Source organism: Carex rostrata, chromosome 13, assembly GCF_964058835.1.
Source record: "Carex rostrata chromosome 13, lpCarRost1.2, whole genome shotgun sequence".
NCBI lineage: Eukaryota > Viridiplantae > Streptophyta > Magnoliopsida > Poales > Cyperaceae > Carex > Carex rostrata.
In genome coordinates this window covers 11154047-11297827 of record NC_135930.1, presented here as the reverse complement: position 1 = coordinate 11297827, position 143781 = coordinate 11154047, and the positions used below count along the sequence as shown (strand labels likewise).

General features: G+C 33.5%; 13 protein-coding genes, 1 long non-coding RNA gene and 1 pseudogene across 21 annotated transcripts; 8 read left to right on the top strand and 7 right to left on the bottom strand.

The window, feature by feature from the left end:
- Positions 1-14327: 14327 nt before the first annotated feature.
- LOC144564750 (ras-related protein RABA2a-like) lies at positions 14328-15468 on the bottom strand. Its single transcript, XM_078314350.1, has 2 exons — positions 15345-15468; positions 14328-14795 (listed from the first exon to the last, which is right to left on the bottom strand). The coding sequence occupies exons 1-2, from the start codon at positions 15456-15458 to the stop codon at positions 14328-14330; spliced, it is 582 nt and encodes a 193-aa protein (XP_078170476.1). The 5' UTR covers positions 15459-15468.
- Positions 15469-15528: 60 nt separating this feature from the next.
- On the bottom strand, positions 15529-15914 carry LOC144563930 (ras-related protein RABA2a pseudogene; annotated as a pseudogene).
- Positions 15915-28881: 12967 nt separating this feature from the next.
- Positions 28882-31685, top strand: LOC144564546 (GDSL-like Lipase/Acylhydrolase superfamily protein). Its single transcript, XM_078314141.1, has 5 exons — positions 28882-29180; positions 29601-29725; positions 30122-30370; positions 30502-30766; positions 31310-31685. The coding sequence occupies exons 1-5, from the start codon at positions 28925-28927 to the stop codon at positions 31531-31533; spliced, it is 1119 nt and encodes a 372-aa protein (XP_078170267.1). The 5' UTR covers positions 28882-28924; the 3' UTR covers positions 31534-31685.
- A 19328-nt stretch (positions 31686-51013) lies between these two features.
- On the top strand, positions 51014-58654 carry MMT (methionine S-methyltransferase). The gene is made up of 12 exons (XM_078314457.1): positions 51014-51455; positions 52623-52816; positions 53293-53499; positions 53621-53716; positions 53943-54131; positions 54226-54414; positions 54533-54769; positions 55047-55181; positions 55675-55989; positions 56174-56353; positions 56777-57763; positions 58226-58654. The coding sequence occupies exons 1-12, from the start codon at positions 51224-51226 to the stop codon at positions 58514-58516; spliced, it is 3252 nt and encodes a 1083-aa protein (XP_078170583.1). The 5' UTR covers positions 51014-51223; the 3' UTR covers positions 58517-58654.
- A 4255-nt stretch (positions 58655-62909) lies between these two features.
- On the top strand, positions 62910-66266 carry LOC144563940 (Subtilase family protein). Its single transcript, XM_078313397.1, has 2 exons — positions 62910-63591; positions 64356-66266. The coding sequence occupies exons 1-2, from the start codon at positions 62981-62983 to the stop codon at positions 66052-66054; spliced, it is 2310 nt and encodes a 769-aa protein (XP_078169523.1). The 5' UTR covers positions 62910-62980; the 3' UTR covers positions 66055-66266.
- A 1501-nt stretch (positions 66267-67767) lies between these two features.
- Positions 67768-73043, top strand: LOC144564855 (E3 ubiquitin-protein ligase CHIP-like). The gene is made up of 8 exons (XM_078314466.1): positions 67768-68074; positions 68767-68834; positions 69644-69707; positions 70123-70194; positions 70372-70505; positions 71718-71859; positions 72134-72244; positions 72715-73043. Exons 1-8 carry the CDS (start codon positions 67970-67972, stop codon positions 72838-72840), a joined length of 822 nt encoding a protein of 273 aa, XP_078170592.1. The 5' UTR covers positions 67768-67969; the 3' UTR covers positions 72841-73043.
- A 618-nt stretch (positions 73044-73661) lies between these two features.
- Positions 73662-76199, bottom strand: LOC144564851 (putative 12-oxophytodienoate reductase 11). Its single transcript, XM_078314460.1, has 4 exons — positions 76096-76199; positions 75084-75355; positions 74614-74787; positions 73662-74497 (listed from the first exon to the last, which is right to left on the bottom strand). Exons 1-4 carry the CDS (start codon positions 76152-76154, stop codon positions 73899-73901), a joined length of 1104 nt encoding a protein of 367 aa, XP_078170586.1. The 5' UTR covers positions 76155-76199; the 3' UTR covers positions 73662-73898.
- Positions 76200-79687: 3488 nt separating this feature from the next.
- Positions 79688-85869, bottom strand: LOC144564852 (putative 12-oxophytodienoate reductase 11). 2 transcript variants are annotated; one of them, XM_078314462.1, is made up of 4 exons: positions 85761-85869; positions 81295-81566; positions 80873-81046; positions 79688-80402 (listed from the first exon to the last, which is right to left on the bottom strand). In XM_078314462.1, the coding sequence occupies exons 1-4, from the start codon at positions 85817-85819 to the stop codon at positions 79810-79812; spliced, it is 1098 nt and encodes a 365-aa protein (XP_078170588.1). In that variant the 5' UTR covers positions 85820-85869; the 3' UTR covers positions 79688-79809. The 2 variants fall into 2 exon arrangements, with proteins under 2 accessions (XP_078170588.1, XP_078170587.1); XM_078314461.1 differs by lacking the exon at positions 85761-85869 and adding an exon at positions 82074-82251.
- A 420-nt stretch (positions 85870-86289) lies between these two features.
- Positions 86290-89619, bottom strand: RAP (RAP domain-containing protein). Its single transcript, XM_078314458.1, has 3 exons — positions 87425-89619; positions 86932-87014; positions 86290-86613 (listed from the first exon to the last, which is right to left on the bottom strand). The coding sequence occupies exons 1-3, from the start codon at positions 89478-89480 to the stop codon at positions 86509-86511; spliced, it is 2244 nt and encodes a 747-aa protein (XP_078170584.1). The 5' UTR covers positions 89481-89619; the 3' UTR covers positions 86290-86508.
- A 7713-nt stretch (positions 89620-97332) lies between these two features.
- Positions 97333-101922, top strand: URH2 (uridine-ribohydrolase 2). Of its 3 annotated transcripts, none has more exons than XM_078314463.1 (9): positions 97333-97515; positions 98470-98585; positions 98996-99055; positions 99306-99491; positions 99741-99845; positions 100275-100371; positions 100911-101018; positions 101095-101230; positions 101493-101922. In XM_078314463.1, the coding sequence occupies exons 1-9, from the start codon at positions 97464-97466 to the stop codon at positions 101599-101601; spliced, it is 969 nt and encodes a 322-aa protein (XP_078170589.1). In that variant the 5' UTR covers positions 97333-97463; the 3' UTR covers positions 101602-101922. The 3 variants fall into 3 exon arrangements, with proteins under 3 accessions (XP_078170589.1, XP_078170590.1, XP_078170591.1); XM_078314464.1 differs by having other exon boundaries at positions 98470-98593; positions 99310-99491; XM_078314465.1 differs by having other exon boundaries at positions 97377-97515; positions 99310-99491.
- A 5005-nt stretch (positions 101923-106927) lies between these two features.
- LOC144564297 (agamous-like MADS-box protein AGL104) lies at positions 106928-111832 on the top strand. 4 transcript variants are annotated; one of them, XM_078313893.1, is made up of 9 exons: positions 106928-107174; positions 107278-107328; positions 107455-107482; positions 107918-107976; positions 108215-108266; positions 108912-108973; positions 109696-109795; positions 110849-110905; positions 111400-111832. In XM_078313893.1, exons 1-9 carry the CDS (start codon positions 106969-106971, stop codon positions 111532-111534), a joined length of 750 nt encoding a protein of 249 aa, XP_078170019.1. In that variant the 5' UTR covers positions 106928-106968; the 3' UTR covers positions 111535-111832. The 4 variants fall into 4 exon arrangements, with proteins under 4 accessions (XP_078170019.1, XP_078170017.1, XP_078170016.1 ...); XM_078313891.1 differs by having other exon boundaries at positions 111395-111831; XM_078313890.1 differs by having other exon boundaries at positions 111392-111831.
- Positions 111833-114593: 2761 nt separating this feature from the next.
- On the top strand, positions 114594-115866 carry LOC144564029 (uncharacterized). Its single transcript, XR_013514537.1, has 3 exons — positions 114594-114688; positions 115066-115130; positions 115644-115866. It is a non-coding gene; the product is annotated as an uncharacterized LOC144564029 (long non-coding RNA).
- Positions 115867-115984: 118 nt separating this feature from the next.
- Positions 115985-118591, top strand: LOC144563929 (uncharacterized). Its single transcript, XM_078313387.1, has 5 exons — positions 115985-116064; positions 117109-117211; positions 117677-117730; positions 118055-118299; positions 118408-118591. Exons 1-5 carry the CDS (start codon positions 115985-115987, stop codon positions 118589-118591), a joined length of 666 nt encoding a protein of 221 aa, XP_078169513.1.
- Positions 118592-124725: 6134 nt separating this feature from the next.
- On the bottom strand, positions 124726-132594 carry LOC144563969 (Vacuolar sorting protein 39). 2 transcript variants are annotated; one of them, XM_078313422.1, is made up of 14 exons: positions 131423-132594; positions 130560-130832; positions 130290-130486; positions 129498-129639; positions 128900-129154; positions 128560-128632; positions 128299-128347; positions 127283-127574; positions 126752-126807; positions 126584-126652; positions 126135-126246; positions 125787-125876; positions 125334-125504; positions 124726-125017 (listed from the first exon to the last, which is right to left on the bottom strand). In XM_078313422.1, the coding sequence occupies exons 1-14, from the start codon at positions 132446-132448 to the stop codon at positions 124925-124927; spliced, it is 2898 nt and encodes a 965-aa protein (XP_078169548.1). In that variant the 5' UTR covers positions 132449-132594; the 3' UTR covers positions 124726-124924. The 2 variants fall into 2 exon arrangements, 1 of the variants encoding a protein (XP_078169548.1); XR_013514517.1 differs by lacking the exon at positions 126752-126807.
- A 4148-nt stretch (positions 132595-136742) lies between these two features.
- On the bottom strand, positions 136743-139595 carry ARPC4 (binding protein). The gene is made up of 8 exons (XM_078313421.1): positions 139450-139595; positions 139079-139144; positions 138939-138991; positions 138550-138577; positions 138393-138467; positions 138074-138178; positions 137463-137552; positions 136743-137075 (listed from the first exon to the last, which is right to left on the bottom strand). Exons 1-8 carry the CDS (start codon positions 139450-139452, stop codon positions 136986-136988), a joined length of 510 nt encoding a protein of 169 aa, XP_078169547.1. The 5' UTR covers positions 139453-139595; the 3' UTR covers positions 136743-136985.
- Positions 139596-143781: the final 4186 nt, after the last annotated feature.

The following is a 143781-nucleotide window of genomic DNA, read 5'->3' as shown; positions in this document are numbered from 1 at the left end:
TCAGTGTCCTTCGACAACTGATGAGCGAAGCATCATGAGTAGAGTACCATACGCTTCGGCTATTGGCTCTATCATGTACGCCATGTTGTGCACTCGCCCTGATGTCTCGTACGCTTTGAGTGTGACGAGTAGATATCAAGCTAATCCAGGCCAAGAGCACTGGATTGCTGCAAAGAATATCCTTAAGTACTTAAGAAGAACTAAGGATATGTTTCTCGTCTATGGTGGTGATTCCGAGCTTGTGATTAATGGTTACACTGACGCCAGTTTCCAAACTGACCATGATGACTCGAGATCACAGTCTGGGTATGTGTTCATACTCAACGGTGGTGCTGTGAGCTGGAAGAGTTCAAAGCAAGAGACTACAGCAGACTCAACCACCGAAGCAGAGTACATAGCTGCATCCGAGGCAGCTAAAGAAGGTTTCTGGATCAAGAAGTTCCTTAGTGAACTTGGAGTGGTTCCCAGTGTTCAAGGCCCTGTGGACCTCTACTGTGACAACAATGGAGCTATAGCTCAGGCCAAAGAACCGAGATCGCACTCGAAATCCAAGCATGTTCTACGACGTTTTCACCTGATACGAGAGATCGTAAATAGAGGTGATGTAAAGATATGTAAAGTTGACACAGTCAGCAACACAGCTGATCCACTTACAAAACCTCTTCCTCAAGCCAAGCACCAGATGCATATTGCCTCTATGGGTCTGAGACACATAGGAGACTGGCTATGAGTTTTTCTTTAGATCTACGAGATTTTTAGAATACTAGAGATTTGTATAAGTAGGGCCTACGATGATTGGCTCCTAGCTTAAGTGGGAGATTGTTAGTTTGTAATAATCTAGAAGTCAATAATACGATAATTAATCATAAAGCTTTGTTCATGAATTGAATGTTTATTGATAAATCATTTTGTTGCCTTGAGTATTATTGCATTTATGGATCATTTCGAGTTCATGACTGAAATTGTGAAACTCCATAATATAGATGATATATACTCTTAATCTTAAAAGGTCACTAACCAAGGTAATTAGCAGGAACACTAATTACCGCTATAAGGTTAGTATGTGGATTGAAAGATGGTTAAGTTTTACAAACCACCTGACACGAGATGTCATTTTAATCACATAGATACATGTTCAAGGAACATGGTATTTGACAGACCCCGAATGAAACATTAAATAGAATTGTGTTCGTGTCATTTATGTTTTTCATTCAGTGTCAAAGTTCTACAGTATGAGGTATTTATCGTTCCCACTAAGAAATATATATGAGTAAGTGTTATCTAACGTTGTCCGTAAAAAGCAGCCATAACGGTAGCATTTCCATATATATAACTTAGCTGAGGAAGTGATAGTCTGCCAAGAATACTATTTGTCCCTCGTATCTCTATACGAGCTATAGCATCACTGGGCCCCTTGATAGAGTTAGATTATCTGCATGCGGTATAATTACAAGAGTAATTATATTTGATAATCTACTCAAGATCAAGAAAAGATACAGTTAACAAGGATGACACATATCTACCTTAAAACTGATCTGATAGCTATGAGACAGAAGAACTGACACAAGTAAATTGTTTACTGGATCGTGATATTGTACAGTACAGCATCATCTGTGTAATTGGATGGTCATGATGTGTTGCCAGATGCCACCCATGACTAACAGAAGTTAAAACAGTTTTAACTCTGTTTACCAACATAACACAGATCCTATTGGGTCACACCATATAGGAGCTACTCGGAGAATCTTACTGATTAATTATAAATTGATTATAATTAATATTAAGATGGTTATAATTAATTATACGTGATATAATTAAATTATAAATGTCATTTAGAATGACAAGCAGAAACAACGGTTAATTTATAAACGTACACGTTACGTTGTATAAAAGTTACCGAACAATAACCGAAAAGAAATATAATTGTACATGACAATTATATATATATGATTTGGAATTTTAATTGTTAATTATGGATTTGAATTATGGGTTTAAAAGCCCAAAATAATCAAAGCCTTAATTAAAATTAAAGGCCCAAAGTCAAAGCCCAAAATCAAAGCCTTTTACTATTCATGCCTTAATGGGCCAAGGGCAAAATGGTCATTTCACACCTATGCCACCTTGCATGACACCTTAGGGGTGTAGAAACATGGAGAAGAGTGTGGAAGGGTGTGGAAGGGGTATTTTGGTCTTTTCACATATTAAAGGATGAGGTGTCAAGGGCTTTTGGTAAATAGATTTGTTTTGAGGGGTATTTTGGTCTTTTGCGAACCTCCTCAAAACACTATAAATAGAGGGGTGAGGGTAGAGAGAAAATTTGCTAATTCACATGTTAATCTGATTACTTTGTTAATCGGTTTTTCTCTCTTCCCTGATTTCGGTTATTACGAGATTCGGAAAAATATATTTTTGCAAACTCTGCGGTATTTCGTGTTTTGCTTTTTAAGTGAAACTGAATAACTTGGAGTCTTAAATATATTTAATATGTCCCTATTTCGGTGAATAGTGTTTCTGCAGAATTCCGCGGTTTACGGTATTTCTGGCAGAAGAAGTAAATCGCTCTCCGGTTAGTCCTGGTGGATAACCAATAGAGGTATCACACGTGTGATACTGCGAGTCGATTCCATCCCTGGTGAGGCTCTACTCGCTCGGTCTGCATTCCAACTGAGATTTGGAATCAAGGTATAAATTGTTATATTAATCTATTTAATTTGTAAATAGATTTAATGCTTTAGGAAATCAATTATGGAGTAGATCTGTAAATAGGATTAAACGAATCTTCTTGATTCATTTAATCCGTAGCTTAAGTTAGATGTAAAAATTTTTTTTTTTACTCTTTCCGCAGCTTAAGCTAATTAAATGGGTTTGAACCGTTCACGAAAACCCAACACAAATGTCCTCCCAAAATCTCACTTGAGAGTTGTATCCAAGAACCATATTTTGATTCTTATACGGTGAATATCCAACAACAGGTTCCATTGAATGAATAATAGACCCAGATCCTAAAAACAATAAAGCCACTACATTGACCAAGGTTATTTAAGGCAAGAATGTCAGACCAAAATGAAGATATAGCAGTAGAAGAGTTATAAGTAGAGTAAAGGTAGGTGATCAAAGTTTTCCAACTGGAATGATAGTTAGGGTCCTTATACTTAATCCACCACTTGACTAACAATGATATGTTCATATCTCTTAAGCTAGGATGCCTAAACCGCCAAATTCTTTTGCTCTACATACTGCCGGCCAATTCAATAATGAGTATTTCCTTTTTTTATCAGTACCTTGCCATAAAAAACAGTGTCTAATTTTATCAATATCTGAAATCACAGTGTCGGCAATTTTATAAAGGGAGAAGGCATATAATGGGACGGCTGATAAAACAAAATTAATAAGCGTATGACTACCTCCTAAAGAGAGAAGTTGGCCTTTCCAATTGTTCAATTTCTTTTCAATTTTGGTTATCAAGAATCTCCAATCAGCTACGGAAAGTTTTTTATCGTGCAAAGGTAAACCTAGATATTTCATGGGAAAATGTCCAATTGCGCATCTAAAAGTGGTGGCTAAACTAATGTCAGGTTCATCTCCTATAAAATACATTTCAGTTTTAGCTAAATTAAGTTTGATTCCTGAGGTTGCTTTAAACGCTTGCATGGCCCACCATGCTGCCTCCACTACCTCATGTGAAGCTTCTAAAAATAATATCGTATCGTCTGCATAATGACAATTGGTAATATTCTGATTATCAAAACACTTAGGACCTAAACCTCTAATCACATTTGCAATTTTACCTTTATGGAAAATTCTACTTAACACATCAGCCGTTAATATGAAAAGAAATGGGGAAAGGGGATCCCCTTGTCGAACCCCTTTTTTACAGAAAAAGTATGGAGTTAATTCTCCATTGATATTAATGCATGATTGTGAACTAACAAGCCAACGATGAATCCAATTGATCCACTTGATATCAAAACCCCTGCTATGCATTACTTCTAACAGATATGTCCAATGAATTGTATCATATGCTTTGGCAAAATCTATTTTGATCACTACTCCCGATTGCTGGCGGTGTTTGCAAAAATGTATAAGTTCTTGACTAAGTACAACATTGTCTAATATATACCTATTATGTAAAAATGCTGATTGGCTAGGATCAATAATTCTATTCATGATTTGACCTAGTCAATGAGTAAGGATTTTAGAAATCAACTTGAAACTACAGTTTACAAGACTAATAGGTCTATACTTAGCTATGGTATTAGCATCTTTTTCTTTAGGGATTAAACAAATAATGGACTTATTAAGTTTCTCTAACTTCAGTGTTGTTACATCTGCAAAAAAAAAAAAAAAAAAAAAAATCGTAAAACGTTATAACGTTTTTAAAACGTTATGTAACGTTTTTCACTGTAAAACTTGATAAAAATGACAATTTTATGAAGGCTGGATTCAATTAAAACGTCATAACGTTTTCAGAAAACGTTATAACGTTTTATACACTAAATTATGCGTTTTATACACTATTTCCTACATTTTTCACCGGCTGAATCGTTATAACGATTTACCAAAACGTTATAACGTTTTATGCGACAATGTGAGGGTCTATTTAGCAAAATTTTGTGTCTCTTTCTCTCTCACTTCGTCCCTTCTCCCTGCCTGGTGTGTGTTTCGCCCCCAAAGAGAAAAGAGAGATAGAGAGCTCCATTATTTCACGAAAGTTCGGGAAATCGAAGGTAGGAACGAGAAATTGGACGTGGATCTCATCTAGCTCTCCCATTTGGTATTCCCTTCTCTTCTCTTCTCCCTCAAAATCCGAATTTCACCATTGTTAGGGTTTTTCGTTTTAAACCCGAGATTTGTGTTTGAATTGCTTGTAGACTGGCTCCTTGAGCCTCCTTGGTTGTTTATGTGTCGATTCTTTTCCCGATTTCATTTTGATTTTGGATTTCCATTTCTAGGGTTTTTGGTACCAAATCCGAAATTGGGAAATGTTGTTGATCGCTTAGGTTAATCCGACCAAATAGACTTGTAATCGGTAAATCTCCTTCTCAACCTTGACATAGAGCGATTAATTCAATTTTCGACCAAATTAGGGTTTAATTAATTGGCACATTGAATTGTTACGAGAACCAAAATAGTGAGACGGTAAAGGAATTGTGTATGGTCTAGAGGACCCAAACGTGAATATGAGAATTGATAAGAGAGGTTAAGTAATTAAGACCAATGAAGAAAGGGTTGACACCAAAATATATGAATTTCGTTAAGGAAAGTGTAAAGAGATTAATACAACTCAAGCAAGCACCCGAACAAAGGTTAAACCAAGGGTACATTTAATATAGGTGTAGGCTCGACCGAGCAGGACTTTGTGGGACATTTCGAGACGTCTGATCCATAACTAAGCGGTACGCTCGTCGTAATCAGGTGCGGGATTCTTGGACTTGTTTGATACTTTATTTTCAGGAATTAAACTGTTTATTCGTTTGTCATGTTGAAAGCTTAATTGTTGCATAATTTGAAATTCATGCTGTGTATTGATGCTTGCATAAATGAGAATGATTTGAATTGTTCGGTTAAGGTTAACTTGCATATTGGTATGGTTATTAATTGATTAGTTCTATCGATTGTTCTATATGTGAATGAATCTGCCAGACCGACCTGTTTAGGTGGCTGGATCAGGTGACGGTGACCTATCCGTTGATCTGTTTTCTGAATTTGCCAGGCCGACCTGTTTAGGTGGCTGGATCAGGTGACGGTGACCTATCCGTTGATCTGTTTTCTGAATTTGCCAGGCCGACCTGTTTAGGTGGCTGGATCAGGTGACGGTGACCTATCCGTTGATCTGTTTAATGAATTTTGCAAGGCTGATAGCCGACTTTGGTTCTATTTGAATGAAATTGCAAAGTTGAGCAGTATGGCTGACTTTGATTCCGCGTGATTGCATTTTTGTCAAGTTGACCTGTATAGGTGACTTGTAACCAGACCTTAAGAAATGGTTAAGCCAAACAGCTACAGATGGGTGTCAGATAAAGGGTCCAGCTTGGTTGGCCATCTGTAGGCGCCTGTAACCCTACAGATGTGGGTTTGATAACGGTCCAGCTCGAAAGAACATATGTAGTTGCTACAAGCCCTAATGAATTAAGTTAAGCCAAATATATGTTGAGTTTTGAAATTCATCTTGGAAATTCCATAAACTGTGATTCGATTTATTATTTGTTGTCGAGCATATGCATTCCTTTTTATTATGAATATGTATTTGTTTGAATTGCTATTGAATGGGTTTCATTTTTGAATATGGAGTTTGATTGCAAGTCCAATAATCTAACTGTGGCAAATTCGCACTGAGAATTTATTCTCACCCCCTCCCTTTGGGTCATTTTCAGGTTTATTACACGGATACAGCAAATGAGGATATTGGTAATGCATATAAAAGATCCACTGCCTTGCGTATATATATGTCTTAATAAATATACGCGGCAGGCTGTTATATCCTGGATTTGGGGTGTGACAAGTGTGTGCTGATGAAAATGAGTACACAATTGTAATAGATCTTCCTTAACTAACTCCCAAAAAAATTGATAAAATTTGAAAGGGAATCCATCGGGGCCGGGTGCCCCATTAGGTTCACACGCAAAAAGACTAGTTCTAATTTCCTCAATTGTAAAAGGTTGTAATAAAAGATCATTCTCATGAGGAGATATTTTCTCCTCTTCAGACCAGAAATGAGGGTCTAGGGTTCCATATTTAATTCCTGCAGTGCCTAGAATAGATTTATAGTAGTCAAAGATATGGGTTTTAATGTCTTCTGAGGATTGTGTGGGTTGGTCTTCAATATTCAAAGAGAGAATTTTATTTTTCCTCTGCCTATGATTAGCAATTATGTGAAAAAATCGAGTATTTTGATCCCCTTCCTCTAACCATTGTTGTTTAGATCTATTCTTCCAGGAAATCTCCTCTTCTAAATACAAAGTGTCTAGTTTATTCGTAAGACAAATCCATTCCTCTTTTTCTAAACCAGTCAAATCTCTAGTTTCAGTTAAGATATCTAATGCCTTAAGTCTTGCCAATAAAATAGTTTTATCTCTCTTTTTGTTACCACAGTGGTTCTTAGCCCATCCTTTAATTTTCCTCATAAGTATACCTAATTTTTGTTGCCAACCATATGCATAATCCTTTGATGTAATGGGAGATTCCATCCACCATTTAGGGTAAATTTCGCTGTAGGTCACTAAACTTTGTTATTTGTCACGAATTGGTCACTCAAGTTTGATTTGTCTATTTTGAGTCACTCAACTTTGTTATTTGTCCCAATCAAGTCCCTCTACACTTTTCCATCAAAAAAAATTTTAACCGAATATTCCTATTCCGTCAAAAAAATTAATGGAATATACTCATTCCATCCAAAATATTAACGGAATATACTCATTCCATCCAAAATATTAACGGAATGAGCATATTCCATCCAAAATACTAACAGAATTAGTATATTCCGTTAAAATTTTGGATGGAAAAAATAGAGGGACTTGATTGGGACAGATAACAAAGTTGAGTGACTCAAAAGGGACAAATCAAACTTGAGTGACCAATTCGTGACAAATAACAAAGTTTAGTGACCTACAACGAAATTTACCCCACCATTTATGTATAAGTCTAACAAACTCCTCATTTGCTAGCCAAAGTGGATCAAAAGTAAAATGCTTATCCTTAGAGGTAGAATGACTATGAAGCTGAAATAATAGTGGACAATGATCCGATCCATTTTTGCACAAATCGATAAGAGAACTATTAGGGTATTTCTGATCCCAATCAATGGTGGTGAGATACCTATCTAATAGAGCAAATTTTATCCCGTTGGACCATGTATATTTCCTAGTATGCAGTTTTTGTTCTTCTAAAGCATGCCTATTTATAAACTGATTGAACCCCTTGCTAATTTTAATATCAAAGTGTTTTCCAGATTTTTCAGAAGGATTCCTAATCACATTAAAATCGCCACTAATCACCCAAGCAGATGTATGGCCCTGTCTAACTTGATTTAATTCTACGCAAAATTCTTGTTTCAACCCTCTAATTGTCGGTCCATACACTATCGTAAATTGCCACTGAAAGTGATCTACCTTATTCAATATATGAATATCTAGACAGAATTTGTGTTTACTATGAAAGAGAATGTCTACTTTATTACTATCAGCACCAAAAAGAATGCCGCCAGATCTTCCTATAGAAGGAAGGTATATCCAAATATCTAGTTTAGATGACAAAGACCTAAGTAATCTAGATGAAAACTGTTCCTTTTTAGTTTCCTGGACAGCTAAGATGTCAACCTGATATTTATTGAGATAGTCTACTAGAGCCTGTCGTTTCCTACTCGAATTCATACCTCGAATATTCTAATTTAAAAGATTCATGATAAAACCAATCGATCTCTGCTACTGTTTTGGGTATTCCTATCTAGAAATTGATCATTGTCAGTAACATGTGTTAGTTGTAAACAGAAAGGATTATTGGGATCCCTATTTTGCAATTCTAGATTTTTTTAGGAGTTGCGCAAATTGAGCTCGCTCCAGTTGCTGTATAGCTGAAATGATCACCAATTTATCATGGTCAGAGGATCCAAGTGTGATTTGGTACACTCCAAACAATCTAGGACCAGTTATTCCAAAGAGAATAACAGCAGATTTATTAAGTCCCATCTGGACTCTGGAGACATCCCGTCGCCGTTCTTTTACGGATGATATAACCAACCATTTGTACATATAACATGTCGATATAACCAACTTAGATGGGTGTAAATTAATTATGGAGTATATTAAATATTTCATTACACACGCTCTAAACATGCACCAAATTGAATTTCATTAAATTTGAAGATTGTTTCGGCATCAATATATCAAGCATCCGTATATATGTAGATGTATGTATATATCTGTATATGTAACAAATAGTAATACAGAAACATATATAATTTCAATATCTAATTTAAATATTATAACAAAAATTTACATATTAAATAAGGAAGCTGATATGAGTACCCGCACCTAAACTGCCATAACTGCTTGTGGGGACCGCAACCGTTTCAGATCTGTAACTTTTTTTTTTTAATATTAATAGTCAAATCTTGAAGTATGTAGTCCAAATAACACAAGTATTTATATCTATATAGTAAACAATGTAAACGATAAATTAATTATTTTTAAATAATCGTACCCGCACCTAAACTGCCATAATTACTTGTGAGAACTGAAAATAATCGTACCCGCACTTTTTTTTGAAATTTCTGACGTCGTACCCGCATTAGGAACCACTCAAATGGCATGGGGGAACCATAAATGCATGTGGGGACTGAAAGTATTTATATCTATACTACGCTGTGCTTACAGCAATCTCAAAAAGTGTTTATAACTATACAGTTATCATAAAATAAAAATTATTTATCTTGTATGCATAAATCATCTAAAAAATACACATTTAGATCAATATCCATTCTGATATTGAACAATAAAATGAAAATTATTTATCAGTTCAACATTTTATATATTATAGATGGAAAATATTAATATCTGTTATAAGTAATGTAGATATATATCCAATCAAGTATTAACATAAATGTAACAAAGTGGGGAAGAGAGAGAGAGAGAGAGAGAGAGTATTTTAGAAAGTCATTAGTTAGGATGGTCAAATTAGAAGGTTGACTGAGTTGGAAAATATGTGGGTATGGTGCGGGGATGGAGGTGTGGGTACTAAAATGATTATTCATTAATTAATATAGATATTTAATTAATACGATGAACAAAATATTTTTTCATGTTAAACTTATTATGTCATTACAATATATATATATATATATATATATAGAGAGAGAGAGAGAGACTAATGTGCATTCGAATGTATATAGGCCGAAATATATACGGCTCAAATTTGACTTTTCAAAGTTCAAACGGTCGATCCGAACCGTTCATCTTGTTCTCCATATTAATATGTGCTTGGAGACCAAATTTTATATTTTTCTGAATTTTTTTACTATTTATTAATTATTTTACAAAATTGTTGATCCAACGACGATTTAACAAAACAGTAAAATCAGCAGCCTCTGAGATATAGGAAGTCTTCAGTGAATTCGCATCCTCTGAGATATCTCATATTTTGCGTGACTTTTTGGAAAATCTCAACCGTTGAAATACGTCCTACGCGAATCTCAAAGCTCAAATAATACTGATGTTACATTTCGAAAATTTAGAAATATGATTAGATTGTTAAATCGATCATTTGGCTTAAATAAAAAGTTTAATTAAATTAACGATCGCTCAGAAATTTTCTGACCGACTAAAACGAAACTAAAATTTCGTAATATTAATAATGTATGAAAATATGTATAATAAAATTTAGAGATTTAGAAATAAAATAAAATATAACACTAGGAATAAAATTATAATTATTCGGTAAATTAGAAACTTAGAAAATCCGTTACAATTCTTTTAAATTTTAGGAAAGAAGAAATTTATTTAATTAGATTCATGTGAATAAATAAGTAATTGAATTCCAAATAAAAATATAATTATACGAAAATATTCGTACAAATAAAATATAGAATTTATAAAGCTCGTTCATTTAGAACTTTTAGATAATCAATTTAATATGCTTAATTATATAAAAGGAAATCAAATTATTCGAATCTTAAATTGAGAGATAAATACACAAATTATATGTACAAATATAGTTACAAAAAAATTATGAACTTTCGATTTGAATTTATGAAAGAAACAGAATTAAAACCAATTGAAAGAAACAATGTTTAAATTCTGAATTGTTTAGACCATTTGATTCATCTAGCACGGATCTTAAATGCTGCAATTTAAAGTTTGGAATTATATTAACCTCCCATCTGATCCAGCACGAATCTTAAAGCAACCCAAATTAATATATCTCTTTCTCTCCTCTCCCTCTAACGTGACAGCCCCCTCCCCCACCCCACCCCACCCGTCCCCATTTCCCTCTCTTCTGCGCAAGGAGAAAACAGAGGGCTCCGCCCCCCCTCCGCCCCCTCCGCCCTCCCCTCTCCCGTCGCCGGCGAAACCACCAAACCCGCCCCCTTGCTCTCCTCTCTTCCTCTCTGCCGTGACAGCCCCAAACCCGCCCCCTCTCCTCCCTTTTTCCGCCAAAAACAGGGCCCCACCCCTCCCCTTCCGCTGCTGCCACGGCCAGCAGCCGCTGCCCCCACTCTCTCCTCTCTGTCCTTCTCGGTCTGACCCGCCAGACCCACCAGAGCCCACCCCTCTCACTCTTTCCCGCTTCTCCTTCTCTCCCATGAAGCCCTAGCTTTTAGGGTTGCGGTGTGAGTCGTCTCGGTTTGATTGGTGCTGTCTCGGTGCTTGATTGGTGCTATTATGATGCTTGATAGTGCTCGAGTGAGGTGGCCGCAAGGCGAGACGAAACTCTCGGACCCGATCAATTTCTTCCGACATTTTTCTCCTTCGGTTAATTTCTAAAATTCGTAAATTGTGTATTGATGAATTGATTAATGTCGTAGGATGTGAATTGGTTAGTTTCGAGTACGGGTTGTTGATTTTCCCGACTCGAACGAATTGTTCGAATAAATTAAGTATAAGGGGTTATATTGTAAAATGATTTTATTAATGGTCGGAGTTGTAAAATGTATAGCCATTGTGATTTGTATGAATTAAAGGGGCTAAAATATTGAAATGAATATGACATGAGGTGTATGTGTAAATAGAATTGGATTTCGGCTTTGAGAATTAAAATAATGGACTTGGAGTAAACTTGTGAAATTGTGTAAATTAAGACCAAATATGTATTTATGTGAAATTGGATAGATGCTAAGTAATAAAGCGGAATAAAAAGGGGTTGAATTTCAAAGTAGACACCATTGTGTGAAACTATATTAATTGAGGACCAATATGAAAAAGATGTGAATTTATATGAAGGATAGCCATGACTTTGCGGTTGGAATATGCTTGAATCGAATTGAAATGAATTGTTAATTAGCGGCTTAAACCCTTGCTAAATTATGGGCCTTTAATTAAATTGAATTGGAATAAAATAATTGATACGTCAAAAGGGCCGACCATATATATATGTAAATTTGGAATTGGACTTGAATTAAAATGATTATAAATGAGCCGAAAGGTATAAAAGAATTGACGAATTGAAAGACGGCTTTTGGAATTTAAGTTTTGAGAATGTAACCGAACTAAACCAAGTAATCGTATAATATAGGTGTAGGCTCAGTCGAGCCAGATTTCGCGAGGCAATTCGAGACGCCTGATCTTTAAATTAAGCGGTACGCTCGTCATAATAAGGTGCGGGATTCTTGGACTTGTTTGATACTTTATTTTCAGGAATTAAACTGTTTATTCGTTTGTCATGTTGAATATCATTGATTGCATCACTGAATTGTGTAGAGCATTTGCATAGCCCAATCAAATTAAACTCGAATTGATCTGAATTGAATGATTTGCATGCTGGTATGGTTATAGGTTATGTTGATCTATTGTGATCTGATCTTGATTGAAAGTCACCACGATTGGATTGAATATGTGAATGTATGTGAATGGATTTACGAAGTTAAGCACTTGGATCCAATGAATTTGCCAAGTCGGGCTGTATGCTGACTTGGATTCCCAGGATCCTAAATGGCCTTAGGTGAACGGCCCTCGATATTCCCAGTACCGGTTGGGACGAGGGAGGGTGATTATGTTATGAGATGTGTGATTGGAAATCGTGGTTGACTTGTGTAACGTCTATGGCTCGGTAGCATTTTCCTACGTGTTAATGCATTTGAACGGTCGATTGAATATGACGAATATTGGAAACGATTCTAAAGTGGATTTTCTTTACATGATTTGAACCAGACCTTAATAAACTGTTAAGCCAAGCGGTTGCAGATGGGTGTCAGATAAAGGGTCCAGCGGTTGGCCATCTGTAGGTGTCAGTAACCCTACAGATGTGGGTTTGATAAAGGTTCAGCTCGAAAGAACATCTGTAATTGCTACAAGCCCTACTGAACTGAGTTAGGAATCGAGTTAAGCCAAAATATATGTTGTGTTTGAGATTCATCTTGGAAATTCCGTAAACTGTGTTTCAGGTTGATTAACTGTTGTCGAGTAGTGGCATTCTGTTATTTATGTTTTCTTATATAACTGTTTGCATTGTTGTTGTTTGGGTTTCATTATTGAATATAGAGTTTGATTGCAAGTCCAATAATCTAAACTGTGGCAAATTTCGCACTGAGGATTCATTCTCACCCCCTCCCTCCCGATTATTTTCAGGTTATTTTATGCGGACGCAGCGAGTGAGGATATTGGTAATGCATATAAAAGATCCACTGCCTTGCGTGTATATGTGACGCCTGATTTATACACGCGGCAGGCTGTCAGACCCGGTGGATTTGGGGTGTGACAACTGACCCCCTACGTCACCTCCTAAAAGGCACCGGACACGTCAGTCACGCAAAATATGAGATATCTCAGAGGATACGCACTCGTCTTCAGTCGGGAAGGAGATGGGGGCGGAAGAGAAATGGAGGTGAGCGGTAGAGGAAATAATGTTTTTTTTTTTGCAAATTTTTACCCTGTTAAGTTACAATTTTACAACACCATCCCATTACACGTCATCTGCAGAAAATTAGCGACGAAAAAGGATGGCTGCAATAACTGTTATATTCGTAGCAATAGCTATTTTCGGACAACGATCACAATTGGTTTCAACAACAATTATTTTGTTGCAATAAATATATTCTATTATAACTAATTAATTTAGTAGCAATATTATTAATTTATTGCAACAAATTAGTTTATTAGTTGCAATGTGGTGTTGCGAAAGACTGAATTTAGTGTAGAGCTAACTTAAAAGATTTTTTTTAAAATCAAATTATTGTAGATAGTGGTGCAACATCATATGTTTGGTAATAGACATTTATTGTCAAATCTCAAATCGACCAATGATAATAGATATGTCTTGGTTGCAAACGGACGTATGAGGACAAAAGTAAATGGCATAGGAGAAATTAACTTATGCAATAAAGAAATTAAAAATGTATTATTTAGAAACATTTTCCATAAACTTAATTTCTGTAAATAAATTAACACAAGAATTAAATTGTAATGCAATATTTTCTTATAAAAATATTGTATTTCAAAACCGGAAAACCGGCATCAAAATTGATGAATAATTTCTTGAAAATGGACACTATATATATATCCAATAAATTATGAATTACAAAAAAACAAAAACCAAATAATACAACAATTTGATATACACACTCACTCCATTTCTCTCTCCCCAACTTAAGCTAAGGAGAACAACACAATTTTTCAATACTAAGTTTCATCGGTTGCGGACACATCAATAGTCTTGCCTTCCTTGGTTAGGCCACTAGTCTCACCATTAGCCTCCTCTGGACCAGATATCGGGTTTTTTATAATCGTCCTATAAATATCTTCCACAATCATTTGAAATGGGGCCTTGACATTAGTGGCATCAAGAGCTGATGTCTCAATGTAAGAAAGACCCTCATTCTCGGAGAATCGGTGTGCATCATCCGTGGCGACAGTAGGCAGGTGCTTGAGGTCAGTTTTGTTACCGACAAGCACAATGCGTATGTTGGGGTAGGTATTGTCCCGTAGCTCCTTGAGCCACATGGCAAGGTTATCAAATGTTGATGGCTTGCTAACATCATAGACTAAGATAGCACCATCTGCTCCACTGCAGTATGAGCCTCTGAGCGCACGAAATCTCTCTGACCCCGCAATGTCCCATATGTGTGCCATTATTAACTTTCCTTCTGCCTAATTTGAGTACAATGATTCAATACTAGAGGGCAATTAAAAGAGAAGGAAAGCAGGTAAAATTGACTATATTGATTGAAACTGAACTAATATAACCATAGCACATGCAATCAATAATTGTAGTAAATATTTGCGTATTTTGAATCGTGAGAGGGGATGCAAATATTGATAGTGGAGAAAATACCTAAATTATCAGATATATACTAGCTTCTTAATTTGGTTTGTTTTTGTCAGTTTAGGTGTTATGAGAAAATTTGATAGATCTACTACTTAAAACGTCTACTAGGAAGTAAAAGACATCTCTAGAAAAATTATTTTAAACCAAACGGATCCATTAATTGTACAACTACAAGTCTGAGCATCAATGTATAAAAACTGATAGTTAATTAACCAATCAATTATGTAATTACTTCAATAATTAAAATAATGCTAATGTACTAATTAAGACATCAATGTACCAACATATCAACACAAAGTCAAAAATTGATCAAAAAGTATAATTTGCAATGAATTGTTGCTGAAAGTGGTGAAGAACTGAAGATCCCATACCTGTATTCTACGGTTTGCAAAATCGATACCAACAGTGGGGTTGGACTCCGAACAGAACTCATTTCGGATGAACCTGGAGAGAAGATTGGATTTACCCACATCAGAATCCCCCATCAACACCACCCTGAACTTGTGGTCGTATTTTCGATGGGCTGCCGTCACATTAATAGTCCTTAAAAAAAACTTAGCCTCCTCTGGACCAGTGATCAATATTTTCCTATAGATATCTTTCAGAATCATATGAAATGTGGCCTTGACATTAGTGGCATCTAGGGCTGATGTCTCAATGTAAGAAAGTTTCTCCTTCTCGGCATATCCCTGCGCATCCTCAGTGGCAACAGCACGAAGGTGCTTGAGGTCGGTCTTGTTGCCAACAAGCATGATGCTCATGCTGATACGAATGTTGGGGTCTGCATGGTCCCGCAGCTCCTTGAGCCACTTGGCAATATTATCAAATGTTGATGGATTGCTAACATCATAGACTAAGACAGCACCAACTGCCTCACCGTAGTATGACCTTCTGATTTCATGGAATCTCTCTAACCCCGCAATGTCCCATATTTTCACCATTATTAACCTTCCTTCCAACTGGTTTAAGTACAGTGATTCAATACTAGAGGGGAAAAGAGAATGAAAGCAGGCAAAACTGAATATATTGATTGAAACACTAGTATAAGCAAATCACAAGCCATAATTATAGTAAATATTCATGTATTTTGAATTGTGAAAGAGGGATACAAGTATAGAATTGCATGAACTGGTAGATATTCATTACCGTTGTTGTTTTTCTTTTTGTCAATTTTGGTGTAGTGAGGAAATGTGATGCTTGAAAATAGTATGAAGTTTTTCTTGTTTTATAATGCAATTCTTGTCATAAAAAAGAACAAGTTTGGTTCTAAAGCCTAAATTGGTTCACAAACCAGGCCTAATTAAGTTAGCCCATGCTGTCAGTTAATTTAGTGGGTTTATAACTCTCATAAGTATGGTTCATGTGGGTAAATCATCATTCTTTGTAATGAATAATGCTTGTTGAGATGGGGAAAAAGGAAAAGGTGAGCTGTTTTTTTTATCTCACCTTTTCCTTTGTTCAAATCTTAAGGATAAAAGAAAAAGTTTTTTTTCTTAATTTCACTCCCATCTCGTCATTCGGGAAAGAAGATAGTCTGTTTTTCTTTTCTTGATTTACTACCATGTAATTTTTTTTACTTTATCAAAAATTTCTTAACAACTCTCTTGTTGAAAATTGTGGAATTATCATTAGTCGTTTTCAGAAATAAATATATTGTGATTCTTTGATAATCACATGACCCTGTTATTCTAAATTCACCCCTTCATTTGTTTTGAAATTTTGCATAGAAAACAACCATTTTGGAGATTGTGCATTCAAAAAAAAAAAATAAAGGAATGGTTTTGGAATAACATGACTGTTTGATTCTCAAAGAATCACAGCAAATTTATTTCTATTGTTTTCATAATCGTGTCTAAGAAGTGACAATTCTGGATTGTTTTGGTAATGTATACACATATTTTGCACGATTGACATGATATACAGTTAAAAACACGAGACGTGATAACAGTCTCCCAGACTCAATCTCCGGTCAAATCTCCAAACTAGCGATTTTTTATCGAAACTACCTTCTATAAAGTCACTAGTAAATTTACAACTGGTGCTAATTGGCGTGTGCAAGTATTTATATGTAACGTACGTACTAAGTATTTTATGCCTATAAAATAATTTATCAAATTTTAAACTTTTATAGTTGGCACATGCAATCCCTCAACTAGCAATGACGCATGCAAATCCCTCAACTAGTAGTTTTTGACATAAACCACCTCCTAGAAGGTTGCTAGATAGCATCTCAAGTATTTACATCTAACATATCAAGTTTTAATATGAGGTTTTAAAATGTTCAAAGTGCAAAAGTCTCAGTTAAAAACACTAAAGAGTACTCATCACAAGTCTTTATATCTAACATATCAGGTCTTTAAAAAGTTCAAAGTTCAATTTTTTATATCACAGTTAACAATAATAAAGAGTACTTGTTCCAAGTCTTTATACCTAGCATATCAAGTCTTTAAAATATTCACAGTGCAAGTATTTATATCTCAATTAACAACACTAATAAAGAGTATTTGTCCCAGGTATTTATACATAGCACACTAAGTCTTTATACCTAGAATATCAAATCTTTAAAAAGGTTTAGAGTACAAGTCTTTATATCTCCATTAAATTAATGTAGAGAAACATTGTATGGGAGGGAGAGGAGGAGGAGTAGGTCTGGAAGGAGATTGAAGACAGAGGAAAAGGAGGAGATGTGGGGAAGAAGGAAGTTAAAACTGACAGTGTGCATGAAAAGTTCTATGCATAGAAGTTCAAAAACGAAAAGCATGGAGTTGGAAAATTGGATGAGGAATTAGGTTTAGGGGGAATGAATATTTTCTCTAAAAACATTGACATCATGATTCCACTAATACTATTTCAATTTAATTTAATTTGATAACTTTTTTAACTATTTGAATTTTTGAATTTTTACCACAACAAAAAGTGGAGAAGAGCCCAATACATGTACCTTTATTGGATGGGTTGCGAAATCGATTCCGATAGTGGGGTTGCACTCCGAATAGAACTCATTTCGGGTGAATCTAGAGATAAGATTGGATTTACCTACACCAGAATCTCCAATTATCACCACCTTGAACCGATAGTACTCATCGTTAGATCTCCTCACATCCGTCATTTAATTAGAAACCCAATCCGATAATGTTGAATAGATCCGATCAGATCGGATTTGATCTGGTTGCGCTTCTTGCTCGTTTTAACTTTTATCAGGTCTCTCTTGGAAACAGGAATAAGGCCTTATTGACAATTTAGATTGAACAACGCAAACATATATAGGTGCACGCTAGATTCAAATGAGCTAAATTTTTGTAGATTGATGACTATATTTTCTAAATTTAACTAGTATCTATCTCTTATTTTACAGCTGAGAATTGAACACGGTGTACATCACCAATTTGATCCTCATATCAAGCTCAGGTTCAAATGCAATCTAAATCCAAGGAGCCCCGAAGCTAGCCAAAACCAGCATTTAAGAATTTAATTATATGATAAAAAGACGCACATGAAAAATCTACAAGCTACAGATATTGAGATGAACAAGGAAAGAAATTAAATTGACATAGCATGATTACAGAGGGGCAAATGATAAAATCTAGAGCCTAAATAAGGAGAATGAATACACAATTAAGTAAGAATACGTAAACTTTTAGTGAGGAAAGATAAAGTGAAATTGAAGATGAAGGTTGGGTTAATTAGTAGAGGGATGAGTATTGATAAGTGAAGTAATATTAATAATGTTTATGATTTGGGTAAAAAATTATATGATCCGTATAAACAATTTTTGCTCATGTTATCCTTTTGTGAGATCAATTGTTTTGAGTTTTTACCACTGGTAATATTTTTGGTTAACAATATTATAATGCTTTTAGTTCCTAATACTAGTGACTTTGGTTAACGAATAAACATATTTTCTTGTGTAAATATATAAAAATAATATTTCTGTTTTTTAATAAAGATTTTGGATATGTTATTGAGTTATAGACTCGCGGTTATTTACTTTTGATATATATATAAATGTTATCATCGAAAATGAAATAGTTTGCCTTTTATTTGCCTTTTAGATGACCATTGTATAATATTTTGATTAGATTTTGCTATGCCAACAGTTTAGATGAAATAATACTAGCTAATAGCTAGAATGATATACAGGAACACTTTTGTATATTTGCATAATTATTTACTTTATTTTGTCCTTTTCCTGACTTAAATATCTTTTATTTTCTTTTTGTTCACCGATCGCAATATTTTAAAAGGGAAATTGCAATAGTTTTTGTCCATGATACTAATATGAGGAGGGATCAGATGACACCATTTTTTGGTGACATCGAATAATATCGTGCATTTTCAAAGTTTTCAAAGTCCAAACAGTCGATTCAAACTGTTCAACTTGATGGATATGTTAAAATGTGCTTGCAGATCAAATTTTATATTTTTCTGAATTTTTTTACTATTTATTAAGTATTTAACAAAATCGCTATATTCAGACCGTTGAATTTTTGTACCCATCTTAATAAATAGTAAAAAAAATCAGAAAAATATAAAATTTGATCTGCAAGCACATTTTAACATATCCATCAAGTTAAACGGTTTGGATCGACTACTTGGACTTTGAAAATGCACGGTGTCATCTGATGTCACCAAAAAAGGGTGTCATCCGATCCCTCCGCTACTAATATATATGGTTTTGGTTGTTGAAATAAACATATTTGTTGATTGTGTATATATATGTGAACGATGGTTCTACTTCTTATATAGTTTTATAGTATTTGGTGTAAACGATTTTAAGTTTGTATAATATACCTATTTGCAATGGCCGATCTATTTATAATAAATGAGGTCAACTGATCCCTATTTAATTTTATAATTTGTATAATTTATTTTCTACGTATAATTTTTTAATATAATTTAGAGTAAAATACTATAAATACTGTATAATTGATATTCATATTAAGTATGAAATAAAATTTTATAGACAAATTTATATATACACCCATCATAAGTTCTTGATTTTTAGATATTTACCCATCAAAAATTTCAAATTAGTTATTTATTTATCTTATTAATATTCTCATTTTTTAATTTAATTATTTAAAATATATAATATATATTAATAAAAAAAAGGTAAAAATGGCAGTTATGCCCTTTTCAAAATTCTTGTGAATAAGAGATTAGTTAAAAGAATTGGCTTGCGTCTTCTAAATCCGGTGGTGGGGCTCACTCCAATGAACTGATGCTAATTGAGTCGCCTTCACTTAGAGCAACGTGGCTATTGTTGACAGGTGGCCCAATAAAGGTATTGTACCCAGTACCCACGTGGAACGCTATCCTCTGCGGAGCTGTGCGGAGCTTTTAATCTGATCCGTTCGTTTTGATCGAACGGACCAGATCAAATCTCAAAATTTGAGCTCCCTCTGATTTGGTCCGTCCGATCAAAACGAACGGACCAGATTAAAAGCTCCGCAGATGATACTCTCCCGTACCCATGTCCTGCCTCTTCCGGTGTTTCAAATTGCAACCTTCTCTGTGGTTGATTATCATTGGCATCTACTTCTCATTTTCATTCGCCTTCTTCCTTGGTGTACAAGTGGAAGAATTCGTATCCTATGCATTAACTCACCGTTTGAGTTAAGATCTGGACTGTTAGATTTAAATCCGCACTAATGTTAAAGGGCCACGTGCATTATAAGCGTGGACCAGATTAGTCCGATATTGTATCACACTATCAAAAATGAACTCAAACTGTGTGTTAACGCAGAGGATATGGATTTGAAGTGGAATGGGGCAAACCAAATTTTATATATTTTTAAAAAAAAATTACTATTTTTGTAAACAAGTAGAATATTATTTGATCTAAACAGTTGAACCCGAAATTTTTATAAATACCCAAAAAAAATATAAAATTACGGAATCTACCCACTGTTTGTATGGAATTCGAAAAATGTCCAATCCGGTTTTCCAATAATCGGATTTGGAACAAATATCCGGTCAATGGTTTCTCGGACTCAAAGTTGCATATCCGGTTAATCACTAACCGGAAAGTTGTATTTTGTTTTTTTTTTGTTTTTTTTTGTTTTTAAACAACATATAATTTCAAAAACAGAAAAAATTTTATTTTTTTTGTTTTTTGTATTGAAATATTAGAAATATTGAATATATTTCTTTAAAAATAGATGAAATACAATATAATTTGATTTATTAGAAAGACTGCAACAAATAACCCGGATCAATATTTTTCAGGCCGGATTTTTCGCAGCTGTAAGAAAAATTAATATATTTCTTTATGTGTTATTGGAAAAAAAATAAAAATGCTTAGATTCTGAGTTATTGATCCCGGTTCAAAAGTCACTTCTATGTAATCTAGAAAATATTGTAATCCTTCTAGGACATTTAATTTATGAAAAATTGTATCTATTTTTGAAAAAAAAAACAAAAACTTTAAGTTATTTAATAATTGTTATTCAAAAAGAATTCTCAAAATAGATACAACTTTTCATAAATTAAATGTCCTAGAAGGATCACAATATTTTCTAGATTACATAGAAGTGACTTTTGAACCGGGATCAATAACTCATAATCTAAACATTTTTATTTTTTTCCAATAACACATAAAGAAATTTATTAATTTTTCTTACAGCCGCGAAAAATCCGGCCTGAAAAATATTGATCCGGGTTATTTGTTGCAGTCTTTCTAATAAATCAAATTATATTGTATTTCATCTATTTTTAAAGAAATATATTCAACATTTCTAATATTTCAATACAAAAAATAAAAAAATTCTGTTTTTAAAATGATATGTTGTTAAAAAAAAATACAATTTTCCGGTTAGTGATTAACCGGATATGCAACTTTGAGTCCGGGAAACCATTAACCGGAAGTTCGTCACAAATCCGGTTAGAGCATCTCCATCGGCTTTCAAATACAATTGCAAATCTGACGTGGCATGGATGTCACAATTGCAAAACCTGCTTTCACCGATGGAGAGGAACATCCAATTTTGCAAGCTTTCATAATTTGAAAGCTTGCAAAAGCCTTTCATTTCGCTGAATTCCACCTTGTCGCTCCATCCAATCTATCTTTCATCTCCCAGACTCCCCTCTTCCTCTCTCAGCTAAAATTAAAATTCACAGGCGCACACCTCCAAGAATTTCCTCTCCCCCTTCCTGCTCATGCCACCACCTCCAATGCCCCCCTCTGCATCGCCACCGCCTTCGCTCTTCCTCGTTCCCCGTGTCTGATTTTTCACTTCAGATTTATGCTCTTTTAATTTCTCAATTCGCATCCAAGTTCGGACATTACTTGTAAAGGAACAACGGGAACGAGCAAGCGTGAGACCGAGAGAGAGAGATGAACTACGAGACCTGAATTGTCGGGGATGCGTGATGCGGCTTTAGGTGCACTGGTTGTTGCAGCAGCACCTCCATCTGGCGGAGCCTATCGTATTGGTGGCGTCAGCTTAGGGGTGTCAATGGGTACGGTACGGGTCGGGTGGAGACATTTTCATACCCATACCCATTAAAATTAACTTTACCCATACCCTACCCATACCCATTAAAAATTGATTTTACCCTACCCTACCCTTACCCGTTAATATTATCGGGTAACGAAACGGTAGCGGGTGAATAACGGATAATACTAGTATAATAATTAGTTTTAGAGTTAGGCTGGGGTGCTATGGATAGCATAGTGGCCTCCCGTGCTACGGCTCAATATTCGAGTTTTCAAAATCCAAACGGTCGATCCGAACCGTTCATCTTATTCTCCATATTAATATCTGCTTGGAGACCAAATTTTATAATTTTCTGAATTTTTTTACTATTTATTAAGCCACTTTGAAAATCGCTAATCCAACGGTTTTACTGTTTTGTGCAGCCACCGTTGGATCAACAATTTTGTAAAATACTTAATAAATAATAAAAAAATTCAGAAAAATGTAAAATTTGGTCTCCAAGCAGATATTAATATGGAGAATAAGATGAACGGTTCGGATCGACGGTTTGGATTTTGAAAACTCGAATATTGAGCCGTAGCATCGAGGCCTCTATGCTATCCATAGCACCCCAGCCTAACTCTTAGTTTTATTATATTTTACAAATTAAACATCAAAAACTTATTCATTTCACATATACATAATTGCATTTCTAATAAAAAAAAATGTGCAATCAATTCCAACTAAATTATTTTTTATAAAGAATAAAAATTCAAAAATACGAATATACATTTAAGTGGATTGAAAATTGAATTGAATATATATTTAGATTTTATAATTATCATATAGGGTAACGGGTACGAAATAGTCATTACCCATACCCTTACCCATTTATTTAACGAAAAAAAATTCTTACCCATACCCATACCCAATAAGCTAACGAAAAAAAAATCTTACCCATACCCGCCTTATTGAATACGATACGGGTCGGGTAAACGGCTAAAAAGGTACCATTGACACCCCTACGTCAGCTATGTTCAGGTATATCTAACTTCAGTCTTTTCAGTGGTGATTTTTTTTATTCATTAAAATTTCCAAGCAAGTATTTTATTGACACGCATGCTGCATGTGGACTCATCAATTTCTCAAGAAACCAAATTATGATGCTGGACAAGTAGATTGATCTAGCAAAGTTATTGTTACTTTATAAAGCAGATAATAAATCAAGAACTTTGGAAGTGTATTTTACTATTTTACTTTGGCCCTACCTGTTATATATAAATTGATCCATCAGCAATTATGTGTTGCTGAGATCAATTGAGATTAATATTCGTTTCTATGACTGACGATAAGTAAATCTTTGCCAGTACAAATTTATCAACCAGTCTTTCCCAATAATATGAATTCCTGAAACAATTGCAGAATGTCATATTTACACGAGAAATTACTTGGACCGTTGCAGCATATATTTTTATCAGTAACTTAAATTTATCAAACTGTCCCCACTCCCTTATTTATACTCTACAGTCGTACCAACAATGAATAAGTATTTTTCACCAATGGTTTGAAGATGTAAATAATGATGGTTTTAAGATGTAAAAAGACCCATAGCACAGCACTGACTGTGCTATGGCTTTTTGCTCATCCCTTTTTTTTATCGGTTCTCAGGTTTTCTATACATGTCATGATACTTATTTCATGCAGCTATATTCTAAAATGGATTTGCTACATGTTTCATAATTTTTTATGATTTTATGCATATTTAATTCACTTCTTTTAACGTTAGGTCTCTGTTCATTGTTTTTGCACAATGTTCACCATCTTACATACTTCACAATTTTAGTACAGCAAATTGGTTCTTTGTTTTTGAATGGAACTTCACAGCTTTACATTTTAGTATCAAGTATACTATGTAACAAAATATCAATATTTAATTCTATCTAACATTTGAGTTAACACCAATGCTAATAACAGCATAGATGTCCATTCACACTTCACAGATAATTTCAAAATATGAATTTTATTCTGGTCACACAATTGACTGTTTTCTGATATTTTTCAGATCCTAACTATTTTCATTACTCCTATTAATTAGTTTGTCCAAATAATCTATAAAAATTCTAATTCCCTTTCCAATCTTTTGTTCAGTTTTGCTGGTAAACAAGTTTATTTAAAAATTAGACAATTCGGTTGTACCGGGCACGATACTAAGCAGTGTCAATTGTCAATAGTAAAATAGTAAATGCAGAATTAATAATCAGTCCAGAAATGACTTCCTTGAAGCGTCAACCGTCGAATCTATTATGGTATTATGGTAAGTAATATTGCTTGTTAGTGGCACCAAATTCAAGCCTGACCTAAAGCAGCTTGAATCAAGCCCCTCCAGGTTTTTATTTAACTTTGATATATATTTTAGAAGGGTATTCTCATGCATGTGTGTTATACTACCATTCCTTTGAATGAGAAATTCAGAAATGAACTACTATTTTTAGGTGGAAAAGAAAGAGAAATCAATTGAAAGATTGGCATTGTTGATGTGTTACTATTTAAACAACTTATCAATTTCACTGTTCGTGTTGTTTAAATAGTGCTTTGGTTTAATATGGGAAATGCTGAGTGTGGTACCCTTTTAGATGTAAATATCCAAACAATATATTTGATTTCCATATTGGTATGAGCTTATAATAATTCAATAGTTCTTACATGAGGTTCTAAACTTTACAAATTCTAACAAGGATTGAATCACTCTGTACTAAGACAGGATCATAAACCCGTCGGGTTTGGTACTGATACAGCCAGAGAGGAACTGGTACTGGTAGTTTTGAAACATTGGCATATAAATTTTGATGAATTAATTTATGGTACAAACTACAAAGCTGCCTGAGATTGGTCCAGTCCTTCAGAAGATGTCAAAGTGGCATTGAGAAACAGAAGACCTTCGGCACATCTTCATGCACACCGCTACCAGAAGTTCAGTCAAGATTATGGAAGTCAATTCCTGACCAATTAAGCTAAATTTTTTGTTCTTCTTTATTCCTTTATTTGTTGTAGTATTAATCTGTTGCACTTATCCTAAACTTTGTAATAAGCTCCAAATAAGTCGTTGATCTTAAATATGAATGGAATTGAAAGCAAGTTATTTCAAATGCTGTTGTTGCTATTATCTGTTTTAGATGGAAGCATTGTTTTTTGTCTGTTTCATGGAGAGAAGAGAGAGAGCGAGAATTGTTTTTTTTTTTTTTTTTTTCTGTTTCATGGAGATCAGAGGAGAGAGAGAGTGAGGGAGAGGGAGAGTATCGTGGAGAGGAGAGAGCGAGGGAGAGCGTATCCTAGAGAGGAAGGAGCTAGATATCTCAACTATTGTGGAGAGGAGAGAGAGGGAGGGGTTTTACGTTGTTTGATTTTAGTATCTCATCAGTAGACGAAAAAAAACGAAAATATCGTTGACGTGGCATAAATGCAATTGAAATGCAATTGCATGGATGCAGAGAATTTGAAAGTTCTCTGAAATTATGTTTGGAGTTAATTTCATTTGACAGTTATTTTTTATTTGCAATTGCATCTCAATTGCATGAATGGAGATGCTCTTGTTGGTTAACCGGATTGGGTATTTTTCGAATTTCATTCAAACAGTTGGTAGATTTCGTAATTTTATATTTTTTTTGGATATTTATAAAAATTTCGGCTGTTGAACCATTTAAATTAGTACTTATTTTTTTATCTATCTAAAAAGTTTAATTAAAAATAGTAAAAAGATTTATAAAAATATATATAAATTTGATCTCCAAGTTTTTTTTTTATATATAAAGATTATGTTTTAACAGTTCAGATTGATAATTTGAAGTTCATAAATAAAGATATGAATTCGTACCATGAGTGAGTTGATCTGTGCTATGCTTGTTACCATAGCCTCACTCAATACATAATAATATAATAAAAAAAATTATAATGAGTGTTTTATACTCGATATCGATGAAAAACCTTCCAATTACTCATCTCGATTTTCAATTTGTATTTCTCTAGAAAGCATAATAATAATAATAATAATAATAATAATAATAATAATAATAATAATAATAATAAATAAATAAATAAATAAAAAATATACGTGCACTACCGGAATTTGTAATATTAATATGCGTAACTAATAATATTTATATGGGTAAATGAATTCCATGCAAAAAATATTTTTGCATGGGTACGCAACTTTAATTGCCGAAATTTTAAATTCAGCGGATTGGATTAATATAGTTTTAATCAAATTCTTAAAAAAATACTGAATTAAACATATTAATATGGTTTTAATCAAATTGTCAAAAATAATATTTCCTGTATAATTTAGCAGAATTGGATTTTGGAGTTGCAATCTCGTTGGATTTCCAGTGAAATTGAATTCAACTTCTATAATTTTATTCAATTCGTTTGTGACTTTGTAATTCCTATGGCGTTACAATTCTACTTATTCAGCATAATTAGGTCAATTCAATTCCGCTGGATTATCTAGCGGAGATAATCCAGCAAAGATTTTGTTTTTGAAAATTTGATTAAATCCATGTTAATGTGTATAATTTGATTTTTTTTTTATATATTATTAATAAAAAAATCGGCATGGGCTAAAAAATTCGGCTCATGATCATTACTGGTATCTCCGTGCAATTGTATATTTCAATTATTTCAAAATTCGTAAAATTTGTGATCTCTCTTAGTGTTTGGTAATCATATGAAGTTTAAATTTTTAAACTACACTAAGGAGCACCCGTCTGACAATAAAGTTGAAAATTAATTTTTTAAAATAATTTCTAAACTTGACAAAATATTTTAGCTATCTGAAACCATGACTTAAAAAATTGGACAAGTTTAAGAAAAATAAACAAAAGAACCACTAAAAAAATAAGATTAAGCTTGATAAAAAAACACCTGTTCAGTACACACAAGACTCTTTAGAACATTAAAGAACTCTAGCCTCTTATTTCTCTTTCTTCCGATCTGTCTGTTCCTAAATCTTTCTTCCGATCGTCTGTTCCTATATCCAAAAGATTCCTCTACAGATCTGGAAGAGGCCCCGGCTTGGGCTGTTAGCCTGTTACGGACATAAATCTGCTACGATCCTAAGGGGATTGTAGGGTCCTACGATTCTAAATCCAACCTTTCATTTATTTTGAGATTCGTGCATGAAAATAACTTCTATGGAAATTAGTGCAACCCAAAAAATTAAAGGTTGGATTTAGAATTGTAGGACCCTACAATCCCATTTGGATCGTAGCAGATTTATTTCCAGCCTGTTACTAGTAGTAACAGCGGCCTGGTGGGGCATTAATTTGAATAGTGTTAGAATTCGGCATCAGCATGATTGTAAATTTGAAATGTTGTGGTTACAATCTGTAATTATTGTAAATTTGTAATGTTGTGGTGTATCAAACAATTTCATTTTATATGTTTTATGGTTGTAATTTTGACTTGATTAGTATTAAATGTAAATCTTGGAAATATATGTTATGAGTAGTTGTTTCATGAATTGTTTATTTTAAATTAAAAAAATTGTTATGTTAATATATTTATTAAAAAATGCATTTGCACCATAAAATTTAGCTATGACATGTCACATTCAATTGCATTAATTGGTAATAAATTTATTACATGGGTACACATTTGCATGGGCTGCATTTTTTTTTTCCGAACTTGGTCTGACCTAATTAAGATACTGAATTGCCATCCCGAAATTCGACCGAGCGTTAGAACAATGTTATCTTTTTTCTCATTGAGATATATAACAACATATTAAGAGATGAAAATTATATTGTCTACAAGAATCCCCTTAAAAAAAAATCCCATCGAAGTAAAAAGAAAGAGAAAATATTTGCATTAACAATTGATACAAAATCTCATAAGAGCATGAACCTGTACCTTTTTACCTAGGCAACTCCTATCCGATTCTCACGAGCCATTTGCCTCTACAGCTATCAGCTATCTCTACCAGCTTTTATTACTCGCTTCTTACAGTCCCAACCAATCTTCATCAAAAGAGTATATAGTCTTTATACATTCGGGTCGGGTCCTTATTTTATTACCCGGATCCGTCCTAAAAATGTCCTGTTGAGTAGCGTAGCGTAGCGAGTCTATATGAAATTTCCGGGTAAATATTTTAACAGGGAAGTTTTAGCTTAGTGCAGCGCACTGACTATATAATTGAGCGCTGAAAATGACTATTGCGCTGCATGAAGCTAAAATTGCTCTGTTAAAATATTTACCCAATTTCCCATCATTTACGTTTCAAAACTGAAATGTGAATAAGAACTAACAGCAATTATACTCTCAAAGTCTCAATAGCCTAAAAAGGTAACACATATATCCTCTTAAAGTCTAAACTATTAAAAGAATTTCTTTATCAGATCCGGGTGTAATAAAGTCAAAGCAATCCACCAATACCAGTAATATCGGCTCAAGTGCTGCTATATATAAATGGTGTGCCTTATAAGGAGACTCCCTCCACCTCATCAAAACAAACAAACATTTCTAACATCAACACATCGAAAATGGATCGAGTTGGTCATACACTTGCATTGATCTTGACACTGGGTTTATTGAAATACATTTCGCTCAGTGAATGTGTCCCAAATGCACAGCCCCAAGTGCCGTGTATGTTCGTCTTCGGTGACTCTCTGGTCGATAACGGAAACAACAACGGCATATTGACCCTGGCAAGGGCTAACTATAGGCCCTATGGCATTGACTTCCCCGAAGGACCATCCGGTCGCTTCACCAATGGCAAAACTATAGTTGATGTGCTCGGTAAGCTCTAGTTCTGAACTTCTGACTGTAGTTTTGTAAGGAAAATCATTACTATGATTGAACAACCAACATAAACAATATTTTATTCTTGTTTCTATTTTAATGAAATGCACAATTCAAAGTTGCAAATTGATCTCTGAAACATATATATGTGCCTGTGAAGCTGTGCTACTGCTTGCATAGCATGCATCTCTTTTGACACGGGATAAACATAAACATATGAGCATATTTCCAATTAGGAATTAGACATGATTCCTGTTATAAAAGTCAGCCCATTTTTTTAAAACATAGGGGGGCCTTCGAATATTTTTCCTGCCACTGATACAGATATATTAAGGGTTTTTGCCTATGTACCTTAAAAAAAGAAAAACAGAGATCTAGATATGTTAATTTTACTTGGGATTTGTGCTTGAATTGTAGCCCAATTGCTGGGATTTAGAGGTCTTGTTCCTCCATATGCGTCGGCTCAAAAGAATGCCATTCTGCGTGGCGTCAATTTTGCATCAGGGGCTGCCGGACTCAGACGAGAGACTGGAAGAAACTTAGTGAGCATTTCATATTCCTTTAATGAATTGATTGCAGTTTATCTTTTGTAGTATAATTAGTGCATTTTACTTCCAGAGATTATTTTGCAGGATTAGTTCATTCTGGTTGAATAAAATAATAAAAAAAATCCAAAATTATTGATCCCAAGAAGAGAATCGGTTAATATTGTTGAAGTGCCAAAGCTTGGGGCAGTACAACAGAGAATCCAATTTCATATCATTTTAGTTAAAATTTGATATATTAGCGCTCTATAAAAAGCTTTACCTTCACATTTGATTAATCTAACAGTTAATGACACAAAAATATTGAGAAACTTTCGTATTTTTATGTAGACGCACAAATAAATATTCTAATAGCGATCATTTTAGCTAATAAACTTCAACAAAAATTAACAGGGCGATCATTACTATTTTGCTGAGCAAGTGGAGCACTTCAGATCTGCCACTCAAACAATGAAGAAAATCTTCAAAGGGAATGATACAATGCTTAGTGATTACCTAGGCAAGTGCATATACTATGTTGGAATGGGCAGTAATGATTATTTGAATAACTATTTCATGCCGACTGTATACCCAACGAATTACCAGTATACTCCTAAGACTTATGCTACAAATCTGCTTCAGGAATACACACAACAACTCTCGGTACGTTTGCTACTACTGTTGGTTAGATTTATTTAATTTTCTTTATGAACTTAAGGGTCAATCATCTTGTGGCCTATTGCAACATGATCAAATTAATACTGATTTGTGACACAACATATTATTATTTTCAGGGATTGTATGATATGGGTGTGAGAAAGGTTGCAGTAGTTGGGTTGGGGCAGATCGGGTGCATACCATACGAGCTGGCACGGTTGGATAACAGCACAAACAAGAAGACAACTTGTAACGAGAACATAAACAAGGCGATTGCCATGTTTAACGCAGGACTCCTTCAAATGGTGAAGCGATTCAACACCGAAAAACCAGGCGCAAAGTTTGTCTATGTGAACACCTTTGAGAGCTCCAAAGATCTCGTTTCAAATGCTACTACTTATGGTAAATTTTGTAGAAATAAAAAACAAATCATCATCAGAAATAAAAATGTTGTCAGTGTACCTTTTTATTACCACACTTAAATTCTAGCACATCTTTATTAATCCAATATACAATTAATTTTTCAACTTTGGTAATCAGTTAGCAGCACTAGTCATGAGAACTAATTTGTTCTTTACGTTTTGAAGTAAATCAAATAATTCTTTTTTTCTTATTTTTTTTTGTTAATTAGTGTATTGAAGCAAAAAAATAATAATAAATAAAACATGCTTGATTGGTACCAGATTTGTTTTTGTCTATTTCATGTACATTACAAATATTACACTGCTTTGATGAATTTCAGTTAAGAAGTTAATTTGACTGAAAAACAGAACACATATGGTTTCCTAGAAAACATATGTTTAAATGTGGCCTCTATATCAGGTCTACTAATATCTTTTCATTTACATATCAGCAAAACATTGGTATCACTGTAGAATTCCCCTCCGATAAATCTTAACATACTTTATTCCATAACTAACCTTTCTTTTTTTGTAATGAAACTAGGTTTCTCTGTGGTTGACAAGGGTTGTTGTGGGGTCGGTCGGAATAACGGGCAAATCACGTGCCTACCGTACCAGACGCCGTGTCAAGACCGTACCAATTACCTATTCTGGGACGCATTTCATCCAACAGAATCGGCCAATGTGATGTATGCCAGAAAAATGTATGGTTCAACCTCACCTTCTGATGTTTACCCTATGAACATACAACAACTTGCAATGGCCTAGCTAGAGAAGAGTAAAGGAAATAATGAAGCAATTCTAATTTGAGCTAAATATTAATTCTTAATGACTTGTATTCATATTACATCAATCTTATATTGAGAAAGACATATCCTGCACATTCTTATTTAATATTAATTCTTCATTTGAGCTTTACTTCTCGCTCGGTTGGAGCGACTGCAATTGGTTAAATTAATCAAATTAATCACCCGTAAAAATTAATCACACTTGTAGTTTCACTATTCACCAACATCGCCAGAAATTCTTATAATTTTATATAAGGATCAGACTTCATAGGAAGGTACTTTTGTGCTTATAGAAGACATGGAAGGCTTAAACAAGAAGATTATATATTGTATATTTATTATGACACTACGAGTTTAATCTTTTTATCAACAGATTCTTGTAGCGAATTGGCGCAAAACTAGGTATCGTGTTGAAAATCTTTGGCTGCCTCCAATGTCTAATTTTCCAGTTACAATTCAAAAAAAGGGAATAAGAAAGAAGATTGACGCATACAAATAAAATTAACCTTGATTACATACGAAGTTTAGGTTAATTGTTATGAGTCGTTTGTCATACTTAGATCCTGTGATTTATAACGAGTAGAACTAGGGTGTTCTTAAGTTCACCGACTCATCGAATCGGCTTCAAACGATGAATCCGAACCATTGAAATCCGCTTACTTTACTAGTGATGCGTCTACATGTAAAAAAAAAAAAAAATTTAGATAGAGTCAAGTGGTCAAAAAAGGTTCAAAAAATAAATGGATTAAAATTAATTTATTAACCTTCTAATTTTGTCCACTTGACTTTATACTAAATTAATTTGAATGTTTAAAATTTTCACAAGTAAACACATCACTCGTAAGGTAGGCGAGTTTCAACAGTTCAGATTCATCATTTGAAGCCGATTCGATGGGTTTTAGACTTGGTTCCTTGGTGAACTTAAGAACACTCTAGTTCTACTCATTTATAACATCATCACCCATTCTTTTCTTGTTACTTAACCTATCTCTCATGCACCATTTATGTTCCGTTCATGTCCGTTTAAGTGTTTCTTTAGCTTCAATAGAAAAAAAATTAATAATTAAACTGACAATACTTATTTTATTTTATTTGGTGTGAAGTTTCATATCTTTTTTTTTTTCATATGAAAAAGTAATGCTAACGCAACGATATATGGGCTTACTTGGAAGAAACGATTGGGAGAAGAAAGCCCAGCCCAGACCAAGTAGCCTTTTTCTGATGACTAGCTAGCAGATAAATATTGGGCTAATTCTAATTGATCACTAGCACTTCAATTGAAATTCTCTTCAAACATTACAACTACAAGTCTACAAGTTACATTAATAATTTTAAGAAAATTAAAATTTTCTAAAATATAATTTGAAGAATTATGTAATTGAATAAAATGATTTTACTTTATACTTATCATGCTTGAAAATAGTAACAGACACAATCCACCCAACTATTTAATACCTCTGCTTTTATAATAAATGATTTCTCCCATCCGGATTTTGATCCCATAACCTTCCACATAGAAACCATGTGTCTTTGTCACTAGACCAAAGACTAATTCTTGTAACAGTCACAATCTCACATGAGTAGATTACAGTCGTCAATTATATAATTATTATTATATTAATTACTGATATTTTGGGGATGAAAAAAGAAAATTTAGATCAAAGAAGATCCATCTCCATCTCTCATTATTTATCAAATTTTGTGATAATTTGAAAACTAACGGTGCTATCAGCAATTCCGATTCCATTTCCGGTTATAAAAATCATACCGGACCGGATGTTTGAACCACAAATAACCAGAATATATGTCCAGACTGATTCATTAAAGGATCGCTTATGTTCAGATGATCATAACATATATATATTCCATTAGACTTGGAACTTTTTCCGTTCTCTTTTAGGAAAAGAGCTAGAGTTTGGTTATATGCTCCTTAGCAACTATTTCAATCACAATTTGAACTTAATTATCTCAAGCATTTCTATCGAAGTATTTCTTGCCAAGTAGAACGAGTCAATTTAGAAACCAAATAATAACAAGCTTGAGGCAAAAAGACGGAAAATTTATTGTGTGAAACTTGAGATTTATTAAAAGAATTTCTCAGGATATTGCCTATATCACGGTTTAGACAAATGGTTGATACTCAGAATATTCTATGATGCATTATTCTACACTCGAATCTCAATTTTGAATATGCCTATAATTTAATCGACACCATGGCGCTCAACCAACAACACTGATTCAACGGTCCTCCGAGCGGCAACTCATGAAAAGCACTCCACGAAACAATGCCAGACATTATTATATTTTTGCAAATGGATAAAATTTAGTTGCATGGATTTTTGGAGCTAGATAAGATTGTTGTTTATTTTTCATAACACTGTGAATTTGATCTTCTGATCAGCAACCCGTTGAATCAATCTGATTCAGTGTTAAGCAGCATATTGAAAGTCTTTGGCTGCCTCCAATGTCTTAATAACCAGTTACAATTCAAAAAAGGCCTAAAAAGGGAAATTGATGTGTATAAATAAAAAATATTGTTATTTTGTATTCTGCTGGTAAATTGGAGCATATAAGATAGGTGCTGTAGGAGTAGTTTGATGGGTTGTGTGTAGCTGCTTTTAAAAGCACAGGGGTATTGTTGTAAATTTCTGATAGCCACTATCAGTATTATCAAAAAAAAGAAGATGTATATAAAAAGAAATAACCTAGATTACATACGAAGTATAGTTTATTTTAATTGTTATGAGTCGTTTGTTATTCTTAAATCCTGTGATTCATAACATAACCACCCATGCTTTTCTTTCTTACCAACCACTCTCATGCACCAATTATGTTCCAATACTGATTTTATTTTATTTGAGAAGAAATTTAATATTTTTTCAATATGAAAAAGTTGATGCTATGCAGCGATATATGGGCTTTACTTGGAAGAAACGATTGGGAGAAGAAAGCCCAGCCCAAGTAACCTTTCTCATCCCTTCAATTGAAATTTCTTCAAACATTACAACTAAGCAAAAGAAGAATTTGTAAAATATAATTTGAAGAACTATGGTCTATGTGATTGAATAGAAGGATTTTACTTTGACCCAAAAAAATTATACACTTATCATGCTAGAAAATGGGAAAAGTCACAATCTCACATTCGTGGATTACAGTCGTCAATTATATAACTATTATTATATTAATTACTGATATTATGGGGACGCAAAAGAAAATTTAGATCATGCTTTGTTTTTGCCTATTTCCTTCCTTCCTTATTTTGGAAGTTTCCCTTAGAAATGTGGGCCTTCAAACAGTTTTGAGCCATCATTTTTTTTATCAAAATTATGGGCACAAACATGAAAGAAAATAAAAAATTAAAAAGGAACAAAATGAATAGCTGGCAGTGTATGGTGCTGATTCATTTTGACAATATCTTCCAAATTTCAATAAATGCCACTTGAAAAAAATTAAAAGACTTAAAAAAAAAAGGGATCAAAGATTGCCAACAAGACAAAACGAATATCAATATAGCACAGTTTTATCTTCAGGCAACGCATGAATAATAAAATAAAAACAGATGCATATGACTCATGCGTATATGAAGTCTTGTTAATATCTTTATCCGACAGAATGGAAATTGTAACTGAATTATTAGTTCAAACGATTTCGGAGCATGAATGAAATTTTAAGAAAGATAAGGTTTATATAGTTATTATTAAAACCTAACATTCAACTTGATAATTGAGGATTTATAGAGAGCATGGAATAAATATACTTTTAGCATATAATTTCTTATTTATGAAAAGAGAACTCGTTAGTTTGTCTCTTATTTTAACCAACAATGAGCTTTGTTCTCCGTGCAACTTAATTTTAACCTCGGTTAAAAAAAAATCTGAACGAACATCTTTTAGCTTAAAAAAAAAAAATAAGAGATGGGGCAAGCGGAACCGGTGGACCAACCGACACTTTCTTTTTAGAAGAAACCGAGCGATTTGATTCTAGAAATCGGAGCAGATGTGTCGTCTCTTTCGCAAAGCAGACACGGTGCACAGTGTTTCTTTTTTGTTTTGGCTTAAAAAAACAAGAGACAGTTCAACTGTGTTATTATTCGCTTAAAAAAAGCAAGACAGGGTGCATAGTGTTTCTTTTTTGTTTTGGCTTAAAATAACAAGAGACAGTTCAACTGTGTTATTATTCGCTTAAAAAAAGCAAGACAGGGCATAGTGTTTCTTTTTTGTTTTGTCTTAAAAAAACCAAAGGACTCCATGTATTGAAAATCACACATGACATGACACAGCCCTTGGTTTAAGATTAAAAATTAAAAACTGATACGGATGCCATTTATTGATAATCACCTGACCTGTACAGCTGTACCCAATGAAAAATGATCTAATTAAAAATAATTAATTTAATCTTAACGCAATCCAACTTAAACATGAACAATCCTAAATCCAAAAAATTATCCTAAAAAAATTTGATTCCAAATCCAACCTAACCCACGATAACTGCGAATACAAAAATAATCTAATTAAAATCGAACAGATAACATTTATGTTCAACGAAATTGCAGCCTACGGATACGGGCTTAACGTAGAAAATAAATAAATAAATAAATAACATTTATGATTTATGCGGGTGATGATGACAGACAGAGAAATTGGAAAAAAGATTCGGCCACTTGGAACCAAGTGTCCAATAAAAAATGTAAATGAATATTGCAAACAGAGACCATGACTACTGAAATTTTTGGCGGGCCCGACTCAAATCAGTATTCAGTAGTCGACTTGTCGTTAGTCGTTACACGCGGAGTGGTCCTGTAACCAAATAAATAAATAAACAAATAAATAAATAATCCCGGGCCCTGCGCCGTTTTTTTTTTCCTACCACCCACCAAAATCATAATTAAATAAATACCACCCGAATAATCAGATTAGAGATCCCGCCACGTTCGCACTGTGGATCTGCGGACGGATCGCCAACCCGTTCGCGGAATGGATCTGGGGACTGACCCGCTCGCGCCCTGACCCACTCGCGTGACTCGTTCGCACCGTGGATCTGCGCACTGACATGCTCGCTTTGACCCGCTCGCGCCATGACCCGCTCGAGTGACCCGTTCGCACCGTGGATCTGCGCACCGACCCGTTCGCACTGTGGATCTGCGAACGGATTGGCGATCAGTCCGCAGATCCACGATGTGAACGTGGCAGAATCTGAATTCTGATTTTTCGGATGGTATTCATTTAATTTTGATTTTTGAGGGTGATAGGAAAAAAAAAAAAAACCGGGCCCTGCGCCTTCTCGAGCTGTGCACCAGAGCACGGTTGAGTCTGAACTCTGAACTCTGAAATGGAGGGACGACAAGAATATTTGTTATGATGTTTTTTTTTTCTTTTTGATAAATATATAAATTAACGAGTCTTTTTTTTCAAGAAGATAGATTAACGACTGCACTAGTGATGGCCCAAATAATAAAAAAAATATGTTGAGTGACATGGTACGTCAATAAATCACTAGTAGCATCTCCAATATTTTTTTATTAATGTGTTTCAAAATTTAACTGGCACTTTAACAAAGAGAAAGTGAAATATAAGACTTTAGTAAAAGTTCAAATATCTTCCTTATGCCTCTATTTTAAAACTAAAATAACTTAAATGTCAATATAAAACATTAGATATAATAAATATCATTTTCTCTATGCACACATTAAAATTATGTCAATTTAATTTTGTCTTGATTAATATCAAGAGCTTGTAAAAATAAATTGATGTAGATAAATTATGAATGTTGACTTTTCAACCTATTGATTTAACTAAAACTAAAATAAAAAATATTACAACTTTATATGAGCATAAAAAAAATATAGATCACGTTCAATGATTTTATTTTGACATATAAATTTTAATTTTTATTAATAATAAATTATAAAAATAAAGACATTTGAATCCTACACTTTTTTAAATACAAAAGAAAAATGCAAAGCATCGTGAAAGAGAATCATTTACTTGAGTAGAATTAGTTTTTTTTTTTAAGCTCGCGAAGACTCTGGTGCTGATTTTTTTATAAATACCCAAAAGAAATATAAAATTACGAAATCTACCCACTGTCTGATTGAAATTCGAAAAATACCCAATCCGGTTAACCAATAACCGGATTTGGAAAAAACTTCCGGTTAACCATTAACCGGTTACCCATTAACCATTCAAAACAATATATCCGGTTAATGGTTAACCGGAAAGTTGTTGTTTTTTTTTTTTTTTTTTTAAACAGAAAATTTTAAATTTTTTTATTTTTTGTATTGAAATATTAGAAATGTTGAATATATTTCTTTGAAAATAGATGAAATACAATATAATTTGATTTATTAGAAAGACTGCAACAAATAACCGGATCAATATTTTTCAGGCCGGATTTTTCGCGACCGTAAGAAAAATTAATATATTTCTTTATGTGTTATTGGAAAAAAATAAAAATGCTTAGATTCTGAGTTATTGATTCCGGTTCAAAAGTCCCTTCTATGTAATTCAGAAAATATTGTGATCCTTCTAGGACATTTAATTTATGAAAAGTTGTATCTATTTTTGAAAAAAAATATAAACTTTAAGTTATTTAATAATTGTTATTAAAAAAGAATTATCAAAATAGATACAATTTTTTATAAATTAAATGCCCTAGAAGGATTACAATATTTTCTGGATTACGTAGAAGTGACTTTTGAACCGGGATCAATAACTCAGAATCTAAGCATTTTTATTTTTTTCCAATAACACATAAAGAAATATATTAATTTTTCTTACAGCCGGGAAAAATCCGGCCTGAAAAATATTGATCCGGTTATTTGTTGCAGTCTTTCTAATAAATCAAATTATATTGTATTTCATCTATTTTCAAATAAATATATACAACATTTTTAATATTTCAATACAAAAAATAAAAAAATTTAAAATTTTCTGTTTTTAAAAAAAAAAAAAAAAACAACAACAACCTTCCGGTTAACCATTAACCGGATATATTGTTTTGAATGGTTAATGGGTAACCGGTTAATGGTTAACCGGAAGTTTTTCTCAAATCCGGTTATTGGTTAACCGGATTGGGTATTTTTCGAATTTCAATAAGACAGTGTGTAGATTTCGTAATTTTATATTTCTTTTGGGTATTTATAAAAAAATCGGACTCTGGTGAGTTTAAAATTTATCAAAATTCAAATGATGAATTTAAACTATGAAAATCGATCTACGTGTTTAAAGTTAAGCGGTAAAAAAAAATTATAAGTCAAATTTAATATTTTAATTTTTCATCGTTTTGACAACTTGATTTTATATTAAATTAATTCGGAAATTTATAAATTTGACATGTAAACGCATCACTGGTAAAGTAGATCAATTTCAACAATTTAAAATTTTTCATTTAAAATCAATTCGATTAGTTTTGAAACTAAGTTCATAGAAGAACATAAGCGAGCTTAAGAACACCCCAGTTTTACTCCATTAGAGACGGTTGTCTAGCTTTCATAGATGTTCATTTAAAAAGATTTGTTTGTAAACTTGAATATATCTATCTTAGATTTATAAGATGCAAAACTCAAATTCTAACAAATATGCGTCAAGTGATACATAAAAAAAATAAAAAAATAAATCTAAGCTCCCTGAAGTATAAGAGTTGAATATAATTGTAATGAAGTAAAAGGCTTACTTGGCCTGTGTAAATAACTTTTTCTTATTAATATAATTGTTGACGGTACTTCACCGTCAACCTTCAAAAAAAATCTAGAAGTTTGTTGAGCGAAAGAGAGAGATGAGGGGAACTAATGAAACTTCCTATCTGAAACATAACATGAAAATATATATATTAACAAGTACAATCAAAGAATTGACAGCTAAAATAATTTAAAAGTAAACATAAGATATTTCAATTAACAAGTACATTTCGAAAATGATTTGACCATGACTTATATATTATTATAATTTATCTCTAAAAGTAAAGTTCCATGACTGACTATTCATTTGATTTTATCACACGTCAAGTAAAGTCAACAATAATAGACATCATCCTTGTACTTCATCTAAATATCAAACAAAATATAAAGAATCTGTCAATTTCAACAAAAATATTTCACAGAAATACCGAGAGGAAACTAAACTGTAATAACATCGGAATATGGGTTTAGTCCTCGTTATTTCACCAAACAAACATTAATTGAGTTGGACTTAAGATGGCATGAGTCGATCTTTAGACCGGTCAAAATTAAACCACCTCACATTATGGTTTAATATTCTTGCCAGTGTTGTAAAAAATGTCCGTTTAGACTGATTAATTGGCCGATTAGTCGTTGGCAGTGACCAAACCATCATGAATTTTTTTTACTAATCGACCGATTATTTCAGATTATAACCGACTATTCCCGATTATTTTCGACTAATCGCTTGACAGTACACTGTCCGTTCGACGACCGCATACCGTTATTTGCAACACTGATTATTGCACGTCGTGGCCTAACTTGAATGATTATAATAATATATTATTTGTATATAATTAGTATATTATTATTAATATATAATTTTATAATTATTATATTATACTGTTCATATATTAAATAATTATTATAATAATATTGTAATATATTATAGTTATTATTAATATATTAATATTATATAATTCGTATCTTATTAACACTATATAATTAATATGTTATATTTTTAATATATTAAATAATTATTATAATAATATTATAATATATTATAGTTATTATTAATATATGAGGAGGGATCAAGTTATAACAAGTTACCATAATTATTTTCTATATTTTCAAAGTCTAAATTGTCGATTCAAACCGTTAGATGTGATCTCCACAATAAAATGTGGTTCCAGATCAAATTTTACATTTTTTGGAATTGTTTTACTATTTATTAAGATGGGTACAAAATTCAATGGTCTGAATTTGATTGGTTTTTGTACCCATCTTAATAAATAGTAAAAAATTTTCAAAAAATGTAAAATTTGGTCTCCAAGCACATTTTATTGTAGAGATCACATCTAACGGTTTGGATCGACGATTTAGACTTTAAAAATGTAGAAAATGGTTGTGGTAACTTGTTGTAACTCAAAAATTATTGTAACTTGATCCCTCCTCTTAATATATTAATATTATATCATAAATAATTAACTAATTTAGACTTCCAAAACTTTAATCTTCCACCAATTCTAACTAAACAAAAAATCCTTTTAAGTCATTATCTAACTTTAGACCGATTTTTTTTAAAATACCCAAAAAAAAAAAATTATTAATAATAACCAGTTTTTTGAAAAAAATTTAAAAATGCCCAAACCGCCTCAAAATTCGGCGGTCCTGAGCTTTTATTCCGAACCGCGGTCATTCCGAGTTTTTTTTTTTTTTTTTTGCAAATCAAATTTGCACCTCTGGTTAACATAGCAAAACACCTTCAAAAATCGTGAAAATTGACCGACATGCAATCTTGATATCGTAGAACAGGACTGTGAAGTTTCATACAAAATCTCCGAACAGGTCGTGAGTTATCAGCTCTCAAAAATTGCCTGAATTGCTGAATATTTCATTATGAGCCCAACTTTGCACTACTTAACATAGCAAAACACCTTCAAAATTCATGAAAATTGACCGACATGCAGTCTTGACATCGTAGAATAGGACTGTGAAGTTTCATACAAAATCTCCAAACAGATCGTGAGATATCGGCTCTAAAAAATTGCTCGAACTGCTGAATATTTCATTATGAGCCCAACTTTGCACATCTGCTTAACATAGCAAAACACCTTGAAAAATCGTGAAAATTGACCGACATACAGTCTTGACATCATAGAACAGGACTGTGAAGTTTTATACAAAATCTCAGAACAGATGTGGAAATTTGGGATCAGAATGAAATATTCAGCAGTTCGGGCAATTATTGAGAACAGATATCTCACGACATGTTAGGAGATTTTGTATGAAACTTCACAGTCCTATTCTACGATGTCAAGACTGCATGTCGGTCAATTTTCATGATTTTTGAAGGTCTTTTGCTATGTTAACCAGAGGTGCAAAGTTGGGCTCATAATGAAATATTCAGCAGTTCGGGCAATTATTGAGAGCTGATATCGCACGACCTGTTCGGAGATTTTGTATGAAACTTTACAGTCCTGTTCTAAGATGTCAAGACTGCATGTCAGTCAATTTTCACGAATTTTGAAGGTGTTTTGCTATGTTAAGAAGATGTGCAAAGTTGGGCTCATAATGAAATATTCAGCAGTTCGAGCAATTTTTGAGAGCCGATATCTCACGATCTGTTTGGAGATTTTGTATGAAACTTCACAGTCCTATTCTACGATGTCAAGACTGCATGTCGGTCAATTTTCACGAATTTTGAAGGTGTTTTGCTATGTTAAGCAGATGTGCAAAGTTGGGCTCATAATGAAATATTCAGCAATTCGGACAATTTTTTAGAGCTGATATCTCACGACCTGTTCGGAGATTTTGTATGAAACTTCACAGTCCTGTTCTACGATGTCAAGATTGCATGTCGGTCAATTTTCACGATTTTTGAAAGTGTTTTGCTATGTTAACCAGAGGTGCAAATTTGATTTGCAAAAAATGCAAAAAAAAAAAAAAAATTCTCGGACCGCCGATAAATTCGGCGGTTTTGAACAAAACAAAAAAAAAAAACTCGGAATGACCGCGGTTCGGAATAAAAGCTCAGGACCGCCGAATTTTGAGGCGGTTTGGGCATTTTTAAATTTTTTTCAAAAAACTGGTTATTATTAATAATTTATTTATTTTTTTGGATATTTTTAAAAAAATCGGAACTTTAGACCTCAACCAAACCAAACATAAATTAAGTAATTTAGACGGACCTAAATAAAAGACAGCCAATCATTTATCGCTGTAGTGCCATGGTGGGTTGGTTTAATGGGTACGCAATGTAAAATGTAAAACCGGAAGACAAAAACGCACAGCCTGGGCCCTACCAAATTGCCATTCTCCAGTTGTTTAGGAATTAGTACGATTAAAATATAGCATTCCACATTTGTCATTGTCATTTTCCCAAACGACAAATGATGGAAACGATCCCACAATAAGTGTGAACTTTAAAATCTGTAGTTTTCTATTTTCATTTTTATATTAGAGTTTGATCAAGGAACTACGGATAACATAGTTTCTCAAAAATTATAGACAAAAAAGTTGATTATTTCACATATTCTCTAATTTCGCTTGGTATTTTATTTTATTTGGTATCACAATGATTTTCTTTCATTTTTATTGGTAAATTATTTTTTCGGCTTTTTTTTAAAAAAAATTTATTAGCACATGATTTTTTGTTCTTTATCAGATTTTTTTATATATTTGTTATTAATTTCAAAAGATGCAGTTATTATTTGAAATTATGTACTATGCCACTCATTATTATTTCAAAAGAATTCATCTGTCCATCCATTCATAATCTGGATGGTCATAGTTGAATTTTTTTTTTTTTTTGACAAAAGTGGTATTTTACCACCGGTTTCATTACGAAACAAAAAGTTTATACAACATGTCTAAAATAAAAGCGCTAGTATACAATCCATTGACACCTAATAACCAAAAAAGTTTAAAAAAAAAAAAAAAAAACTAACAACAAAAAGCATACTAGCATAACATGAAATAGTAATACTAAATGGAATAAAAAATGGCTATATCATTAGAAGAGGAGGCACTAGCTGATGAAGATGAAATACTGGGCAGAAGGCCAATAGCACAATCAATAGCATCAATAACGGCTCTGTCACTCAAATAATCAGCTAGGTCCAACCCTTCTAAACCAAGACCAGGGTCCTCGTCTAAATCCAGCGGGGAGCTATCCTGGTCCTGTGCATCTGTGTCGGATAATACTATCAGAGGCCCTATCTGAGGCAAAGAAGAAACATCAAAAGACATAATCATAGATAACTTGAAATAAGAATTATCTAAGCGCGACTTACACCAAAATGAAATTAAAGCAATAATAGAAGCAGCTACAGACCTAATAGAAAGGTATAGGAGAATTTTGAAAACAAATCTTATTTCGTGTTAACCATACAATCCAAAGAGTTGCAGCCCTAATCAGTTCCACTAGTAGTGAATCCTTTAATGGAATCCAATAATCGAAATACCAAAGATCAGACACCTTAGTACAATTTAAAAGAAAGTTGTTATGGTTACCAATCCAAGACCATAAAGAAGAAATAAAATGACAAGTAACAAAGAGGTGATCTACAGTTTTTGGGGCACCACAGAAAACACAATCAACAGTACCATGCCAACCCCTTAATTATAAATTGCATTTAGTAAGTATTTTATCGTGCCTAAGTAACCAAACAAAAACCTTAATCTTAAGTGGAATCTTTGCCTTCCAAAGAGTATTGTAAATACTAGTTGGAACACCTCTAAATGACAACCATTTATAGAGAGAATTTACAGTAAAAAGACCAGACGAATTCCATATCCATAATAATCTGTCAAGACATGATGAATTTAATGAATAAAAAGAAAAAAACCCTAAAAGTTGTAACCATTCAGAAAGTATAATACCAGTTAATTGTCTATTAAATTGAAATGAGGAGGGAAAATTAGTGAACACATCTGCTACAGTGATATTAGGATTTCTAAATAATTTTAAAAAGATTAGGGAAAGAACAATATAAAGCACAACTGCTATTGCCATGCCATCTATCGAACCAAAAAGAAGTATTGGAACCATCGCCAACAACCCTACTAATACCCATATCAAATATTTGAGTAAGATCTAAAATACTAGACCAAAAAGATGAAAAACTATTAGAATCTAAACCATTGAGATTATATTCGGCAATGAGAATTGATTCATAGTTGAATTTTGTTGCCATGAATTTGAATTTTCTGTCTACCTGTTCACAGAAGATTCGATTCCAAATTTAAGTACCTCATGTACATATTTCCGATTTTTCTATTAATATTTAATAGGAAAAAAAAATATATCGATAATGGGGGTACAGTTTCGTGAAATTTCAAATGAAAGAAGCACTGAATTTTCACATTGGTGAGTTTAAGTAGACAACGGTTTTTCTTTTATGCTTTAAATCAAATTTTGGTATATTGATGTTGTGCAAAAAATTTCATCTTTTATGCTGCTCATCAAATTTTAGTAGCTTTACAGTTCTGATAATATTTTTTTATTTTTCTTCTAACTATGAAATAATTTTGTGGATCTTAGAGAATTAATTATATTCTCATGAAAACTTTCTTGCGTTATGATTTAGATTGTATTAGTTTCAAATATTTTACCTTAGATCAAGGTTATTTTATTTGTTATCAAAGAAAAAAAAATAAGAGGAAATTTTACCTATTTAATAAATACTTAATAAATAGTAAAAAAATTCAAAAAAATATAAAATTTGATATGCAAGCACATTTTAACATATATATTATATTATATATACATATATATACATATATTATATTATATATACATATACATATATTATATTAAATATACCTATACATATACATATACATATATTATATTATATTAATTTTTCTTACGGCCATAAAAAATCCGGCATGAAAAATATTGATCCGGATTATTTGTAGCAGTCTTTCGAATAAATCAAATTATATAGTATTCCATCTATTTTTTAAAAAATATATTAAATATTTGTAATACTTCAATACAAAAAATAAATAAAATATAAATAAAAAATGAAAAATGAAAAAAAAATTTCCTAAAAAAAAATCCTAAATCCGGAAAAAAAATATTCCGGATTTAGGATCCAATTTCCGGAAAAAATTTTTCCGGAAATTGGTATTGAAACCGGAAATTTTTTTTTCCGGTTTGGATAGTTTTCGAAAAAAAAGCGGTTTGGTTAGTTTTTTAAATTTATATATTTTTTTGGATATAAATAAAAAAATCGGCTTAATTTTCTACAAGAAAGTGTGTTTTTTTTTCCAAAAAAAGGGGAAAAAAAAATAAAGAAAAAATGTAGCTGGACTTTACAGACCATAACATTTAGCTACTGCAACATTATTGAAAATACAATTTTGAAATTAATAATTGAATGTAATATACAAAATGTCTAGACGTGTTTTTGAGTGAAATATTATTTTACTGAACAAATTGGTAAGATGATCAAGTTGTTTTAGAGTGAATTACTATTATTATTGATTATGCAAAAATTATAGTTGGCTAATTTAAAATTATCTTTGATTGGTATAAAGATAAGCTATTAATTTGAAGTTTTGAAAGATTCGTGAAATGAAAAATTCAAGAGATAATATTTAAGAATTTATCAAATAATATAGAAATATATTAGGAAATGTATAATGAGTAATAGAAAATTTATACATGGTGATATTTATAAGTTTTTCTTTATTTAATTTGGGAACTGATTCACAAATATTATAAATTTGAAGGTTACATATATAAAAAGTAGAAACTTGAAATAAAATATAAAATAAATGGAGAATAACCAAATGACTATGGCCACGCGGCCACTGATGAGTGAAACACCTAGCTAGTAAGCTAGCTACTTAAAAATTTTCCTTAATCAAGAGTTGCTTCTCTCTTTTTCGAAAACAGAGAAAAATAAGAAAATCAAAACCATGTAAAATCAGAAAATGTGTGAAATGAAAAAACGAGAAGAAAATAAACAGAGAAATGATCTTACTCTTTGACTTGATTTTTTTTATTCAATCACGGATCGGTATTCTCTTTCAGAAAGCTTCACAATTATTAATTGGTAATCTATTCTTTTTCTATTGGTTGTTACTTTCTTAATTTCTCAACCTATAAGAGTTTGGTAATTTGTGAAAAGAAAGTAGGAAGCAAATCATGCATATCCATGCTGTGAATTGAAATAGAAAGAGATCTTGAATAATTGAGTGCATGAGTTAAATTGCCTGAGGCCTCTTATATCACTTATTCTTTTAATCGAATTTTGAACCCGATAGCTTAATTTGATTGTGTTATTTTGTGTTCTTGATGGTAATGGCCAAACTAAAAATTTGGGGTGCAGAGAGCTAGGTTGTGAGATTGATTCAATTTCTGATTTTTGATTTTGGACTTAAATCTTGATTTATTTGGATAATTGGATTGTTGGATTTAGATAAATGAAATTGGATTCGAATATGAACTATTGAACTGAAATTTAATTTGAATAATTAATGAGCATTTTAAATGGGTTGGGGTGGTATATTTCTGTAAGACATTGAAACTAAATAAAAGTATTGATTGGAATGTGTATATTATTGTTAACGTAGGCATAATTATAACAAAGATTAATGAGATTGTTCAGGAAAGAATTGACTGCTAGAGACTTCACCTATTGCCCTACGATATCAGGTGCAAGGTTATTGGATTAGTCTGAGATTCATGACTAGGAATTAAATCGTAACTCGCTGTGCATTTTGAATATTTGATTGACTGCATTGATTAAACTGTTGCATCATATCCATAGCCCAATACAACTGAAACTGAATTACAGGTAAGTCCGTTGACTGTCATGTTGATATTATTTATCGATTGGTTGATTCTTATTGCAAATGATTAATTGAGACCACAGTGATTGAATTGAATGAATATGAAATACTGTAATGCTTGAACCTCCATATAGTGGAGAAAAATGATTAATATTGTAAAGTCTAGCTAGCTACTAGACTTTACTCCAGGACCCTTATGTGCATATGGTGAATGGCTCCAATTGAATCCAGTATCGGTTGGGTAGGGGATATTGAATAAAATGTGAATTGTGATTGTGAGACTAATAAACTGTGGTAACTGTCTTATCATTAATTTTATTTCCGATAATGACAGTATTGTGATATTAATTTTGTATCGTTTCCGTTAATCAGATGTCAGGATAGTTAGAACGGTATAAGCCCTGACACGACAGATACATGTTATGGTATCTATTAGTGTTACCAGACTAGAAATTGTAAAGTTAATAAATCAAACGTTACCAGACTTAGTGATTGTAAAGATTAGGTCACAAACGTTAGCAGACTTTATGATTTAAACACTTTGATCCAAACCATTTATTCTGATAAGATTCATATAATTCTGATTTGTTGTTCAATTGGATATTGTTATTGAACATTTGCATTCGTCATTATGAAATGAACTGTTTGTTTCTCGTGCGGTGATTTCATTCTGAATATGGATTTCCTTCTAATCCAATAATCTGAGTGGCAATCAGCACTGAGAAATAATTTATTATTTCTCACTCGTTTCCCCCTGTGGGTTACATGTTTATTATACGAAGATAAAGAGTGATTCTGGGTTATATTTGACAGCAGGGCCACCTAGTGATATATGATTTGGGTTATTTTATTTGACATGGTGCATAGAGTATTTATCTAGCATCATCCACTATAAAATGTCAGGTAATTTCTTGTTAAATAAATTAGGATGTGGCAAAAAAAATAAAATAATGGATGTTATTGGCAATGCATAAAAAAGATCCATGTCATGTTTTACGTATATTGAATGGTAAATAGATGCGGTCGAATCGTCACACCTCTAGATCGGGGGTGTGACAACTACAGTGTTTTTTGTTAATTAGAAATCATTAGTAATCAGATTAGCTGAACGTTACAAACTACAACATTCTTTCTATTTTTCAAAATCTAGCGAAACTGTTTCCCATTATTGATACTTTATTTTTATTTTTCCTATTAATAAAAAATAGGTACATATTTATATAAGCCATGCACTTGATGAGATAGAGATAAAATTTCCTGAAACGATACTTTGCATTTCTCGATATGAGTTGTAATCAAGGTTCTAAATAGTGTTTATCGAGTCATAGCGGGAAGCCTCCAAAAAAAACTATAACGAATAGCGAAAGCTATGCCACATAGCATTTTTTTTATTTTTATAAAAATTATATTATATATTTGTACTAAATATCAACATTATTTAGTCTCATAGAACAATAAATAATACCAAATTGATTAAAAAAATTATAATATTCATATTGAACCAATACAAAATCCAAATTGCGACTCAAAATATTCATAGTAATACTAATACGCTAATATGCTATGGGTTGCATAGAGGCTAATATTCATAGTAATACCGTAGCCAAGTCCTATCATAAGGATTTGGCTAATATGCTATGGGTTGCATAGAGGTCTCCCGTGTTACGGCTCAATATTCGAGTTTTCAAAATTCTAACGGTCGATCCGAACCGTTCATCTTGTTCTCCATATTAATATGTGCTTGGAGACCAAATTTTACATTTTTTGGAAATGTTTTACTATTTTTTTAGATTTATTGAATATCGCTGTTTTTTATGGTCCAGATTTGTCTGAAAAACAACAATTTTCAATAAATCTAAAAAAATAGTAAATTTTTTTCAAAAAATGTAAAATTTGGTCTCCAAGCACATATTAATATGGAGAACAAGATGAACGGTTCGGATCGACCGTTAACATTTTGAAAACTCGAATATTGAGCCGTAGCACGGGAGGCCTCTATGCAACCCATAGCACCGTAGCCAAGTCCATATCATAAACTATCGATCTTTTTCTATTTAAATTTCAAAATAACCTAGAAATTGAAAAGAAAAAAAATTCATACTTTTAGTAAAATAAACAGATGATCCTTGAAGAAATTCTTGTTAGTTTCTAAAATTTTCATAATTTAGCAATTATTTATTTGATTTATCATCAGTTAAAAAAAAATCAAGAGCAAAATGAAAAAATTATTATAGCGGACCTGAATTTGATATAATGTAATATTTATCAAAATTAAACAATATCTTCACCATTTATTTATTTTAAAGTACATATAAATTGAAAAAAACAACAACTCATGTTGCATAGCGCGCGCTATTTGCACTATACGCTATGCGCTATAGCGGACCGCTATTACCGCTATAGCGTCCGTAGCTCAAATAGCGTGTGTTAATGCTATAGCTTAGCGTTTAGAGTCAAAAAACGCTATAGTGGCGCTATAGCGCGCTATTTAGAACACTGGTTGTAATAATATGCAGAAAACCATTTACTTCTTACACATTGGAAATAACTTAGTATTGATACAGTGCTTTAGAGATAAAATAAGGGTATTCAACTTTTTTCCCTAATTAATAACAAAATAATGACGTCATTGTCCGGGACAACACGAAATGTATTATCTGCATGGAAAAAAAAAATTGTCGGACTAAAAAATCAATGATATCAATATCATTCCGTTGAAAAAAAATGTGCCGATCTACTGTAGAAATGTTGATCAAAGTGAATGTGCGTATTTTAGCAAATTTGTACTCAATTTATTTCTTTGAGTCATATTTGATTGCCGTTTAAATTTAAATTTAAATTTAAGTAGAACTAAATTACTTATTTTATCCTACTTCTTTTATTTTACACCTTAGCTGACAATTTAAATTATGACTTAAATTAATATGTTTGAAAAAAAAAATTATAAAATGAATATTTGTCGATGATAAAGAAAGAAGGTTCAAATGTGTTCATTATGTATTTATTTTTAGAACTACAATAACGTCAAATTTTAAAATTAAATGTTAAAAATAAAAGTGTTAGACATAATTAATATTATTTTCTCTATATACAAGTAAAAGATCATGACATTTTGATTTTGTTTTGATTAATATCAAAAGTTTACAAAAATACACCAATATAAATAATTAAATTATAGACATTAATTTTTGAACTTATTGATTCATATAAAATCAAATTGAAAAGTGATAAAAAAAATTATGCATGTGTAGAGAAAATAACGTACACCACATCCAACTATTTTCTACTTTTCTTTTGACATATTGATTTTTGAATTTTTGTTACTAAAAAATTGAAAAACAGAGACACGCGAAATAGAGACATTTGAACCCTCCTTATTTAGAAATTATACTTATTTGTAAGCTAAATAATTATATAATTATGTTTGTAAGCTAAATAATTATGAGACTATTCTCCTACTACCCTTTATCTAAATATCTGAAAAAGAGATGTCTCGTCTGTCCGGATTTCCCAGATTAGACAAATCCGTCTGGTTAATCAAAGAGAGGAAAAGAAGAAACAAAATGCTAGTTTTTGCTAAATAGTTTTTATTTTTATTTTTTATTTTTACCAGAAATCGGTCAACAACATGCTAGTCCATTTTAGGAAATATATATACATATAGTCTTGTTAGAGATTTATTTCTTAATCATGTACTATCCTTATTATGTTATGCTATTTTTAGCTAAATTATTATATTTAAAATTTATTTATAATTAAATCTGTATGCAAAAAATATAATAAAAATAATTCAACTTAAGTCCAAATTTAAATAACCAAGTCAATCAAATAATAATAATTTAGAATATAATTTGAAAAGTTAATTTAAATCTTCTTATTATTTTAAGTAGAATAAAAATAACTTAAACTAATTTATCTTGAAATAAGCTTTAATCAAACCCTCCATCTGAACATGCATGGCCTTTTTTAAATCGGAGATGCCCATTTTGGATGTATAATCATAATTTAGAAGGATAATTATGAATAGTTAATTTAAGCCTTCCAACCGAACCGAACATGCCTTTTTTGTATGATCATAATTTAGAAGCTTAATTATGTGGAGCAGCGCCCGCCCCTATATAAAGCGACTTGACCAATAGGCAATAGGTGAACGTTGTTTTGATTCTCTCTGTCTGTCTCTCTCTAGACTCAAAAACAACGTGAGAAAATAATGGAAGCTATGAACGCTCAGATAGAGAAGTTTTTTAAAGAATGCTCGGTCTCAGGTGATGCGGCGTACGGCGCAATCAAGGCCGTGCTCGAGCGGCTGGAGAACGAGACCTCTAGATCGGAGGCACGTGTCTTCCTCGCCGAGATCCAGCGGCGGTTCGCCGATTCATCCATCGAGTGCTTTAAGAAGTACCATTTCCGTATCCACGACGTATGGCTCAACGATTTCGAAGGTATCTTTTTAATCTCCCTTTTTGTTGGATATTTTGCATCTTTGTCCCTGGAAAAAGGATTGGATTCTTTTTCCTGGACTCGTCAGAGGATCTCTGGTTCTTTACTGAGTTCCTGTGTCGCTATTATAAAATTTGTTGTTTACTGAATTTTCGGTTAGATCCCTATAATGTACAGATTGTGTGAAGGGATGTTATGTACTTAGGAATAAATTGCAGCTTTTTGCCCGTACTTTTGGAAAATTGCAGAATAACCCTTGGTAGGAGACAAAGTTATCCCTCAGCTATTTTTTCGTTGTCTAGATCAACCTTTATTGTTTTAAGAATTTGGCAGATGTGACATTGGTGATATTCCCATGCCCAGACGCCCTTCAATCATATATATATTTTCCATTTAACATATTTTGTTTCAAAATGCTGAAGAAAAATTGTTTGCTATATATTTAATTTAAGCTATTACATTAAGGTTGAACAAGTTTAGCATGTTTTAGAGACTATCACATTAAAATTGCTATGTTAAGCATATAATTTGGTGGCCTAGTTAGGTACTTAGGCAGTCAAGATCACAAGCATGGATGTGAGTCATCAATGTTTGTAATTATCAGATATGACTGTCTAATTATATTATTTTATAGGATACTTCCTCAAGAATCGTTGATTCCTGAAATTATTATTTGTTAATAGTGCTTGCATTGTCCATGAGAAGTTTTATATTTGATTCCTCTAGAAACCTCAAATCCAACAATTATAGAATTTGTCATGAAAAATTTGCATCTCCCTACTATATGATCCTATGAGGCCTGGCATTCAATAATTATCTTACTCTGACATATATACAAATTTTAGGCTAAAAAAAGGTAGTTACCTAATATGTTACAAGTAGTAGTCCAGTATAGTATGCTCCATCCAAACATTAGAGCAGTGATTCTGGGGCATATGCAATATCTACTTCTCTCTCTCTATTAAATCGTGAATAAGGAAGATTGTATAATATTCCGGGGCATGAAAGAAACCATAGTCACATGATTTATATTGGAGATTGCAAATCATGCTGGATTGAAGCTGAGGGGCATTCATAACAGATCTCATTGAGCTTTATTGGGGTACACATTACAACAAAAACTTTATTATCACATGCATTAATTGCGAAAGTGTAAAAAAACCTTGCAGGATACCACAAAAGGCAAAAGCTAACAATGATGGAAATACCCAGCATATTCATTCCAGAAGACTGGTCTTTCACTTTTTATGAGGGCATCAACCGACACCCAGACTCTTTCTTCAGGGATAAGACCGTTTCTGAGCTGGGGTGTGGCAATGGTTGGATCTCCATTGCTCTTGCTGAGAAGTGGGGCCCACGGAAGGTTGTTTGGAAACTCCCACTCTTTTTGTTTTCTTCCCAAAGTTTCCAGCTTTAGTAATGTTGCGTGCATTTTTTGAGTAATTTACCTTTTTGATGATACATGCAGTACCAGTTTCATTGGCATGTTGCTAGAAAAATGTGCAGCTTGTTTTCCAAAGTTTTGAATTAAGTCACAATTGACCTAAGTGTTTAGTTATGCTCAATTTCATCCAACTTGACCTTAATCGGCTCCTAAATTGTAAATTTGAGCCATAATTTCTCCATTATGAAAAGATGATACTGCCACCATAGTGCAAAGTACAAAAAGCAAGCAATTCAGGATAAATTGATGCTAACTTCAGTTAGTGCGAACTTGGGCTTAATTGCAAGTTTTGGGAGCCAACATATGCCCGTACTCTCTCTCTCTCTCAGCTCCCCCTTGGTGCTCATATATCCTTTTCATTTTCTTTTTCTCTTATTTGTAATTCTTTGTGGCAGGTATACGGGCTGGATATTAACCCAAGGGCTGTTAAAATAGCATGGATAAATCTATACCTAAATGCGCTAGATGAGAACGGGCAGCCTATCTATGATCCTGAAGGAAAAAGTTTGCTTGATCGGGTTGAGTTTCATGAATCGGATTTATTAGCCTATTGCAGGGACAACAAGATTGAACTGGAACGGATTGTCGGATGCATCCCTCAGGTACTGTCTTTTATAAGACAAGTGATTGTAAACTTAACCATCACTATAATTATAAGGCTTGTATTTAAGTACGAAATAGTAATCCATCATTTCTATTTTTTTTTTTTTTTTTTTTTTGTAGATTCTAAACCCAAACCCAGAGGCTATGTCCAAGATCATCACTGAAAATTCAAGCGAGGAATTCTTATATGATCTGAGCAATTACTGTGCTCTTCAGGTAATCTTTCTTATCTTTCTGAGTTGATAAGTTGGTTTCATTCCAATTTTTACCGTACCAATCGCACTTGTACGTTTATGTCCAGCAAATATTAGCATGAATCCTACAACTTGTTACATGCCATACATTCTCAGTGCCGGTCATAACCTTTTGGTAAAAAGAACATTTCTGTCTTTTATGTATGTCTCTATTAATCGGCAATGCTCTTTTACTTTATTCTTTTTAGGGGTTTGTTGAGGATCAATTCGGGCTTGGGTTGATTGCACGTGCAGTAGAAGAGGGGATTTCCGTGATAAAACCAATGGGATTTATGGTATTTAACATGGGGGGCCGGCCAGGGCAGGGTGTGTGCAGGCGTCTGTTTGAAAGGCGGGGATTTTGTATCAGCAAGATCTGGGAAACTAAAGTCATGCAGGTACTGTATTTGTTTTGCTATTGTAAATACTTGCGGTTTTATAAATGACATTGTTAAATGATGTATTATCTTTTACTAAAATGATTTATTGTAGGCGGCTGACACAGATATATCAGCCTTAGTAGAAATAGAGAAAAACAGCCCTCACCGATTCGAGTTTTTCATGGGTCTAGTCGCTGACCAACCGATTTGTGCCCGCACTGCATCTGCCTACATGAAATCCGGTGGCCGCATCTCTCATTCGTTGTCTGTGTACAGCTGTCAGCTTCGCCAGCCTAATCAAGTACTCAAAATTTAAACCATCGTAACTTGGTTTCAAAACCTTTATGGGGGTTGCAACCCCACTAGTCCCTTAAAAGCTGAAGGTTAACATCTTTTTTCTTTAATCTTCTCTTATGTAGGTGAAGAAAATATTTGAGTTCTTGAAAGATGGTTTCCAGGAAGTGAGCAGCTCTTTAGATCTATCTTTTGAAGATGAATCAGTTGCTGATGAAAAGATTCCCTTTTTGGCCGACCTGGCAATGTTCTTTACACAGAAATCATTTCTCCCATATGATTCCCCAGCAGGGTGGTTGAATTTTCGCAGTTGGATTGCTGGCTTTATGAAGAATTACCATCATATTCCTTTGACTTCTGATGTAAGTGCTCTTAATTAGAAAATTGAGCTTAAGTTGGTTTAAATTGGGCTAAAGTTTGTTAGCTAGGCATGACCTAGGCATACTTGGGTTAAATTAATGCTTAATTTCACATATAGGCTTTGTTTAATTGTTTCCAAATTTAGGTTAATTGTGGCCTTAATTGTGGGGACTTTTTAACTGGGACTTATTATTAGATTAGTAGTTGATAAATACAAATTTGGCTAGGCTTCTGACCAATCGTTTTTCTTCTTCATGTTTGAATCTTTTGGATGCAAAGAATGTCGTGGTGTTCCCGACAAGAACAGTGGCAATAGAAAATGTTCTTCGATTGTTCGCTCCGAGGCTTGCAATTGTGGATGACCAGCTTACTAGACACCTTCCCAAGCAATGGCTTAGCACTTTAGCACTTGAGGTACTCTCTCTCTCTCTATGCTTCTGCTCCTGAAGTATCTTCAGAGCATCTAAGTACAATAGTGGGAATGTTCAGGAACTATGTTACTAAGTTATTCCCAGTCAAACTAAATATTTAGAAACTGGTTTGAATTATTCATGTAGTAATATAGTCTGGGAGGTAATGCCCAGGCATAAGCCCTCAAATAAAACTGGTACCTCACTGCCAATAAACCTCTAATATACCACGATTCCATCATACCTTTTTCGTACTTGGTAAGCTTTGGACCAGCTTTTTTCTTCCTTGGTTAAATCCGCAGCTGTCTAAACATACAAATCTTATGGTTTATTTACTAGTTGTTCAATTTAACTGACCAGTGAAAGCGCTCAATATCCCACACTGGATATATGCCTAGGATTTCTGGATACCTCAAGCACGCAAATTGTTATCATAAAAGAGGAAAGCAATAACTTTTTTAACATGGAGCAATATATCATGTCTTGTTTCTTGCTAGGGCTCGGCCAAAAACGAAGCAGAAGAAATCACTGTCATTGAGGCACCGCATCGATCGGACCTCCTCATTGAGCTTATAAAGAAGCTTAAACCGCAAGTGGTCATTACTGGCATGGCCCACTTCGAGGCAATAACCAGCTCTGCATTTGAGAACCTCTTGAGTACCACCAGTGAAATCGGATCCCGGCTTTTTCTCGACCTCTCTGACCACCTAGAGCTCTCTAGTTCACCGGGTTCGAATGGGGTTCTGAAGTACCTTGCCAGCCACACCTTGCCTCCTCATGCTGCGATCCTATGTGGCCTCGTAAAAAATCGGGTTTGTACATTTGTGTGCTTTGTGCTAGCTTCGTTATTTTTCAAATAGTTGGATTAGACTTTAGGATTTAATGGGGGGATATCTATGTAAATTATAGGTTGAAGTACTGTAATTTCCTCATGGTACCAGTGTATGCTTGTTAAATCTGACTGGAATAATATCTTTTTCTCTTTTTAATTTATAGGTATATTCCGATTTGGAGGTTGCATTTATTATATCAGAGGATGCAGCCATACACGAGGCCTTGTCAAAAACAGTAGAGCTATTAGAAGGCCATACTGCTCTATTCAGCCAGCATTACTACGGTTGTCTTTTCCATGAATTATTGGCTTTTCATATTAATGACCGACATGCCCTTCTAGAGGTCTCTCTATATTTCTTCTTTTGACCAAATATTTCATCTGTTGTACACAATTAACTAACATGGTTTCGTTTCCCAATTTTCAAGCCCACTCAAATCTTTTGTGTTAGTAACTTCCAGTATGTAATGTTGCCTGGATTAGCCTTTCATTTCAATACAAATTTTCCTGAAATGGGGCAGATGAAAAGAAGCCAAGTCATCAACAAAGGCATTTCACTGGCCACATACATACCCATGAACAGAAGGATACTACAATAGCTGTTAACAGTAGTTTATTCCATACCAAATTGTTGGTGCACTGTCTATATATGGCTATTTAATGGCTGCACTCTTTCATGTAGAAAAGCAAGCATCATTTTAAACATTTGAAATCCATCATCTTACATATATCTTCACATAATAATTATGTTCCCTTATGTGTACCAGAGAGAAAGCACATTCACAGACTCCACTAAAATGATTGGCTTCTCTCCTTCAGCTACTTCCACCCTTAATGGATCTGAGTTCTTCATTCACACCCCGAACTCCAGTAACCCATCTAAAATAATCCATATGGACCGTGACCAGAACTTCCTTCCTCTTCCTTTAGTCGTCAAGGCCTCCATTTTTGAGAGCTTTGCAAGGCAAAACATGGCTGAGTCAGAAACTGATGTGGGGTCTGGCATCAAGCAACTTGTTAGGAGCCGATATGGGTACCCAACTGATGCCTTGTCAGAGATCATCTGTGGAAATTCATGTCTTGCCCTTTTCAATAAGCTGGTTTTGAGTTGCATCAACGAAAAAGGGACCTTTCTCTTTCCCATGGGCACAAATGGGCATTATCTGTCAGCTGCTCAATTCATGAAATGCAATATCAGTACCATCTCAACAATGCCTGAAATAGGTTTTAAGCTCTCACCAGAAGTTCTCAAAGATGCCCTAAAGTCAGTAGAAAGGCCTTGGGTCTACATCTCTGGTCCCACAGTCAACCCAACTGGGTCGGTTTATAGCGATTCAGAGATAAACGGCTTGCTAACTGTTTGTGCTGAATCTGGGGCCAGAGTTGTCATAGACACCTCCTTTTCAGGTTTAGAATTTGATGCTAGCAATGGGTCGACCATTTGGAACCTAAAGGAGGGCATCTGTAACTTGGCTGGCTCACATAAAAACTTCTGTGTAATTTTGCTTGGGGGTTTGTCCTTTGAGTTGCTTGCCGGTGGTTTCGATTTTGGTTTTCTGCTATTAAATGAACCTGATCCTGATTTGGTCGAGAGTGTTGGTAATTTCTTCCGGGGCTTGAGTCGGCCACATGGTATCTCAAAATATGCAGTGAGGAAACTATTGGCGCTTAAAAATGGGGCGGATGAGAAGCTCCTTGAGGCCATTAAAGAACAAAAGGAGAGTTTAAAGAATCGTGCTGAGGTTCTAATAAAGGTATGTTTTACGTCTTTTTTGTTTCATTTGTTAACTGCATTTACCAATAATTCTTTGATTGAACTTGTACCAAACCTTAGTTTTGTATGATGAGATACTGATGGAATGCTTGTGATGCATTTACCTAAAAGTTAGAATGATAGCGACCCATTTAGCCCAATTCAGGAGTAAAATCCTAACAAAGAAGAACAAAATGCAAACAAAGGTGATTCCTGATATTTCAAATTGTAAGAATGTTAAACCGGTTAGATCCTTTTGTTCCAGTGTTTTCAAAAAGCTGAATGAACTATATTTTATACAACTGGTTTAATTGTGTTGCTGCACTGTGCGGGAACAGATTTAGAGACCCCGTTGGATTTACCTACACACTTGACTCTTGCCAAAACTGTAAAACCATTGGATTGTTAAATATTCTTATCACTTTATTTCTTTCTCACTCTTGTTCTTCTCCCTTTGATGCAGACTCTGACTAGTTGTGGCTGGGATGTGATCGATTGCCATGGTGGGGTTTCATTGGTGGCAAAACCCACAGCATATCTTGGTAAAACAGTCAAAATAGATAACTCTGAGGCTACTCTTGATGGGACCAATTTCAGAGAGGCCTTGCTTAAATCAACTGGATTGTGTATTAATGGCGGATCCTGGACCCGTTTACCCAACTACTGCCGGTTCAGTTTCAGTCTTGAACAGAACAAATTTGACCAATCCCTTGATCAGATTGTTCAATTCAAGAAAATTGTTCTGGGCGATTAGGCACTGTTGCATAGCTTTTTTTTCCAACTTTTTTTTTTTCTTCTCCGTTGCCCCAAATTTCTTGTTGATGTAATTTTAGCTTCTGTAAAATAAATCAAACACGTCTGATTTTAGTTCATTCTAAATTAAAGAAGCAAACATAGATGTGTAAGAGTACTGTTTGGATATCTGTCAGTTGTTCAGGCTTACAATTTACACCTCATTAGCTGCCGAAAACCCAGGTTTGCATAATAGAACCTCAAAAAGAGAGCCTCTTAAGCTTTAATTGTCACGATACTGGTACCCCCTTCGTCTCTCTGTTGACATTGGAGTTTCATTCTACATCTCTTCATTTGTACTCTAATTCAATAATCTAAGCGAGAGTCATTGAAAATATAAGCGCAATTGCGACCTAGAGATACAGAGGGTTCAGATTTCCTTGAGACAAAGCAAATCTTAATCCTCTCTAATCTTAACTTCTGAAGTACCAAATAACTGCACCAAAAAGAGTCTCACTTCATTCTAATTTACCTAGTAATATTTTTAATATCTTTTTAATGATCTTCAATCGTGTTGTGATACGGAGGAGCAAATCAGCTAGCCACTGCCACATATTGCTGAGCAAAAGGATACTGCATCACAAATAGATGGTTAATTAATCCTTTTAATGATGAAACAAGCAATTAATGGGACCTAGGCGACATTTTTTTTGAAATAGATTATTTTTAGTTACAATTCCACCTTTTGAAGCAAACCATAAGAAAATCCGAACTTTTAAATGAATTTAGTCATTTCATAGTCTTTCTTAATCTTTGCACATATCCTATCAAAATTAAGCCAAACATAAATGGATCTTATAGCAAAGTTCCTTTTGAATCCCATCTCCAATAAAGATCTGTCACCCTTTGCAAAATAATACATAGCCAGTGGATCAGTCAATCCTAAGTCGTGTTACCAGTGTCTCACGTTGAAAGAATGGGGTCAAGCTGCTCTAGCATGTAATCGTAAATTTAATCCAGCTTTTGACCCTCATGTTGTATTATTGTAGGTTATTGTACACACACACACATCTGAGAGTACAAACTACAGAGAACGGGGTCCATTCTCTCTATTTTTCAAAAATCGGTAACTTCAATTTGTTGAATATTTAACTACAAAACAGAAATAAATCGGATAATAATTGAAAATATATTATAATCAAACTTTGTTAAAATAAATAAGGTTGAAACAATAATACCCGGATCAACACTGTCCTTAAGCGAATTCCGTCTCTACTGTACAAGATGCAACGTTGCGCAACCAAGATAATCCGGGGTTGTCAACTTTTTGGGACACAACTTTGAAAGTGACTGACGATAACTCCGCAATATTCAGCAGTTGATGAGAATTTAATCAATTGATATAATTGTTGGATATAGAAATCAAATTGTAGAATATTGGAAGAGAGAAGTTTACAAGTACAAACTTTGATACTAGTCTCACTCTTACTTCTCACAGACACCAAATACATGAGCCTCTAAGTCCTATTTATAGCTCTCTAATATCGGTTGGCAAGTTCTAATTAATACATATATTAATCTTAAGTAGTTTCTAATCAATTCCTATTATCAATATATTATTGACTTTGATATGCCGGTTGTAAATGAAGCTAAGTTGGTTATACATAGAAGTCGGCAGCCATCTATGGAATACTTGGAATAACGATATGTGATAATTTATAAGTCGGTTTGACTCTTTCTAGAGTTTTCATGATCCTCAAAATCAATATACAACTCAATTCATTCTTTTGTCTTGTAAGTCGGTTACTAGCCACAATTTTTAACCAATGGTTAAAAAATTTGACTTTTCTTTTTTCAATTAAAAATCAAATTTTGAGTTTTCTAAAATTAGTTCCAACACAATTTATTAAATCTATTATGTTTTTAAGGATATTGATCTCATTTTGTAAGTATACACGGAACACTGCAAAATATATTTTATATGTAGAAATTTTTCATTCTTATACAATAGTCGAATTTTTAAACAATATATATTTCTTTGTGTGTATAAATAGTTCGAAAGTACATAAAAGGATCTGCTACTACTAAACTACATTAAAAATGTCTGTCTATTTAAACATATATGTATATAGTGAAATAATATATTACACATATTTTTTTGGTGATCAATGTTAGTTTTGTATTTATTATTATTTTAAAATAGATTATCTTATACAAATTGTTATTGTTATATATATTTTCTTTACATATTAATTGTATTTTCTTCAAAAAAAAAGATTAAATGTGTTTTGGATCCCAAAATTGTCATTTTCTTTTTGCAAGATTATGCATATTATAGTGAGTGTAACTTTCAATTTTTTTTTGTCTAAGTTAAAATGTTCTTTAACCTACATATTTGAAGAAATAATGTATTATTAAAACAATAAGCATGTTTCTACATTATAATATATGAAATTAGAAAATTGCACACTCTTTAATCTCTGGTCTTTCTCATTCTAATTAAATTTGAATTTGGTCTTTTTAATTCGTGGTCTTGAGAATATAAAAGATTTCCAATGCACGTATGCATGCATGTACTTTATATTTGACATTTATATATTAGAGATATTAATTTTATGTTTTCATTGAAAATTGATACACATAGAAACTTATCGTGTGGAAAGAGGAAGGGGAGGGGCTTTGCATGACATATCATGCAAGCTTTACTTGTTTCTTGTTTTCTAATATTTTCTGAATTATGCAAACGATAATATTATAGCTTATTGTGAACAAAAATAAGTAAAGAAAGTTTGTCCATACCTTCTAATAGAAGATATGATAAAAATATAAAATTTTAAGAGGGGGCAGGATTTTCTTGCACCCCGGGGAGAACGTGCCGCAGTAGATAAGAATGTTGATATTGAGGCTCCGCTCGAAGCAAGCTAACATGCATGATGACGAGGCTTGGCCCGAGGCAAGAGAAATAAAAATTTAAAAGTGCTCTCTGTTACAATCTCTTTCTCATTTTATTAATTCATGTATTTAGTTTTCATTATGTTTTTACCGTTTGTCTTTATACTAAATAAATATAAAAATTATAAATTTTATATGTAAATATATCACTCGTGAATTTAGGTTGGTTTTAACGATTTAAATTCATCGTTTGAAGTATATATGTTTGAAGTCTATTTCATCGGGTTTAATTTTAAAGAAGTAACATGACATGTCACTATGCTACAAGTAGCACAACATCTTTTCCCAATAATGTAATATATATATCAAATTTGACTCGATTTAAAAGATAATTTCGGAACATGCTATAAAAAGATCTATGCTATAATCTATAGGATTTTTTTTAATTGAGTTTTATAGATCTTGAAATAAATGGACGAACTGGATCTCAACTACCTCTCATCCAGCTTTGTAAGTAGGGGTGCAAACTGATGGGATACAAATTAAATAGCGGTAAAATCATATTTATATTCGTTTTTATTTTTCAGACATTGAATATTAAACGGATATGAATATTGAATATTAAATGTATATGAATTGGATATTCATAGATGTAACGCTCCAACAAATTCTTCATTAGTGGATAAAAAAGCCCACTGATATTTCAAAACAGAAAAGGAAAGAATAAAAGAATACTGAGACGCTGGGCCAGGATCACAACTATCTGGAATTATAAAGTGGCGCGTGCTCCGCGTGCTCTTAATTTATTATGTTGAACAAATTAACACTCCACCACAACTCCACGTGGATTCTACTTTTTTTTCCATTAATGTTTGAGATATTATCAAACATAAAATTGATGGTTAACAAGTTCACAAACATTCACGGATTCGCCACTGTTCGTATTGCGCACCGCATGCACTGCATTCATGGGCAGATTCATGGCTGGGCAGAGCTGTAAATAATACTTAATCAGGTGGCGAAGATGAAGTTGCTCTAAAGTCTAAACCAATCATCGCCGTTTGCGTCTTTCTTCAAGAAAGAAATTGCCCGTTTGTGGGTCCCATGGATTGGGACGATTTACGAGCTGATTTTCTAAGAATTTAATATCTGTCCCACTGTCAGTGGGACAACTCATGGTCTTATCTTTAACGACAGGCTGAAAAACGGGAATTATATATTTTTAAGAGCACTTTCTTTATGTAATCTTTTTTCACTGACGCATGGGGTCCAAAGTTGCTTCTGCAAGTAATATATAATTCGCACCACGGGACCAGTTTCCTTGAGTGCGCATCCTCTGTGGTAACAGAATATTTGATTTTAAATCTGGACCACAGTTAGAATCCCCAGATCTTTAATATTCGTGCGAAAGAAGATCGGCCAGTCCAGATCTAAACTCAAAAGTTCTGTTACCTCAGATAATATAAATTCAGTTTCCTTCCGTGGCCACAATCATTCAACGACTTTTTCATCCATTACTTTACACAAAATGAGGAGATGATATATATATTCTTGAAGGGGAGAATCTCATCAGTCAAGCACTCGAGCTTCGACAATGGCGATCCAGTATCCACTTTCCCTCCTTATCCTCTACCTCTTAACCATTTCCGCATCCAGCGAATCCGATCCCCGATCCACCTATATCATTCATCTCGCTCCTTCTCTCTCTCAAACCCGGAGCCGATCTCACCCACCTCTACATTCTCTGCTCCCATCCCGCCTCCGCCATCCGTCTCCAAGCCATCTCTACACATACACTCTCGCCACTTATGGCTATGCCGCTGTACTTACTCAATCACAAGCTCGCTATCTCGAATCCCACCCGTCAATCCTCTCCGTTCAACCCGATCAGGTGCGCTATCCACACATCACGTACACACCATCGTTTCTTAAGCTCTCCCTTTCCGGTGGTCTTTGGCCTCAATCAAATTTAGCCGTAGAAACAATCGTTGCTGTTTTGGACACTGGCATCTGGCCAGAAAGGCCATGCTTTGCGTGCGATGATTCATTTCCATTACCTCCGTCAAAATGGAGAGGCAAGTGCGTGTCGACCGGATCGTTTAATGGGTCACAACTTTGTAGCAATAAGTTGATCGGGGCCAAGTTCTTCTCCAAGGGGTATGAGACCGCTCTTGGACACCCTATAGATGAAACGAGGGAATCCAGGTAGTCAATTGAGCAGTTTATTTTCTAATTATCTTAGTCAAAATGATATCTGAGCTAATAAGTTAGTTTGCTAACTAGGTAAATAAATAAGGGGTGAATGAGTACTTCGATATGCTTTAGCCACTCAGTTTGTGTCTTTTATTGTTCAATTTAAGTACTTTAGTTATAGTTTAATTGTTTTAGTATTCAATCTATACGCATTTTAAATATTTTAGTGTTTAGTCTGTATAAGTATCATTCAGTTTAAATGTTTTTGTTTTTATTTTGTGAATTTAATTGTACAATTTGAATGATTAATTATTCTGTCTCTGTGTTTTTTTTTTTAAATTAGTTAGTATTTATTAGATTTTATTATTCAGTTAAAATGTTTCTATGGGAACTCCATCAAAAGTTTGTCTGAATTTGCTTGGGGTAATGAGGTAAGTTATTTAAAATATTAATTAATGAGTTTAAAAAAACAATAATGGACCAAGGTAATTAGCGATAGTAACAATAGAGTTAGTAGTTAGTGATAGTTAACGGTTAGTTCAGTATAACACATGATGCCAGGTGCCATACCAGCCAGGTAATTAGTATGGACAGGATGGCGTTTGTTACATTCATCTCTTCTATTTACTATGATCAGGCCGAAGTCTATCCAGTCTAGAAATTCTCTAGTTCAATTAATCAGAAAAGATAAGAAATTTACTTGTTCATAATCCTAATTTAGCAGAAGAAAGTAAAAATGGATAACTTTGACTTAACAAATCTTTGATTGGCATCAGGTCACCACTAGACACTGAAGGCCATGGGACCCACACAGCCTCAACTGCTGCTGGTACCATTTCACCTGATGCTGGTTTCTACCAATATGCACGCGGGGAGGCCCATGGCATTGCCACGCAAGCACGTATTGCCGCCTACAAAATCTGTTGGCTATCAGGTTGCTATGACTCGGATATTCTGGCTGCAATGGATGAGGCAGTTTCTGACGGGGCTGATATTATCTCACTATCTGTTGGTGCGAATGGCTATGCTCCAGATTTTTACCGTGACTCAATCGCAATTGGTGCATTTGGCGCGGTTAAGCATGGACTGGTAGTTTCTTGCTCCGCTGGTAACTCTGGTCCAGGCCGTTACACTGCAGTCAATATTGCACCATGGATACTTACGGTTGGTGCATCCACAGTGGATAGGGACTTCCCCGCTGATGTTATTCTTGGAGATGGTACTAGTTATACTGGTGTATCTCTCTATGCCGGCAACCCATTGAATTCAACTAACCTTCCATTAGTCAATGCAGCAGATTGTGGTTCCCGGCTGTGCATCAGTGGGTCCCTCAATTCAAGCATGGTTAAGGGAAAAATTGTGGTTTGTGACCGCGGTGGCAATGCTAGAGTAGCAAAGGGCAGTGTTGTTAAAGAGGCTGGTGGTGTTGGCATGATTTTGGCGAATACCGAAGAGAGTGGGGAGGAGTTAATTGCTGATTCTCACCTCGTACCGGCCACAATGGTTGGTCAAACTGCTGGAGACAAAATTCGTGCCTATGTCAAATTGGCGACATCACCTACTGCCTCAATTGTTTTTCGTGGCACTGTGATTGGGTCATCTCCGTCAGCCCCAAGGGTTGCCGCTTTCTCCAGCCGCGGGCCCAACTACCGGGCCCCTGAGATCTTAAAACCTGATGTAATTGCCCCAGGGGTCAATATCTTAGCTGGTTGGACTGGGGCCAGTAGCCCAACTGACTTGGATATTGACTCGAGAAGAGTTGAATTCAACATAATTTCTGGTACTTCAATGTCATGCCCCCATGTAAGTGGAATTGCAGCATTACTGAAAAGTGCTCGGCCGAATTGGAGCCCTGCAGCCATAAAGTCAGCCCTCATGACCACTGCTTACAATTTAGATAATTCTGGTGAAACCATTAAAGATTTGGCAACAGGTGAAGAGTCTACACCATTTGTTCGTGGCGCCGGTCATGTAGATCCCAACAAGGCGCTTGATCCTGGTCTAGTTTATGATTCTAGTATCAAGGATTACATAGCATTCTTGTGCTCCATTGGATACGCCTCAACTCAAATTTCAGTATTTATCAGAGATGGCAGTACCACAGACTGCTCGGCTGTTGCATTGGCTAGACCTGGTGATTTAAACTATCCAGCGTTTTCAGTGTTTTTCTCCTCATACACTGATGTTGTGACATACCGTAGAACAGTAACAAATGTTGGTAGCTCTGGTACGGCAGTTTATGTAGCTAATGTGTCGAGCCCAGATGGTGTGAAGGTGACTGTGGTTCCCAGTAAGCTGGAGTTCAGTACAGTAGGTGAGAGCTTGAGTTATGAGATAACAATTGCTGGGATTGCTGATCCAGTCATTATAACCGAGAGCAATGCGTTTGGTTCAATTACGTGGAGTGACGGTACACATAATGTGACGAGTCCGATTGCTGTGAGCTGGCCAAAGAACTTTGTATCATCCATTTAAGCCGGTTCTTGTTTAATGAACTGGTTCAGCAATTTCAATTGTGGAGAAGGAATCTGTTTTCTCCCTGCACTTTTTTGAGCAGTGGTGCTAAGGATTTCAGGGTGTTAGAATTGTAGAGTTTCTCCCTGCACTCATGGTATCGTGTATGTTGTGTATTTATTTATGCATGCTTTGGTTTGCTATTCTCGAATAAAATTCACTCGTACTCTTTATCTAAATTTCTATATACAGCTTGTTCCTTTTTTTTTTTCCAAGAGAACAAAACGCGAAATTGATTAAGGCTCACCACAATAAGAGATAAAATTGATGTCGTGTTGTTTGAACAATTCTTGTTGAATACAAGAGACAAAATACTTGTTCAAATACAAGATAAATTGTTTAAAATTGAAAACAGTTTTAAAGGATATCGAGGGGGACAATCGGCACAACCATTATTGATGAACTGATATTGATATGAATGGCTCAGATGGCAAGAATCATTTTGGTGGAAAGATCAGCTTAAATTCAGATGGCAGAGTTTTTTTTCTGGGCATTTTTTTTTTCAGATCGAATTAAATTCAATTTGGTTTTCAGTACCAGTTGGATGTACCATGATTCTTAACATGATACTTAGATATTTAATACCGGTTGTGAGTACTGGTTGAGCAATTTTAAAATTCCGAGTTAAGGGTTCATTGGTGTAAAAGTCATGAGATGGGACTTTCAATACGGTCTGGAGCTGGAGTACCGGTTGGGCAATTTTCACTTAGTTTTTTTTTTTTTTTTGAGCTTGAATTTCCACTAGTTAATGGTTTATGGATTTAGTAGTTTTGTGATGGTGTACTAGATGTACAGTAACATCAGGGGCGGATCTACTGTAGCACAGGGGGGTCAGTCGCCCCCCCCCCCCTCTGAATTTCGAGTTTTAGTGGTGATTTATTGGTACCGATCGACTCTGCCCCTTCCTGTAAATTTTTTTGCTTCCGTTGGGAGTTTGAGTTGTAATTCGGGTTAAATTTAGTGTTAAAATCAAAATAATTTTCTTGAATTATGATTGGTCATATTAATTATAAGTTATAGGATCAGAAATTATAAGTTACGGTGTTGAAAAAATAAGTCAAAACATTATTTTTTTTATCGAGTACTCAATTAGTTAATGGGTTTAAATCCGATTCGATATTTTTTTGTCCCTCCCTGACGAAAATCCTGGGTCCGCCCCTGAGTAACATAACTTGTTTTTAAATGAATGCTTACGGACTTGTTTACCAAAAAAAAACAAAAATACAATTTGTTCTAAAAATTGTACATGAATATTAAATTCGCCTAATTTAAGTGGCTGTTAGATTTGTACTAACGCAGCAGTTAGTACCTTTCTTTATTTAGGTTTATTTAGCAATAAAAATATATTTTTCTATCTCGGAAGAAAAACTTTTCCTTTGTTAACTTTTGCTTTATTAACTTTATCAATTAATAGATATGTAAGAGAGATAAATGAAAGATAAAACAGGTATTTTGAGAAAAAAAATTTCTCAGCACTCAATATAACAATTACTTACCTAAAAATAGCACTCCTCTTCTTCAAATATCATCACCTCCACTTTAAAACAATTAATTTGTATAAGAATATTTTGCCATATAAACTTTGGAGGTCTTTAATTTTATATTTTTACGGGGTTATAGGGATAAGAGTATCCACCAGCCACCAGCCCCGCTCCTTCCAAATTTTAACCTCCCGCTCCTATGAAAATATATCATTGAATAAAAGTTGCACGACATAAAAATAGAGAAAGAAAAACCAATAAAGTGCTTTTCGACTTCCCTTCTACGTCTCATCTGAGATCGATTTCTTCCTTCTCTTTCGCATGCTATGGACGTCGACGGGTGATAAAGGGAACGAGGAAAGGAATAAAGGGAGAAGTAACTGATCTGTAGAGAAATGGGGAAATCGGAGATGGACAAACAAGCGCAGATGAGGAAGGAAGTTGGAAATGCGTTCTTTAGAAAGGACAAACTTGGGGCAGCAATCGATTCGTACACTGAGGTTCTTTCTCTTTCTCTCCTCCCCACAAATTAGGTTTTAGTTCCAATATCATCTCATTATACAATTTCACCACGCAATCTGATAAGGATCAAACCAGCATAATTAGATGATACTTCTAGCTGGTTGGGTTAGTTTAGGTGAATATTTTCTGGATAAGCTAGCATGATTGGCAAGAACTGACCGATTTTTTTTAATTGGAAAAATGCTGAAGGGAAAAGGAAAACTAGAACATCCATTGGTACAAAATCAGAGTTTGAATTTGTTGCAAACAAAGCTCCATTGAAAGTTTGAGCTCTTATTTTTGATAAGCATCTATCGATTGCACTAGCAATTGCATCTTCCATGTTTTTAACTGTCCCGCAAAAGTTGTTTGCGAGCAATTGTGTAACGATATAACTTTTGAATAGCAGTTTTATGGCCTTTAGGCTACCTCAGAATAATTTTGTGTAATCATAGTTGAGGGATTAATCAAACATTGTAAAAGGATGTTTTCTCTTATACTGTTAAAAAGGAAAGCAACGAATAGTTGCCAGAAGTTTGTTTAAAATTTTCTTACAAACTTAGCGTTTGCATACTACCTTTTTGAAACCAAGTGATCTCAAAGGATCACCGCTTCCATAAGATCAGGACATCAAGTACAGTACAAAGAAGAAAGAGGTGGCATACTACTTAAATTTGTTTCTTTTTATCAGGCAATTGCGCTTCAGCCTAATGTCGCTGTCTACTGGACAAACCGAGCATTGTGCTTTAGAAAAAAGAAGTATGCACTGTCTTTCTATAGAATCTCTCCTCTTTTCCCACTTATAATATTGGTTAGTGTTACTTGGTGGTGAAATATCATCATTTAGTGGAAGAAAAATATTGGTATGGAAACCTCACATTCTATGATTTATACGAGTATATCCTTTCCCTTTTCAAATTTACAGTTGCAAATCCTTCAAGAAGAACATACATAATTCAATTATGCTGCTGTTAATTCGCCAATTGCAAATGCAATATCAGGCTCAATTAGTTGCACAAGTTTATACGGAAAAGTTGTAAATCGTTGGACTTTACATATAGAGGAGGGTTCTGGTGTTACAAGCTGCCCAGTCTCTTTTATGCTAAATTTTAATATGCATCAAGTGAGGAATCTGAACCATTTATCTTGTTTTCTTCACAAGTGATGTGTTCACAAGTAATGTATTATTGTGAAGTTCATTCTTTGAGTTTGTTTTATAATAGATGAAGAAGCCAAATAGGAAAGCACTAAAACATTTCTACTACAGCGAACTTGATCTGTTCCCTCCTGATCTTGTGCCAAACGGACTAACAAAAATTACATGGACTGGTCAATTGAGAATAACTAGATCAATGCTTTGATTTATTGGTTAGAATTTGAATTTTAATAGTTATGCAAAAGTGAGGTTGTGGCAACTTGTGGTACCCAAAAGTTGGAGCTCCAAACACTCCTCTTATGATTCTTACTTTTCAGTATTGAAAGAATGCTCATTAATCTTGGGTTTGTTTCATTGGCCTGATTGTCATGGCACCTTTTAATAGAAAAAATAATTGTAATTGATTTGGCAGGGAATGGACTAGAGTGGAAGAGGATTGCAAAAGGGCACTCCAACTTGACCGTAATTCTCACAAGGCATGTGTTAAAATTTAATTTGAAATTCCATAATTATTATTTGTCGTTTAGATAAAAATTGAAAAGTGCTCCCTACAACTTGCAAGCATACACAATATATTCATAATTCTCGTGGCAAGTGTTTTAAAATCGGGCTCTATTATTCAGGTTTGGTACTGATAGTAGTGGATGGCTACTGGATACTGTGTAGTACCATTCATATGACTAGGTTACGCTGTGCTATCCTATTGATACAGTATCGATGTGTACAAATCATTCCTGCATTGAGTTTTACATTGGCACTACAATGTTTTCTCCTTTTCTCTATCAAATTAACCCTTTATTTCGAATAATCTACAACAACAACCAAGCCATTAGTCCCAAACAAGTTGGGGTAGGCTTATTTCAAATAATCTGATGACTGTTATTGTTCTAGGCACACTACATGCTGGGTCTTGTTTTGCTTGAGAAGGAAGATTATACTGGGGCTATCTCTGAGATAGGAAAAGTCTCTCTCTCTCTCTCCTCTATTCCTCCTTCCCTCTTCTCTCTCTCTCGCTTTCTTTTACCCTGACACCTCCCTCCAATGCGTGCTTGTGCAGAAAAAGCCAAAAATTAAAGGACCTAAAATGTTTGATTTTTATTGTCCATATTGTCCATATTCTTTTTTCCTTTTTTGAAGTAGGCATGGGATATTATGAGGAGTATAGCCCCACATAGTGAGAAGGCAGATGAGTTGTGGAGAGTTCTTGCAAAAGCAAAGTTCATGGAATGGGAGCTCACTTCTAGTGAGCATCACTGGAGGCTCCAAAGCTTGAAGTACTTCATTCTTTTTTTATTTTTCTCTCATTTTTTATCTGTTTATTGCAGCAGTATGAATGCCAGTGCTAGTCAACTTACAACCATAATGCAGTCGCACTAATGTGTGTTGTAATCTTGGATAGGCTAACCATAAAAATTAAAAAATCATCATCAGAAATAAGGGAAATATTATTATAATAATAAATATGAACGCCCTAGTACTTGTGAATTAGAATAAAAATTGGATGCAAATTTTATTTCATAAAATGCGCCTCTTGAAGTGAACTGCTAGAGGTGCATGATAATTTGGAATTCCTTTTGAGAATTGGTTGGAGCACACAAACCTAAGAGCTGAACTTAATGTTTGAGATAGTATTTAGCTTAATATTTGAGGACAAATTCAGATTAAGTCAACTTGCTAATCATTGTGTTATAGACAAATTATTCGTGGAGATTTTTTTTTTTGGGTGGGGAACCCATCTGTTTCATTGAAACAAAAAGTTTTTACAGCACTGTAGGTACCAAACAGCTGCTACCAAAAATACAAGTCCTGTTTTTAAGCATACATCACTCCAAAATTACTGCCTGCTTAAACTTATTCTTAAGCTTTAAGAACCTACAGAATAGCTCATCATCACAGGTTATACAATCAGAAGCAAACACAGTTTTTATCTAAAATTGAAAATTATAATTTCATCCTCACAACAACTAACTTTCCAATTTACTCTTTCACATCCGTGGGTTACCTCCCTGTCCTCAGAACACCATAGATTTGTCAAATTATCCCCTAAAAACTGAATTTTATTAAATTCTGTAATTTAGTTTTAAATTGTTGAAGCTATAGAGCAAGATACAAATAAGTGGTCTGCTGATTCAGGTTGACCACAAAATACACGATTTGTATCCCCATGACTACCCTCTTTACCCAATACATCCATGGTTAAAATTTTCTTTTTACTCACAAGCTAAAGAAAAGTTTTAATTTTGAGAGGGATTTTGGTTTGCCAAACAATATCGTATTCATTGTTGACTATCCTACCGAATTCTAACCAAGCATAGAAAGAGTGTACTGTAAACACCCCAAATGAATGCCATCACCAAATGATTTGATCTAAAATAAAGTCTAATTTGAAAGGAAACCAAAAGTTGCTGTAAATCCTTCCATTCTTATAAATAATCACCTACAGAAAGACAATATGTGAAATATTGGTTATGGTTTGTGCTCCATAGGGAAGTTTGTGAGAATGCACTTAGAGAGTACAGTTTCCTTCATGAAGAGTCAGGTGACAGTACCCCCAATTATCTGTCGGGGCAACTCCAACTCTTGAATGAGGTGTTCGACAAAGCATCCAAGGCTGATGTGCCAACTGATGTAAGTCACCATGTTTACATGTTAATTTATTATTTCCTGAGATAATCAGAATACTGTATATGCTGGTACTGTTATACAACCTTAGTCGTTACTCGTTACAAAAGCCAGATGACTTTTGAGCTATCAACCACCAACCAATCGAAGAAGAAACAAAAAATTGATTACAAAAGCCAGATGACTTTTGAGCTGAAAAAAAGTTGTTTTGAGTGATAACTTGTAATGAAGTGGTGGTATGCAAATATGTTTTATTTTTATTTTTCTGTGGATTTTATAGGTCCCAGACTACCTCTGTTGCAAGATAACCTTTGACATATTCACTGATCCAGTTCTGACTCCGAGTGGTATCACCTATGAAAGATCTGCTCTACTTGAGCATTTAAAAACAGTAATTTTCCTATTCCCATTCTACTCCCAATTTATTTATTTCATTCCCTGTGCTTCTTTGAAGTCTCAAGTACTTCATGTTTGGGATGTTGGCAGTTTGCAATAAGCTTTTAGAAGATCCCTTTATTGTAAGGATGGAGATTTGTACAAAATTGGAAAATTATATGAAGATCCCTTTATTATAGTTACAAACTACTATCTATCTATGAAACTAATGGAACAAAGTAACTTTATTTAAAAGATCTTGTAATTGACGAAGTTACTTTTACTTGCCTAGTTTGATATGGTATTTAATCCAAATCTTGCTACCGAGATGTCAGATATGTTTTAGTGAAATCATACACGTGATGCCCATATGAACTGATTTTAAGCCTAGAATTTTTAATGTTAAGTGGTTCTGGTCGAGCTTTAAGGATGAATCAATATTCCTTTCCTAAAAATTCATTTGATATTCTTTTTTACTTGGGATAGGTGGGCAATTTCGACCCAATAACAAGACAGCCTCTCAAAGAGTCACAACTTATCCCGAATCTGGCAATCAAGGGAGCAGTGCAGGAATTTTTGAAAGAGCATGGTTGGGCATACAATATGGCCTAAAAAACTAACAAAATAGGTTAACTACTAAGTGGTCCCATTATTTAAGTTGTGCAGGAATTATAAGTAGTTTATTTACTATTTTCAATAGTACCTTCTGATGAGAAACTTTGGTTTTGCTGATTTATAGGTTCTAATGGGTAGTCAATGTACATAGCACTGGAAAATCCGAATTAACTTAGGTTATTAAGTAAATTTTGAATTCAGTGTCTGTCTTGAGTGTTTCTAAGTTGGTGATGTTTAAACAACATGCTAAAAAGTTTGTGATGGTTGTAGTTTCTAGACTAGCAGAAACACTTGTAGTGGCAGCATTATGCCCATTTTCTGTTTATTAGAGTTTGTAAGGTGTTGATGTTGGTGCTAAGGATTTGATTTGTAAGAAAGACTCAGAAAAGGTTGAGAGAAGATAGGTTAGATCAATCCCACAACAAGTCAAGCCAGAAAAAATGGTCCAATTCCTCGCATTATTTTTTTTTTCAATTTGAACATTGCTTATTTGTTTGCGCGGTGGGAAAATGGCCAACACAAATTATTGACTGAAAAAGTTAGACTATTCCACATTGACTGAAGTATTTGAACTATCATCTACCAAATAGTATATTCTCTCGTACACAATAATGCATGCGAGATCCTGTGGTCTTGGCCTCCTGGGGAACAAAAGCATGGAATGTTTTTGGTGTATCGATACATTTCTTACTGTGGTATTGGGGAACAAAAGCGTGGTCATTGCTGCCTTTGAGCTGATGCTGTTAGTTTGTTAGTGTTATGTTTACAATAGTCAACTTTTATTTGTTACCCGCTTCAAATGCAAGAAATCGCCCACCAAAATTAAGTACCCAGCTCTCTCGTATTCCTTAGTTTCTTATTTGTTAATAACAATTATTTAAAACTTAAATGGGTATTTTCAGCACCTTAATTTTCTTCCATTTTCTTTTTTTATAATACAATACAAGCGTATCATTAAATAAAAGGAAAAAGAAAAAAAAATAACAAGATAACAAATTTAGAACTGAAAAGAAAATCTTATCAAGCAATCCAAACAAAAGAATATCACTGGCACCTTAAATCAAAGGGGATTCCTCGAGAGAAGGGTAGTCGTTGTAGCCCTCAACTGGATCGGACGTATAAAATGTCAATCTGTTGTACTTATTGAGAGGTGCACCGAGCTCGAATCGTCGAGGCAAATCAGGGTTAGCCAGGAAATGTCGGCCATAAGCTACGAGATCAGTGTACCCCTCAGCCACTACTTTATTTCCTTCTTCTCTGTCGTAGCCTCCTACGGCTACAAATGTACCGTTGAAGGCTTTTCTCATCGGAAGAAGCCTGTGCGGGATTTGGTATCGGCCTTCCACAACTGACTGCCTAGGTTCAACCATGTGGCAATATAGAATGTTGAACTTGTTTAATGATTGCACCATGTATAAGCCTAGGATTTCTGGATTAGAGTCGAAGCATTCCAGGTAGTATGTGAAGGGTGAGAGCTTGAACCCAACCCGGTCGGATCCAATTTCATTAGAAACGGCTTCCACAACTTCTAGTGCAAATCGGCATCGGTTTTCGAGACTGCCACCATACTTGTCAGTCCGGTTGTTTGAGCTGTCTTTCATGAATTGTTCAATTAAGTAACCATAGGTCCCATGAATCTCCACTCCATCAAATCCTATAAACAACAAATATTTCAATGTTAATAATATAATTTGGAAATGTATTAGAATTAAGCAAGTGAATTGCTTGCATATTCGTGTTGCGCAGTAGTATTGGGATTTAGTAATTTACCAGCTTCTATAGCATTCCTTGCTGCAAGCCTGAAGTCATTTACAATATCTGGTATTTCTTCTGTCCTTAATCCACGAGGTGGCGAGTATTCCTCGACTGTACCATCGGCTTGCTCTTGAGGTGGTATTTGCTTGTCAGTGCTTGAGATTGGAGCCTGCCCATTTGGTTGATACTCTAAAAAAAAGAAAAAGGTAAGTAGGGCTACCAATTTGCTAACTTACAGAAAAATAAAAACAACTACAACAGTCACCAAGAATAGAGGCCAAGATAGTTTCAGGTTCTGAAATCAAGTGTGCACAAATTTTTTTGTGGAAAGTTGAATTTTTTTTTTTTTTTTGTAATAGGAGACCCTTGAAAAGTAGATTTGAAAATTAATTGTGAGTTCATAACTGTATTAAATGCTAAATTATTGTCGATATTACAAATTACAAATTGGAACGACGAACGAAAGTGGTAGAGAAGAGACATACTGTAATGGGAGACCCTTCCGACATGCCATATCTGGCAAAAGAAAATCCCGCCTTTCTCGTGCACCGCATTGACGATTGGCTTCCATGCCTCAACTTGCTCCTTGGTCCAAATGCCAGGGGTGTCATTGTAGCCCTGCGCCGTGTTAGACACTCCAGTGGCCTCCGCTATAAGGAGACCTCCTTTGGTGGCTTGCTGCGAGTAGTGTAGTATAGCATGTGGCTGAGGCACGCTACCGTATGATCTACGCCTTGTCAAAGGAGCAAGAACAACCCTAGAACAAGCATGGACGATGAGAAATACATAAGGAAAGATTGGGAAAAAGAACTGAAAAATGAAATGTACAATTAAGAAATACTAAACAGGAATATCAAATTTTTGAACTGAACTGGTTCTTCTACAACCGAGTTTTATTTGAAATACATCTCTTGTACTACAAAGTATATTATATATATATATGAGGAGGGTTCAAATGTCTCATACTTTTTATGCCTCATATTTTATATCTTTGTTTCTAAAATTCGAACTGTCATTCTGAACTGCTCAATTTGATAGTCATATTAAAATATGCTTAGAGACCAAATTTTATATTTTAAATTTTTTTTACTATTTTTTTAAATATGTACAAAATCACTATTTTTGGGTGATTCAGAAACAATGATTCTGTATTCATCTTTAAAAGTTATAATTTAAAAAAAATATATATATATAAAATTTGGTCTCTAAGCATATATTAGTATAGATATCAAGTAGAGAGGTTGGAATTGACAGTTCAAATTTTGAAAACAAAAAAATAAGATATGAGATATGACAGGAGACATTTCAACTCTCCTCATTGTATATAGATTCTGTGATGATCTTTTGGTGTTATGAATTATGATCGATTTTTTGTTTCTTTAGTAAAATAAAGTGAGAACCTTCATTTTCTAACAAACTCGAGCAACAAGGTAAAGCCCAAAAATATCAACAGGAGGGAGGGATAGAGAACAGTAGTGGCAATAATTAATTAATTACCTGTGAGAAAGATCAAATTTGCCCATTTTGTAAGGGGTCATCAGAGGAATGGACTCCATTTTCGACGATTAAAATTTAAAAGCAAGAATGTGTCCCTTGTTCACTTCTCTTTTTTATTTTCTGTAATTTTGTCCATTTTCTGTAATTATAAGTCCGCTGAAACCATGGGTCACCATCATCAGCGAGGGAATTTGTTACCGCTGCTTTTTATTGTGACGTGATGAAGCTAAACAATAACTCTAATTTCAAATATTTGGTCAATACGTATTCCATCGAAAATTACGAACTGACAATTTTCTATATTCTTATTTACTAATTTTTGCACAATCCAAACGTACCTGATTAGTTTAGATTTGAGCTTGATAAGTTGAATGATTGTTTAGAATTAACAGTAATATACTAAATTTTGTATTTCATACATTAAATAGTGAAAATTGTCAGTTCGTAATTTTCGATGGAATACGTATTGACCAAATATTTGAAATTAGAGTTATTGTTTAGCTTCATCACGTCACAATAAAAAGCAGCGGTAACAAATTCCCTCGCTGATGATGGTGACCCATGGTTTCAGCGGACTTATAATTACAGAAAATGGACAAAATTACAGAAAAGAAAAAAGAGAAGTGAACAAGGGACACATTCTAAATGTATGAAATATTTGGTCAATACGTGATGATGGTGACCCATGGTTACCGCTGCTTTTTATTGTGACGTGATGAAGCTAAACAATAACTCTAATTTCAAATATTTGGTCAATACGTATTCCATCGAAAATTACGAACTGACAATTTTCACTATTTAATGTATGAAATACAAAATTTAGTATATTACTGTTAATTCTAAACAATCATTCAACTTATCAAGCTCAAATCTAAACTAATCAGGTACGTTTGGATTGTGCAAAAATTAGTAAATAAGAATATAGAGAACACACTGATTTTCAAAGTGTTTATGTGGTGTTATTTGAATTAGTAAAAAAATATTGTTTGGATTGTATATTCAGAATATTGAATAACTGTACCCAAAAAAAGAATAGTGTTAATATAGTGCTAATGAAGATGAATCATAAGCAAGTGAAGTCTCATACAAAATAACGTCAACTTTATTAGATTAGAACTGTGTTGATGAATATAAGAGAAAATTAATTAATTTTCTTTCTCTTCACGCACATAAATTAATTTGAATCATAGGCTAGTTTTGACTAGACACAATAATAATTTGGTATGTTCAATTTATACGAGCTAAATTTTTATTTGCTTAAATTATATACTTATGTTACTTGAGCAGGATTCAAATGTCATATGTTTTTTCATGTTTCATTTGTCCCTTATATTTTTATTTTTATTTTCAAAGTCTAAATAGTTGATACAAACTACTTGATATGATATTCATATTAAAATATGTCTAGAGATCAAAATTTATATATTTTTTAAACTTTTTGTTATTTATAAATAAGTACAAAATTATTATTTTTGGATGGTTTAGAATTTTTTGAAAAAAAAATTGTGTACTTGTCTAAAAAGTAGTAAAACACTTTAAAAAAGAATAAAATTTATTCTCCAAGTACATTTTAATATGGAGATCATATTGAACAGTACATATCAATTATTTGAACTTCAAAAAATAAAGATAAGAATGTGAGGTATAAATAAAGAAAAAAGACATGAAATATTTAAACCCTTTTAGATTTACACATAGCTCCTAAAATAGTAATGAACGACAAATTAGTAGCGAAGAAATATAAAAGTAAAAACAAAAATATAGTGCATAGGAATCTTAAATAGGCTTCAAAATTAGATTTTTAAGAATCTTAAATGACTTAGAATTCATTTTACAATACAAAGTGTTCATATAATTCTTTTATAGTATATTAGTATTCCGATTCATTAAAAAAAAAAAAAGAATCGTACCGAACATGTGATAGCGATGATGGTAAGCACACAGCATGGCACAGCATGGCACGAGTCTTTGTCCCGCCCGGTACCTGAGGTGTAAATCAAAATAATAGACGTCCTATATTAATTTCATTCGAGTCGAACTCAATCCAATATTTATTGAGAATGTAGATTGTTTGTCTTAAGATTCGTGCCAAATTAAAAAGAACTGTTCGGATTTATTACTTGTACCTCAAGTATCTATGATACGCATTTGGGGGCGTGGCATCCGTTTACCCAAAGCTAACAAGCATATAATTGATTGTCTTTTAGAACTTTATCATTAGCCGCCTTAATAACTTTTCTTTTGGCTTTGGGTCAGCGGATGGTGACTCTGTCTCTAATTTTATTATTATTTGATAGAATATATAACAAATGGATAATGAAATTGTAATCATATATATATTTTTTTTTACAATTAGACATATTATATTTATGGTTTGCACATAATATTTACAAATCCAATAATACACCAGATAAAATTGATTTGAACCCGTCCAATTCAAATTAATTATATTAAATTTGCTATGGTCATATAAAAGATTTTGAAATATTTGTCAAATTTGCGGTGAGCTTCATGTAATTTCATGCATGGTGCTTCTATTTATATGCTAGTATGATGTTATAGAGTTATATTTTTAATCTTTTTAATTGCTTGTAACGTGTTTGACAAATTAATTATTAGTTGCAATTTTTTCTTTAAAACTTTACCAAAACAAACAAATAAGTATTTTACAGGCTCAACTGTTCAAAGGCGCATCGGCATGCATCATCAATCAAACCATAAAATATGGAATTAAAACATGTTTTGCACGAAATGAAGTTATAATAAGTCAATCCTTGACAATTAAGTGAAGCCGAGAAATTTTGACCGAATTATTTATTCAACTTAGTTGTTTGTGTGATGGGAAAATAGCCAAGTCAGTCAGCAATGGCCACAAAAAAATCTTTACTTTAAAAAGTTCCTGTTTACGTACCAATTAGTTTATTCTGATTATTCTCTCCCACACAATAATGCATGAGAGATCCTGTGGTCCTCGGATACCAAAGCGTGAAACTTTTTGGTGCATCGATACATTTTTTTTTTCTTCATTGGTGTCTATGAGCTGATGCTGTTAGCCTGTTACAGTATTATATTTTACAATGGTCATCATATTTTGATTTCCAACTTCAAATGCAAGGAATGACCCACCAATAAAAATTGTCAGTTGTCTACTTCATTATGATGCTTTTATACAGGAATCAAATTATCAAACATTGGGAGTAAAAAGAAAAGTAAAATTTCCTTCTTGTTTTTCTATCATTTCCATTTCAAAGTCCAAAACAGAGCCTCCTAAATATGCATGTTAAGCAGATTGTGTTGCATTTCTAGATAAATACTGTTCTGGTTTGCATATTAAAAAAAAGTTAGTTATACAATTCTTTGCATCTTTGGAGATTCCTTCTTATCATATTCAAATTGATTAAATTACAATCATTTTCTAGAAACCTAACATATATATAGTTTAGACCTTTTCCATATGCTTCTTTGACAAATTAAGTACCCTGCTCTCTCGTAGTCCTTAGTTTCTTATTTATTATATAACATTTATTTAAAATATAAATGGGTGTTTTCAGCACCTTTCCTTCCAATTTTTTTTTTTTTTTTTTTGTGGGTGTCATACACGCGTGTTATTCCAATTCTTATTGAATACAAGGGAAAAACAAGACAACAAATATAAAAATGTAAACAAAATCATATCAAGCAAGCCAAGCAAAAGAATATCACTGGCACATCAAATCAAGATGACTCCTCGAGAAAAGGGTAGTCGGTGTAGCCCTCGACCGGATCGGACGTATAAAATGTTAATCTGTTATACTTAGTAAGAGGTGCATTGAGCTCGAATCGTCGAGGCAAATCAGGGTTAGCTAGGAATAGTCGGCCGTACACTACAAGATCAGTGTACCCCTCAGCCACTACTTTATTTCCTTCTTCTCTGTCATAGCCTCCCGCGGCTAAAAATGTACCGTTGAAGGCCTTTCTCATCGGAAGAAGCCTATGTGGGACATGGTACCGGCCATCTACAATGGCCATCCTAGGCTCAACCATATGGCAGTATAGGATGTTGAACTTGTTTAATGATTGCGCCATGTATAGGCCCAGGGCTTGTGGATCAGAGTCGAAGCATTCCATGTAATCTGTGAAGGGCGAAAGCCTGATCCCAACTCGGTCGGGTCCAATTTCATTAGAGATAGCTTCCACAACTTCTAGAGCAAATCGACATCGGTTTTCCAGACTGCCGCCGTACTTGTCAGTTCGGTTATTTGAGCTGTCTTTCATGAATTGTTCAATTAAGTAAGCATGTGCCCCATGGATCTCTACTCCATCAAATCCTATAATTAAGAAATATCTCAAAGTTAAAAATATTATTTTGATATGTATTAGAATTAAGCTAGTGAATTGCTTGAAATGATTCATTTCTTGCTCATTAGTAAGTATCTATCATATAAAAAAATTATATATAATATATAATATAAGTTAACTACATCTTCTTTACAGTGATGTTAACAATATCATCTCAGTTCAAAATGAAGTCATTCCAGTAGTCCTTTTGAGAAAGAAAGAATTGATATTAGTCAATTCTTAGTTATTGCTTATACATTTAAAATATATGTACAGAAAATGACAACAGCGTTGCACTAGACCATATCAAGTTACTAAGTTAGCAACTATTATATTCCTTCAATCCACACCCAACAAAAGTTCTATTACAGAAAAAATGCCACCCATGTTTTGATAATTGGTACTAAATGGTACATTCAAAGTTCTTGTAGCGCAATAATTTTGGGAGTTAGTAATTTACCAGCTTCTATAGCATTCCTTGCTGCAAGCCTGAAGTCATTCACAATATCTGGTATTTCTTCTGTCTTTAATACACGAGGAGGCGAGTATTCCTCAACGGTACCATCGTGTTGCGTCTGAGGTGATATTTGCTTGTCAGTGCTTGAGATCGGAGCTTGTCCGTTTGGTTGATACTCTAAAAGAAAGAAAAGGTTAAGCAGGGCTACCAATTGAATAATAAAGTACAGAAGCCAAGATTAATTGTTTGAGGCTCTGAAATTATGTGGGCAGAAGATTTTTATTTTTTATAATCGCTTAATAGCTTAATTAAATGATCGAAATTCAAATGTAGATTTGAAAAATGTTAGTTCATTAGTGTATTAAAGTGTCAAACAACCAATCATATTACGAATTACAAATTGAAACAAAGGAGAAGAAACATACTGTAATGGGAGACCCTTCCGACATGCCATATCTGGCAAAAGAAGATCCCGCCTTTCTCGTGCACCGCATTGACGATTGGCTTCCATGCCTCAACGTGCTCCTTAGTCCAAATGCCGGGGGTGTCAGTGTAGCCCTGAGCCGTGTCAGACACTCCGGTGGCCTCTGTTATCAGGAGGCCTCCTTTGGTCGCTCGCTGCGAGTAGTATAGAATAGCGTGCGGCTGTGGCACGTTGCCGTATGATCTTTGCCTCGTCAAAGGAGCTAGAACAACCCTAGAACAAGCATGGCCAATTTGAAAAACGTAAGGAAAGATTGAAAAAAAAAAAAAAACTGAAAAATGAAATGTGCGATTAAGAATACCAGTTCGTACCAGCGATTACTGATAATTACATTCCATTCTTAAATTTATACATTTATACTTTTACCCATAAGTCAGAAAATTACAAAAACACCAAATCATTTGAATTCAGTTCAAATTGATCTCAATTCTCAACAGCAAAACAACAAAACACTTAGCAGAAAAATACAAATTCGTACCAGAAAGGTTGAATAAGCGAAATGAAAATAAATGAAAAGCTAGTAGAATTCTTCTGGTAGAAGCTTGTTTAAAATGTGTCTTTTTTCTATTAATAACAGGAATAAAAAATTTAAAACACATTTTTTTTTCTAATAAACCCGAAAATTGGAAATTCCACTTAGTCGCTGAGAAAACCCCAAATCTAATCAACGCAACGGAGGGGGGAGAGAGAGAATAGTAGTGGGTAGTGGCAATTAATTACCTGTGAGAAAGGTCAAATTTGCCCATTTTGTAAGGGGTCATCAAGGGAATCGGCTCCATTTTGATTATACCGTATCTCTTCTCCTCTTTTTCTTCTTTGTATCTTTAATAGTTAGTGGTAAATGCTTATGACGAAGAAACCTAAAATGGTGTTATTTATAGGAGTTGACATTGCTGAACCATGTGTTTATTGTGACATTAGTGCTTACGTCATGGAGGCCGCGGCTGCCAATAATTTGAGTGTAGAACGGAAATATTAAAAAGTTAAATCCGAATCGAATCCACAGTCACTATTCGTTTGGTTGGGAGTATTTAATGCTCCGGCCTGTCCTTCAGTTTCCAGGAAATAAATCTGCTGCGATTCTTTGTAATCGCAGGGACCTGCCTTTTCAAATCAAACCATCCATTTTTTGGAATACGCGGATCTCAAAATAAGTTGGCTTTAACCACGAATCTCAAAACAAATGCTTATGACGTTTGCTTACGTCATGGAGGCTGCGGCTGCAAAAGTTAATAAATACTCCGGCCTGTCCTTCAATTTCTACACTCACTGTTCGTTGGTCAAAGATGAGAAAGGCTATGCCAAAATCAGTGGCGGGTTTAAGAATGATGAATGGCTGAATTAATCTCTATTTTTTTCATTTATATATATTTTAAAATTTTAATATATTTGGAATAAAATGTTATTGACACTGTAAATTAATTTTTATTTCAGTATAAAAAATTATTTAGTTGGTTCTCAGTGTATTTGATAATCTCTCTAGTTTGAAAGTCGGGCTCTACTTTTGTGCGAAATCAATTTTTTTAAAATTCAGTATCAGATTATTTAACAGATTAAAAAAAAGACTCGTTTAATTAAGGTCGTCTGAATTATTATATCTTGCTGCCAGTTAATTCAGTAATTTTTTTTTTCTGATGATTAGGGGTGTTGATTAAATTCAGGAATGTTAATAAAATTCAGTTGCATAATTATATAATTTCTATTGTATTCAGTAATGTGAATTTATTTCGTTTTCACTACCTCATGATAAGGTACGAATGAAGAAGATATAGGCATATATACATTACTAACTTTTTTATTAACACAAAATCGTCAAAACATTTAAATGTTTGGACAATTATGTTATAAAGTAATAAATATTTTATACTTGTTATTATAGTGACATATGAGCTATTAAAAAAAATATTTAGATAGGTTAAAAGTTTGTGATTTGAGAATAATTTAAAATTATACATTGAGTTCGAACAAGAGATTTTAGTTCTGCAAGAGAGAAAAATTTGAGAATAATTAAAAATATCATCTAAGATACTTGATTTTCCACAATTTTAATTCAAACCACAACAAGAAACCACAATCAATAACCATACACTGCATTAATCAAGAAATTGGATACAAATTTAACCATGTATCATCAACCACCAAAACTACAAGAAATTAAGAGGAAAAATAGAAAAAATTATTACGAATGATAAATTGAGCAAAGACAAAAACACAAGAGAGCAACAACACCAAACTTGAAATGGTTAGGTTGAAACAGCAGACTCCACCGAAAAGTCATTAACCGACGAACTTAATTCATTATTTAATGAATGAATGAATAGTTTAATTTACAAATTCTAGAATAAAAGCAAATAAGCTCCAACGACTAAAGGAAAATTAGAGACGAAAGTAACATGCCCCTAGGCCCTAGCTAGGTGCTACATGATGATCAGTAGCATCGGCGACATGGTCGACCAAATTTGCATGATTGTTAGCAAGCCTGTTATGTTATGTTATGTTATGTTATGTTTTCCAACGAGTCATCAATTATAAAATTGTCATTTCTCTCTACTTCTTTTTTGATGTTTTATTTATACATGACATTGATAATCAAACACTGGACGAAAAAAGAGAATTAAGCTCCTTTAAGTTTCTTCTTGTTTTCATATATATCACTTCCATTTCAAACTCCTAAATATGCATTATTCAAGCATATTAAATACTGACTTGGACCGACTTATTATATAGAAAAAATTTAACTAAAATAAGTTGGTTATAGAAATTGATTCTGATTTGCATCTTTCGGAGGTTCTTTCTTATCATATTCAAATTGATTAAATTACAGTTATTTTCTAAAGTACCTAGCTCTCTCGTAGTCCTTCCGTTTCTAATTTGTTACTAACATTTATTTAAAATTTAAATTGGTATTTTCAGCACCTTTCCTTTCAATTTTTTTTTTTCTGGTATCATACAAGCGTCCTATTCCAAACATTATTGAATAGAAGGAAACGACAAAACAACAAATTTAAAGCTGAAAAATTAGAACTTATCAAGCAAACCAAGCAAAAAAAAAAAAAAAAAAAATACAATATTAGCACATCAAATCAAGGGGACTACTTGAAGAAAGGATGGTGTAGCCCTCGACCGGATCGGACGTATAAAATGTCAATCTATTATACTTATTCAGCGGTGCATTGAGCTCGAATCGTCGAGGCAAATCGGGGTTAGCCAGGAATAGTCGGCCATACGCTACAAGATCACTGTACCCCTCAGCCACAACTTTATTTCCCTCTTCTTCCACAACTGCCATCCTAGGCTCAACCATGTGGCAGTATAGGATGTTGAACTTGTTTAATGATTGCACCATATATAGGCCTAGGGTTTCTGGATCAGAGTCAAAGCATTCCATAAAATCCGTGAAGGGCGAGAGCCTGACTCCAACCCGGTCGGGTCCAATTTCGTTAGAGACAGCTTCTACAATTTCTAGAGCAAATTGGCATCGGTTTTCAAGACTGCCGCCGTACTTATCAGTTCAGTTGTTTGAGCTGTCTTTCATGAACTGTTCAATTAAGTAACCATGTGCCCCATGGATCTCTACTCCATCAAATCCTATAAGTAAGAAGTACTTCAAAGTTAAAAATATTATTTTGATATGTATTAGAATTAAGCTAGTGAATTGCTTGAAATGTTTTAACTGTTTTTGAAAAAAAAAAAATGTGTTAACTACGTGCTAATTCATTCATAAGTATATCTATCACAGGAAAAAACATATATTTACAAAAAAATATAAAATCTTTCCCTCGTCAAAGGAGCAAGAACAACCCTAGAATAAACACGAAACAATGAGAAATACACAAGGAAATATTGAAAAACAGAACTGAAATATGAAAGGTACACTAAGAAATGCTGCATTTTAATTTTTAAATAATAGGTAAAAATCTTAACTGGTGCTTCTAAAAGACTACCACTCAGTTTGGTTTGAAATACTAACTCTTCTACTGTAATGTTTATTATAGTAGCGGAGGCGGAGTTAGTAACAGAGAACTGATGCAAACTCAACCCATTTATTTTCATTTTTTTTTTTGTAATTAAACATGATTTTCTCTATAGTTCTGGATAAAAAATGCTATGGATAATGTAAAATTGATCTCAAACTTAGCATGAAAAATTTATATTATTGATCTTCATTCATGTTTGACCCATAGTTTGAAATTCTGGCTACATACTCACATGATTTTTGGGTGCTCTAAGCTGATTGTTTTTTTTTTTCCTTTCATAACAGGAGAAAGAAACTTAAAACCTTTATTTACTAATAAACCCAAAAATCGGAATTCCACAAAGTCGCCGAGTAAAAGCAACAAGGTAAAGCCCAAAATCTAATCAGCAGGAGGGATGGAGAGAGAGATAATAGTAGTGGCAATTAACTACCTGTGAGAAAGGTCAAATTTGACCATTTTGTAAGTGGTCATCAGAGGAATGGACTCCATTTTCGACGATTACAAGCAAGAATGTGTCCCTGTGCTTCTCTTTTTTCTTCTCGGTTTCTTTACTTTTGAATATTAAATGTTTATGGAGAAGAGATCGAAAATGGTGTAATTTTACAGGAGTCGCCATTGCTGGACTGGTTGGACTATGGGTCACAGCCTCACATGTGACGAACTTGTTTTGTGACCTAAGATCTTACATCATGGAATCTTGTTCGAATAATACAAGATTCGGAATCTTAAGATTTGATTTGGCCTCTTTTTTTTTTCTTTTTTTTTCCGGCGTAAAGTTAGGGATCTAAATACGTTTTGTGGGAAATAAATCTGCTGTTACAGGACCCTCTTATTCTGATCTCAGTCGTTAATTTTTGTTGAGATTCACGTATGAAAAATATATATATATATATATTTTTAAATTCACGCATGAAAATTTTTGAATAGTTGAGATAGAAATAACAGGGTCCTGTTATCTCTTGAGAAAAATATTCTCACACTGATATCTCAATATGATTACATAACAAAAATCTTGGTACTGCTACAAAATTATATTTTGTTTAAAAAAAAGGGAAAAGTGATCCCTATATATTTTAAGACAAAATAATCTAGCAACAAAGTTTTTTTTTTTTTTTTTCACTGACTGGTACCTGTACCTCCAAAAGTATTATGCATCCAAAAACTGATATCTATAGAATTTATTGTTCATTTTCAGTTACATAAACAGAGCTTGTATCTTCATTGTTTCCAATAATTTTCCTTAGATACTCCAATTGCTTGAATTCACCCGAAAGCGCTTCCCACTGCATGTATGAGATTACAAGTAGTCCATCAAAAGAAATAACAATGCATAGAAGAGGAATGGACATAATTTTGAATATGCAAAATGAAATATTTTCAGAATTAGTCTATGATTTATATTAATTTTACACTAATCAAGATGCACAGCTCAATTTTGTTTATTTCTTTTCTTTTGTATTTTGGATTTCCAATAGTAACCCTTTAAAATCATATCCACAGCCACCATATATTATTCTGATAAACTAACCCAAAAAATATATGATCCCAGATGACAAAGTTAAGTGGTTAGCCGTTAGGCAGCTGTAATTAAATGCACATACCTCATAATGAGACAAGGTAACTAACTTCCACCCAGCAGCTGCGATGTACCGGCGTTTCATCATGGTATGTCCTAGTGGAGTACCTGCCATGCAAAAGGTACCAAAAATTCTCCTTCATTACTCCAATTATTACCATGCTAGTTTACTATTATAATCACTAATAATATGTACTCAGCAAGAGTGAAGCCAATAAGAAACAATTGAAAGCTCTACTGTTTGCTACATCCATAATTAGGCACATTTTGAATGTCACACAGTTAAGGTTCACTTCTTCTTCTTCTCTACCAGTTCTATGTACAAACACTGGGTATAACAGTCAAATGAACATTTACCTTTCCAAATAAAGAAAAAGGAACTATCTAATTATACCACCTCAAACTCACTACAATAGTTCAACAAGTCTGCATTGTTTTTTTTTGCAAGGCAGAAGAGGCTACAAAGTAGCTAAAAAAATTATAGAGGGCTTTTCAATAAATGACGCTAGCAAACATACCTAAATTTCTGGAAAAATGGGACGGCCCGTCTATCTCAAATGCAACCTTCTCATCAACCAAGACTGCATCTACTGTGTAACCGTCAATAGGGTATTCTCTCACCCAATTAGAGCCCGTAGCAACCAAAAGCCGAGCAACTTCCTTCTGAAATAGGGATGTGGTCTTAATATTAAACCTCTTAGTTTGGCCGACACGATAAATTTTCTTCTCCAAATCACCCTTCAAAGCCAACCCAGAATTTGGATTCTCGACTTTGAGGCACTGGTTTGCTACGTAAATTTGGGAGGCAAATAGTACATCCTCTCTGAATTGGTCTGAAACCCTTTTCGTCACCAACTGGGTTAAAATACTCCAAATGCTTGAAAAAAATGGCCGACCTGTTTGACCCAAAACAGCATATGACCATGATATGCTAGCAATTTGGTCTCTTGTGAAATTCAAGGCACATGTTTCATGGGATTCATAAGAACTTGTAACATTTTCCCAGATATCATCTAAAACATCTAAATCTTCAATGTTTTCTAAACTGTCAATCTCATTTTCAAATTCATGTTCAATTTCATCCAAATCTTCTCTGTCTTTCCAACTTTCAGAGGAAATCTCATTTTCAGTTTTATCTTCAATATCATCCAAATCTTCTAGGTCTTCCAAACTTTCAAAGGACATGGCATTTTCAATTTCATCTTCAGTTTCATTCTCACTTAGAAGCCCCACCTGCTTATGAAAAACATTGTCTAATGCATCAAGGAAGGGATCAATGTGTGCATTCAATGTGGCACAGGCCCATAGGAATTGGGTCATCTCTAGCTCCTTAAAAGTTTCAACAAGTTCTATAGCTCTAGAGGCCAACTTTGTGAAAAGGTCCGGTGCAGCATGCCGCATTGTTGCATATGCCAGCGCTACGTTTGCTACATTTTGCGCATTGAAATCATCAACTTTTGTAATTGCAATGGATGCAATTCTATCCATCTCCGATTGGAACAACAAATCGCCCCCAATTTTGGATAAAGCCCAAGTTATGTTGGACAACCCTTGGGCATTACAATTGGGCAAAGCTGTCATTGCAATACCAACCAATAAAGACATCTCTTTTTGCCTCATAAACCCTAGCCTTCGGGTCTCGATCATTTGTACCTTCTCCATGTTCTTCGCAATCCTGTGTAAGGCAGTTGCGATATTCAATGGGCTAAGTGGTGAGGGGCTAAGCCCCTTTGCCACAGCCATGACAGTATCTGAAATTACATCTAGTACCTCCTCAGCTGTACAAGCATTTACAATTTGTTTGTTTAGTGTAACCTCCATTTTGTGATTAGATGGGCCTGAGAACTGCGACAGTCTGTCGACAAATGCTGCTTTTGCATTAGCACGCTTTTCTTCAAAAATCCCATCTGCAAATTGACCTATCTTTCCCGTGAGGGCACTTTGGTCATTTTTAAGGCTAGTTTTCCCTCCTACTTCCACCCCGCTGTCCATGTCTAGTGTAAACAAATTTACAGTCTCACGATCTTCTTCTTCCAGTTTATTTTTAGAACCGAGATTATCAAGAATATGGTCTATGGAACCGAGACTCAATTTCCCGAGTTTGCCCTTGCCACTCTTTCTCTTCTTCCTTTTCTTTTTGGGGGTCACCATTTTCCGCAGCTTGTGAGCAAAACCTCTTTCTTCAATAGTTTTCAGAGCCAATTTTCTTGCACGGACACACCAATCCATGTTATCCGTTTCCTCCTCACCGAAATATGACGTATCTAAGAACTTTTTCTTCGATTTAGCCGAGTCTGTAGCAATTGAGGTTTCTCCCAAAAAGGTCGATCTCCATTGAAAGGGCTTGTCTTTCTTTTTGTCGCTTTTTATCGAGCTGTCTTCTTCCTCCGGTTGAACCGGAGAAGATTTTCTTAATCGGCGAGCGCAAGGCCTTAGCCTCGAATTTAAAAATCCAGGTCTGGGTTGGGAGATGATGGAGACCTGATTTGGTTTCGAGGGAAAATATTTTAGCACTGAGAATGTGTACCTGGGGCTGGTGGTGGTGGGTAGAGCAGTGGAGAAATGCAACTCCATTTGTTGTTTATGTTGCTGGAATCCAAGTAATGAATTGAAGCATGTGTAAACCAAAAATGTATTTCTTTCTTCCTCTCTTTCGTTTGTAGAGTTGGATCTTAGGCCTCGAGTAACCTAAAGGAGAAGAAGATAAGCCCGGGGTGACGGGGTCCCACTCCCAGCCTCCCAGGCCAAGGGTTTTACAGAATTACAGATAGTATGCTTGCAGATATGCCCCTGGAAAAAAATGAAATTAACGTAGTGTGGACTCATCGACTCTTCGTAGATTGAGAATTTGAGATGACAGAAATGAAATAAGATCACTGATAATTTTTGTTGTCTATGCCTCTATGGTACTATGCATATGCATAGCCCGGATTGGATATATATTTTTTTTGAAGTTGTATGAGCAAAGTTAACTAAAATAAAACACTAAAAAACATCAACTGTGTTACCATGATATGATTTTTTTTTTCTGTATACAGGTGTTTTATTGAAGTTGAACTAATTTTATAAATAATGTAGACAATGGATCGGGTCATGTTGGATTTGTGCCAAATATTAGTCTCGAGCGTCTTTATACATGTTCTCTTTCTTTTGCTTAATAGTTAATATAAAATAAAATATCAACTGTATTATCATTCAAATTCTGTCTATAAACAAAAAAAAAAAAAGGATTTCACCTGGAAAAATCAGTCCTACATGCACATTAATGAAGTCTTACATGTTTTTTTTTTCCCCTTTTGCTTAAAAGAAAGCTTTAGAATTTTTTGATCCGTTTATAGAATAAGAATGAAGTAGTAAAATGCAAGTACATAATTATAAAAATTATTGCTTAATCATTATATTAAATAAATTATTATCACTTCATTGAATTAAATTCAAGATTGTTGTTCTAAAATTAGAAGAGAGTTATTCCACTCTTTGAGTGGAATAGCAGAATAGTAAAGAATATACCAAATCTTATACGAGCCCATATAGAATCGTATATACACCAAATCTTATACAATTTAAATTGAAAAAAAAAAATCAAACTCTCTGATAGATGCTAAAACATGCATTAATCACATTAAATATTGAATAAATGATATATATGGTAAGTACTTAATAACGATTATTGAAAACTATCAAACCAATTGATTGTCAATTTATCTCAATCTCTTAAAAGAAGTATGAACATATAATATATTAAAATATAACATAAAATAAAATATACAATGCAAGTAAATTTACGGCGAAGCGCAATATGGATCAGTAATAACTTTTCATGATTTTTTTTTTTTGTGCATTTTACACGAAGTATAAAACTATAAGAAAACACTAGGGGCCTGTTCGACCAGATCACTATTCACGTGGGAAAAAAAATTCAGTTGAACTGAATTTTTTTTTTCCCCACGGGAATAGTGTTTTTCAGTTCAAATCCCGTGCCCGCGCCCATTCTCATTTGTCGGCCGAACAGGCCCTAGGTCTGTCTACCAAGTTCCCGCACGGGGAAGCTATAAACATGGGAATTAAATCTGTTTGAGAATCACAGAACTTTGTTATTTCAAATCCATTTTTTTTTTTTTTTTTTAGAATGCATCAATTTTAAAGACAATTATTTTTTTGTACACAAATTTCAAAATATATAAAAAAAATGAATCTGGAATAACAGGCTTTGTGATTCTCAAAAGAATCACAGCAGCTTTGTTTCTATAAAAATGAAGGAAGGTTAATTAAAAAGAAGACGTTAAAGTGGAGAATTTGATCGATCAAGGATAGGATTTTTTTTTAAATAGAATTCATTTAAATTATTTCAACGGAATAAGTCTTCGTTCGGCTGATTTTCGAAAACGAGCCTCCACCAATCTCTAGGATCAGTGAAGTAAAAAAAACTCAACCTACACCGGTCCTAGGGACCGGTGGAACCAACATTTACCCCGCCATAGATATGTTGCACCAAAGACCACACCAAAATCTCCACCAATCCACAGGATCGGTGTAGCTTCAAAAAACATCTTCACCAATACTGTGGACTGGTGTAGGCTTAGGATTTATCAACTCCAACAGCCGCACCATTCTTCTTCTCTTTCCAACCTCTTCAAAATTGTAGATCTGAAGAGTTTTCAAATCTCTTAAACGATTCAGAAATTTTGAAACAATTGAATTGAGAAATAGTTGAGTATATTGAGAGGATAAAAAAAAAGAAAAAAAAAAAGAGCTCAAACCGTGCTGGAAAGAAGAAGAGGAAGGATGAAGGAGAAGGAAAGGAGAAAGGACCCGTCGAGGGTTTTTTTTTAAAAGAACCCTCCACCGATCCTACGGATCGATATAGAATTTTTTTTTTATTTTATGTGGCAATGCTCTACCGGATGTGAAAATGGGTAAAAATTTGCTCCACTGATCCTAGGGATCGGTGTAGCTTTGTATTTTCTTGCTCCACCGATCCTCGGTGGAGGCTAGTTTTCGAAGATCAGCCCAACGAAGGCTTGTTCCATTGAAATAATTTAAATGAATTCTATTTAAAAAAAAAATCGATATATAGTTGCTTATCAGGATTGATTAATCAATCAGTGTTGGACTAGATCCATAGCCTCACAGGTACTGCATGTAGATAATTTCTTTCACTTTACGGTTTGAAAATAAATTTCAACGGTAGTGTTCAGCACACCCTCCTTAGAGCTCTTTAAAAGGGACTAAGGAGTCTTAAGCTTGTCAAACACTTACTTCTTTGCAAAACTTAAAATTATTTTTTTAAGCCTCCTTTTGCCTATTTTTTAAGCTTGTCTCAATTTTTAAGTCACTATTCTACATGGCTTAAGCAATTGAGTTTTCTTAAGAAAGCTAAAGAGTCACTTTCTTAAATTTATTTTGCTAAACACCTACTCCTTAGTGGAGCTTAAAATTTAAGTCTAACCAACTTGCCGAACATCCTCAACATGTCTGGAATTCGACTTAGCACAGGGGCAATATTATTAGGCTTTGACATTCGTACCAAGTTAAAAGGAACGGTGCAGATCCACTAATTGTAACAGATTCCCTTTTCAGGTAATGGAGAGGATGTGAATCGCTATGGACTGACGTCTATAATCATTGACATTTGACAGTAAGGTAATATGATTTTAAAGGAAAGTATTTGATAATAGATAAGTTTAATCCGATTTTTTTATTAATAGAAAAAAAAAAAATATATCGAAATACGGAATTACTTTTGGATTTTTTTGAAAAATAGGTAGGATGGGTTGTGTTAACCCGTCCACCGGACGGGTCTAATTATCCCGTCCGGATTAATCTCCTAATACGCTTTTTAATTAAATTCGCGCAAAAAAAAAAAAAAAAATTACAAAAACCCAGACGGGTTATAGCGTCCCATCACCCACTTTAAAATAAAAAAAAAAAAATCCGGAAAGCCGGGTTGTATCTACCTTTTCCAAAGCCTATACCCCTGAATCAAAACAAATACCGGGAAAATAACACCCTATCCGTCTGACAAAACTAATTGCTCACTTGTTAGGCATCTTATAAAAGTGACTGACTTCATCTATTTCCCGACAAAATCTCAGAATATTATGCATACCCGTTAAGGAATGAGGATAACCGGCAATTATTCAAGTAATATTTTGAGGCCCACAATCGATCTATGGGTTTCTTACATGGATCAGGTATGTAGATGTTGCCCCCCCTTCATCTTATCAAAAAGGCGCAAGCATTGGTTCATTCCAATTGGTTCATCTGAAGGACAATAAGAGAAGGCTACTGGAATTTTTAATTGTGGAACGTAGGAGATGCACTGCCTAAAATATCACCAATAATTTTGCTTTTTTTTTTCTCTCTTGTCATTGCGTTTTTATTTTTGCTCTCATTCCAATTTGGGGGACGTCCCGTCTGGCTTTCCAGATTGATTTTGTTTTTTTAATTAATGGGGGACGGGACGCTATAACCCGTCCGGATTTTTGTATTTCTTTTTTTTTGGCGCAAATTTGATTAAGAAGTGTATTAGGGGATTAATCCGGACGGGATAATTAGACCCGTCCGGTGGACGGGTTAACACAACCCGTCCTACCTATTTTTCGAAAAAAATTCAAAAGTAATTCCGTATTTCGATATTTTATTTTATTTTTTTCTATTAATAAAAAAATCAGTAAGTTTAATAATTCTGACAATATCATAAATCAGATTAAGCTTAAGGTCATGTTTGATTGTGGACTAAACAGTGGAATAAGGATTTTAGGCCTTACTTATTCTACCAAATATGGTTTAATTGAGCTGGACTAAGACGGAATATGCCAATCTTTAGACCGGACTAAATTGGCCTAAACTAAACCATCTCTCTAGGTGGTTTAATTTTAATTAAGTATGAGGCCTAATTTTTTATTATTTTTATTATTTTTAATCACTTTTTAAGAAATATAAAATAAACAATTATTTTTTTGTTCATTTACGTATAAGGAAACTTATAACTTTATCAATTATAGAATCAATATTCTTTTAAATGACATAACTTTCCAAATCAAACAAAATATGCAATCTAAAAAATAATTAAATAAAATATTTTTTAAATTGTACTACAAAATAATAAATATTTTGTTCATCAAACTAACACATTTTTGACAAATAAATTAGTACACATATAACTTTAATTAACTAAGATTCATTAAATACAATGTGCTTCTCTACGATATAAAATTAATTTATACATAACTTGTTTTCTTGTACAATTTCTTTTAATCAAAATGAAAAGAAAAAAATACAAAGAATAATTTTATTATTGTTATTACAAATTTTGTAGGACAAAATAATTTGTAATATCAAATCATGTCTCAAGCCATCAAATTCTTATCAAACAAGAAATAATTTAAGTCAAGGTATAACTTTAGATATCAACCAAACATGAATAAGTTAGATTGACCTAAATTGGAATAATCAAGTTATGCCTCATTAACTTTAGTCCACAACTAAACATTAAGTAAGGATTATTTATGATGTGATATTAGTCTTATAAATTGAATAAATATCAAGAGTGAGGCTATGGTACTATAGATCAATATTTTTATTGTCGAGTAGAACTAGGGTGTTCTTAAGCTCACCAAAGTGTTTGGTGAGCTTAACTCCGAAACCCATCAAATCGGTTTCAGATGACAAATTCGAACCGTTGGAACCCGTCTACCTTACGAGTGATGCGTCTACATGTAAAGTTTTTAAACATTAGAATTAATTTAGTATAAAATCAATCGGTCAAAATTAGAAGGTTAATAAATTAATTTTAGTGCATTCATTTTTTGAACGTTTTTTGACCGCTTGACTTTATACTAAATTAATTCAAATGTTTAAAATTTTCACATGTAGACGCATCACTCGTAAGGTAGGCGGGTTCCAATGGTTCAGATTCATCATTTGAAACCAATTTGATGGGTTTTGGAGTTAAGCTCACCAAATACTTTGGTGAGCTTAAGAACACCCCAGTTCTACTCTTTATTGTCAAAATTCAAACAATCAATATAAACTATTCAACATGATCTCCGTATAACAATGTAATTGTAGATATAATTTTACAATTTTATTAATTTTGTTTACTTTTTTTTAATAGGTAGAAAATCACTTGATTCAAAAATTCTAGACTAGGGGTGGACAAAAGCTCGTAATTTGTGATTTGATTGAGTTTGATGCGAGAAAAAATTCGGTTCGAAACGAATCAAACCAGCTCGGTTCTGAAACGAATCAAATCCAGTTTGGTTCGAAATTGGTTTGAACTGAATTCGAACTGAGTCTGGCTCAGTTCGAAACTCTTCTTTTTAGTTCTAAACCCTGCTTCAATTTCGAACTATATCGGTTTGAAAATGGTTCGAACTCAAACTCAAACTCAAACTCGAACAAGAACTCAAACTGGGTTAAGTTCGATTCGGTTTGATTTGTTTGCAGCCCTGTTCTAGACCATTCGAAAGTAGTGATCTTCTATCCATCTAAAAATAATGTAAAAAATTCAAAAAAATGTTAAATTTAGTATGCAAGTACATTTTCATATGAAGATTATTTTAAACAGTTCAGATTGACTATTTGAAAATAAAAATCTTAATTTATAGTACGGACCAATCTATGTTATACATAGTAACATAGCCTCACTCAAATATTAATGCTATTTGATATTCCAATAAAAATTTTGTGATATGCATGATTACAAATTTTAATATGAAGTGTAAACACTTGTATCAAATCATGTCATATTATCATTTTTTATATGCATAATATGAGTATGGATAACTAAGTATTAATGTTATTTGATATTTGAATAAACTTTTGTGATACGAATGATTACAAATTTTAAATTGAATTGTAAACACTTATATCAAATCATATCATACTATCAATTTTTATATGCATAATATGAGTATGGCTAACGTACTATCAATAGTATATAATGTACTATTTTGTTAAAAACTTATTATATTGATTTTAATGGACAAATTCAAACTATTGAAACTAATGTACTTCATTTTTATATATAAAATTTATAAATTTGAATTCATTTAGTATAAAGTCAAGCAATAAAAAATAATTAAAAATGAATGTATTACTTATAAATCTTCATTTGATCAATAACTTGATTTCGTATTAAATGAATTTGAAAATTTATACTTTGCATGTAAACACATTGCTGGCGAAGTAGATTAGTTTCAATGGATTGAATTTGTCATTTGAAATTATTCAATAAAATTTTAAAACAATAAGTCAATAACACATAACGTCTTATAATTAATATTAATAGCACACTAGCTAAATTATACATTAATAAATAAATTTCATGTAGATGACATCTCAAACACCGAATTTTAAATATATGATATTTGTATGACAATTGTGCCCAAGTTACTGTAATGAGCCCCTTTAAGTGAAATAAATTGAATCAACAGGCTTGGACAAGCTTATCAACTACTAATTAAATATATAAACATAAATAAAAAGTGAGTTTGTGACTTTATGTGACACATAAATCATGTGGCATTAAAACCTTATTTTTAATATCATGTAAAGTATTATGTAACTACAAACTAAGTAAATAAATATAATCAACTAATATAGTTTTCTTCCTGAAAAACAAATTGCTACCATAAAAGATATTATTCGGAAGGCGTGACAACTGGTTTCTTAGTAGATCGAAATTAGATGTTCCAACTAATTACAAATTAAGAGAAATAAAAACGATGTACCTAAAGATCAAATAATTATATCAATTGGAAAATTATCAAACGGATGCGGATTCAAATCGTCCTCGGTGTAAACTCAATAAAGAATATACGAATAAAAATTTGTAACCGAATACTTTTAAAATATAAATCTGAATATAATAGTATCCGTACCTTATCCGCATCAATAACAACTCTAGTGGTTACGATACCCTACGCAAGATAGATAGCGGTTGATTAGGTGATAATGGCCCCCACGCCTACTCACCTATAAGCCGCAGCCATGTGCATTCAAAATTATTATCCTCTGTGGCAGGTGCACAACTATAAAGCACGTGGCGACTCATTAGACAAAATCATGCATCATTATTTCCCGCCTTCCCGGGAACCGGTTTTGCCTTTTTGATCAGTGGCTCAGTGCGATAAATTTATCAGTCGAACCACAGTGTACCACATCCATATCAATCCAGCGAATCAAGACATCGTTTTAGTATTTGAGTATTACAGTATCTGATCAGCGACCAACTCGAGATTCATAATCGACGAATTCTAATGAGAGCGAGATAGTCACTAGTGCATATCGTTTGAGGTAACAGAATATTTCTGTTTGAATCTGGACTGTCCAATCATAATCCGAGCCAATCCGGCTTGAGGTGGATTGCACGGATTCCTTTAATATTCGCGCGGATTCTGATCGGGGTGCAGATCTTAATAGAAATATTCTGTTACCTTAGGTGATATGAATTTCCTATAACAAGGCTGTTTATTGTGCTAATTAGTATCGTCTTCTGCTGTCTCTCGCTCGCTCGCTTCGTCGGCCTCTATCTCTTTCTCTGAGTAAACAATGGGAGAAGCTGGGAAGAAGAAGGTTATAATCGACACTGATCCGGGAATCGGTATGTTATAGAACCGAGGTTCTCAATTTTAGAATTGTAATTCTGCATTATAATTTTGCTAAGCCTGTTCGCTACCCATCTCCACTCAATTGAATCTGGATTTTGTTAATTGCGGATAGAGATGAGATTTTGTTTGTTGTTCAAGAATAACTTAGCAGTAATTTTGAGTATTATCAGAGAAATTTTCAAATGTATTGAGTGAACTTCAAGATTTTCCTTTTCCTTTCTGGTGAAGTAATTTTTTGGAGAACGGGTGTTTAGAATTTTTGTCAATTTCTTTTCAATTCGAAGTTAACAACCTGCTTCAGAAAGCAACACAAATGAAGGGTGAGTTCTGGTTAATAACTCAAAAGGTCAAAACCTTTTGTAGTCCCCACTACACAGATTACCTATTTTGACTCAAAAGGTCAAAACCTTTTGTAGTCCCCACTACACAGATTACCTATTTTGACTCAAAAGGTCAAAACCTTTTGTAGTCCCCACTACACCGATTACCTATTTTGACTTAATAAAATGGTGAATATGAGAAAGGAAATTTATATTTGTAGGAAAATTATAGTAATATTAAGGATGCACTATGGAATTTTGATGCTGCCTTGGTTCCACGGTCCCACCCAATTTCGGTTGATATTGGCTTCTTTTTGTTCTGTAATTGATATATGCTTAAATGAGACAAAACAACCCCATATCTGGTTAGCGACTGCTTACATGACATGCGTATTATTTTACTTGTTTATTCATCTAAGACAAAAGTTTTTTTAAAAAAAAAAAATTAAAAAGAGAAAGCAAACTGGATCATCTGGTAAGAGATGAAGATTTTGGGCAGTATATAAATGTAGGAATATAGGATAGACCAATAATGTGTGGAGATCTTTGATCTAACTTACTCCATTAGTATTTTGGAGTTGGATAATTTTAATTAAAAAAAGTTATTTACACTAAAACTTTTATTAGATGATGCCATGGCGATATTTGTTGCCCTGAATTCTCCAGAGATTGATGTGATTGGGCTGACAACCATCTATGGGAATGTGTACACTACACTCGCCACGAGAAATGCATTGCATTTGGTACAAGTGTATATTTTAGTGCATAAGCAATTTATATTGATTTTCATATTTTTCTTCAAAAGAATAATTACTTCATTGAAATTGCTTTTTCATTAATTTTATATCAGATGGATTATTTTAATTTTAGATGTTTAAAAAAAAATGAAACCACTGATTGTTGTACTGACCCACGGTGATCTATGCTGCAATGTTATCTACCATCGCCAGAATGAGTGCCAATTTCTTGAGATTTATCTCTTTCTTTAGATACTCTAGTATGGTACCAATTAAACCCGAAAGGTATGATCAGCAGTTCAAAATTGAAATTCTTGAGCCCAATGGATCAGGTTAGAATCATTTAGGGGCCATATCAATTCTGGTTAAAATTTCTTTTTTAATCCTTTCTTATTCGCCTTTTTTGAAAACTATAGTTGGAGGTTGCTGGAAGATGCGACATTCCCGTGGCAGAGGGATCTCAAGTGTCACTTATGGTACGCATTTAACAGAAAAAATGAAATATTGATTTTGTTTATTTCAGGCAAAGCTTTTTGGATAATTAAATAAGATCTCATCGTGGCAATTTGAGATTCATATCTGATGAGTGAAAATGCAATTGCATCACTCTTCGTGCCTGCAATTAGTTCAGCAGATTACAATTTGTGTTGTTTTAAAATATTAAGTGAGTTGCTCATGCTTCATACATTCTGATAAGTAGTTATTTTACTCAACATTACATAAAAGAAAGCTACTAAGCTGCGCATTGCCGACTTTGTACATGGTACCGATGGGCTGGGGAACCAAAACTTCCCACCACCGAACGGGCGCCCCATCGACCAATCAGCTGCTTCCTTTCTGGTAGAGCAAGTCAACCTCCATCCTGGAGAAATAACCGTCATCGCACTAGGCCCAGTCACCAATATTGCCTTGGTTGTTTATTTTTCTGCTATTCTAATTTATTTATTATATTTTGCTATGCTAAATCATTTGAAGGAGTGGCAATTTGGATCAGACCTGAGCCACTGTGGGGAGAAATGCTAACCCAAAAAGTTGACCTGTTAATCCTTTGGATGGTCTAAAACAGGTTGACTTGACCAGTCAGCTAGCATTTTGTGGATGGGCAGGGGGAATAATACTAGAGGTCTCTTATGTCTTTGATTTTTGTTTTTTGTTTTTTAGGCCATAGAACAAGACCCTGCTTTTCCAAAGAAGGTTGGTCAGATCGTTATTCTTGGTGGTGCATTCTGGGTTAATGGAAATGTTAATCCTGCAACTGAGGCAAATGTATGTGTCATGATCTCCTTTTTGCCTATACTTTAATTGTTAAACTACTTTTACAATGCAGTGGAAATGCTATGTTGTTGAACCTGTTTTCTTCATTTCAAGGGTTTGCTTAATGCAGCTGAAATTTTTTCTTTATTTTTTATTTTTATATTTTACCAATGAAGAGGGTTGTTGTTTTCATCACATGTGACAGTTTACAGTCAAAAACTTATTAGTCATGCAAGTTCCATGGATCCTGGATAACCAAATAGCACTACAGATTTCTTTTGGAGTATTATACTATTATTCCCCGACCACTTAGAATGAAAGTGACAACACAAATCTAATGTAGCAGTATCTTTTCCAGCTGACCTTCAAAACAAAACTATTTCAGAACATGATATTATCAATTTAGTTACAGATTTTTTCCTTGCACACATGTTGTAACAGATATTTGGTGATCCTGAGGCAGCTGATGTAGTATTTACTTCTGGAGCTGATATTTTAGCCATTGGAATAAATACAACACACCAAGTTGTTTTAACAGGTATTCACTGGGAAATATCAGTCATGCCTTTGAGTGTTGATAAGATTCTATTTTCTTCTGTTTTCATTCCTTTTTATTCCCCTCTTTTTTGATCCTTGACAAATTGGAGTACCACTGGGGTTGATTTACATTTAATCAAGAACAATAGAAACTTATTTTGAGTATTTATACAGAATGGAAGGCTTAATTAAGATATGTCGAGGCTTACTTGGCCATTTGAATTGGGACCTAACCAGTCTGGTTGCTCACTGGTCAGGTTAGATACCTGCTGAATTTGCAATGCTTTGTGAAAAGAATATGGTTGTATGCCTCGGGTATACTTTCTCATGATTTTGGCTCTACCTCATCAAGACAGTTGTAGTAGTGGCCCTGTGCTGGTCTTTTCAGGTGATGCTCACAGTCAATCATCTTGTATTGGTACCAACCAGTATGGTTTTCCTTGATACTATGGAGAACTTTTTGATTTCTTTGTTCCTTAATTATTCCAAGAAATTATATACTGTTCGAAAGGATAATTACAAGTTTCATCATTCCTGTAGATGCTGATCTGGAAAAGCTTCAAAAGTCAAACTCTAAATTTTGTCAGTACTTGTGCAAGATCCTAGGTGTTTATTTTTCATATCACCACGAGGCCTATAGCATTAAAGGTACATAATAAACTTTGGCATAAGTTATGCAAATTTGAAATGAGATCTAGCCTCATTGTGGAAATTTAATGTGCAGGAGTTTATCTCCATGATCCAACAACAGTTGTAGCAGCAATAAATCCATCTTTGTTGACTTACACGGAAGGAGTTGTTCGGGTTCAAACTTGTGGCATTACAAGGGGTCTCACTCTTTTTGATAACACCAAGAAAAGGTGACTTGCTGATAGCTGTGTTCCTTTCCTTTTTCTTTTATCATGCATCTCTATGCATGAGAGGTTTCACAATGAACAGTTTATTGGAACTTTCATCTGAGCATCCCTTATTGCCAAGTTTGAGCCGAAAACACATGCAGATGCATTTACACAGTGCACGCGTACAAACAATCTAGTACTGGAGTTGGCTTAGTACTACTGTATCCAGCTTTTGGCAAGATGTCAAATTGGGTGAATAATCTGAAGCCTGTCTTTATTTTAGGTATGGCGAGATGACAGAGTGGACAGGCAAGCCTAAAATCAAAGTTGCAGTCACAGTCGATGCCCCTGCAGTTGTACAGTTGGTGATGGATCGGCTCATCAACTCATAGTCTCTCTCTCAATAAAATGCTTTCTGTATCAAGTTGTCATGAATAAGTTTGTTCTTTAAGGACATTTTTAAAAGTATCATTTGGTATTGCTCTAGAGAGGGTAAGATGAGAGTTGAACGGAGGCCAGAGTTGAGAGCTGGGACATTTCTTTCCTACCCTGCTCTTCTCAAAATTGGAATAGTTTTGTACCACTTCTCGATCGCTTCCCTTCTCCGCTTCAAATTCAGGAGCACACCTTATATGGACTGTCTTCGGTTGTATGTAATTTCTTTTACATACTTCTCTATGGGTACAAATATTCTGATTTTTTTTCTGCTGGAACGCTAAATGACTCTTTTTGCTTGGTGAGCTTAACTCTAATATCATGAATTGGCTTGCAAAGACGAATTCAAACTGTTGAAATTGATCTACTTTAAGTGATATGTGTACATACAAATTTTTAAAATTTTCGAATTCATTTTTGTACAATGTTAAGTGGTCAACAAATGAGGAAGAACGAATGGATTAAAATAACTTATGAACTTTTATTTTTTGACCGCTTGATTTTGTGTTAAATGAATTCAAAAATTTGAATTTTTTGTACTTACACATATTACTCGTGAAGTAGATCAGTTTCAACGGTTTGAATTTGTTGTTTAAAACAAAATTGATAGATTTCTAGAACTAAGCTCACCAAACTCTCTTGATGAGCCTTGCACATGCTAGTCTCACTCGTGTTGCTAATAAAATAAAAGGAGAGAGAATTTTGCCTACATAAAAAGAGGATTGGTGATATTGATAGTAAACTTAACGGTTATTACAATTGACAGAACAACTATCAATATCAAAGAATATAAAATTGCATATTTGTTTTTTTATCCGTGGAGCTAGAAAATTATCAGGTGGACAAAATATGTGAATATATTCCTAGGACACAAACTCAGCGGTTTCTGTTTTTTTTTCAACGCATGCATTAGACAAGTCTGGACATAATGTGATGCTGGTCTGCTACTTTCTATTCTTTATTACTCGATTAACGTATTACAATGTTAGAAATTTTATTCTACAAGAGTTTTTTTTGAAGGTTAGTCGCCAAGATGCCGCTAACGATATATTTGTGCAAAAAAAAATTATTTACAAGTGAATGAAATAAAACCGAAAGTAAAACACTATTACATGAAATTCCTTATTGGGCTGTTTATTGAAAGCACTCTCTAAGGCTGTGCTCTACAACGGAAGGTAAACATCTCATTAAAGAGAAGGAAGGGGAGACGAAGGCAAACTGGAGCTGTCTGTCACGATTACTCACTCCAGAACGAAGAAATTGGAGAGGAGAGGAAGGAGAAATATTACTGTTGCAGGAGTAACTCTACATTGAAAGCTCCCGAAATTCGTACCCCCCGATTCGGGATATAGACGGAGTAACACGAGCACGTTCCCCTTCCTTCGTCTCCCGTCCCCTTCCTCTGCGCGACAAGTTCTGAAACACAGCCTAAGAGAACACATTATTCTCTTGCATAGTCTCCCCCCATGTTATGAATAACTCAAGCTCCATTATGCACCCATTTTTTTTTTTCAATTACTCCATCATTTATGAGTATTTATACCGGCTTGGCTTGACAATAGCACTGAAGATCCTCCTATTGCGCTCTCTGCACAACACTCATGTCCCTGCCGCCCACGTTATGTCCCACACTTTTTGTTGTTCCAGTTCCATTCTCGTTCGAGTATTACTCCATATCTCGACTATTGTATTTCCCTGTGCCCGTGGCAAATTGACCTGCGCTAGTATACCCTTCCAAAACCGAGCTGCATATGTGCATGTCCACATTAAGCAGTATCTGGTCTCCATCACATTGCTTGTACATAGTACACAATTGATGTTTACCTGACATCCCCTTGAGATCAGGACCTCCCTTGTATTACTTCATTTTTAATTTTGCCATTCTAATTAATAATTAAAATACTCTCTCTTCTTCTCCTCTTCCCATGGTTGAGCTGCTTTGCTTCTATGGTAACCTGCGTAAAGGTATGGTAATATGGTTGTATGGATACACTATCTGGACCTTTTAAATCTGGTTAAATAAAATAATTGCATTAGAGGCTCATTTAAACTCAAATTCAGGCAAAATAATAAATGAACAAGGCAGACATAAATTAAAAGACAACAATTTATAGGCAAGGTAGTATGTCGCGCACCTAGAGTAGATTCAATAATCGAAATATTAGTCATAAATCTGCCTTTGCCAACACTACTTCTAATGGCATTCTGCATTATATTACCGAAGTAACTCAAGTCAAGCAGCTCAGCCATCGCAGCAGCAGAAGAAGAGGAGAAGAAGGGAGGGTATTTTAGTCATTAATTATTTGGAGTGACAAAATTAGAAATTAATGAAGTTTAGAGTGGCATTATTACAATTTCAAATTTCGGAATGACATTTTCAAATTTGAAAGATTTGGAGTGACAAATAACTAATTTTTCTAAATTTTTTTACTACTTTGAATCTATGTGACTTTCATTTTTTTTTATTTTGCTTCAAAATAATTTAAACCTTTGTTTACAAGCATATAAACCTCATTAATAACACTTTAAATCTCTAGAAAAAAAAATATATAAACCTCATGTACAAAGAATTTAAATCTCAACAATAACACTTCAAAACATATAAACCTGAACAATAACACTGCATTTACAAAGTTCATTTACAAAGCATATAAACCTTATGTATAAAGTCTTGAAAATTTTAATGGTTGTAAACTGAGATTTAAAAACTTGAAAATTAAAAGTGCTCATGAGTTTTACTTTTAAAAAAAACAAATGACTTTAAAATTACTAAAAAAATATTTCTTCATGGATCTTATTTGAAACATAAAATCGAATAGGAAAACGGTCATATTTTTAGATTTGTAAAATTCATCACGGATTGTCGGAAAAATAAATTATAATGATAAGAGAAAAAATAAAAAAGAGTGAGTGAAAAAAAATCTTTCCTTTTTAGACTTGAAGACAAAAGTAATTGAGTGTTAAAACTATCTAAAAATGCTTTCAGATAGAGATTTATATACTTGCGAGTAACATTTTAAAATGCTATAAATATAACTTTAAATATTTGGATATTAGCGCTGGAAATGAAAGTTAGACAATATTAAAAAAAATTTATGTTAAACTATTTGAGGGACATGCTCGGCGGCTCGAGTATGATGGCTCGGGATACGAGAACATTTTCAAAATTAAAGTTTAGACTTTGAAACGATTCAAAAACTTGCTGATCAGGCGAAGAGATTGCCCTTGTAATCAAACTTATCCAATCAAAGCTCACATTAAGACCGAAATGAGGAAAAGAGAAGCAATGTATATATCACATCAAATCATTGATCAAGCAAAAAAATCTGAATTGATATGCTCTAATTAAATCAGCCCACTGAGTTCAGGTAAATGAATGAATCACATAAATTGGAAAAGTATAATTAATTTCATCTATTCTCCGCAAAACTCGTAACAAATTAAATCCCATTTCGAAGTTCATGTAATTAAAGCCCTGTAATCCGCAAAAAGGCAAGTGGCTGTCTTGGGTCCCATGCCACCGAGGCAACTCTATTCTCTGCATAGCTGTGCAGAGGTTTTAATCTGGTTCGTTTGTTTTGATCGGACGGACTAGATCAGATCTCAAAATTTGGGCTCATCTGATCAAAATGAACGGACCATGTTAAAAGTTCCGCACAGCTCCGCAGAGGATACTCTCCCGCCACCGAGGCCATGAGTACAATGCATGGTGAACAATTAATGCCTTCGTCTCACAGTGCAGATCGAGGAAGATCAAGAAAGGGATGGAGTCGGCAGTTGGAACAAAAAAAAATTAGCAGAGAAAGAAGAAACGAAATAGAATTGGAGGCGGAATAAACAAACAAGAAAGGAAAAAAAAAAAAATAAGAGTGTTCTGTGCAGAATTCCAGCCTTTATATAGGCAATTAATTTGTTAATCGATTACTTAATTTATATCTGGTTAATTTTGCGATGTTTATAAATAGATTTCTAAGATAAAAAAAGAATTTCACAAATTTTCCAATAAATCATACATGAATTTAGATGAACTAAATTGATACGGACGGATCAGAATTATGTTAACTATTATAAGTTTCAGATTATTGGTTTTGGCAACAATGTTGACACCAAAAATTACTTGATCCTATGTTTAGAGGTTATATTCCTTCAAATTACCTAAATAAATTTCACCATTTTAGGAACTTAATTTCTTTACATCATGTTAATTTGATTTCTCATAAATTTGACAGCTTGATTCTTGTTTGTAACTAATAATATGCTTACACGAATAATGTGTTCCTGTCAGGGGCGGATCCAAGATTTTAGTCAGAGGGAGGCAAAAAAATATCGAATTGGGAATAGCTCATTAGATTTAAACACATTAACTAATTGGATGCTCGAGAAAAAAAATAATGCTTTGACTTATAATTTCTGATGCTTTAACCTATAATGCTAATTACTAATCATAATTCAAGAAATTTATTTTGATTTTAACACTAAATTTAACCCGAATTACAAATCAAACATTCAGAGAGGGGCAAAATTTTTTTCAAAAAAGAACAAAGTCGATCGGTACTAATATATCACCACTAAAATTCGAAATTTAGGGGGGCAGCCGCCCCCTATGTTTCTATACTGGATCCGCTCCTGATTCCCGTGACGAAATGTATATCCACATGGAAATCTATTAATCAACTTGTTTCAAAATCTTTTAGGCAAGGACTATTAATTATACTGCTTTCAAGTAGAAAACCCATTTCAGAAAATCAGAGTCTAATAAAAAGCCTGGCAAGTTTAAACCGAATTACAAACTTCTTAAAAACTACCATTAATTTTACAGAGTTTTTAGAGCAAATTTCCAATATGAAAATTATTTTGAAGAATTAATTGTCTAGCTAGCTAAGAGCTGGACTTTCGTTGATTACATATAATAGTTTTGGAAACAGACAATTGGAAATTGTAATTAATATCATACATATTTTGGTCGTGCGAACTTTAATTACTTTATTTAAAATGTATATGATATTAATTATGTCAAAAAAAAAGTATGTTAAGTTTTTGTTGTTGTTATGTTGTAATTAATGTTACCATGTGTTAATTAATTAGAATTTCTTAATTTTTCTTGTTCCATGGTCTACTTATTAAGTCAAAAAATTATCTCCCGATAACAAAAGAAAATATCCATCTCTCTCATGAGAAAATTAGACATTCTCATTTGCTCCGCTCATTTAATTAGCTTCTATCTCTCTATATATATAACCTCCTCCCTTTCTTTTTATCTCATCAACTTTTCATTTCCTAAATTTCTCTAATCCATTCCAATTAAAAACCCTAATTTTTGATCCATGGATATCCAGGACGGACGTAAATTTGGGAGACCCAAAATTCCCTTAGTTAAGATACAAAACTCGACCACACGCCATATTGCCTATTTAAAAAGACGCTCTGGTCTTCTGAAGAAGATATATGAGGTCTCGGTTATGAGCGACATTGATTGTGCGTTAATTGCATTCTCCACTTCCGGAATATTGACTCAATTCTCTAATCGCAGGTACTAATTAATTTCTTAAACCTCATTTTTTATTGAATCAATTTTATGTTTCTTTAATTTGTATGTGGGTTAGATTATCTAGTTACTTTTCTTTATATATTAGGATTGAGGATGTGCTGATAAAATTCCTTAGCCTTCGAGAAGAAGATACCATGTATTAACTTCACCTATATAATATTACTCTTATATAATAATTTTTTCTTTTAATAAATTAGTTTCTCTTTAAATTTTCATGATCAATCAATTTCTCATATATTCTCTTTTTCTTTTCTTTTTTCAGGTTCAGCACGCCAATCCCAAACAAGGAGGTTGGTTATCTTTTTTAAAATTTGTGTGCCTTTTGTACCCTAATTTCAGAACAACTAAGATAATTAAGTCAGTGCAATACCTCAATGCAATTTCTTTTCTGATGTTATGTCAAAATTTGTATTGGAACTAGAGCTTCTAACAATTTCATTTTGATAATACATTTGTGTACCAACTTATTGCAATTATTTTGGAGCCAAACGAAGCTGGTCCTAAATTTCTAACAACACAAATTACTAAAGCATGTGAAATTTTCCTATCCGATAAAAAAATCAGTGTTTAATAGCTCGTGACAATTCAAATGAATAACCAACTGTTGCAAATATTTTTGGTATCAAACACAAGTCCTAACACCATTTATAACTCTATCAAATAAACATTAGAGATACCATTTGCTTCATTTTCTTATGAATGAAAGTTGTATTCAATGCATGCAGGATCTAATGGTATTGCTTGAAAACCTCAAAACTCAAGACATGGCCAGAGAAGCACCCAGGTATGTATATATGTATGCATTTTGATCATCAGACATCGAGAAAATAAATCAATTTTATAAAATTCAAATTACTTGACAAAACTAACTAATGACAACTTTGATTTTAAATTTTTTAACAATATTTTTTTGTCAAATATTCAGTTTTTTTTTAATTGTAATTCTGTACTTTTTTTAAACATTAACATCAAATCAATATTGAATGTTTGCCTTACATATTTTTTCTCTTTAAATGTTATAGACTGCATGGAAGTTCGACTTCCGATTTGCCGAAAAGTTGTTGGGATTCTGAGGTAAAGTACCTTGGTACATGTTGTGCTGCTACTATTTTCTTTGCGCGCTAACAAAGGTTATAATCATGTACCACCCCATTAGATCCCTTCCTGTTTTCTGCCTAGCATTTTGGTGCTTGCTTGGTTGATTAATTGAATGATCTAGCCATGTATTTCCCTTTTAAACAGGAACTTTTTTCTGTCTAAACTGGATTTTACAAAAATAGGAACAATATCCTTATTACTTTTCAAAACAATTAAAAAAATATGGTTGAAATTTGATCGCATGGGTTTCAAATTAAAATGTTGCCTGAAATATACATGTATTCATGAGATGATATAAAATAAAATAAAAAAAGCAAAAAGAAAAAGACAGAACATCTTAGTGTTAAGCTATGAACTATGCATGTGTTTAAGTCATTACTCCAATGCGCACATGTTCGGAATTTAGGCATAGTTTCGTGAGTTCTCCAAAAATGGGGATATTATTGCTATTCATTATAGTTCGGGATAGACAGCAAAATAATTCTGTAATCACTGGGTATTCATTGCCAAATTGTTCAATTTAATAAAAATGCAATCTAATGCATGCAGGATATTCATCAAGGGGTTATTTGTATTAAAGGTTAGTTGCTGTTAATCAAGGTTGCTTTATGTAATTTGTAGGATATTCAGGAAGAGGTGATTGAACTTCAGAAACGACTGAATTCCTTGAAGAATATTCAAAGGTTAGTTGCAATCTGACAGAAACGTTTATTTTTCTCAAAGTTGGCAATTACCCCTTGTACTGTGAAATATCACTAACATAATATTTAATCTCATAGCTAATCAATATCCCAATTATAATCATATTTCTGTGTTTTCTGGGTCGCTGCTTAGTCCTCAAAATCGGATTGTAGTTACTGGTATACTGGTTTTCCTGCTGAATTTTACTGGTTTTTGCATTTTTTTTCAGTTTTCTTTGTTTTTTTTTCCTTCTTTTCTGGTTTTTTACTGGTTTTCGCTGGCATTGAAGTTTGCTGGTACTTTTTTGTTTTCTTTGTTTTCGTTTTTACTTTTTATTTTTTCTTTAGCTAAAATGTCTTGAACAATTGTTTTCATATTTTAGAAGCAGGTTTGAAATGTTTTGGACCTGCCTTAGGGAATAAAGCAAATAGGGACATAGATCCCTATTTTTACTCAACAAGAAATATATGCAGAACAAACGTATTTAACTAAAAGCCAGAATTAATTAACCTTAAACTAAATTTTTTTTTCTGTATTTCTAGGAAGGAATCCTACATTTTTACTAAGTAGCTTGGTGAGTAGTTGAAATTTCTCCCTGCTTGCGGTGGCATAATGTTTATAAGTTCAGATGCATTGATCCTTAACATTGACTTTTCATTTGCAAAAAATATGCATCATGTTTGGAAAGTAAAGCCATACAAATTTTGTCAACTTGTTTTAATAGGTTTGTCAGTGACCTAAGAAAGCCAATCCACTCTCCATTCGAGCTTAAAGAGCTTGATGGAAAACTCTTTAATTTCCTCGATCAAGTTAGGAAGAGAAAGGTACATTATTCATTAATAGTGCTACTACGTACAGTTAAGATATATATGATATCTTTTTTCAGCAGTCTTGATTTGTGAAACCATGTTTGTCAAGTTCTAAAAATTCATCTCTCTAGAAGTTTTACCAATATATATATATGGGATAATGCAGCTGGTTTAAATTTATTTGTGTATTCTAGGTCTTACTCAAGGTTCTACAAAAAAATTTAAATGGTGATTATTGCTCCTGCAATGAGGCCTGCAAAAAGATATTGCTAAGCTATCCTACATAGTGATGATTGATTTTTAATATCGCATAAATATCATAGAACTAACATATAATAATTAAAAAAAAGAAACATACTGGAATAGCTAGGTTTGTTTTTATTCCCTTGCAAAAGGCAGAATTTAATATGAACGGGCAGAATCTGCAAGTGTCCTTGAGATGGAGTAATTTGATTGAGAGCGTTTGGAAGACAGAACGGGTAAATGCTAAATTTAATAACCACAATGAGGAATTGATAGCTTAACAATTTTAGAAGATAGCACAAAAAAAGATGGATACTTGGATTTGGATTAGTTTTCGTCTTAAAACCAGACTTTATACATATATACCAGTAATCTACCTTGTCCATTGGCCTATTTTGATTAAAAAAAAAATTTCTGCTGGGTTTATTATATTTAAAAAAAATAAATACTTAACATGGACTGAAATTTCGAAATTTGGAAAATTGAGCAAATTTATTTTGTAGCAAAGCTATCTGCTATTAAAACTACAAGTTATTCGTGATAGCTGTAATAAAGATACATTTGTTTGACATAGTTATCGCACATATATAGCTAGCTAGGTAATTAAGGCGTTTGAGACTAATTAAAAAAATGTATTCCTGCTATTTAAATCATTGGGTTCTACTTTAATAAAATGAGTCTTAATTATTACCTCCACAGTACAATAATGCACCTATATATTTCATATTCTAAGGGCTCTTCTAGAGATGGTTTTTAATGGTCACATACTTTGACATTACTGATCACGGATGCAAGTTAATAAACTGGCATTATTTATCTGTGCAGAATTATTTGTTGAGCAAGTCAGCAACATCAACTGACTCTTCTTTGCCTATCACAGAGGTATCTGTTATTTCTTGTCAGATAGATAAACATAAAATATTTACTTTTCATGTGAAATGGTGAAAAAAATATAAGTTCAGAAAAACAATTTATTTATTGATCCAGAAGATAGAATTCAAATCGGTGATCTTGTTCCGCATCATAAGCAATACTTGGGTGTAAAATTATATTGTTTGACATAAGATAGAAGGCCATCATCTCCAGTTTAATTGAATTAAATTATGTTAATTGATCTTTAAACCTCTTAATCTTGTATAGGTGATATTGACATATCTTATAACATTAATTCTACAATAATATTAATGCAATATCATGTTATACAATAAGCTAGCAGATTGAATTTGTTATTTAAAAGACAGATTTCCATTACACAGAAATATAAATGAGCTCACAAATGCCTTGTGGAACTGAGTTTATAATAACAAAGATTTATGTGAGACTTTTTTATCAAAGGAGATATGCTGATGCATACTATTATACACGCAGCAGTACAGGGAAGAAGCTTCTTTCCCTCTGGAGCAGAAATTGGAAGCTCTACAACTGACAAACAAAGGAAAACAGCCGATGCAACCACCGTATGGAGGTGCAACTGGTGTTATCAAGAACGAGAAAGCATTGGATATGAATAGGGATAGGTTTAACACCATTGACACTAACATACACAACTCCATAGATTACGCCTCATTATCGAGAGAAATATACAAACTCAATTGTCTTGGCTAATTTACTGGATATATATCAATTTACGTCAATAAGTATTATGTTTCAACTTTCAAGTTGACAGAGATAATGGTCGATTAATTTATTCCAGTGCTTATAATGATCATAAAACAGGTGTATACAAGTTTTGACATTCATCTTGTTCTTTCTAGTTGATGATAATCAAAAATCAAAATTTTGCTCTTCTTGAAATTGATTTGCTGTCTGAAAACTTCCTGAAATCGAAATGTATGAGATAATGAGGAACTTCTGGTGGTTTATCATTCTGTATATGTTTGTTTCGGTAAACTCGACTCACCAAATTTACCGTTGTGTTTTTGAAAGAAAGATTGCATTTGGTATTATGAAATGAATCTCAGTGCATAGACCTAGCAACTGGAAAACCTTGAATGTGTCCAATGATTAGAGCATTAGAACATGCATGCTTTAATTTATTCAATTGTTTAAAGAAAATTTCATGCCCTGACCTGGATAACATATACGTACTGTACAAGTACATATATTCTGTTTCTCGCGTGAATATTAAAGAAATTTATATCCTCTTATTGGCATCCCGTAATTAACCAGCAACGATTTCATCTTATTTACATAAGTGATGTGAAGTGTTTTCAATAGTGATTAGTACCAAACCCGTTAGGGACCAACTTAACACGACACAAATCAATCTAGTGGTCTGAATATCGATCACTTGTTAATAACATGACGACATTCATGGAACTGATATCCATTTTAAGGTATAATTATTGAAACTACCTAAGAATATATATATGTTTCCTTAGTATAGACCATAATATGCATATTATTAGTTTTGAAGATAATTAATTTTCTAAAGTGGGTCTTTATAATTCATTCAACTAGAGTAATTGCTATAAATTTGTGAAACTAAAATAAGCATACCTAAATTTTAGTTTTTTTAAGAACATCTGGACATGCAACTTATCGGATTTGAATAATATTTGGCTTCCTTTTCACTTTTACCTTGCCTCGCTTTCTCATTCATTGCATTATTTTCCAAGTACCAAGTTATACAAAAAAAATATATATATAGCTAGGCTCCAAAGCATACATAAACTGATCTTTATAATTAAGAAGCACAATTTTTTTTTATTTGCTCGAAATAACTCCACAAATTTCGCGTCTAAGATAGATGCTAAGTAAAGATAGAGTAGCATATATATATATTATTATCTGTCAAGTACTATTTGGAGATAAAACCGGAGAAAAATTAGGATTGCATGCAATAAATAGACTAGCTAGCTAGTTTAAATTCTTGGAGCTGATCATCTACAAGCCTACAAATCTGTGTTATCTTCTGTGTAGCGAATAAAGCACCACACGCCACACATGACACTTCACATAAAAAGGTTACCTTTTTATTGGCTGAATTTAAATATGAACTAAAAGTATATTGTATTATTAATAAAAAAAAAGTCCAATAATATAAAACATCTTTAATGCAGAATGATATTGACTTCAATTGTGAGTTCATTAATGAGATAAACATACTCATATAATTAAAAATTATTATATATTTCAGAAACTTCATTATAATATGAAAATACACTATATATACACATAAGTGTGCAACTAACATATTTCATTAACGAGTAAATTACACAATTTCTTCGTCATGTCGATCTCATAATTAGACACAAGAAAAACTCCACGCTCACCTATTGTACATATATATATATACCATATCTTTATATATATATATGTATTTTTTTTCAGTGAAATTTTAAGACCTAACTTAAAGTTCAAATTAATAACGTCTCTCATTGCACACAGATTGCTACGCAAATGATTGCACCAAAGGAACCCAATTCCCTGCCCTCGAGAGAAGTGGCAGTTTCCACTTAATTTCCAGCAGCTACTACGTACAATAAAATAGTTTTTGACCTGGGAAGATCCGTTTTGACCTATTTAAACATGATTACATGACCCAATCCGACCCGATATGACTATCAATCTTTATAACTTTTCTAAATATAGAACTACGTACTTACTATTGGATAGACGCCAATTAAACCCATTTCGTTAAGTCTGACCCGACCCAAAGTTACCTGTGGACCCTCGGCAGCGAGAAACCCTAGTCTCCTCTCATTCCCCTCTCAATCTACATATATATAAAGCAACCATAGCTGCTCTCTCTCTCTCTCCCCCTTTGTCATCTTACCTTTCCCTTTAGCGTCATATATTTCTCTTTCTTTTCTAGTGCTTGCCTAAACCCATATATTCCACCACTCCAAGAGAGAAATGGGGAGAGTTAAGGTTCCCATAAAGAAGATAGAGAATACAACCACACGTCAGGTCACCTTTTCGAAGCGACGCAGCGGCCTCATCAAGAAGGGTTACGAGCTTTCGGTTTTATGTGATATTGAAGTTGCACTGATCATGTTTTCTCCTTCTGGCAAGCTAAGCCACTTCTCGGGTTGCCGTAGGTACTAATTATTTATTATTTCTTGAAAATATGCATGATCCATCATCTTCACATGCGTTGTGCAATATTAAGCACAAAGATCTAACTGAATTGTTTTTATCAAGGTATATTGCAGATATATTTAAGTGTTTATACTTATGATGTTTCCGATGACATTAAAAGCATTTGCAGATATATTTAAGTGTTTATACTCTGTTTTTCTTTGATACTTGCTAGGGGCTTATTAGAAATTAATCTAGTATCTCAAGCATATATGTTTCTTTCCAATATTAATATATTATGTTGCATTAGTTACAATAATAAAGTTTCTGAGGTTTAAGCAGTCTCTCAAGAGAATTTTTTTTTTTTTTTTTTTGTTATATATGCTAGGATTGAGGATGTACTGATCAGATATCTTAGCATCCCAGATCAAGAAAATACATCTGCTGATAAAGACAAGGAAAAGGACAAAGAAAAAAAGTATAATGTTAACTAACTTTTACATTATAATTTTATTGTTTTCTAAAAAATATTTTAGATTTTATTATTAATATTATATTTGTTTGGTTTGTTCTTTTGTTTTTTGTGCGTTTTGGATGATATTCAGAGATGCAACTCGTAATGTGGTCATCCCAAACAAAGAGGTCAGATTTGTTTATTTTGTATTTCATAAATCTTGATTTAAATTTAATTAAAACATAATGGAAAAAAATATTATATGAAATTAAGTAGCTAGTATTTGAATGCATTTTTCTTATAAAAGATATTTCAATTTATAATTTCTACATATCTTGATACTCATGTGTTATCATAAGAACAAAGTTTGTAAGGCTACAAGGAAATATTTCTTAAAACATGCATTATGTTTTAAGTGCTAGCTACTTAATTTTAGATTATAGATAAATGATTGAAAAAGCACCAATTACTTTTATGATATATAATATTCAAATGCTTTTAATTTCACATATAAATATACATTTTTTTTTCTTTCATAAAAGATATTTCAATTTATTCAATGCAGAATTGGATAACAGTACTTGAAAATCTAAAGGCTGCAGAAGACAATGTTCGACAAGCATCCAGCAGGTATGCATTTTGAAAAATTCTGCATCCCTAACAAAAACATCACCAAAGCCATTAAATACTCTACAAAATTAATAAATAAGTATGATAACAAAAACAAATGTCATTATGTTAGTTCTTATATCTCATAAGCCATATATAATTAAATAAAAAAATCAGCGCATAATAGATAGTTGAAAAAAGATATGGGTAAAGTCAAAATCAGATCATATTTGCTATTAAACGTGAATTAGCTCGGTATCAAGTCAAGCTGATACTACTAGTTATTAAAGTCCCAAGTTCAAATTATTTACCAAATTAATTAATCAACTACTTACAATGCAAAATGTTAATGTTAGTAATTAACGATTGTTCTGAACATCTTTTTGCTAAATTGTTCAATGCACTTTGTAAGTTTGTTTCTTCAACCATTTTTTGCTTGTTCAATCGAATTATTGTAACTTTTCTATCATATATGATTTATTTAATTATTTATTTTCATTTTTAAATAAAAGTAATATTTTGTTGAAAATTCAGTAATAATCAAGCAAGTTCAACATCCAATTTGTCTGAAATCAGCAAGGATTCGCGGATAAAGGTATTTGTTATATTTCAAATGTTTATATCAAAATACTATTTTTTGTATTATGTAGCATAAAATGATCCAATGATTGAATTGGATCTCTGTTCTATTCTCTTTTCAATACCACAATCACATATTACAGTTACACCGTAGAGTTCTATAGACCAAAAATATAACCACCACAAATTGAAAAAGATAAGACAACAAGAACCTACAGAGAAAATAACAAACTAATATTTGGTACAGAGGCTACTAGGTACATACATATACCCAACTAATTTTTATTCTTTATGACATGAACTATTATTTGCAGGCTATTAATCAAGAGCTGATGCAATCTAAAGCCAGACTAGAAGAATTGAATGAAACTAAAAGGTTAGTTGCTACTTAATTAATTAGTATGTAATAGTCAAGTTCACTTGTATTAAAATTTACAATACTAGATTTAATGATTTAAAAATCAAATTTTGGCATTCCAAAAGAACGTGTTGAAAATTATTTTCACAATTCGTTAATGAGGGCTATAAAATTCACATTCATTGATTATGAAAATCAAAATAATTTTCACCACAATGGACCTTGCTCTCGTGCTCAATATATAGCTTATGAAGTACATTGATTCTCTTAGCCATCTAAACATCCTTATTACATAACGAAGTATTTATTTTAAATGTTTTAAACTTGCATCAGTTAAGAAATATATCTAGCTTTATATATATATATATGAGTAGAACTAGGGTGTTGTTAAGCTTACCAAAGTTTTGGTGAGCTTAACTCTAAAACTCATCAAATCGATTTCAAATGACGAATCCGAACCGTTGAAACCCACCTACCTTACGTGTGATGCATCTACATGTGAAATTTTTAAACATTCAAATTAATTTAGTATAAAGTCAAGCGGTCAAAAACATTCAAAAAATGAATGCACTAAAATTAATTTATTAACCTTCTAATTTTGACCGCTTGACTTTATAGTAAATTAATTCGAATGTTTAAAAATTTCACAACATTTGTCCATACTAAAATATATTTGGAGATGAAGTTTTATAATTTTTGGAATTTTTTTACTAATTTTTAAGATGGGTAGAAAATCATTGTTTATGAACGGTTCAGAAACAATGATTTTGTATCTATTTTAAAAAATAAAATAAAAATTATAAAATTTCAAGAGGATACTAATTCTTCATTTTAAAAAGACGTAATCTCAAAAGTTATTAAGCAATGTTTTAATGAACATTGATCTTTAGTTAAAATATACTCTTTTCATGTTGCATCATAAATTTAAAAAATTAGATGCATCCCTAGCATTGACCATTGAATTTTCTCAATAAATAGTTCTTGGTTAGAGGTATTGTTTTGAGTTATAAAAATTTAAAAGTAAAAACACCATATCAAATTATTAAAATCATTTTCTATAAGGTTCTTATTTGGTGACTTACACAAAGTGCATCACACCTATCAAGAGCTTGAGGAACGTGAGACGAGGTTGATGAAAGTCCTCAGCCGGATTTATGAGAGGAAGGTAAATTATGAATTATTGTTGTTTTGTTATTTTATTTAAACCGGACAAGCTTGATATTTCATTGCAGAATTCTTAACTCTCGCCACTATATATAATTATTATTATGTTTTGAACATGCATGCATGCATATTGGACTGAAAGTTATTCCACAAACCTTAAAAGTGTTAGACATATTTATTTTATTCTTCTTATTTTTGTCATGTTTCCACATTTTGGGTTGATATTATATATTTGTTAGGCTTAAATTGAGAATCTACACTAGTACAAATTAATAATCTTGTCTTTCATACAATATGTACAGTCCAGCTAGCGTCACCAAAATATATTGCCAGACCAATATTTTGTGTTCCACTATGTTTAATAACCAATATATTTAAAATAACTGTTTTGACATTCTACCAAAACAATCTAACAAAACTAAGAAAATTAGCTAATGCAATGACATTGTTCTTGTATGCATGACAGGAGCTTTTGTTCATAAATTCATCAACATTGGATGCATCGATACCTCTGCCATCAGTATGTTATTTATACTGTTTAAAATTTGAATGCATTTAATTTCTAAATGATAATGAATTATTTCAATACAAATTATGTTGTTATTATGACATATATATATATACCTCCTTAATTAAAGAGCATACAAAAGAATATTAATATTGATCGGGATCGATTATGCGAGACTATTAACCTAGCTACATGATTTTGGGCAAAATAAAAGAGAAATACACAATATATAAACATTAATATATTATTTCCTCACCAGAAGTGTAATGACATTTACTAAAAATAATATGTTTAATTATTTTTTGTTCTAAAAATAATATATATGCATGTCATTAGATGCTTTCTGATGAACACAACAAACTGTTGCAAACAACCCAAGGGCTAGTACAAATGCAGTTATACAATGAAGGAACTTCTTCAATAGTGCAACAAGAATCTCCATTCATTCAAAAGACAAAGGCAAAGGCAAAGGCAAACAAAGGAAAAATCCTAATGCAACCACCAGTTGAAAAAAATCTTGATATGAAGGAGGATGTGGTGATGGAATTCATGAATTCCAATGAAGTGCCAAAATATCAAGTGTATGTTTTTAAATTTCAAGAATCTCTTCTTTTGGTACAATTAAGTTTTACTAATACAAATTTTGCTTAATCTAAACTATATTAATTAATTGTATTCTTATTCGTTAGTCAAACTTCGGTCTTCAATGATAAAGCCGTACAAGGAATAAACAATCCAATGAAATCTCCAAATATTGCTTTTGGGAGCTTTCAAGTCAATCCTTGGGAGCAGTTAAGGAAAAATGCCACTTCTACTTCTACTTCTACTTGGACCCCTCGTTTCTCCACAACTCAACACTTTCCTCTATTTTAGGCAGGTTGGTATCAATATTCAAATATTTTTTATTGAAAAGATTTCAAGAACAAGTGTCATAATTTTCCTGTTAGAAATAAAAATATATATTATAAATCATTAAATTACAAAACTAAAAAAACACAAATTAAATTTACTCTAATCTAATACATATACTAATTGCTTAAATTAGTTCATTATTGATGATATTTTTTTTTCATTTTTCAATAGCAATCTTTTGAAGATGCATGGTGCTAATCCATTCAGCATGTTTGCTGAGGATATAAAGACTCTCCTAAGCTGATAGAGACAAATAAGTTTGATTTTGAACTGAAACTTAGTAGTGTTGGCTAATTAGTTTTATTTCTTATATTTTAGAAAACATTAGATTAGTTTTTTCGATTTAGAAATAATGCCCTCCGGTCACTGGTTAGCTGATGTTGATGGTTGTCGGTGTCTAGTACCAAAGGAAAGGGTTTGTTTATTTAGTTATTTTACTTGTTTGTGTTGTTAAATGTTAATGTTTAGATGTGTATGTTTTTAGATTTTAATATAGTTTGATGTGGATGATGTTCTGAATGTCCGACATTTTTATTTTTACTCATTTTTTAAAATATTTTATTAAAAATAACCAGGTTTTAGAGTTATTTTTTAAAATACCCAAGTCAAGGATTTTCCTGTGACTTGGGCTTTTTTTTTTCTTTTCCTTTTTGCTTTATTAAACTCATTTTTTTTATAATATATGTATAATATATGTATATGTATATATAATATATGTATATACATATATGTATATATCATATATATATAATATATGTATATATAATATAAGATCTGTGATTCAAAAAAAATGATTTTTTTTTTAGTTTTTTGATAAACTTATTTTTTTGTCTGTTTGTGGCACAATAAACTAAGTAGGAGATTAATTTTTTTTATGAACTCATTTTTTTTGCCGACTTGCTTTTTTACATATATTACATATATTATAAAAAAAATGAGTTTATCAAAAAAAAAATTCCAAGTCGAAAATCCTGCAACTTGGGTCGCGCATATAAAAAAGCAAAAAAAAAAAAAAAAAACAAGTCGCAGAAATATCCTGCCACTTGGGTATTTCAAAAAAATCATAAAATCTAGTTATTTTTAATAAAATATTTTTAAAAACAGATAAAAATAAAATGTTTGTCTGAATATAGAACGATGAATTTATTTTTACGTTTTAATTAATAAAAATTATACTTGATAACCATTATCAAGAATTTTCAAAAAAATGCCCTCAATGTACTGCTCTGCTTATGTCCACCATCATTTGCAAATTGGATGCACCTTTACTAACGGGTGGCTGTCTCAATAACTTGCAAATGGCATGGTGTGATGAGATGGTGTTGGAATAGTAAGTTTATTAGTGTTTTTATGTTGGTGTTATTTTAATTCATTTGAGTGTTATGGTATATTAATTACTAATTGGAGCAATGTTTTTGTTTTCTTGAACATATTCGTAAATTTATCTATTTATTTTTAAATTTCAATTTCGTTATTTTTAAATTTCAAGAATAATTGGAGTGTTCTTAAGTTTGTCATGAAAATAAAGACACGCGCACGCACGCACACGTATATATGAGTAGAACTAGAGTGTTCTTAAGTTCATCAAGTTTCTTGGTAAACTTAAGTCTAAAACCCATCAAATCGGCTTCAAATGATAAATCTAAACCGTTGAGATCCGCCTGCCTTACGAGTGATGCGTCTACATATGAAAATTTTAAACATTCGAATTAATTTAGTATAAAGTCAAGCGGTCAAAGTTAGAAGCTTAATAAATTAATTTTGATGCATTCATTTTTTGAACGTTTTTGACCGCTTGACTTTATAATAAATTAATTCAAATGTTTAAAATTTTCATATGTAGACGCATCACTCGTAAGGAAGGCGGATCTCAACGGTTCAGATTTGTCATTTGAAGCCGATTTGATGGGTTTTAGACTTAAGTTCACCAAGGAACTTGATGAACTTAAGAACACTCTAGTTCTGTTCCTTGGTGAACTTAAGAACACTCTAGTTCTACTCTATATATATAGAGGAGGGTTCAAATGCCTCCAATTTTTGTGCCTCCACTATGCCTCCATTGTTAAAAACTTTAATAATTCAAAATTTAAAACTTAAAAGTCAAAATAAAACCGTTGGATGTGATCTACGTCATTTTATTTATGCACGTGTAAAAATTATGACATTTCAATTTTATTTTGATTGTCATCAAGACCTTGTAAAAAACACATTAATGTGGATGGTTTTTAGACGTTGATTTTTGAACTTATTGATTTACATAAAAACAAAATTGAAATGTGATATTTTTTATGAGCATATAGAGAAAATAACATAGATCATATCTAACGGTTTTATTTTGACTTTTAAGTTTTAAATTTTGAGTTATTAAAGTTTTAAAAAAATAAAAATATGGTGGAGACAAAAAATGGAGGCATCTGAACCCTCCTCATATAATATATATATGGAGATAAGGAAATTGAATTATTAAATTAAGAATTATAATTAGTGAACGCATATTATATTTTTGTTTGAAGAAAACTAGACCGCGAATCAACTTAAATATTCTATCAACCAAGAAAAAAAATTCAAAACTCTAGATACAATACTTCAGTAAAAAAAAAAAAGAAATGCCCTATGCATGGCATTACTTGCCGATCCATAATCAATCGCAACTTGTATAGAATGCGCTACTGTGACCCAAAACATACAATAAAAGTTTGTAAGGTGAGAACAATTCTAATTTTGATTAGGCTTTCTTATGTGATATATGATGTATATTTTGAACCTACAGAGTACTCATTCTAAAATTTAGAAATTTGCATAGCAACATAAAATTCTTTTACAGAAATGCTACCAAAAATGTTCACAAATCCGATAAATTCTAAATGCAGAAATAAATTTAATTTAGGAGTCATTGGTATTCAAAACCATATCATCCAAAAATCAACTGTAATCAGTTTTAATTGTGGTGGTACATGAGTAACCTTGTTAGAGAAGTAAATTGGAAGTGGAACTTCCATGCTGACTACAACATTTAAAGAGAAAATATAAAAGATAAATATTGAAAATTGGTTTGATCATTAAAAACAAGTACAGAAGTACAATAAGAAATAAACTGAATATTTGAAAAAAATGTTAAAAAAATAAAAAATAAAAATTGTCATTAGTGATATTGTCTTGACTATATTCTAACTTGAATTAATAAGTTGAAAATTCAACATCCAAAGTTTATCTATACTAGTTAAGTGGTCGTGCGTTGCAACGGGATTGAAATATTATTTTGATTACTTTTTTCAGATGTGATTAATATTTATTTGATTTTGTCATAATGTATTAATCAATAATGAGAGAAACAAAAATCAATGAATTCAATCGAGGTGTTAATAGATGGAAACACAAACAACCACATCAAACAGGGCCACGGAAGATCCAGGAATGTATCCTCTGAGATATCCCAACTTTTGCGTATCCTGTGAGATATCCCAACTTTTGCGTGACACGTGTCCGGTGCCTATTCGGGGTGCTGCAGGGGATCAGTATTATGTGTGTTTTGAGATTCGTGTGGAACGTATTTAAACAGTTGGGAAAACGCGTGGAGCGTATCCGGTGCCTATTCATGTGGAGCGTATCCGGTGCCTATTCGAGCGTATTCAAAGGATACGAATTCGTGCAAAGAAGGAAAACGCGTGGAGTGCGTGGAAAGACGGAAAAACGCGTGGACACTTTATTGAATTACTATGCGGTTTTTCATGTGATGGATACATCTTTAATTAAATTTAGATTTCTACACACTTGACTACATGAAACAAATGTATAAAATCAAACTCATTTATTAAAGGCTGAGATTGAGATCAGTTTTGATGAGTGGCTGAGATTCATAGAATGAACGGCTCAGATCTTCTCTGGACAGATAGAGGGTTGGGTCCCAAAAAAAATATGCATGCTATTATAGTAGTCCTGAAGTCCTGATAAATGTATTTTGCAAGCTCTTCACACTGATAAACAATGTCAAAATGGCATAACCTTTATATGTGTATTAGAGAAAATTATATAGATCAAATCTAACAGTGTTATTTTGACATTTTAGTTATAAATGGCATAACCTTTATATGTGTATAGAGAAAATTATATAGATCAAATCTAACAGTGTTATTTTGACATTTGAGTTATAAATTTGAAGTAATCAATATTTAAAAAATAATAGTATAATGGAGACACAAAAAATTGAAAACATTTGAACTCTCCTCATTTTGAAATAATTCTTGTTAAAATCAACACCCAAGCCAACAAAAAATGTTGAAACCTATGTTTAGAAACCTCATAATTTAATCATCATTTGTAATATCTGTAAACTCGAGGGTTATATTGAAAAAAAATCAATTTGTTAATTATTGAATTCCGTTACTTTACAGGTCAGTTATCTATTAAGATTTAATTTAAAAAATAATTAATCAGCCAAAGGCACCGTTTAATATTTTAATTATTCATTAATATCATTTTAATGACCTTTCAATTATGGTATTTTTTTGGAGACGTTTCTTTCCTAATTTCAATTATGATTACACAATGTCTCTCATGATAAATATTCCCTTTCTCAGTTATATCAGCAGAAACAAAACTGATAAATATTACTCTCCATTTCTCTCTGTTTGTATCCGAGGAAAGAAAAAGGAAAATATAAATTTTCTTTTACTCTCCCACATAATATTTTTTATTTATCTCAATTATCAAATTCTGACTATGCTGGATATTGAGGAGTTATCGTCAGTTGTTTCCATAGTGCCTAAGGAGCAACAACTTGGATTATCTTGTTTGCGGCTTCATCTTACACGATGAGACATAATACGCTTAAGGACAGTGTCCCCGTACACAATTCGTGTTTTATCCTTTCAATCATTGGAGCAATTATTAATTATTTTTAAATTTGAACATATGGCTGAAAATTATTTTACTTTTTATAAATAAATGTTCATAACATGTGAGTTAAAGTTATTTTAATTAGTGTTCATCTATTAAAAATTATACAAGATTGTTGACATTGTATTTTACTTGACAGTATTTATCTCAATTTAATATTTTAATTCACTCTGTAATAAATAACTTTTATTTCGGAACAATGTAAAAAAAACAGTAGTGCAATTTTAATTCAGATGAGGTTCATTTCACCACTGTACACTGAATGTCACGTGGAATCATATACTTTTTTTTTTATTTTTATAACTTGATTAAAGAAGTATGTGATTGAAATTTGGTATAAGTTTGGGGGAAAAAAATTTAGACGTAGTCGTATGCTAGCAATTTAGGAATCCCTGAGACCAGGCCATGCTCAGACTTCATACGTGCTCAAGTAGGGGTGTTCAAACGGTTCGGTTTGTTTGGCTTTTAATCAAATCGAAAAATTTCGGTTTAAATGGATCGGTTCGGTTAAAATTTAGAATAATTTTGGTTTAAATAGATCGGTTCGATTTAAATTTCTCAAAACCGACTAAACCAAACTGACCGGTTTATATTGGTTCAACTCTAATTTTACTAGTGTTATGATGATTTTATTAAACCAAACCGAACTTCAATTGTTTTGTATGACAATGTATTTTTTTTTTGTTAATAATGGTACCAATAAATTTACTTTGATTTGTTCGGTTCGAATTTTAATCGGTTGATAGGTTTAACGGTTCAGTTCGGTTCAAATTTTAAAAACCGAAAAAAAAATTGATTTGATCATTTTAGAATAGTTTGAACCGAACCGACTAGTTGAACACCCCTATACTCAAGTAGTGAACTTTGGAACAACGGCTAATTCCAAAGGGCAATACCAACTCATAAAAAAAATAATAAATAAGCAATATTTTTTTCCCCAATCGAAGAAAGAACTTTTTATCTTATGGACAGTTTCAATGAACCTGACCTGCTAGAATAAGACCCGATCGTTTATTTAATATAGCACGAATCTCAAAGACCCCTCGGTGCATCTAAGGCAGGTCCAAATTAAAATCGCTTGGCTGGAATTATAATTTCAATTGTGTACAAAGATCTCAATTCTCTACCCACAAATCTAACAGTTCTTTCCATTCTAATATTTCTGGATGTTCAATGGTTTCGAGAAAAAATATGGTATAAACAGGACAAAAACCAATCTTATAAACACCTATAAATATTGTTAAGTATACAAGAAATTTTCTGAGAATGCACAACTACCGACAAAATTTCCTACCATGAAAAGGAGCTAAAAGATGTCTAAGGATGGGCTCAAAGGACACCCGCCATTGGCCTTGAAAAAATCCAAAATTGTATATTAAGCACCTGAAAAATTAAGTTCTATCTTGTTACAAGCCAGCCTGGTCTGAAACTGATGTCTTTTTTGAAATTGCGGCCTTTTGTGGATGTTGATTCACCTTGGTTCCTGTAACACTGCTCCAAAGGAGTAAATAACAAGAAAATTAGCATACATGATTAATATAGAAAATAGAGAAGCAAGGGATACCAGTAATCACATTGTCCTATTATTAACTCAGTTTTTATTGTTTTATTATTTATTCTTTCTTTCTTTTTTTCCTGGTTGGATTGGGGAGGATGGAGCATCTCCACCGTAATGGCCCCACAACACATTTGTCCCAGAATTTTTTTCCCTAGAATTTCATCTTTTCCATTCTATCTGATCATCCAAGTCAATTTGAAGGCTCAAAATAGTACTTGGATAAACTATTCAGTTGATTTAGCATATTACCCTGTAACAGACAACTGAATTGTCAGGATACATCACAAACAGCTTGGTGCCAAGTCGGGCATAACATGAACTGCACATACTCTCATCATTTAATTGCACATGCCGAGACCTCTCCTCCATTCTTGTCAGCTTGGCATCCAGGTTTATCGCCCTTGACATGCTATGGACAATCTAACCATATACACAAAAAGTAAAAAATCGAACTTATTTTAACATTCAGTGACACAAAATTTGGGTTGTTCTCAACATAACCTTACTAGACTTCAATTTAACCAAAATCCTGCAATAAATATTGTAAGCCCAAAGAGAAGTGCTAAGGTCACCGCTGTATATGATAGTCCCATGTTGTTATGCCAAATGCTAACTACATCTACCTCTTCATTTACAGTGAAGAACTTCTCCATGCCAGCCTCTCTTGCAAGAAATAAGAGGAGCAATAAATAGGATTCTTACCTGGCCTTGGCGATGGTGATGCACCCTAGCTCTCAGCATTCTCAAAATTGTATCTGTGGCAAGCTGAAGTGGCATCTCTGGTGACAGTCTCTACAATAGAAGAAAGGAAAAGACCGATAGAACTAATAAAAAAATGAGAAGATGAGAAAAAGAATCTTAATGATAAGGTGGGTTGAAAACATATGAAATTGAATGCCTTGATGACATTGTTCTTTACCAGCTATGACCCTTTTTTTCTTTGCTAGGTCATTCTTGCCAGTAATAGTCTTGACCAGTTTGTTACACATCTATGCATTTGGGTAATACAAAATAATACAATACAATAAAACAAAATGAAAAGAAAGATACCTCTAAAACTTGCAATGGATCTAGAGACTCGCCATGATTATGTAAAAGACGCACGGCAGCTGAGAACATTGGTTCTTTTCCATTTTGAGGGTCCAAATACAAATCTAATAACCTAACAAACAGAAAGAAGAAAATGTAGAGGAAAAGAACTACTTTTCAGAAAAGATAAATTTGAGTGCACTATAAACTAAGGAGACACGGTTAGAGGTAATTATAACCACCAAACAAGTCTTGGTTGAGTTTCTGCCAATACAATAATAATTAGGTGTTACCAGTATTAAATCAGATACTGATTAAAATATCTAATCTTTATAAATTACCTTAGGGGTTAGTTGTGACTGACTGAAGGGAAGGTTTGCCAAAAAAATTATGGGAACTTCCGTTCCATTTTTTAGATGCTATTAAATCCAAAACAGGTGATAAGAAACGGATTCAAAACAAAGACTTACTGAATATAGGCATCATTTCGTCCAATTTCAGCACAGTATTGTTCAGCTGCTTCACTGTCTTCCAGTTTTCTTCCAAATGAAAAAAGAAAAAGAAAAAAAAAAGAGTGAGAAATGTTGAACTAAGAAGGAAACAGGTTTGGGAGAAAGAGAAAGCTTTACTACTCTTACAATGCCAGAATCTGAAGAACAATGTTCTCTTGTCCCATCTTTCTGTACAATATTGCCTGAGCAAGAAAAAATGATTTTGGAACTACGGATCAGGGACTGAAACCAAAATATTACCTGACACATCAGTTTCATGTCAAAATGATAAAAAAAATAGTTTAATACCAAGCATCCACCCTAAATTTGTATATATGGGAACTTATTAAGATTACAAACTTTCCTTTTTCGCATTAGATATTGAGCTGACTAGATATTTCTACATGCAATAAAGATGTTACATATTTTTATTTAAGAGTTTTTATACTAACATAATAAAGAAATACAACTAGACATACTGAACCACAAACTTTAATAATAACAAAACTCTACAAAAAAAATCCAAAATATAAGTTACTCCATACACCAGCCAACAGATTAACAAGTATTAATATTGAAATAATTGAGGTACGATTAGGCTAACTTCCACCTAACTACATAACTTATTGCAATTGAGACAGAAAAAGTAGCATGTATTCAGAATAAGTTAATATGAACCTTTTCAAGCCATAACTTGGAATCATTTACTACATCAAGCAGCTCCTCAGGATCATACAAGTCAGAAGCCTGTAAAAATAATTGAAGCCTCTCTCGTACTGAAAGCCTGTACCCATTTCCAACCTCATCATTACAATCCTCTGACATGCTTCCATTGCTTCTCTCAGCCCTGTCTGTGCTGTCAGAGCCTGTCGCAACTTGTTCTAGTGCTGACTTGGCAAGAGAGAGGGCATAGAGAGTATGGTATCGTGGGTCATCACACTCTTGATCCTCGATCAACCATTGCAAGTACCTGTCATGAGAGGTTCCAATTTTAGTTCAGGGCTAAACCAAACGTTCTTTTTACAATGAACTGTCAATATATCCACTAATTAACCATATCATCTGACAAAAAATGACTAAATACACCTGATAATGAAATAAAATATCCTTAGTTTTTACAACAAATTGTTGAATAAATACCTCCTTTAGTTATTAACTTTTAAACCTATTATAAAGCTTATTAGCTTAATGATGTTGCCTTGGAACTCAGGTTTAGTACCAAAAATAGAAAAAAGAATCTCTTTTCCATCTTTTGCGCTCTGTTTGCATTGACTAGGCTTGTCCAGCAATTAGTTACGCACTTCAGAATAATTATAAAACATATTTGATTACACTGAGGTTTCCTTGCAGAAAAATGGGTTGATCAAACCAAAGCTCGTTAAATTGCAGCTCTATTCAACTTTTTTAAGCTAATTACAGATCAAGTACTTGTTCCAACAAACATCCAAGCATCTAGGGTACAAAAAATTTGGTATTGTCTTTAGAGTAATACTTTTGGGTAGAAACAGGTTCTTTGGCCTGACTTCTTTCTGATTAAGTTTGTGACTTTGTGTTCATTGAGTTGATGTCTGTTCCTACCACTCCAATTAAAAAAAATAAAAAATTAGGAACATTATGTGAAAAAATATTTGGAATCGGAATAAAGTTCAATGGAATTTTTTGAACAATTAATTGATAGAAGTAAAGGACAATACCTTTGGCGAATTGCAACCTTCCTCACGTCAATCGCTGCCAGTACACTCTCTGAGCAAGGAATACTAGTTAGCAACAAGGTTAACTGTCTTAGATTTAATACCGTTGCAATCAGCTCTACCAATTATTTCAGTTAGTTTTCGCTTTTGATTTCTATCACTGAAGTAGGGCTTATATATATTTGTCACCATAAGGACTCTTCCTTTACATATCTGTATTTGCTACTTTGAACCAAGAGTTATTACTTTGGCAAAACAGTTTACCTGGCGAAAGCTGATCAGTTCTCGTCTCAGATATTAGAATTGTTACAGCAAGATTTTCATTGATATCCGAAATCTACAAAGGAAAAGGACAAACAGTCTTCAGCAAAGAGCCTTGCAGTAAAATAAGAATATTAGAACACATTTTGGTGAAGGTAAGGCCACATTTAGCCCTTTTATGTCCTTCTAAGTTTGCAGTGTTTGTTTAATTTCATCGTTCAATGTCAATTGGGTCTTAAGTTCTGGTAGGCTTGACCAGCACCAAAACAGGCCTTTGGGTATGGACAGTTAATCTGAGACCCAGTTTAAACATGGACATTTTAAACAATGCTAAGAAACAAACCCAACTAAGGTGCTCTAGAACAAGGTCTTGATCTGATGTCAGCTGAAGTATCTTTGAAGCTTCTTCAGCCGCTTTTCTCTCACTAGAAGTGCCACGTTCTAATGTATCACCAGTTTCTCTCCGTAGACTGGCTGCATAATTTCTAGCCAAGTGACGCCAGATGGCAACAGATTTAGAGTCCATCCCTTTGCTTCCGTATAAAAACGCAAGCGTCCTTAAGTGCCCAGAGCTGTTTAAAAGCACCTCCAATTCCTCCTGTAGTTTAAGTGAAATAAAGAATTTTTTTTCCAGATTTGGACTATGCTACAAAAATACTTCTGTAAGGTAACAATGTAGGCTCTAAATGTCACTAATATTAACTAACCTAAGTAACGTTGGGAGTTGGGATACAACAAAGTTGGGCATTGCATACACAAAACAGGAATTTATTAAAAATAGATATTTTCTGTGACACAAGGACTTCAGCTTTGGTTTACAAGGCTCTTGGGTCTGGATCTAGAAAAATATGCTACATATTTATTTTTCACTTTTCTCAGGTCAGGTCAAATTTCACATGCCATGGTTCAAGAGGATGTAATTATATATTAGAAAGACATACCACAACACAACTGTTATCTGATGAGGCAAGGTTTTCCATTTCAGGTACAAGATCAAGTGCACGATAAAGGTACATGAGAAGAGTATCAACTCCATCCTTCACTTCAGGAGAGAACTCCTTGTTTCTCGAGGCAACTAGGTACCTACACAGAGAAGTCGAACAAAATTTATTGCATATTTGAAAATTTAATGCGTACTTGAAATCACTTCCTTCACGATAAAAGTTAAATCATGCATTGCCAAGTTTACAATTTAAAAAAAAAAATCTAATGCATACTTGAAAATATTTGAAACTGAAATAAACAACCAAGCATATGCAAGCAACGGATGATGGATCGTTTCTTTGCTTTTCTATTTACTGTTTTTACAATATTTACCCTAAAATTGGGTAACCCAAGGCTTAATACACGTTTAACAGAAAAAAGAAGGTTAATCAGACTAAAATGTGGAGGGTATGTTGCACAAAAGAAGGATTAACTAGAAGTTGCATTGGATGTAACCAGTTACAATAGAAACAGATTATATACCTCGAGCAATAGAATACTGGAGATATTTCTGATATCCGACTTAAAAAAGCAACCGTTATTTGGTGGATTTAAGACGTAATTCAAGTCTTAAATTAGGATATCTTGTGGCATATTAGCACAATGCTGATTAAGTCAAACATTATGAGGGTAAATTGAGGTTTAATTCCCCAAGACATTGGTAGGTTGGTAAACTGACACAAATTAGGCTAATTCTCTCAGGTTAATTGCAGAAGAAAAACAATAAAAGGGGCTCATATGACAAGAACCTGATAATATTTCTTATAGCCAGTTCCAACAAATCCGCTCGACTTGGAAGGTTAAAGAGGAACCTCTCATCCAAATTTGCATCGAGCCCCGCTCTTTTGAGGAAAATCATGTTTTGGATTCTTGCCAGTGTTGCATCAATCACTTCTTCAAGTGGTGCTGGTGGAGGGTGCAAGGCCCAGTACCGGTTTCGGGGTACCTAGAGACATTAATTACTAGTAAAGAAGAGGAGCAAATGTTTATATTAACAAGAAGAAGAGAAGTTACAATACCAATTTTGACCAGCGGTTTTCCTGCGTGATAAAGGGGAAAATTTCTGATGGATCCATCTCTTCTGATAACAAAAAATGATCCACAGCCTCCTCGAACCGCAAGTCAAAGAACAAAAGGAATCCCACTTGGGCATGCACAAAAGAGAGGGTTTTTTTTGTGATTTCACCATCTGACTTGAGACCTTCCGACAAGGAGATGGCTTCTCTGTATTTCTTCTTCTTCAGCAGAGCTTTGATCTGCTCCTCCATTGATGCTTTTCTATAGCATATAACCTGATGAACAGAAGCTTGTTATATACCTTTTATTTATTCTTTCTGTTTACATTAATAATGCGCACAGGAATAACTGCCTGATATTTTTACGGAATAAAATTTATTTCAAACTTTTGTATAGTCTCAAAACAGCTGTTTGCACAAAACTGATCACATTTTATCCCTAATTTAAGACAATACCATAATTTCTCGTAACAACAAAAAGACATCTCAAAACTATCTTGAACATATATAAATATATTTGAGGTACTAAGATTTGCAACTGCCCTTAATTCTAAAATACATAACATAACTATAATTTGTTTCAACCATAAAAGCAAAGCAATATAACTTGTAACCACCATTTAACCCTATATTTACGAAAACTACTTTCTGATTTCTTTTCTTCTTAATTCTTCTCCTATGTACAGAGTAAAGGAATGGAAATCAACCCACTGAAAATCAGATGAAAAGTTCCACTGGAAATGGATATTTGTAAGTACCAATATTTTATTACTATATTGTCGCTGCCACCAAGTTGCAAAATAACTGAAAAGGAAACAAATTACAACAAAAATCGTACTTTTCTTAAATTTATATTACTTACCTACCTTACTGGTAGTTGCCACTGCCACCATTTCCCCTTTAGCCATATCATCTCCACCCAGAATCAAACCACCTGTACCAAACTTGCCCACATCAACCACTTGAATGCACTCACCATTTCTCCTATACATCTCCAGCTTTGCATCCCCAGAAACAACCAAGTACGAGCCCAACTGGCAAACACCATCAGGCATGCACTTGAAAACCAAACTCCCACCTTTTGGTTGCCCAAGTGTATCAATGACCACCCCCAGGTTGTCCACCAAAAGAAGCACCTCTTCACCTTGCAACAAGGGCTTCAATTTGGGATTTCTGGAAAATTCTGGAAGAGTGAAAATATCATTGTTTTTTCCGGTTTCACTGGAAACTAAGAAATAACCATTTAAATTACCGACAAGTATCGACTCATTAACCCATGCCATTGCCTTTATTCCATCAAATCCAAGCAACTCTTTCAAATGTACCTTTACATCGTTATCGGACAATATCATCTCTATCAAAACCAACTTCTTTCCCATAGCTGCAACAGCAGAGGAACTACTGACACAATGAGTGTCTGACAAAGAGAGCCCTGCACTGTCTTCTGTAATTTCAGAGCTCGAATCCCCATTTTCTGTAGTTTCTGAGATAAAATTAGAACTCCCTGTACGAAATCTTCTAGCAACAGCCGTCACTTCCTTGAGAAACCCTAATTTCTTCACCGGTTGCGACAAAAGCGTATCAGTCAAGTACAAATTCCCGTCTGACAAAACTAAAACCCTCTCAATCTCAGCAAGAATCAAAATTGTTTGGATCAGACGAGAAGCGATTGAAATTAGTTGTACAAACTGCACCGAATCTGATATAGAGGGGTTAATTGAGAAAAGGATTAACTTTCCTCCGCCTGTACCGACATAAATAAGGGTTTCGGAGTCGGACCTGAAAGAGATTGCAACAGATCTGATGGTAATTGGTGTGGATTGCGGGAGGTTAGCGACACGAGCCGGGTCAAGCTCGGTGAGTTGCTCCAGTACAGTGAAGGAGGAATCCATTTAGAAGAAAAGAGGTTTAGGATTGGCGATCGTTTAGAAGAGAAACCATCGGAGATAGCTGAGGTGAGGTTTCTCGAAATAGGCAGCTTAAATTCACGAATTCCGAATGTTCAACTGGGAAAGTGTAAGCTCTGTCAGAGAGAACAGAGTTGGCGTTGGGTTGGACGGAGTGTTGGTTTTGTCAAAGTGGCATCGATAAATTTGAAAATTGCATTGCGGAGAGAGACGCATTTGTTGTGTTTACGTGTCCGACAGGATGATACTATAAAGACCAAAACGAATTCACATCCCTCAGGTTATCTGAATCTGACTGAATACAATTGAAACAGACGGTTCAGGATCCGTCTTTTATCTTGGCACGCATCTCAAAGCACAAATAATTCTGGTCCTGCGTTACCCCGAATAGGCACTTAGAGTATATCTGAGCTGTCTATTTAAATTGTGTCGAGTCATGTACCTGGGAAGATACGGATCCGACCAAAACCGTAGTTGGGTCAATTGTTCGTCCTGTGAGGCTATGCCGCTACTGTAGTTTGCAATGTGCGGATTGTTCCGAACTTTGAGTTTATATTTTTATTTTCAAAATTTAAATAGTCAATTTAAATTGCTTAACATTATTATTATATGAAAATATATTTGGAGACCAAATTTTATATTTTTTGAATTTTTTGTACTATTAAAACAAATAGAAAATTATTTGATCTAAAAATTATGGACCATCCAAAAGTAGTGATTTTCTACCTACTAAAAAGATAGTAAAAAAGTTTCAAGAAATATAAATTTTGGTTTTCAAGTATATTTTTATAATGTTGACCTGTTCAAATCGACTATTTAAACTTTATTTACAGAAATATAAATCTAATACACACAATAATGAATTGCAAAGTAACATGGCCTCACTATCGCAAAAATGCTGCGCGCTAATAGATCTGAAAATGAAGTGCTGGTCAAACGGAAAAAAGATGGACACAGCAATTTTTTCTTTATGCAAGTCTTTTTATAGAGTATCACCATTGATTATGTGCTAAATGAAGTCAAAATAGTTCTATCAATATCTTTACGGAGTCAAGCCTATCTAATTTAATTTGGATTCTGTTGCTCAGGTTCGGCAGTTCGGCTCGTCTCAAATTTCTCTAGTGTTTGTTAGAAACTATATGCAAAATCCAAATCGTTCATTTCAAATCTAACAAGTATAAAAATTAATTTTATGTCAATAAAATCGGTCAAAACGCACAAATAATTAAGAAATAATTATGCAATCAAAGTTGATCTAAATTGTCCCATGCATATAAAATAGATGGTCCAATTTTTTTTGGATATTCTCCGATGAATTTCCATATAATTCGACAAAGACAAATTCTCGATTTCATGAAAATAAAGGTTAAAATTGAAATCTATCATTTCATGCATGATCTATATATCACATCATCACATGTTATGTTTATGATGAGATTTGATGTAAATTTAACCATAAATCAAGGATATAAAAATTTCAACGGATAGAAATTAACGTTTCCTGATGAAGTAACAAACATTACTTAAGTTACATAAATTTTGATTATTATACTATTTACATGTCGAATAATATACCTATACATTTATTTATTTTTTATTTTTTAAATTTCATAGTCTAAATTATCAAAAGAACTAGGGTAATTATAATTTCCCCCACATATCCATCTCCCATTTCATTCCCCAACTAACTTTCTATTTTAACTATAACTATAACTACTATTTCTAACAACCTTTATTTCTTTCCTCTTTCTCCATTTCTCTTCCATCTCTATTTTTCTCTTTCACCTCCATCTTCTTCTCTCACCTCTTTCTCCCACCTTCTTCCCCCACCTCCGCCTCCCTCTCCCACCTCTGCCTCTCCCACCTCCCTCTCTCACCTTCGCCTCCCACATCTCACCTCACCTCCGCCTCTACCTCCCTCTTCCACCTCCGCATCCCACCTCCTCCTCCGCCTCCGTTTTTCCATCGATAAGCTCCCCTCCCTCTCTCACCTCCCACCCTTCCCCACCTTGAAATGGTAAATACAATAAGCTCATTCCCTCTTAAACTTTCGCCTCGGTTTTTTCCTTCTATGCCTGCTGCTCCCGCTCTAGTGAATGTTCTGTCGGAGATCATCCGTCACTCCATTCCAATCAAGCACGCCTCTGCCAGGAATGAATACTTCAACGTGTATGAATGAATACTTCAATGTGTGTGAATGAATACTTCAATGTGTATGAATGAATACTAGAGCACGTCTCTACCGGGCCAGATCCGTCACTGTCGATCTTACCAAAATAATTTTGTATATGTATATGCAATTAATCCCTTTCGTGTTTATGTTCTCCTTCCTCATGAAGTAGCGAGTTTTGCAAAGAACAAAACTTTATTAATGATGAATTAGGCCACTGCGTATTAAATAAATGACATAAAAATAATTTTTTTTTAAAATAGAGATATATGAATGAATACTTGATGTCTTAGATATGAATATTTCAATGTGTATAAATGAATACTTAATATCTTAAGTATGAATACTTGCGTGACAAGATATTAATACTTGTGCAACGGACAACTCAAAAGTATGTCATCATGGATCTCATTTGAAAGATAAAATTGTATAGAAAACGTTCGTGGTTTTAAATTTGCAAAATTATTCACAGATCGTCAGAAATATTGGTTAGATTGAACGGAGAAAAAAAAACCATCTTTAAAAACGTGTAAAAGATGGGTGAGTGATGTGTCCAGTTTTTATATTTGCACTTAAACGACGAGGATTAATACTTTCTCGATAAGAGATGAATACTTGTGCAACGAACAACTCGAAAGTATGTCATCATGGATCTCATTTGAAAGATAAAATTATGTAGAAAACGTTTGTGGTTTTAGATTTGCAAAATTCCTCATAGATCGTCAGAAATATTGGTTAGATTGAACGGAGAAAAAAAACCACCTCTAAAAACGTGTAAAAGATGGATGAGTGATATGTCCAGTTTTTATATTTGCACTTGCACGACGATGATGAATACTTTCTCGATAAGAACGAATACTTGTACAACGGACAACTCGAAAGTATATCATCATGGATCTCATTTTAAAGATAAAATTATGTCAAAAACATTCGTGGTTTTAGATTTGCAAAATTCATAACCAATCTTCAGAAATATTGATTAGATTGAACGAAGAAAAAAATCTCACCTCTAAAATCGTGTCCAGTTTTTTTTTTTTAAATACTTGATATATTAGGTATGAATACTTGACGTGTTATAGATAAATACTTGATGCATTATAGATAAATACTTGTGCGCGCCAGTTGTAAAATCTTTCAAATATTATGTGGTCCCCAAATAATAAGTGGCCCCCCTAGGTAGTTAGTAGTTATTAAAGTAGTTAATAACTAGGGGATGAAATGGGGGATTGTTAAGAGGGGATAGCTAGGTGCTCCCAAAAAACTATTGTCACGTAATTCATAATGTAAGTCTTTTTTTTTTCTCATAGATGGAACCACTTTCAATTAGAAGTAGACAGTTGCCTACTCTTAAATTTGAAAAAACAATATGAACGTCATGTGAATATGAGTTGTTATCTAATCATCTAAAAAAAATTGTCTATTTTTAAACATTTTTGCGTACTCCTGATATATAAAAAAGGTCTTGCTGGTACATAAGACATCATGTATTTAAAATGGACTGATTTTATTTTTCAGTAACATTAAAACAAAATTAAACCCATGACATGGGGATTCTCATATTCATCAAAATAGCAGAGCCACTGCAGCAGCGACCCTACTATTTTGGTAAATATGGAAATTCCTTTAATTTTCTTTTAATGCTACAGAAAAATTCGGGGCGATGGATTGTAGTTATTACAAATATTTGAAGAAGCATTACCTACAGCAACATAAAATGGATGAAATTCCAAATCTTCAGCTCCCGCATTTTGTTTAAAGTGTCGTCGGCACTTTTTTATTTGAACTTGCAACCTTTTCAGTCTAGTCTTTCCACGTAGGGAATGAATCATTAATCAAGAAGTCATGGGTAAAGATTTTAACAGAGCAGCTATGGCTTCATGTAGCGCACAAACCATGTGTTTTTTTTTTTATTCTATAGTATGTGCAGTGCATGAAGCCAAAAACGCCCTGTTGAAATCATTACCCGAAATCATGGTACAATTAATTTCTTGTTCATATTTCTACTATTATTATAATAATAGTAACAAATCACTCACCCTTTAATCAATTCTTCAAGGAATTCATCCCATCTGATTATGGCAACTTAAACAAAATTTTAAAAAAGATCACAAATAAGCTCAGGGTCAAAAATTTAACTATAGTAGTGATGTCAACTTACCAAATCGTATATATAGCAAAGTAAAAGAATGGTACAGAAATCCATATAAAGAATTGACATCAAGCAGTTTCAACTAAATACATGCCTATAACCATAAGGAAAAACTAAGAAACCTTATAGTTTAAAGCTTCTCGAATTACCTACACCATTGCACAGATATTGATGTCCAATTAGTAAAAAAGTAGATAGCCAGTTCAAATAAACTGCTTCAAGAACTCTGTTGCCACAAGGCGGCCACGTGTGTTAACTGAAAGCTTCAGCTCACTGATTTCTTTGTCAATATCCTATACAATAGGATAGAATATTTAACAAAAACAAAACACCATATCAAAATTGAAAGGTTGTGCTGAACCAAGTGTACCATCTTTCCCCCATAAATGCAAGGGTCAATAAACGAAAAGATTGCTTTTTTATTGGTTTTCTTTTTTTCCTGATGGGGATGGGGTGAGAAATCAATCCAAATCATACTGGAACTAGACTGTAGATTCATACAAATACTGTATCATCTAGTTACTACTGTTAGTGTGCACTTGACCAGTATGTTTTTTGCAATATTGTTTTCAGCTCAGTCTTCTTCAAATCCAAAGATCTACCTAAGTTCGACTTATGATCTTTAACAACAAATTCTAAATATCATTACGTAAGCAGATAAGAAAAACATCATAGGTTACCTCCATAAACTGGACGATAAAATCTATAAGCTTGTGCTTATGCATCTCCTCACAATGATAGTTTGTTATCAAGAAACTTATGTCATACCCCTGAAAGAGGAAAAGATTCAAGAAATAAGAAACACAACAAAAAACAATTGATTTGAGCAAACCAAAAGAAATAATCAATTAAAGTCACTGACAAAAAAAATAGAGAACTGTCCTCATTCCCATTGGTATTACACTAGAAAAGAAAGTACGATTTACATATTTTTCAAAATAAAATTGCAAAAAACTGAAAGGGTACAATTTATAAAAGACATTACAAAACATCAGAAAATAACAAAAGATACATGTTGTACTGGTCATGACCAAAGTGGGGAGTGCCTGCTAGTGAAATTGTTGAAAGAAGATTATATCGATAAAGATAGACCAATAGCCAATCAAATATACTACCAATGTAAGTCTAAAGCAAAGAAACAAATAAACATAATCAAAGTGGTGAGTGCCTGCTAGTGAAATTGTTGAAAGAAGATTATATCGATAAAGATAGACCAATAGCCAATCAAGTATACTACCAATCTAAGTCTAAAGCAAAGAAACAAATAAACATAATCAAATTCCAAACAAACCTGAACTGGTTTTCTCCTAAGTACTTGAAATGCTTCAGCCCTCATAGACAAAAATCTGAGAAACTTTTTTGCAAGGATGTTCTCCAGTTCATCTGATTGCTTCACCTTGAACACAAAAAAAATCAACCAATTATATTAAAAAAGATAAATGACCAAATAAATTAATATAAAAATGAAAAAGTAAACAATAATGAAAACAAGGAGGTTCGATGTGCATAACAAAACAAAAGACTTTCTTTGTCCTTATAACAAGATATAAAGATCTATGGAAAATAAAAGAGGAGCATCTGGGTTATGTGGTAAGTAGGGAACTATCAACCTTCATGCTTATACGTATAGAATTGATGGATGTTTCTATCAAGCACTTCTCTGCCTCATTACGACATATCAAAACCTGTAGATAGCAAAAAAGAGGTACATAACTTATCCATAGCAAACTATTTTTAATATTACATGAAGTGATCAATTAGTCTTACTGGGTTCAAGAGCAGCTCTGGACTTGTTCTGCAATGGAAGACAAAGTTACAAGGAACAATAATCAAAATCTTATTGTTTCCATAAAAGCATATTGTTTCACAACCTTATCAAATATGACAATCAAAAGAACAATGCACATATGGCTTAACCCCCATACATTAGATAGATATTCATAGATTGCGTAAACTAAAAGACCAGGCATATGTAATGACAATATTGTACTTGTACCATCTTTTATTGATAATATATGCAATATTGCTTTGGCAACAGGGACCAAGCATTCTACTGTGACATTTTATGATCATTCCTCAAAAACATTGCAAAAACAGCACCTTATGGTAGTATAGGAAACAGCAGAACATGAAAATTCTAAATCAAAGGAACTTACTTCAGCTCAACCTCAGGCTTGTTGTGCCGTTCAACCTCTTGACAAGGGAAATTCTTGACAAAAAGGATAATGTGATAAAATCAGTGATGCAATCTACAGAAAAAGAATGATTATAAAAATTTCCAGTAAGAGAAAGGTACCTGTAAGCACATTGCAGCCTCTAAGGTGTTTCGGATGCAAGTGAGGTACAGCCGAAGAGTATTGGCCTGCAAACAAAATTAAATAAATTGGTAATGGTTTATCTTTTAAGAATGCAAAATTAAACTACCAGCTTAGACAATTAAACAAAAGGAGAGAACAGATAACAAAGTTTGAGCAAGTCCAGAGAAAACCAGCTCAAAGTATTAGTATCAGATTGTTTTAATTTAACTAAATGTCTCGAAGAGTTTAAACTGAAGCAAAATACATCTCAAATCAACAACCCAACCGCCCCGTAGAAAGAGACGGATCGAGCACCTATTGCTTGTGAAAAAACCTGACTTAAAATTAAAATTAAGACCTTCTACCATACCATTTCGAGCGATTCTTGCTTCTAGTTTGTTTGCGAGTGTCTGGTTCTTCAGATTCGACTTTAAACCGATCCTTCAAAGGCAATGGCGAAGGTGGATGTATGTGATTGATTGATGATCGGAAGGGATTTGGGAAAGCGTTGAGTATGCTTCATGAGTAATAACGTTTACAAAATGAGAAAGGGAAATGGTTGCGGGTGGGAGGGGTGTGGGCTATGCTGCTTAAAGCAAAATTAATTTTGGGCTGGGCTGGGCTGTATGTTTCGAGTATTCGTTGGATCCGTATATTATTATTATTAAATTGTACTATGAACCATATAAATTAAGCCCCATGCAACCGAGTCCACATCGTCTGTATTAACTCAGAAGAACATTTGGGCCGTCTAATTTTAAACGAAGCCCATCCGACCACAGCCTATAATTTAAAGACTCTTTAATATTAGTGTTGTACGGATATTAAAGCAGATCGAACGATTTAGATACATTAACTCAAAAGAATTTTTTTTATCTAATGCAGAGGATACAGATTCCGTCCAACCATGACATCTCATATTTTGCGCGACTTTTTAGAAAATCTCAACTGTTCAAATATGTTCTACACGAATCTCGAAGCTCAAATAATATTGGCCCCTGCGGTTTCCCCGAATAGGCACCGGACATGTCGGTCACACAAAATATGAGATATCTCAGAGGATACGCACTCCCCCGATATTTTGGGAACCCGTACAGCGTTGGAAGTTTTAATGGACCAAAAGGTCCCTGCCCAGCTCAAGATCCCTGCCCTAGCGTACAACCAAATGAAAGAAATATTTTAACTTTGGTGCGCACAGGCCCCAGTGAAAGGAATTTTTTATTTTCTTCTCCCCACACCCCCAACAAAACCCTAGAAGGCCCCAACGAAAGAAACAAAGAATTTCTCCAGTTAAAGGTAAGTAAACACCAGCATTTATCTAACTTCCATGTATTTAACAGTACAAAAAAATACCAGCATTTGATCGAAAATTCTTCACATTTAGGCACTGTTTTACATTTAGGCATTGTTTCGTTAAAAGAGTGGCTGATTTTTTTTTTAATTTTGAGATCTAAATTTGTTAGAAGCACTTGAATTTATTAGCATAATATTACCTTTTGATTAATAGATGGCTGAGGAGCTTGAATTAGAGACCAAAGAGCTTAAATTACTCAATTCTAAATTTCCAACCCGTGAAGATTTGCACAACCGTGTTAAAGAATTTTACAAAACCCAAGGATATGTGTTAAGCGTAGATGGTTCAAAACCAGAGAAATATGTGGTTTATAAATGTCATAGAGCGGGTAGATATCGTGATCTGCGAGGTATACCATTAAGTGAAAGACAAAAAGAAACATCTACGTGTAAAATCAGTTGTCCCTTCAAGATTAAGGGTAAAAAAACTGATGAGGGGTTGTGGGTAATTCAAATATATGATTTGTCACACAACCATGAGCCATCCGCCGATATCGGTGGTCACCCTTCTTTTCGTCAACTATCGAAAAAGAAAATGGAGAATGCAGACCACATGTCTCAAGCCGGAATACCACCGAGGCAAATCCTCTCGTCTTTACAACAAGACAACCCGGAAAATGAGAGTTATAGTAGACACGCTATAAAATGCTAAGGCAAAGATCTGTAGAGAAAGATTAGGAGGCCAAACGATGATTCAAACTTTATTTGAAGAATTGGAAAAATGTGGTTTCAAGTTCGACGTTTCAACGGATAAAAGCGGTAAAATTACACATCTTTTCTTCATACATCCCATGTCAAGGATTTTGGCTACGAACTTCTCGAACATATTTGTTATGGATTGTACGTATAAAACCAACAAGTACAAAATGCCTCTTCTCAACATCATTGGAGTATCATGCTTCAACATATCATTTTATGCCGAGTGTGCATTTTTGATGCACGAAAGGGAGGACGATTTTCTATAGGCGTTGAGGGCGTTTAAAAAAGTGATTGGCATAGAGAATACGTCTTCGGTTATTATGTCGGATAGGCAACAAGCATTTATAAATACAGTCAATGTTTTTTTTCGGAAACTACCCATCTTCTTTGTGTGTGGCACATACAGAAGAATGTGTTGACGAATTACTGGAGTGATTTTGACACAAAAGAATTGTTCGACCTTTTCTTATTTTTTGGACGAACACGGTGATTTATTCTACAAATGAAGAAGAATTTAAAAAGAATTGGTTGGACTTTCAGGTGTTTTATTCGGTCAAGAAAAAATCACTAGACTACATAACAAATGTATCGATCGACTCTTACTCTTATTTCAAACTTTTTTGTACGGATAAAAATTTGGAGTACTAATACATAAATATTTTGAAGGAATTGATGCCGGTCAAAGAGAAATTTGTTGGAGCATGGACAGATAAACATTTGCATTTAGGTAATCGTGCATCTTCAAGAGCCGAAGGGGCACATGCGAAGTTGAAAATGTATCTATTAGTATCAACGGGTGATTTTCAGAAGGTAATTCCAAATATTATCCTTTTTTTCAAATATTATCACAAGTTATGTATTCAATTTCGGCTCCAGTAGCTTCAAATATTATCACAAGTTATGCTTTTAATTTATTCGGCTCCAGTAGCTTCAAATAAGAATAGGTTGTGCTTTCAATTTATGCTTTCAAGTTATCTTTCACATCTAGAGCCTGTATGTTTTTGAAAATGAGTATTAGACTAAATAACTTTGCTAATTTCACAGGTAAAAGACAACATATGCCAAGCAGTCGAAAAGGAGTACAATAAGATTACGATGCAACTTGCTGAACAAAAGGTCCGTGCTTTGCATAAGTGTCGAGGTGTTCCATTTTTCAAGGAACTACTATCACATGTATCGCGTCACACTTTGCTACAGTTGTATAAGCAGTACGAAAAAGTCACACTTGGCACAATGCATGAACAATGCACAGGCAATTTCAAGGCGAATAAAATGATGAGATGGATACACAGCGCGTTATCATTACATCTAATTCATCAACAGTGGAGAATCGATAGAACACTCGCACCAATTGACTCTACCCATGACGAAGGAATAGAGAGTTTATTTGATGAATGCAAAGCCAAATATCAAGAATGGCCCCGTTACAAAAAAGATGCAGCTAGAAGATTACTTGCTGAGCTTCTCGATAGAAAGATGCCTTGTGAACCAGAAGTTCCACGTCCAAGAAGTAGGGTTCAACGTCAAAGAAGAAGTAGAGCAGCGAGTTCGACCAGACGAGACCCTTCCCAATTTGAAATTGTCAATGCATTGTATAGGCGCCAGATAAGCGGCCACAATCGAGCCCATCAAGAAAGAGTAGAGCCTACGACAAATGACGAGAGCGATGATACAACCATGTTTAATTTGGAGGATTTATCTGAATTTGCCGATTGGCCATAATTATATTAATGTACCAATTTTGAATTGAACAATGCTCTATCATTTTAAAGCTACGACCAATGCTCTATCATTTTAATTTGTATTATGTCAAATATTAGTTTTGCTAGTGTTCTCTCTAGTCCATGGTCCCATTTTGTATTATGTCAAATATCATTTTTGCTAGTTTTCTCTCTGGTTCCATTTTGTATTATGTCAAATGATTTTAACCAAGCTCATTTAAAGGTCGTATATATGGAACAAGCGCCTTAGAGTACCAATAAATAATGCAACATAAGTGATGAATATTAACACATGAATGAATTACATATTCAATAAAATGTTAAATACAAATTGTGATAATAAAATGATAATATAGTAAAAAAAAATTCTGGTACTAACATATTTGAAAAAAAAAATCTAAATTTACAAGAAGTAAACTGCACCTTGAAAAAAAAAAACTTGATATTGGTACCATGTACTGTACCAGTTTGGAACCTTCATCTTTGTTATTACAACCCCACTCTTCTAAAAATTCTAAAAAAGCTCTAGAGTCCGTAAAAAACGCTAAAATTATAATTTCTTCATGCTACTATCATGTGATCAACGATTGTACCAATGGTATCAGGGGATCTCTGATACCTCGCATATTTAGCCTATATTTGACTTGATTTCATACCAAATCCATGTTCCAAATTGTCAAAACCATGTGCATTTCATTGATATATTCTTAGAATTTGGTACTGCTGAGAGTTTGTTTGTTTTCTGCAGGATTGGAGCAAAATACACGAAGAAACGGCGTTTTTGGACACCTTGGTACGGCCCTTACCAAACTTGGTACGGCCTGTACCAAACTTAGCCGTTTCAGCCTTCTTCCCACCTTGTACGGCCTGGCCGTACCAAATTGGTACGGGCCGTACATAGGTGCCGCCTGACAGAATTCAAATCTTGG

Bases quoted from the DNA above. Each gene is read 5' to 3' on its own strand.
- ARPC4 (XM_078313421.1), bottom strand. The intron at 138,179-138,392 runs GTTGATAGTTCC...TTTGTGTTCAAG, and splicing joins CTATACGTATAAGCATGAAG to GTGAAGCAATCAGATGAACT. The intron at 137,553-138,073 runs GTTTGTTTGGAA...TTCCTCTTTCAG, and splicing joins TTAGGAGAAAACCAGTTCAG to GGGTATGACATAAGTTTCTT.
- LOC144564297 (XM_078313890.1), top strand. From the start codon at position 106,969: ATGGATATCCAGGACGGACGTAAATTTGGGAGACCCAAAATTCCCTTA. The intron at 107,329-107,454 runs GTATTAACTTCA...TTCTTTTTTCAG, and splicing joins CTTCGAGAAGAAGATACCAT to GTTCAGCACGCCAATCCCAA. The intron at 110,906-111,391 runs GTATCTGTTATT...TTATACACGCAG, and splicing joins CTTCTTTGCCTATCACAGAG to CAGTACAGGGAAGAAGCTTC.
- RAP (XM_078314458.1), bottom strand. From the start codon at position 89,480: ATGGAGTTGCATTTCTCCACTGCTCTACCCACCACCACCAGCCCCAGG. The intron at 87,015-87,424 runs GTATGTTTGCTA...TTTGCATGGCAG, and splicing joins CCATTTTTCCAGAAATTTAG to GTACTCCACTAGGACATACC. The intron at 86,614-86,931 runs GTATGTGCATTT...TCATACATGCAG, and splicing joins TTACCTTGTCTCATTATGAG to TGGGAAGCGCTTTCGGGTGA.
- LOC144563940 (XM_078313397.1), top strand. From the start codon at position 62,981: ATGGCGATCCAGTATCCACTTTCCCTCCTTATCCTCTACCTCTTAACC. The intron at 63,592-64,355 runs GTAGTCAATTGA...GATTGGCATCAG, and splicing joins GATGAAACGAGGGAATCCAG to GTCACCACTAGACACTGAAG.
- LOC144564546 (XM_078314141.1), top strand. From the start codon at position 28,925: ATGGATCGAGTTGGTCATACACTTGCATTGATCTTGACACTGGGTTTA. The intron at 29,726-30,121 runs GTGAGCATTTCA...AAAAATTAACAG, and splicing joins GAGAGACTGGAAGAAACTTA to GGCGATCATTACTATTTTGC. The intron at 30,767-31,309 runs GTAAATTTTGTA...TAATGAAACTAG, and splicing joins TTCAAATGCTACTACTTATG to GTTTCTCTGTGGTTGACAAG.
- LOC144564852 (XM_078314462.1), bottom strand. From the start codon at position 85,819: ATGGAGTCCATTCCTCTGATGACCACTTACAAAATGGTCAAATTTGAC. The intron at 81,047-81,294 runs GTATGTTTCTTC...TCTTTCTTTTAG, and splicing joins CGGAAGGGTCTCCCATTACA to AGTATCAACCAAACGGACAA. The intron at 80,403-80,872 runs GTAAATTACTAA...TCTTAATTATAG, and splicing joins AAGGAATGCTATAGAAGCTG to GATTTGATGGAGTAGAGATC.
- LOC144563969 (XM_078313422.1), bottom strand. From the start codon at position 132,448: ATGGATTCCTCCTTCACTGTACTGGAGCAACTCACCGAGCTTGACCCG. The intron at 129,640-130,289 runs GTTCTTGTCATA...TTCTCTGTGTAG, and splicing joins GCTATAAGAAATATTATCAG to GTACCTAGTTGCCTCGAGAA. The intron at 125,018-125,333 runs GTAATATGCTAA...CCTTTGGAGCAG, and splicing joins ATTCAGTTGTCTGTTACAGG to TGTTACAGGAACCAAGGTGA.
- LOC144563929 (XM_078313387.1), top strand. From the start codon at position 115,985: ATGAACTATTATTTGCAGGCTATTAATCAAGAGCTGATGCAATCTAAA. The intron at 116,065-117,108 runs GTTAGTTGCTAC...ATTTTCTATAAG, and splicing joins GAATTGAATGAAACTAAAAG to GTTCTTATTTGGTGACTTAC. The intron at 118,300-118,407 runs GTATGTTTTTAA...CTTATTCGTTAG, and splicing joins GAAGTGCCAAAATATCAAGT to TCAAACTTCGGTCTTCAATG.
- LOC144564851 (XM_078314460.1), bottom strand. From the start codon at position 76,154: ATGGAGTCCATTCCTCTGATGACCCCTTACAAAATGGGCAAATTTGAT. The intron at 74,788-75,083 runs GTATGTCTCTTC...TCTTTTTTTTAG, and splicing joins CGGAAGGGTCTCCCATTACA to AGTATCAACCAAATGGGCAG. The intron at 74,498-74,613 runs GTAAATTACTAA...TGTTGTTTATAG, and splicing joins AAGGAATGCTATAGAAGCTG to GATTTGATGGAGTGGAGATT.
- URH2 (XM_078314463.1), top strand. From the start codon at position 97,464: ATGGGAGAAGCTGGGAAGAAGAAGGTTATAATCGACACTGATCCGGGA. The intron at 98,586-98,995 runs GTACAAGTGTAT...TGAAAACTATAG, and splicing joins CGAGAAATGCATTGCATTTG to TTGGAGGTTGCTGGAAGATG. The intron at 99,056-99,305 runs GTACGCATTTAA...ATTACATAAAAG, and splicing joins GATCTCAAGTGTCACTTATG to AAAGCTACTAAGCTGCGCAT.
- MMT (XM_078314457.1), top strand. From the start codon at position 51,224: ATGGAAGCTATGAACGCTCAGATAGAGAAGTTTTTTAAAGAATGCTCG. The intron at 51,456-52,622 runs GTATCTTTTTAA...AAAACCTTGCAG, and splicing joins ATGGCTCAACGATTTCGAAG to GATACCACAAAAGGCAAAAG. The intron at 53,500-53,620 runs GTACTGTCTTTT...TTTTTTTTGTAG, and splicing joins TTGTCGGATGCATCCCTCAG to ATTCTAAACCCAAACCCAGA.
- LOC144564855 (XM_078314466.1), top strand. From the start codon at position 67,970: ATGGGGAAATCGGAGATGGACAAACAAGCGCAGATGAGGAAGGAAGTT. The intron at 70,195-70,371 runs GTCTCTCTCTCT...TTTTTGAAGTAG, and splicing joins CTATCTCTGAGATAGGAAAA to GCATGGGATATTATGAGGAG. The intron at 70,506-71,717 runs GTACTTCATTCT...TGTGCTCCATAG, and splicing joins TGGAGGCTCCAAAGCTTGAA to GGAAGTTTGTGAGAATGCAC.
- LOC144564750 (XM_078314350.1), bottom strand. From the start codon at position 15,458: ATGGGGGATTCTGATGTGGGTAAATCCAATCTTCTCTCCAGGTTCATC. The intron at 14,796-15,344 runs GTATGGGATCTT...TACTCAAATTAG, and splicing joins TTGCAAACCGTAGAATACAG to GCAGAAGGAAAGTTAATAAT.